Below are 144,179 nucleotides of genomic sequence, written 5' to 3'. Positions count from 1 at the left end.
TATGTATACTAGCAGTATATAATAAATAACACAGCAGAAAATGTAAAGTTTGTATAAAACTAAGTAATGCCTAAAGCAGTTGCCTTAGCCGATGGTACCGTAAGACTAAACATAACCTAAACATTACCTTAACATAACATGCTTTTCCATAAATGAAGCCGCATATAACATAAAATAAATTATCTCAAGAATAACAGAATTATCTAAAATGGAAGATTCAGTGATATGCGACTTCATTTACGAAACTAGGGAGAATTTGGTCGCCAATAGATTGATTGCAGAACTCGAAACTTGAATTTGGTGGTTAGTAGCAGATTGGTCCCGGTCGGGAGGAATTATACCACCGAGTAGATGTCGTGTGCTGAATATAACTAGCGTGGAGCTCAAAAACGAACAGGCGTGGAAAGACTCCCGATCGAGATGATAGAGCCTCTCGCCAAGTTACCGAGCGGTAAAGTTGCTTGCCTTTTGTCTCATTGTTGCTCAAGATGTCGTTTAGGTTGGTCTTTTAAGTTGGTCATTTAGACTAGTCGCCCAGAGCCTTGCGCCAAGTCTTCGCGCCCAGGTTGTAAATTATATCGCTCAGTGCCTAACTCTTGTCGCCAATTCCGATCGCCATTGAGTCTCCTTGCCTACCGAGAGGAAAGTATTCTTGCCTCTTGGGCAAGAGAAATATCTTTGTTTCCTACGAGACAAGGCTCCTAGCCCAAATCTCATCAACTCGCTTCAAATCTTACTACCTCTCATCGGTCTGGATCCGTAGTCTCTTCTTTTATACCAAAATGCTCTCTGTTTGTACTAAATCTTCTCATTCCTTCAAATCCAAGAAAATAAGAAAAAATATATAGAAATAAAATAAAATCAATAGTATTGAAGGAAAAATGACAATTTTCATAAATAAAAGAGTGATAAAAATCACATATAAATAACAATTATCAGACATCCTTAATTTCCTCCTCGAGGCGGTTCTTGCCTAGTGTTCTACCCTTGCGCTATTTGATTGCACACTACCTCAGTCATCTGGCCAATAACTTTCACTATTGCCTATCTTCCTTCCAGTGGAGGGTTTCCAACCTCTTGGTCTCTACATCTCGGAGAAGTATCCTCACATCGATTTCGTACCATGGTTCTTTCTTTCTCCTGAAACATACAAAACCAGCGTAGGTCAGTCACCTTATTAGAGAAAGGCTATCTTTCTTCAACTTGCACTCGCGATCCTACATGCACATCTTCTTCTATTTTCACTTCCTCCAAGATTCAAGCCTATAGCTATAAGATCAAAGCCTATAACTTCAAATTTCAAACCTAGTTAGTGGTACCATGCTTTCCTAGGACAATGTGTTTGTTTATCCAGAGATGTAATTGCTTTGATACCATCGCTTTGTGGTATCCCCAGCCCCCGGTTTGGATTGGATAGTGACTGAAATGCCAAAAATGCAACACAAGGCTATATACCCCTCGTACATGATAGATAAATGCAATGCACCTATGTATACTAGCAGTATGAAATAAATAATACAACAAAAAATGTAAAGTTCATATAAAACTAAGTAACTCCTAAAGCAGTTGCCTTAGCACACGGTACCATAAGACTAAACATAACCCAACCATTGCCTTAACATAGCATGCTTTTGAAAAGTACCAAATAATATATATATATATATATATATATTCATTGTCTCCCAAAACATAAGTACTAAAATTTTTTTTCCAAAATAAAGGGACCAATCATAAAAGACCTTAAAGTCTTAGAAATCCAAAACATATTTTTTGGCACAGGAAAAAGGTCCCTCTCTTTTTTTTTTCTTCAGACTAGTCAATCTTCTTTCTTTTCTCCAAAAATCTTGTTCCCATTCCTTAACCTCTTGAACTCATCAATGAGCCGCAATGCCTCAGAAATGAGCCGGTGTTCTCTACCCTATCCAACAAAGAGGGCTCCATCGAGCTCTTATTGTTCTTCGGTATCTCCTCAATGGTCGGGGGTACCGCTCTCTTGCATTTCACCATGGAGTGATCTTCTATACTTGTCATAGCTTCTACCATTCTGGGTGGAAAATGGTAGTGAAAACTACAACAAAGAGATTTCGAAAAATCTCAGTAAGTAAACATATAGCATACAACAGTTAACATAAGCATACAAATAGCCAATCATGGAATGTGTGCATGAACATATACTTGACATATGACGTGATCAAAAACTTGATTTATGCACTTAACCTTTTTTGAAAGACATGTAACAACGATCTTTAGACTTTTTGGAAAAACATCTTTAACATTATTTTCGTGTTGATCTTTAAACATTCATATCATATCACATTATTCAAATCATGTGATTCATACCATGTGAGCTCATTGCCTTTTTCTTATAACAGATGGTGGATACAACATGGCTCCCCTAAGTACCGCGTGTTCCTACTAGTTACCACACCACCAACGGTCCGTACACTGTGGCGGATACGTCTTATTCATATTCATTATAGCACAACAATACTTCGTCGAGTTATTTGGCTTAGTCATGGTACCCACAAGCATTAGGTGCTACCTCACTCCGGTATCCTTTCCAAAATGATCCATTCAAGGTATGCCGACTGTTCTTTGTCGACCTAGGGGTTACCACTCCATTCTTAAGCACTCCAGAGTGGACAGAGAATTTCCACTAGGACATTCCATCATCCTAGTATTTGGAGTCGTGAAAAAACATGTACTTGACTTTGAAAATATCATTTACCTAAATGTATGTGACATGAGACTTAAGACATACTTTTCTTGGCACATGACATGTAACTTTTGAAATGTCGTGTATGCAAGAACAAGCATAACACAATTGGATCATGACATGGTAACATATGAGCATGGCATGGTTCATGGACCAAATCCAAAGCATATTACACGTGGAACATCATAACACTTAATCCAAACATACACAAAATGCTTGGTTGAAACTTATGGGGTTCATTCGCATGTGAAATTCATTTTAATCATGGACCAAAACTGAAGTACAATGGACTATAGATCGTGGCAATCGTTGTATGTGAGAAGGTTGGAAATTTATCTACTGTTCATGATTCATGAGAGATTGATCTAGAGTGAGTGAGAAAAGTGAAAGAAAATTAGGAATGATGAAGGTTTTGGACCATGGTTGATGGTCGGCATTCAAGGATGGCAATTGTGCTATTGGTATTTGTGAAGGATCTTATTGGGGAAATGGAGGCTTGAGGTTATGGGGCTAGCCATGGTTTGAAAATGAAACCCTAGGGGCGTGTGGTTTAGGCTTGGTAAGATAGAAACCAATGGTATAGTACATGTAAGCCCCATTTGAAAGAGTGAAATGAAATACAGGGCATAGGCTTCAAGTATTAGGCTTTTATTGGGCCATAAGTACAAGCATTTGTTGTGAGCTAGATGTGAACTTATCCATGGGCTTTATGTCCAGATTTATTGCGCCTTTCCTTGGACTCAATAGTCCACTAGGTTAGGTCCGAACTTTGGGTCTTCCTTCAATTGGGCCAATAACCTTGAATCTTACTAAGTTGGGCCCAATAAATTTATTCTTACTAGGTTGGGCCTAATATCTTGTGTCTAACAAGTTGGGCCTAATATCTTGTGTCCAATAAGTTGGGCTGAAGTCTTGGTGTCTCTCTGTAGCCCTCTTACCTAATAAGGTAAGGCCCTTATTAAACCAATCTTTTGGGCTTTCGCAAATCCATCTAGTATTTAACTGAAATTATTTAGCCCATTAATGCCACTTGTCATTATTCCATTGGCCTCTTGGCTTCTTTTCCTCAAAATTAATAAAGCTCTAAAGATCTAAATATACTAACTAAGTTGACAATGTAAACTTCTTTACAAACTCAAACTCCAAAATTTATCTCTTTCTCAAGCCATCCAACTTCTACTTAGCTAGGGTCATAGTTACTATGGCCAATACATAGGGAGTTTTTTAGGTGGGGTGTTACAATGTATATATGTATTAAGGTTTGAATAGAGGGTAACTCCTTAGAGGGTGATTCCTCATCATGCTTATTTAGATGTGCTTTACTGAGAGGGTGAGTCATCGCCATGTTTTACGAATACATGTGTTTCTGCTTGAGAGGTTGATTCCTCTTCATGCACTAATACACGCATTCATCCTTGTTTCTACTGCATAAAACTGTTCATTTCATATTCACAAGCATTATTTCTCATTAGCGGTATTTTCATAACTACCTAGCCTACCCACGATTTCAGTATTGAGACTGTAGATTTTAATGCAGAGGTAGATCCAAGAGTACTACCTGAGGAGGAAAAGCCAACCTTGCCTGAGAAATAGGCGAGTTGGCCTTTCTCCTATTGTAGAATTTTTCGGTCGTGGAAGTTGTGTTTGTAACTATTAGGTAGGCAACCATATGTATTCAGTTAGCTTTATTTTGGAGTTACAAATTATACATCTGGTTATGTGTATGAATATTTAAGGTGTAATGCGACTTATGGTTATTGTGATAATGTAATTGTGGTGTTTAGACTTCTTGTACTATAATGTTTAGTTTTTTCTTGCTAAACCTTTGCTTTTCCGCTACGAATCATATACATTTTTCCCGAAAGCAAACATTCTAGAGAGCATTGCATGCCCAACGTGGTTCAAACCTTGGGTGTTGTTATGAGGTTGGCACCCTTGGCACCACAAATCCTCACCAGTCTTTTTACCAAGGAACGGGGGGGCACAACATCACCTACTACCCTCTAAGCTCCTCCATGTTATCTCATACTGTTCCCAACTCCATCTTGGCTCTCCTTTGCCCACTGTTCACCTTACGTACAACCAACAAATCCTTTGCCAGCCCAATCTAGAGTGAACCTCCTTAGTCACCTTGTTCTCTTCATGTTGCTCGCACTAGCCTTGTTCACCACAACATGTCGCTCGCCTTACTTCATCCTCAACTGCATGTTGCTAGCCTTATTGCCCTCTTCCCCATTGGCATTTTCACCTGCATGAGGACAACCCTTTCTTGAGATTTCGAGTGGTCCTCACAGTGCACCTAGTGATGACCTTGAGATTCAGTTCTTATCAGCTAGCTACGGGAAGAATATGAGAAAATAAATGAGGTATGCTTTGAGGATGAGGAAATGAAGGTTTTATGAAATTCTTGTGGGTGGAAGTTTATTTTCTTTAATGATCCAAGGTAAATGCCTTATGTTTGAAGGTAATATTTCTCGAGATCAATAACGCTAACTGAAATCCATTGTTGTTATTATATTTACTGCATAATGTGGTTCTTACTGAGTATTCGACTCATTTTAGTTATGTTTATGTTTTCCCCACCTAGAGTGTGGAAGATTACAAGGATGTTATGGGTGGAAATGCTATTCTGGAGAATGACAATGATGATTAGGTTTAAGTCACCTAGCAAGGAATTTTATTTCATTACTTATTTTCAAGAAATTGTAATACTAAACATTTTTATTGTTTTATTAAGTATTTTCGAACAATGTTATTTTCGGGAGCTTTTGATTTAATGAAAACATTCCACTTTATTTACGTCATGGAATCTTTTATAGCTGGTATAAGAAATAAATGTCTTAAGCTTAGTAGAATCTGGTTCCTCTAGTTTTACAAGCCCCAAAGGAACAAGTCGATTACATGCTTTGTACTTATTGTCATGGTCTTAACTTACTTAGCCTTATCAAAATTTCATCGTGGTAGTCACATGATGATTATATTATATATAATAATATATCATATATATAATACTTAAAAAATATATATTCAGTCTGTCTCAGTCTCGGTCTCGCTTCGGTCCAAAAAAACACACCCTAAGACCGACCAATAAGACTATCGGTCTGGTCTGGTCTAGATGATTTTTTCGATCCAAACTGATTGTCTTACGTCCTTAGTAATGGTGGCTGATAGTTAAGTTTCCTTAATGCTAGATAACTATAAGTTTTTTTGTTTTAAACCGATAGTTATATGTATGGCAACATCATTCAAATCTAACTTTTCACCTATGTGTTTCCTCTAAACAATCTAACTTTTTACTTCTTCTTTTTTTCCTAAGCAAGCAAGTTCATAGATAAATTAAGTGGTTATATGATACTAGATTCAATGTGGTGGGAGTTCCCAACAATTATCCCAAAACAAACAAATGCAACACAATTGGAATAACAAAAGAGGGATTCAAAGCCAAAAATTGGCTCCCACCCATTTTCCACTAAAGGGAAGAGCTTGAAGCAGTTTTAGCACAATCTGATAAACAGACTATAAGATTGCGACTAAAGTCGCAGTGAATCAATGTGTACTGCATCTTGTTTGTCTCGACTGGTTGTAGGAGACTTCCACTACCACTTTGTCTTGATCATTGGTTAGGAAAAGCAGGAACATAGGAACTTAGCAACCGGAGGATGCGTCGATACGTTGACATAGGACCTTCGCCAGGCGCTTGTGGTTCAAGCGCCACCCTAGGAAATAAGGTGGTGGTTGGACCTGAGATATTTGAAGCCACTTATCCCAGTGGTTCTGCACATGACGGTGGCAGACTCGCCCTGGCGCGGCGGTGCATGAGACTCACGCGCGATATGACTCTTTTGATTAGTTTTCTTTGACCGTCTGACAGATCGGCGGTTGGAGAGTCTACTAGCCAAACGCGTTGTGGTCGTAGGAGACTAGTAGGCAGTAGATCGGCGTGTCTTGGTGCTACGAGCAGAAAACTGAAAGAAAACACTATAGACAGCTCCGGCATTGGCCGGATAGGAAAAGGGAACCCCCCTCTAGGCGGAAGAAATGAAAGGATGGCTGAAAGTTGGGTAGAGAGTAAAGAAACTCTGGAGTGAGAAATGGAAGGAAAGTTGGTTGTCTAACAACTTTTTACTTTTTTTTTTTTCCTAAGCAATCAAACTTCATTAAAATAAAAGATGATACATATTAGAGGGGGTGGGGTTCCCCAACAAAATATATCAAAACAACAACCACAGTACAAATGTGGTGAAGAAAAGAAAAAAGGGGGGGGGGGGGAGGTTCTAAGACCAATTTCTTGGTCTCTACCCAAGCCCTACTAAGAGGAAACCAACTGTCTTAAAAGACGTTTTGAATGTAAGCCACTGCTGGAAGCGGATGCACTGTAGTTGAAAGTCTTGAGGTATTTGTTGGTGATGTCCTTAGTCTCTCTCATAAGATCACCGGCTAAGAAAAGCAATAACCCAGATAGACTGGCAGGGAAAGGGCATATCTGTAGCGGAGGAACAGTCAACCCAAGCCTCTGGAGTAGCACGTGAGGACCACTCGTCGGTAGAATGGAGGAGGGGTCTAGCCGATCTGAAGGATTGGAGGGTGGCAAGTCTGCTGGTGCAGCATGTGTAGCCGGCTGAGTTGTTGGAGTGCGGTGGCATGTGAAGACCACGCGCAAAAACAAACCGCGCATGAGGGCCATGCACTGACATTTTGGGCTTCGCTTCACGTTGTCCCAGTAGATCGGCGAGAGGGGAACGTCATGGTGGGGCCCATGTAGCCGTCTGAGCTGTCGAAGTGGAGCGGCACTTGAAGATCATGCACAGAAACGAACCGCGCATGAGGGCCACGCATTGACATTTTGGGGGCAGTTCTGCGTCGTCCCAGTAGATCGGCGGAAGGGGAACGTCATGGTGGGGCATGTGTTGACTATTCACGGCCAGAGTGCAGCAGATCTAAGAAAATCTGCACCGACAGAAAAAAAAAAGAAAAAAACTATCATAAAAGTATATTCACAAATAGGTAGTGTAAAGAAAGAGAAAAATGAAAAGGAAATGGAGAGAAAGGTGGAGCCAAGTTCCGTGACGGCACTTGGAAGTATTGATTTTCTTTCTAAAGAGAAAGCTTCTCTGTCAACAGATAGAGGAAAAGAAAAAAAGCTAATACCTTTTTACTTACTTTCACGTAGATATTCCAATTTAGTTTCGAGGGATAAAAATATTATATTTCTACAAAAATAAAAAAGCCAAACCGCCTTCCTTGAATTAATGCCAAATTAAACAGTTAGCTGTCGCTTGCCGTCCTTTTTTTCCCCCGCATTGTTCATACGGAGTTGCGACTTGAAGTAAACAAAACGGAAATCTCCTGTGAGCTTCTATGTATTGTCGGCCAATATGGCCCATATATTTTCTATCTCCACGGCCCCACACTTTCACCCTCTCTCCTCACCGACACAATAGTGCGGCACCCCATTCCTTCTTGTGTAATTGTATTTCTGTTTTTTCTTTTGTTCTACAAATTAATGAAGCCCACATACTTTGAATCCTGAGAAGTTGAGAACGCAATGAATTCACACTCAAAATGAAGCAGTGTTTTCGGTCGTGGGATTTTCGGGATGAAAATGGAGCAGTCGTCTTCAGAGGGTATTTAATGTTTTTTAATAATATTACTATGCAGTTTCATTTTATTATTTCATTTTAATCGTTTATGGATTTAATTTTTTTTTAATTTTTTCTTTTACTTGCTTATTAAAAAGTGATTATTAGTGTATTGATATATTTTTTTATTTTTTAAAAATATTTAAGTATATTAAAAAAATATAAAAATAAAAATAAAAAATAAAATTTATTCTAATGGACACGCAACGTTCAAAGCTGAACGGGGCACTAGTACTGCCCATCTTTTTTTTACTCATTTGTTAAAAAAATTTTGAAAGCAGTAACCTTCTACATGTTTTTTAAATATATTTTAGCACTCAATTTTGTCATTATGGATCTATTAATTATTACTCTTGTTTGTTTGCTTGACAAATAAGATGTCATCTTCTATTCAAAGAAGCTCTAGTGATTTTACTCCGTAAATATTTGACATTTTTTTAAGAGAACAATATCTCATAGTTTATTAATAAACTGTCGCTTATGATAAAAGAATACGGTGACAACAATCAGTTTTTATTTATTCGGAGAGGGGGTCGAATTCAAGACCTCTATTTTGGAGGTTTGAGTGTGTAATGACATCAAGCTTGACAACAACCATTTATAACAACATTGTGGTGACAATAATTTCGAGGAAAAACCAAAAACCAAGTTCCAACAAACCACAAAACCTACATTCTCATCGATCTAAAGATAAAACTCTCCTAATTAAATATAAGTTATATACAAAAGCAGCAGCCAAGAATCAGTACCTACAGCGTTAGGGAGGGAACACCAGCAAGATCGAGTACTTCCAATATATATATATATATATATATATATATCCCGCAATCTCCTTTGGTAAAGTTGATCACTAACTTAGCCAGATGATCTGCCAGTTGCTAATTAGCTTCACGATATATATATATATATATATATATATATATATATATAGACACACACACACACGGCCCATTTTAGAAATATTACAGTACGTACTTTGGCAAGCTAACAACATCAGATCTCAATTCTCTCGAGATATAAAGGCACAGTGCGATTCCCATGAAGACATTTAATGACAACCTTCAAGTCATCAATCTCCAGTAGATTTTGTAGGTTTTGTCGTTGACAAAGGTGCAATCCATTCATGAGAGCTTTAACCTCATGAGCCAAATCGATTGTCCCCAGCTAGACTTCTCATAATGCATGCATGCGCAGCGAACCATCTGTCCTTACTCATCCCCATTCATCCCCCTTCCCCACCATGCAATCCTTCCCGGGTTACCAAATTAAGCCAATCCCATTAACGTACGTAAACTCTACTGGCTAGTTGTTAAATAGTAAACCGTCACAAAAGAAAATTTGATAACGGTCCAGCAGCAGGAGTACTTCGCTTTTTGTCACTACAAGAATAGCTAGCCAAGATGCCCAACGGGGATGTGTTGGTTTGACACTTTGGATCTATTATAAACGGCTATATTAGGTATCCCCACGTGACAAATGACAATGACTGAACCAAAGCAAATGACTCAAAATAATGGATTTCTGTACAAGTCCACAAAGTCAGAAAGCATAAAGTAGGATTATATCATGATCTGTAAATAATAATGGTCTAAAGTTCTACCATGCATGCATATTACTTCTGTAAATATCTTGACTGGTTTTTTAACTTTTTTGCAATGTTGCTAATTTATGTCTCGAGTATTAATGTTAAATATAATTTTAAAGTGTGCAACTAATTCTTTTCAAGAAAGTACGGAGAAACTCATCATGAAAAAAAATTATTTTTTCTCATATGAGCACGTACAGATCATGTGTTCCAACTTTTTTTTTAAAGAGATTCTATCAGTCTTGCACATCTTAAAATTGTACAAATCATTTACCTTATGGTTATTGGTTTGGTGTATAAATAAAGCTAGGATAAACAAAATTTCATAGTATGTTTGCTAGCTGTACATGATGCAATTCCCTGTACATGCATGATTAGATGAATACTAATGCTTGTGAGGCATGGTCCAAGAAATCAAGCTTTTGAATGATTCCGCCAAACGTCGATCTCATAACTATAATTTATTGCTTGATCGGAGTAGTCATGGGTTAATGTCAGAGAGAGCCAGGGATTGTTTGAACCCTCAAAGGGACGCCTTTTTTATGTCAATTAATTTCATTCTGTTCTCCTTATGCAGTGAGGAACATAAGGTATCTTAAATGTTTCTCATAGCCAAAATAAAAGTCAGACCTCAACCAGAAGGTTTCATTGAATGAAAAGATACTGAATAATACGATGCTTAGGGCAGGTACATGAATATCTACACATCCCCATCCATATTTTATTCACTACACACTACAAGAAAAAGGACTAATTATGATTTAGTGATGACTTTATTTTCGCCACATAGAGTAAACCCTGACTTTCAATTTACATGGAGTGAATCACTGTGCACCGCAATTATAATGATTTTTGTGGTTCTTGCAGCGATTTAGTTCACTGAAAAAAGAAAAAAAATCTTGCGACAGGCAAACAATCGTCTCAATTGATCTTTGGGGTCGGGCATCAAAATGCACGGATTCCTCTCGAAACATAAACACATTCCCTTTTATCAGTGAACTCCTTTGTTCTTCTCCATCCCCGAGTACGTACCATCGCTGTGATACCCACGCTCTCATCAGTGGCCATTGTTTCCAACCTAAAATCTAAGATCACTTCGCCTGTTTGCTTCGCACGAGAGCCACTCAAGCCATCTGATCCAAATTTTTTCCCTAAAGTGTCTGTTTTCTTCGCACAAAAGCCATTCCAGTCGTTTCTCGTCGATGCAGCACCACACAAGGCAAAGAGAAGCCATTGAAGCTGCTCAGAGATGAAGGCGCCGTAATGCAGCTAAGGCCCAACTCAAGGTCTCTCCTTGTCACCTACTCCCATCTAATCTGACCAAATCATGACCCCCTTTGTGGAATTACATGGATATGACTGTATGCATGCATTCATATTCTAATAATATAACCTTAGATGTAAAGAAATGTATGGACAGATACTATGCCGCATGTTTTAAACATGTTGGGGTAGTTTGTTGTTGTCGTGTTAAAAAAGTATATATGGAAAATAGGGAATATTGTGGCAAGTGATATGTATTAAGTTTAAAGGAGTCTCCTTTTAATATTGAGAAGATTTTCCCTATTTAATCTTTTCTAATTAGTGTATTTATAATGTATTGTAACAGATTTTTGTGTGTTTTAGGCTATGATAGCCACACAATTTCAATATATAGCTAGCAATTTTTTTTTAGGCTGAAATAGTAATTTATGACCATTACGTATGTCACAACCAAATGAATATTGCTAGAAATACTATTTGCGGCGATTTGCAATGATATATATCTTTGCAATGAACTTTTCTCAACGGTTTTCAGTGTAAATGAAAAGACTGTTTGCGGCGATTATAAATGTAATTGCATCGATCAATATTCGCTGGAAAAAGGGTAGTCAATTGTGACGATTTTTGTGATTCACTGATTTTACGCCAAAAAAAAAATTCCCACGAATATGCAGCGATTGAAATATCACCGTGAATAGATATTTTCGACCATTTTTTTGGAATATTTGCGACAAAATTTGGTATTGGAGAAAGTCTTTTTTCTTGTGGTGACATGAAAGAAAAAAAAAAAAAAAAAATCAGTAATCAACAAGTTCAAAACCTTTTATGATTTCCCTTAAATTTCCAAAAGAAAAACTATAATTTTTCTCCTTTTTATCAAATCAAACTCGGGCCCAGTTTTGATACCTCATGGTCCTTCCCCTCCATTGATGAAGTTCACAGGTTCGAACACATGACCATGAGTGGCTACGTTTTGCTTCGTGAGATTTGACTGGATCAGAATCTGACCGACCCTGCACATAAATATTTGACACACTGTAGATTATTTTACATAAGTAGAATTTTTCTTTTCAAATATATATATAATTTCTGTTTTGTTACAAGGGAAAATGGAATGGTCTCGGTTGAATTTAAAAAATATTTTATCTCATTTTATTTTATGATTATTATAATTTTTTTAAATTTTTATACAAAATAATATTTTAATAATATTTTTTAACTTTTATTTTTTATTTAAAATTATCTCATATCATTTTTTAATCCAAACCAATCCTAAGTGCACAAGTTGGGGTTTTAACCGAATAGGAGATTGTTGCTTTGAAGGCAGAGACGGAAATGCATGTAGCAGGAAATTGACACAAAATGGTTCACCACCACACATAACGTCTGAAAAGCACATTTAAGAGATTAAATTAATAGTTTTATTATGTAAAAGTAAATTTACGTACCAATGTGTATATTAATATTCTTATTTTTATATTTTAAATTTAAATTAATACTATTTTTAATAAAATTTACTTTTTAATCAATTATATTAAATAGATACATATATTAATATGTAAAATCGGTTATAATTAAATTTTTCCTTCAATTAAACTAGCTAACGCGTTTCTCGATTATGGGTGGGGAACAAAGCTGCAGTCGTACGGGGGGTAAAAAAACTTACAAATAGTCGCTACTTATTGCCAAGTATATTATTGTCCTATATATCGAGCTTTTCAGACCCTACTTCTATTCTAAATTTGTCAGCAATTTCTTTGGTTTTTTTTTTTTAAATATTTTTCTTGCCTCTCCTCCTAATCTATCTTCCTCCGGGACCCACTAATCTTCTTATTTATGTCAAACAGTACTGTAGCCATACTTCTGTTCTGTGTCTCACTCTCTCACCCTGCATTTATACACACTCAATCATTCCACTTTCTCTCGACAATTCTCTTCATCTTCTTTCCCTCTTTATGGCTTTCTTACAATATTTCCTAATCCTAAGCCTTATGGTCCTTTCAATAAGCAATGCTCAGTGGCCACCTTCACCTGGCTTCTGGCCAAGCTCTAAGTTCAGGTCCATGAGCTTTTACGACGGATATAGAAACCTCTGGGGTCCTACTCACCAAAGATTTGATCAAAATGCATTAACAATTTGGCTTGATCGTACCTCAGGTCTCACTCTCACTCATCTATTTTGTAATGTATTCTTTTGTGGAAAGCCTGATTGTTTTCCACTTTTATGAATATCTCTTGGTTGTTGAATAACAGGAAGTGGGTTCAAGTCTGTCCGTGCATTTCGATCTGGGTACTTTGGTGCCTCCATTAAGCTTCAATCGGGTTACACTGCCGGAGTCATAACAGCTTTCTATGTGAGAGTTCTTCAGAATAATATCTTTTTATCTTTTTTTGTTGTACGTTTATTGAATTGATCAATGGCAGCTCTCGAACAATGAAGCTCATCCGGGTTTCCACGATGAAGTTGACATTGAGTTCCTGGGGACTACATTTGGGAAGCCTTATACCTTGCAGACAAATGTCTACATCAGAGGGAGTGGGGATGGGAGGATTATTGGCAGAGAAATGAAGTTCCATTTATGGTTTGATCCCACCAAAGACTTCCATCACTATGCAATATTGTGGAGTCCTAAAGAACTCATGTAAGTAGATTTAGTTTTGAGTTTTGATCGAATTAATGCCATTCTCTCTCAAAACTAATTATATATTAATCAATTCTCTGAAGACTAATGAAGTCTCATGATCAGTAATACGTATGGATGGAATTCGTTTCATTCTCACGTTAATTTCTTCATGTTCTCTGATCAATTCTAATTCCAACTTATTATCATTAAATACTTCTCGAACTTCAATGATCGACATTTGGAGTTAGGTAATTATTGCTGTGTCCCAGATGAATTATTACATGAGAACTATGATCGAAAAGAGTCTTGTCCTCTCAAAATAGAACTAAATGATTTGTCAATAGGAATATCAAAGAAAGAGTCTTGTCCTTTCAAAATAGAACTCTCAATTTCTGTTAAAATAAAATATGAGATTTTTTTTATTATTTATTTTACATTTGCATATATTGATTATAAATTATATCCATGTCATGTGAGTGCATATATAGAAGTTGATTGGTTGGTCATTTATTATAGCATCTCAAAAAGCATGGTATATTATTCCATATAATATCAAGTGTAAATATTGTTGGTAGAAAAATTCTTTTTATCAGTTACTATTCACAATCCGACAGCTCACACCTATGAAAAAACTCTCACACCCTATGAAAAGCACTCTCACATTATATTGAAAAAAAAAAAAAAAATACTATAAGTGTGGGTTCTAAAAATGAATAATGGCATGCTGATTCATAAAATTCCTGTGGTTGGTTTGTCACATTAATTTGTTTTGTTTTGTTGTTATTCCCTTTCTCAGATTCCTCGTGGATGATGTTCCCATAAGGAGGTACCCGAGGAAGAGTGCAGCAACCTTTCCACTGAGGCCAATGTGGGTATATGGTTCCATATGGGATGCCTCCTCATGGGCCACCGAAGATGGCAAATATAAAGCCGACTATAGGTACCAGCCATTTGTGGCAAGGTACACCAATTTCAAAGCCAGCGGTTGCTCTGCCTATGCACCCGCTTGGTGTCACCCGGTCTCCGCCTCTCCGTACCGGTCCGGTGGGCTGACTCGACAACAAAACTGGGCCATGAGATGGGTTCAAAGCCACCATATGGTGTATGACTATTGCAGGGATCCCAAGCGAGACCATTCCCTAACACCTGAGTGCTGGGGTTGAAAATAAAATTGGATTTTTTACTGTTTGCTTGCATTACACAAAGGACATTACTCAAATTTTTACTTCTTTATTTTTTATGAAAAAAAATAGTGAGGGTTTATTAAGATTGGTTCCACTTGCCAATAAGATTGCTGCAAGCGTTCTCGAACGTCCAAACTAGCTAGGGTTCCAATAAAAGAAAGAAATTGGAACATTAATTTGTGAGTGCATTGCGTGTTCATTTTTTTGTATGGTGATTTAATTTCCTGCCTGCATTAATGTTAGTCGGAAAAATACAAGGAATGAGAGGGACAGAGAGTCAGAGACTCGAGGTCATGAATCGATATATATAGATGGGGTCCTGGCCTCTGGGGTACTTTTAATTTGGCCCTTTCGGTGAGGCTGTTCACTTTGAATAAAAAAGCACAAGTTTTAAAATGATATATATATATATATATAATATGATGAATGCTATGTGCATCAGTTACTATTCACTTTCACACTTCACATTTATAGATTTTCATAAAGTGTGAGATGTGGGGTGATAAATAGTAGCTGATGACAATAATTTTTGATATATATATATATATATATATTTATATATGTGTGGACTTAAGAAAATTATTTATTGTACCTTTTGAGTTTAAAATATATATTAATATCTCCATCTTTTAAAGTTTCTGTATAGTTTTACTTTAAAATGTCTACAATGGATGCTATCGGCTGGCCTGCTAAATAAATTAAAATAAAGGTACTCGATTTTCTCATCTTTTAATCAACAGGGATCATAATTCAAAAAATTAATAACATTCTTAATTATTTTAAAGATATATGTTATATAGCTAGCGCATGATCCAATATTGAATTTTAAGCAATTGAAATTGCGATAATTGGAGTACATACGTATCACGTAATTAGATTTACGGCCTCTTGCGAAGCAGCAAAATTCTCATAAATCAGACCATCTTTTGCTTATCTTTATCGCCCACGCCAAAACATATATATATATATATATATATATATATATATATATAACTTTCACGGGCATGAATTGGCTTAAAATAAGATTTATCACCCAAATGATCAAAGCATATGCACCTAATAAGAGTGCTGACCATGTTATATGATATCTCAAAAATTACATGGATGTGAAATAGCTATTTCTAGCGAAAATGATTATTTCCTATTAAAATGAATTTGTTTTCATCGCAAATAATCATTCTTATCGTAAATAATCTGTCACAATTGCTCGTTTTTTATTGTAGTGATATCTTAATTTGTACTAGACTTCATATATATTTAACCTTTAAATGCCACATCTTTCATATGAAATGGTATTTATCTGGATGAAATCATGGCAAATTTAACAATAATAAATTTTTCAAGAAAGAAAAACAAAAGTGAATGATAGTTGTAAAAAAAGAAAATTATAAGGACACGACTGAAACGAGGTGACTTCAAGGAGATTGAAATGGACGCATGCATGCATATCATTATATATGGCAAGAGACAAGTAGTTTTGTATTAAATATATATACAGGGTATGTACCTGTTGTAGCATCCAGAAATTACATGGTGCATGGATAGAATGAAAGGAATGGGGAGCACGTTATGGCCTTTGGCTTCTACGATGTTTTCATCTTTCTAAGACGTTAAACCACATAATGCCAATATATAGAAGGACACATCAATTTGATGTAGTTTTTAAGGAATTTTTCGTTTTCGTTGTTTGCCTTTTTGTTTTAAATGCCAAACAACGTATTTTCAATGATCTTATGAGGACATTGGTCACAATTTAATCGTACACTCAAGCGATGCGCAGGACATTTGTTAGTTGTTAATTCTATTTATTTTTTTAATTTTTTTTAATTTTGTTTATAACTCGATTGTGTAAAGTTGTTTACACATAATCTTTTTCGATTATTAATTTTAATCAAGTACATATATGTAATTAGGGGAGAGCAGAAGGCACAGCTTTAATAAGGGTGGACGTTTACCTAGCTTGATGCAAGGGTTATCTATGATATTGATGTGGCAAGTTGTAAAGCAAACTGGATAGATCAAAGGAATTAAAAGACAGCTTTAATTCCAATTTTTAATTTAATTTCCGATTAATATTATTTCCTAACTTGTTTTAGCATTAATTTCATTCTTGTAACTTATTTTTTAAGTTTTAATTATGATAATAAATTGTAGCATTAAATGATGTCTGGTCATTTAATGAGAAGGCTAGGGAAATGCTGATGTATGTTTTTTTATTAAGGGAATGGAATGAACGAAAATGACAATTCTTTGGCCGTGATAGTATACTTCTCTAAATATTAATCATGTGGACTTGAGTGTCTTCCTCCCTTAATTAAGCAAGCTTGTGGACTAGCCATGTCAAATGGCATTCACGACTGATGCATCGAGAGGCTTCCGTACTTGTCTCTATGACAAGCAGCATCGCATTTTTCCGACATTGCCGAAACTTAACAATATGGTTGAACGTCTCACAATGATGATTTGAGCGTTGATACAATACTCAGATATTCATCTATTAAATAAATAGCAAATAAAGCATATTAAATGTAAACAAAGAGAGAGATAGAGATTTAAGTGGTTTAGCATAAAGGCCGATATCCATGAGTTATTTGGGGGCGATATCCATTATGATTGGTCATTTGTAAAGTCGTTCATGGCTTCATATATCTCTTAATATAATAAAGAAAATTATGATTTTTAGAGAGGTTGAAGAAGAAGCAATCCCTTTGTAGAGAGAATCTGAGAGGCCTCTGTTCGTAGAGAAGTACGTATCAAAATCTGAGGAGATTCATTCCCTTTATAGAGGTCTCTTTTCTTTTTCAAAGTAGTTGAGTCATACTTGCCTCATGTTGCTTTCCCCTTTTATATGTTTGAGTCAATTTGTCTTATCTCTTCTTCGTAATATACTCCTAATGAGCTAGACCCAATTCATTTTATATCTAATAGATACTCGCGATTCTTAAGGTTGATTTGTTCAACAACAAGACCTTGAGAATCTTCAAGTCAACTGTGATAGAGATAGTCTATAAAAATTGTAAGAAAAATAAATTATGGAAACTTTTCCCCAATTTTCCGTTCTCATGTAATCCAATGAAAATTTTTTAAGGCGACCTTGAGGAGGCATGTAAATCCTGGTAGGGGATGGGCTTCTAGGATGCTTGATTGTGTGAACATATATATGATAACCAAGCGTGTTGATGGTTGCATGTGACCGTTTAGTGATCCTTGTGGGATGCATGTATCTCTATTCTAATTTTTTCTAGCGCTATTTGATTCTTTGCCCTATTGAGGTGATTTATTGTTCTGACATTAAGGTTAGAGTGTGTTTGTTGTAATTCACACTTATATGGTCAGGAAACCTGTCAACTCCTTGAGTTCATCTCAGGCAGTTATTGTGCTCGTCAATGCATTCCTTAAGGTAACCTGTGCTATGTGGTGGTGAAGCTCGAAGGGTCGGAGATCAGCGAGAGACATGCTCGATTGCTACTTGGCACTGGGTGTGGCTACATCAGGTGAGTGTCAAGAATGGGCACTTGGCTGGCTTTAGCAGGAGCATTCTCGACCATTGGCTTGGTACTAAGTTTGCATTGGCAAGTATCAACAATGAGCACTCAGCCAACTTCAACGGGAGACGTTCCCGACCACTAGCTTGGCCCAGAGGCCACATCGGGTGAGTGTCAGCAACAAGCATTCAGCCGGCTTCAACAGGAGACTTTCTCGACTGCTAGTGTGGCACCTCGTTCATCGTGAAGGTTTAGGCGAGGATTCGTGGTGCCAAGGACGCTGACCAACAATCAACACCCATGATGAAATTGGAATAAGCATGTAATTTTTTAGAGGAAAGTACATGTGAAAGATATATGTACGACATCCCTAAACCCTCACTTGGGATGTAACAGACACTTGGAGCGTTGAGACATGCAATACAAAGTTACATACCCATATTCATGACATTTACTATGCAATGCATCATAAAATGCAACTAGCAGCATGTAATAATCACAGTAGAATAAAGGTGACTAAATAAACTCATGCCAGAATGAACTAAAACATCTCAATATCATTAATAACTATCATAAGTTCAAATCATGAGGTATTATATCCTTGATACAAACTACTTTCAATAATAAGTCTCCATGATTAGATCAATTCCTTCTTACGCTCTAAAGCACGAAGAGTTAGAGCTAGCAACGTCAAAATTAGATCTAATCTTCAATCAAGGTTCGGCTCCTCTTCAATTAGTTGGATCCACTAGTCCATCCTGTCCATCCTCGTCGGGTCTTGATACAACTTCTTTCATTCCAGGTAGTGGGTCCACAAGGGATGAGATTTACTTAAATCTCAGTAAGTTAAACAACTAACGTGTACAAAGATAAATTATACATGATAAATGATAAATATGAAATGCATGCTATGTAGAAAATCAGTATTTGTCTCCCATCCAAATTCCTCAACATTTTCAGAAAAACTTTGATGCATATTTTCTTACAGACAATATTTTTCAATTCAACTTTAAAAAACATAACATTTCATCATCGTTAAGCATCATCATTATTAATACTAACCATAACATTAGCATCATATCCTATGGTATCATCACAATTCTCTATATACACTGCGAGTACCTGCTGGTAATCGTAGTACAACTCATGTTGAAACTATGTTGTCTGTAGACTCGTTCACAATGCATTGGTAACATAACATTATGATTATCATCATAGCATCATAACATCATAACATATATACCCACCAGCCTTAGGTGTCATAAAATTTGACTACGCTCCAGAATTCTTTAAAAAAACTCCATTCGAAATCTATTGACTGTTATTCATCAACTCAGAGGTTACCACTCCATTTTTACTTACTCCAGAATGGACAGAGGAGTTCCACTAGGATAATTTCCTATCCTAACCTTTGGAGTTGTGACAAAAATTAAGTTTCCATGCTATGCTTGAAAATATTTTACATGACATGCGTTTGTAACACCCCGCCTAATTACCCATTAGGATTAATGAGCTTAAGCTACCATACTACATCTTTATTGGGTTTTTATTTTTTTTTCCTTCAGCATTAGCAATTTAGTGAGCAAGCCCATTAGTGCTATCTTAAGGCCCTTATACTTTAGAATGTTATGGGCCAAGACTTAGAAGCCTTGAACCAAGCCTTATAAGAGTTTAAGTTTTAGTAGGATAGCCTTAGAAAGGTTTGGCCCAATGGTGAGGAAGGCTTAAGGCGTTTTGGGCCTAATCTAGTGTTAGCATTTACTCATGGCCCATTTATGTTAAGTCAAGCATTTTTAGCCCCATTCTTGTGGATCTTGTGGTCTCTCATGACTTCTTAAAATTTTGACCCAAGGCCTCCCATCAACCCACACCCAAAGTCCATAAACCATGCAACTCCCATTCATGACCTTTTCAAGCCCAACAAGGCCCAAGGCATTGTCTTGCATTTTCACCCTTATAAATTGAGCCCACTTACACCATACCATGGGCTTCCCTCAAGCCCATATTGTGCCCCACGCCCCTAACAATTTTCTTTGGACCAAAAATTTAGTTTGAACTTGGGTTAATACCATTGATCAAAATTTCACATGATTAGTGATATTTAAACCATGCTTTGAGCTTAATTTTCCTTCTGTATCTTTTTAGTCTTTTCTATCTGAATTTTATTATTTTTATTATTGTTCTTAATCATTCTTAGACTAAATTAGAAGTTTAGTCTTGATCCCACACATTTTATCAAGAGCAAAAGCATGACATTGCACAAATCCACCCAATCGGCTCATTTATGTACTTTCATGTGCATTGTACTAAAACAGCCCCATAGTCACGCCAATTTCATCTCATTTTTGGTTCCAATCACACCTCATTTCATACATTTAGAACTAGACCAAGCGTTGAATGAAATTGGTTCCAAGAACCAAACCAAAACTCCAAACTGATTACACCTAAAGGCTAGTTGGATGGCAACCAATTGACATTGCTTTTTAGTTGCATTTCTACTCTTGGTTGAGCTACCATCACATGCCATCCCATTCCTCCTCCAATCCCCATACGCCCCTCAAATTATCATGATAAATTTGACCCAAGTCATCCCCCATGAAGAGCCAAAACGGAATGACTTTTGTGCACAACCCCACTCAGCAACCACCCTCCATTGCACCCTCTTCTTTGAGCTGGAACTTCATCATCACATGGCAGCCAACCCTCCACCTTTTACCACCCGAAAATACCTGCAAGAATTGATTTGATACCTATACAAAATAACCATGGAGATAAAAACCAAAGGGATGAAAAAAAAATAAAAAATAAAAATCTGCCCAGTTTTTAGGTCTATACCCGGCGCATCATGGCAAGGCATCATGCCTTGGTTTTTATATATTTTTCTCTCTCTTCTTCCTTCCTGCACCATGACAACTCTACCCCTCTAGCAACCTACCTGCCCTGATGAGATCGTGGCAGTCGAAATATCCCTCGTATCTACAACTATTGGTATCTATTTCTCAAAACTCTTCTAGAGGGAAGATACATGGAAGACGTTGTGAATTCCTTGGGATTCAGTGGGAAGATCTAGTCTATAAGTGATGGCACCTACACTTTCCTATAAATGTAATTTATGTTTGGCTAGGATTAGGTGAGTCTATATTTAAATTCGAATTATGGAAGAATGTAATTTTAAATAGGACTCTAGGGTTGCATTTAATAAGGATGAGTATTTGAATAGAAGTTATCCGATAAGGATAAGTGTTTGAATTGTAACTCTTATCAAATCTTGTTTATATTATAAAATAAGAGTCTACAAGAGTCCTATGTATTTTTCGAGTCTAAGAATCAATTGAAGAGATAAAGATGCAAACTTTATTGAAGAAACTGAAGCTGATTTGAACTCGATGCAATCTAGAAGAAGTGATCCAATCCCAGATGTTTGCAAATCGTTAGCAATATATCTGACTGAGATTCTGGATAAACTTGTCAATAAAATTCTTCTCCAAATCAATCAAAGCATTCCCTATTTATAGAGGAGTCAGATGAGGGTTTTAATTAATACTTGAATAGCACATATTCACAAGCATTGAGAGCTTGAAGATCTGGGTAGAACTTCAAGAGATCATGCAAGAGAAGATTCTTGGGTGAAGGATTTTCAAAAAGCTCAGTCCATGGGATTGAGTGAGAGCATACTCCAAGGGGGAGTTGCCGTGTTTGAGTTCAATCACTGGAGGTTCCAGTAGGAAGGACAAAGATTGGAGAGCGTCAAAGGTTCTGGCTACCTACTGCTGTAGAAGACAAGTGGGTTGCGTGTCTTGGGTAAGCGTGTCTAGTTACAAAGGTTTTGTAAATGTTTTATTTGTAATACTCTCAATCAATAAAATTGGCTTTCCTGGGTTTGGTTGCCCCATAAGTTTTTACTTTTGAGGAGTTCTTTAAAGGGTTTTCCTTCGTAACCAAATTATTGTGTTAATACTCTTAATATTTTATATTGGTTACTACTCCGAGCTAATAGCTTTTGTTCAGCATTAACGTGCATAATCAAGGGTACTTGGATAATTTCAATTGGCATCATAGTGTGGTTCACTCAATCTGAGTGTGATCTGTTCCCCTGGAAGATCATGGCGACACTATCATCACCACCACATTTCGATGGTGATAACTATCTCTACTAGAAGGTAAGGATGAGAGTGTTTCTAAAGTCGCTTGATGAGAAATTCTGGCTAACCGTGGAGTCAGGATGGACAAGACCCACAACACCTATAGAAGAGTGGACTAAAGAACAATCAAGCAGCTGTAATTTGAACAACAAAGATCTAAATGCCATTTTCATGGCAGTTTCTCCTGATGAATAGAATTTTCATGTGTAAGAAATCCAAGGATGCTTGAAATATTTTGGAAACCACACAAGAAGGGACCAAAACTATGAAAAATTCCAAATTACAAATGTTGACCTCAAAGTTTAAGGAGATAAAAATGCTGGATGATGAGACTTTTAATGAGTTTTATGCTAAACTAAATGACATTGTTAATTCTAGGTACAATCTCAGTGAGAAAATGGAGGAGGCACGAGTTGTGAGAAAAATCGTGAGATCCCTGCTTGAAAGGTTTCGACCAAATGTGATAGCTATAGAAGAAAGTAAGGATTTAGACACAATTTGGGTAGAATAACTGGTAGGTTCTTTGCAAAATTATGAATCTACTCTTCCACAACAAAAGAAAGTTATGTCTATTACACTCAAAACTGCTAAGGAAGAAAATTAGTCAGATGATGAGGATCTGTGTAATGATGACTTAGCACTTGTTGCCAGAAAATTAAAAACAAAATCATGTTTAATAAGAAGAATTCTAGTAAGATGAAAAAATGTAAGAATTTCACTAAAAAGAATGAATCTGAAAAGTGGAATAAAGACAAAACCGAGTCTAAAGATAAAGTCCAATGTCATGAATGCTCTGGTTTTTGTCACATAAAAATGGAATGTCCAAATTTTAAAAGAAAGGCAAAAGCTTTGAATACTACTCTGAGTAATGATTCTGACTCTGAAAGTTCAAATACATCCTCTAATAATTAAATTGTCTTTATTGTTTTCTCTGCCTCTGTTACTGATTGTGTTGACACGAGCAAAGAATGTGCTAACGACAACATGGTTGTTTGTGATACTTGATGTTGCCACATAAGTTGCTGATCATAAATTAAGTGTGCAGGAAGCATATGAGGACTTACATGAAGAGTTTGTGAAAATCCAAAAGGTAAATAAAAAGTTGTATAAAAACCTAACCACCATAGAGAATGAGAAGAACAATTTGGTGGAGGCATTGAAAGTGACAGAACTGGAAGTGACAAGGCTACAAGCATAGAAAGATATGCTAGAAAAGAAATTGGCAGCTTGTCAGGAAGTCAAAGAAAAGACTCACACTCAAAAACTCAATGAACTACTAAAAGTTCAAAGAGATAGTTCCGATCGCACAGGGTTGGGATACAATACTTCCAAAGATCCACATTGTAAAGCATCCGCTGCTTCTACATCCAAATGTATCACCTTTGTAAAAGGAAGTAATGTAGAAAATGTCTTGAAGAAACCTGTGAACAAAGGCAAGTCAGCAATGACTTCTCCAGGTAAGTCCAAAGGTATGTTTGTCCCTACTTGTCATTTTTGTGGAATAATTGGACACACTAGGACAAATTGCTTTAGACTTAGAAAAGAAAAAGAAAAGAAAAATAGAAATAAATTTTCAAGCAAGGATACGAACCTAGAAATTAAGGTGGACAAATTGAGCAATCAAATAAACACCTTAGGTAAGAAACTTGGTGAACTATCCAAATTGTGCTTTCCTAAAAACATGAATAATACGAATATCAAGACCTAGTGGCTAGTGAAAGAAAAAACCGTACATCTAGCAGCACACACAGCACTCAAAGCTATGGACACTAGCATGTGGTATCTGGACAGTGCTTGTTCTAGACATATGTCAGGAGACAAATGGTTGTTTAAGAATATTGAGTCCACCAGTGGAAGATCCGTAACTTTCAGTGATGGAAGTACTGCAATAGTAGAAGGAAAGGGAAGTGTAGATGTTTCTGGTTTGCCTACTCTTCATAATGTTCCTTTTGTTAATGGCTCAAGGCCAATCTGTTAAGTATTAGTTAGTTTTGTGATGATCATCTTTCAGTGCAGTTCTCAAAAGATGAATGCAAAGTCTACAATAGTGCTGGAAAATGGATCTTGAAGGGCACCAAAACTGCTGACAACTGCTATAGAGTCTCTCCTATGAACACGATGCGTTGTCACAAAGCAGAGTTGGATGAAACTGAGTTGTGGCACTACCGTCTTGGCCATATCAACTATAGGGACATGCAAAAGATCTCTAAGAAGGGAGTTGTACATGGACTGCCCAAAATTTTGAAAAACAAGAAGATAGTGTGCGGAGCCTATCAGGATAGAAAGTAAACCAAGGCACAACATAAAAAGATAGTTGATATTCTGACCTCAAGACCACGTGAGCTATTACACATGGATTTGATGGGTCCTACTCAGACTGAAACTCTCGGCGGAAAGAAGTATATAATGGTAATCGTGGATGACTACTCAAGATACACATGGATCATTCTGTTGAGAGACAACAAAAACCTTCGACCTTGCAAAGAAATTGTTCAAACGACTATAAATAGTGAAGAATTCCTCTATCTCTCATATTCATAGTGATCATGGCAGAGAATTTGAAAGTACTAATTTCTCAAGAGTTCTCAACCCCAATCACTCTACAACAAAATGGAATTGTAGAGAGGAAAAATAGGGCAATACAAGAGATGTCTTGCACCATGCTGAATAGCAAAAAGTTGAACTTATACTTCTAGGGAGAAGCTGTCAACACTGCTGGACACATCTTGAACCGTGTAGTCTTTCATCCAGGCACCAAACTCACTTCCTATGAGTTATGGAATGGAAAGAAACCCACGATAAAGTACTTTAAGGTGTTCGAGAGTACTTGCTACATTTCGAGAGATAGAGAGAATGCCCACAAATTCGATAGCAAGAGTGATAAAGGAATATTTCTTGGATATTCATCAAATAGCAAAGCGTTTACAATCTATGGACTAAGACAGTGATGGAGTCAGTCGACGTAGTTGTGGATTACAACTCTAAGGAGATGACCAAGAAGGAACTTGACAACCTTATTGGGAAGGCTGAAGAAAACTCAACCGATCAAGAGGACATAGATCTAGTGGAACCTGCTACACCAAGCTCAGTTTCCCCCATGAAAAAGAGCCCTCTACAAGGATCAGCCACAATCATCCAAAAGAGAACATCCTTAGAGAATTGGATGAAGGTATGAGATTAAGAAAACATGTTTTAAATCAAGTCTCATACGTTTGCTATTTTGATGCGCACCAAGATGGACCTAGTCTTAAAGATCTTTTACAAGTTCCAGATGGGCCAATTATAAGGTCAAGAGCCAAGAAGATCAAAGAGGCAATGCAAGGATTGGTGCAATCCACTTGAGACAAGTCTAGTAAGAGCCCAACATTCAAGATGGGCTTGAAGGATGAAGATCCAGTTTTGATTCATTTGATACAAGCTATGGAAAAGGGTAACAATATGACTTAAAGGCTTTGGGCACTTGAAGGCTTTCAACTTATTTAATTCATTTAAAGGACTTATTTTATTAGTTTAGAATAATTGGATTTATTATGAGCAGGACTTAAGGGGGGCGCCTATTCAAGGGCATATTAGAAAAGTTATTATTTTGTTGAAGTAGGGTTTCAAGAAGTTACTATAGCTGAGTACTGTAGTCGTACTGTAGACGCATCACTATTCACTCATGGGCATCTTTGGAAGATGGGGATTTATTTTTGTTAGGGTTTTAATTAGTTTTTGTTTTAAATACTCTTTGTAGCCTCATTTTAATTAGTTTATGAAATTTAATAAATTTATTCATTGTAAGTTGAGTTTATCTCCTCTTGTTCTTGAATGAACTTTTGAACTTACCAAAGGTAAATCACAACCTTTGTGATTTTTTCCTTATAATTTAGGTTCTTGAGATAGGTTCTTCAACGAGTCTAGATTTTCATATAATCTAGGTTCTTGAAATGAGTTCCTCAACGGGTCTAAATTTTCCATTGGCTTAATTTTTACTTTCTTGGATGAGTTTTCAAATTGATTGTGCATTCAAGGGATTCCATTTCCATGGGTTCATATCATATTTGTCTTAGGTTGAACCTAAAAGGATGGAAGAAGCCTTACAAGATGAAATCTTGGTCAACGCCATGCACGAGGAATTGCACCAGTTCAATCGAAATCAAGTATGGGAGCTATTTCCAAGACCAGAGGATCACAACATCAATGGAACAAAGTGGATCTTCAAAAACAAGTTAGATGGACATGGAACCATTGTTTGAAACAAGGCCAGACTAGCATCATAAGGATACACCCAAGTTGAAGGAATTGACTTTGACGAGACCTTTGCATATGTAGCTCATTTGGAATCTGTTCGTATATTTCTAGCAATTGCAAGCCATTTAAATTTTAAGCTTTATCATGATGTTAAAAGTGCTTTTTTAAATGGTATGCTCAATGAAGAGTATATGTAGAACAACCAAAGCGATTTTCTATTCACTTGTTTCCTGACCATGTTTTCAGGTTGAATAAAGATCTTTATGGATTGAAGCAAGCACCTCGAGCATAGTATGAGAGACTAACGAAATACTTGCTTGAAAATGACTTCATAAGAGGTCAAGTTGACCGAACACTTTTTTTAAGAAAATCTGGTAAGCATCTACTTATTGCTCAAATTTATGTATATGACATTGTGTTCAGATCCACTCTTGACAAACTCTTACATGACTTTTTCAAAGAAATGAAAAATGATTTTGAAATGAGTATGATTGGGGAATTAAATTTCTTCCTTGGGATTCAAATTAAACAAACTCAAGGAGGGATTTTTATTTTGCAATCTAAATATACTAAAGATCTTGTTAAGAGATTTGGCATGGAAGGGAAGACACATGCTCGTACTCTAATGAGCACCTTGGTTAAAATATGTTCAGATTCTACAGGTAAGAGCATTGATCTTACTCTGTGTAGAAGCATGATAGAAAGTCTTCTATACATTACTGCTAGCAGACCTAACATTGCCTTTAGTGAAGGTGTTTGTGCACGAGTTCAGGCTAATCCTAAAGAATCACACCTCACAACAGTAAAAAGAATCTTGAAATACCTAAGTGCTACTGTTGACTATGGCATATGGTATTCAAAAGATTCAAATATGAGTCTGGTTGGCTATTCTGATGCTGACTAGGCTTGTAATGCTGACGACAGAAAAAGCACCATAGTTGGTTGTTCTTATGTTGGTATCAATCTAGTAGAATGGATGAGTAAGAAGCAAAACTCCATCTCCCTGTCCACTATTGAAGTCAAATATATTGCGGCTGGCAATTATTGCACTCAGCTTCTTTAGATGAATAAGGTGCTTGAGGACTATGAGTTCTCTCAAGATACTATGATTGTCTAGTGTGACAATTCAAGTGCAATTAGTATCTTGAAGAACTTGTGCAACACTCAAGAACTAAGTACATATATATAAGACATCACTTCATAAGAGACTTAGTTGAAACAAAGGTAGTGTCTCTAGAACATGTTGACACTGAACACCAACTAGCAAATTTGTTCACTAAACCTTTAGATGGTCTAAGGTTTGAATTTCTAAGGAAGGCCATTGGTGTGTGTGACATGCCCTAATTTTTGTCTTATAATAATAATAATAAAAGGTGTTTGCTTGGCTAGTTTCTCAATTATTGTGAAAAAAGATGAGCAATACAAAATGGACATATAGAGTGAATAAGGCTTTGTGCTTGGAGGGAGTTGCTTTTCCAGGTATCTAGGCCTTAGCATGAAGTTTGACTTTCAAGGAAAGTTCACCCTTATTGGAGCAAACTTGAAAAAATTATAAAAGAAATGGAGAGTACAGAAAAGAAAGAAAAATAATAATAATATTTTGGAAAGATTTTTTTCCTCACACCCACACGAATTCTTGGCAGGTCATCAATTAAGAAAAATGCTCAATTGTGAAGACTGACTAATAAGGAATACTTCTCCTAAATAAGTAGAGAAATGTTGAGTGTAACAAAGCTTGGACAAGGAAATTACTTAAAAAGGCCCAAGCTTTGTGAATGAAAAATACATGATATGTTTGTTTTTCTAGTTTTTTAAAATTGTTTTCTTTTTCAGAATTTGAAAACAGAGAAAAGGGGCATGAGTAACTGGAAATGGAATGGGGCGTTACCTCTAAGGCCTGCACTACGTCAATCACACGTTGGAAAAAGGGGGGCCCGCGTGCATCGCACATTCTAGGCTTTCATGTCAATCTCCCTTAATCACCATTAAGCTTCAATTGTCTCTTTCATTCACTCTATTTTTCTTCTTTGATACACTCTTAGAGAGAAATGCTTCAAATTTAGTTTGTGCATCTCAAGAAATTTGTATTTATCTTCTGCACAAAATCAAGGCAAGTCTTCTCTTTGGAATGTATTTCTTAAGTTTTCCTTGCTTTCGGACTCTTTTCAGGGTTTTCTCAAGCTCTGATTCCTTAAAGATCTCTGAAATCTTTGAAGTTTCGGAAACCTAGTTGTCTTAGGTCTTGAAAATCTTTTTGAAGGGGTTAAATAATTCTTTGAAAAGCATTCATGGTGGTTTCTAGTTGTAGAAGGTAACGAACAAAGGTTGCATGTGAGTCTGCTTGGTTATTTTCTCAATGTCGTCATCTTCCACCCTGTGCTGCGTTGGTCCAGTGCTTAGGTCTAGATATTTTCATCGTCTAGTAAAAATTGCTGAACATGTATGTGCTTTCTGGATAATTTCCTAGAAACACGTGTGTGATTGGATTATTTTTTTGAGGAATTATCTTCATGTTCTTGGCCTTGTTACGTCAATATTTTGAGAGAAAAGTGAATCTGGTTACTTTTTTACATAGTGTAGTTATCATGCACAAAAATGATTTTTATTTTTTTTTATTTTTTTATTTTTTTTTTGCAGATGAAATACAAGTTGATTGCAAAGAAACTAAGCTTTGATAGCAAAGCACCTCTAATGAGGGAGAATTTGACTCTCATGTGAAAACTCCAAAGAACTCTACTGAAAAATCCAATGCGGCAGATAAAGGATCAGTCCCTTCTAAAGGAGTGGGGAGTACATCAAAGGCTCCTACCAAAGGATCAAAACCACCAAAGTTTGTTAGTGAGGAAGCAAAGACAGCCTTAACGATTGTGTTCTCCAAGAGGAATATTCTTAGAGAACGAGAGGTAACTCTAAATGATGTGAATAACCCTACTTTTGAATTCATTACTCACATATTTGCTGACAAAGGATGGGAGAAAAATACTAAGAGAGCCCTGCCCCCTATATTGAAATTGTGAGGGAATTTTATGCCAACTCTTTACTGAGTGTGGATAATAATTTTATTACATCCACTGTCAGGGGTGTTGACATGATCATAACTCTCGAGACTATTAGAGAGTTCTATGAACTCCCTAGTGTGAAAAACCCAAGTTTTCCATACAAAGGTATGGTGAACTGGTGACACGAGGATTTTCAGTCCTCTGCTCTACCAGCTGAGCTATCCCGACCATTTCTGGCGTATCATCCTTAAAATTTCTCTAATTATCCTAATCTGTAAGATAAATTCTTTGATTCTTTAATTATCATAGACTCTCTATGAAATCAATGCTCCATGAATAGAGGTTTCTTGCCAAAGTTGTATTGACAAATCTTTGGCCCATCACTAGGCATACCGAGCTAAAAGTCCAGTTTATGTATGCTCTAGTTAAAGGTGTACCTATAGATCTTCCCTCCCATATTATTAATGTTATCTCCATGGCCAAGGCTGACATGACAAACAAGGAAAATATGCCCTTTGGAGGTCTCATCATGAAGTTGGCCAGAATTGCTAAAGTTTCTTTAAGGATCATAAAGGCCACAGTAAAGATGTATGGGAAGATCTCATCGCAAACGGTCACCAAGTCAGAAGTTATGGTTAGTGGAAAGAAAAGAAGTCACACTAAGGCATCCATATCTTCCCATCTTGCCCAGGACAATCCATCGAAGTGCTTGAACAACTTCAGATTTTACAGTCAAAATTTGATTCTTTTGTGGATAAGTGGGAAGAAAAAAATGGGAAAATGGAACAAATGCTGGTAGACAAGCAGGATGAGTTAGAGAAGGTGAATGATAGGTTGCAACAAGCTATTCTGGATGTAGATCAGATTCTAAAGACAATAAATCCACCTGAAGAAGAAGAAAAATCATATTCTGACTAATGCTGACAACACATCCCCAGATGGGATGAATCTGTCAGCAAAGGGAGTAGCAGAGCAGTGCGGACAGAATGCGGACACCACCACCACCACTTTTTAAAATCTTTTTTTGAAAATTTCTTTTCAGTTTGGTTTGCATATTGAACAATGATTTGCTTTCACTTGCTACATTAAACTAATATGTGTGTAGTTACATTAAGACTCATTGTGATACTTCAAACATTTTTCCTATGATGAATTTTTTTATATGAAGTATAACTTTTATATGAGATCTTTGCTGGTAGTTTGGTTAGTTGTTTTTGTAGGTTTAAATCACATTCATCCAATATATGTTTTTGTCATCAATCAGCCAAAGGGGGCGATTGTAAATCTAATTTATGTTTGGCTAGGATTAGGTGAGTTGGTATTTAAATTCGAATTATGGATGAATATAATTTTGACTACGACTCTAGGATTGCATCCGATAAGGATGAGTATTTGAATAGAAGTTATCCGATGAGGATGAGCGTTTGAATTGTAACTCTTATCAAATCTTTTTTATATTATAAGATAAGAGTCTACAAGAATCCTATGTATGTTTGAGTCTAAGAATCAGTTGAAGAGATAAAGACGTAAGCTTTATTGAAGAAACTAAAACTGAATTGAACTCGATGCAATTCAGAAGAAGTGATCCAATCCGAGATGTTCGCAAATCGTTAGCAACGTATCTGACTGAGATTCTGGATAATCCTGTCAGTAGAGTTCTTATCCAAATCAATCACAGCATTGCCTATTTATAGAGGAGTCGACTGAGGGTTTTAATTAATACTTGAACAACACATATTCACAAGCATTGAGAGCTCGAAGATTTGGGTAGAATTTCAAGAGATCGTGTAAGAGAAAATTCTTGAGAGAAGGATTTTCAAAAATCTCAGTCCATAAGACTAAATGAGAGCATACTTCAGGGGGAGTTGCCTTGTTTGAGTTCAACTACTGGAGGTTCCAGTAAGAAAGACAAAGATTGGAGAGCGTTAGAGATTCTATCTACCCACTACGGTAGAAGACAAGCAGGCCGCGTGTCTTGGGTAAATGTGTCTGGTTACAAAGGCTTTGTAAACATTTTACTTGTAATACTCTCAATAAATAAAATTGGTTTTCCTGGATTTGGTTGCTCTGTAGGGTTTTACTTTTGAGGATTTTTTCAAAGGGTTTCCCTTCGTAGCCAAATTATTGTGTTAATACTCTTAATATTTTATATTGGTTACTAACCCGTGCTAATGGCTTTTGTTCAGCATTAACATACATAATCAGGGGTACCTGGGTAATTTCATTTCCAATATCTCATAGGGTCCTATGTATCTTGGACTTAACTTTCCTTTTTTCCCAAATTGAAAAACTCCTTTCATGGGCAATACTTTGAGTTAGGCCCAATCGCCAACTTCAAACTCGAGGTTTCTTCTTTGACTTTCAGTATAGTTCTTCTATCTATCTTGGGCAACCTTCATCCTTTCCATTATTAATTGGATTTCATCGTTCATTTCTTGAAGAATCTCTTCACTGTAAATCTTTCTCTCTCCTACTTCATCCCAATATAAAGGAGACCTGCATTTCCTTCCATATAAAGTTTTGTAGGGTGCCATTTTAATGGTGTTCTAGAAGCTATTATTGTAAGCAAACTCAATTAATGGCAAGAGTCTCTCCTAATCGTCCTTTTCTTGTAAGACACATGCCCTCAACATGTCTTCCAAAGTCTGAATTGTCTGCTCAGTTTGCCCATTAGTTTGAGGGTGATAAGCACTACTAAACTTCAACTTTGAGCCTAGAGTGTCCTGAAGACCTTGCCAAAAATGAGGGGTGAAATGCGTATCCCTATCTGATACAATCATTTTTGGAACTCCATGTAGCCACACTATTTCTAATACAAATAACCGAGTTAACTTCTCCATAGGATCAGTATTTTTCACTAGCAAGAAGTAAGCACTCTCATTAGGCGATCGACCACGACCCAAATAGAGTTATTTTTTTCCCTTTGAAGTTATTGGTAGTCCAACTACAAAGTCCATGGATATATCCTCCCCTTTCCATTTGGTATTGGAAGTGGTTGTAATTCACTAGCGGGTCTTTGGTGTTTTGCCTTGACTGATCTCCAAACAGAGCATTTATTAACATACTCCGCTACATCCTTCTTTAGGCCCTCCCACCAAAAGTGTCGCTTTAAATCCTGATACATCCTTGTGCTTCCTCGATGAGCCATGTATGGGGTCTAATGTGCTTCTTTGTATCTTATCCATGATCTCTAGATCAGCTGGAATCACCTTCCGATTTTGGTAGTATAACAACCCATCATCTCTGAGGGCGAATCCTTAAGGTCCTTCCTACCTTTCTACCTTCTGCCTGATCTCCTCCTATTTGGGATCTTCCATCTGCCACTTCCTTACTTCCTCCCATTCTATAGGTACAATTTTTTGTACTAAGGCGAGAGATATCAGGATGAAGATCCTTAATCAATAAATTTCTCATGTTGTGCAGAAATGACTCACTTCCAAGGCGGGATCTAAGGGATTGGCATTTTGTGACTTGAAACTTAGCTCATTAGCTACCATGTTAACCTTGCCAGGGTGATACTTGGTTTCACACTGGTAGTTGCTAATCATACGCATCCAAGTCCTGATTTGGACACGTCGCTGAATACTACGTAAGGCTTGTGGGGTTCAGGCAAGCCTAGTACTGGTGCAGGTGTGGGCCTTTCCTTGAGTTCCACGAAACTCCGCTCACACTTCTCTGTCCAAATATACTTAGTGTCTTTCTAAGTTAGGGCGGGAAAGGGTTCGACAGGTCCACGAATCGCCGATAGTAACCAGCTAATTCCAGGAAACTCCAAATCTCGTGCTCATTAGTTGGACGCTTCCAATTTACCATAGCTTCGACCTTGATGGGATCAACTGATACTCCTTGGCTCAAGATTACATGCCCTAAAAATTTACCTCCTTGAGCCAAAATTCACATTTGCGGAATTTGGCATATGGAGATGTTGTAGGTGCTCCTCCTCGCTCCTAGAGTTGATCAATATGTCGTCAATGAATACGATAACAAACTTATCCAACTAGGGTCTGAATAGTCTATTCATCATATCCATGAATGCAGCAAGGGCATTGGTTAGACCAAAGGGCATTATTAAGAATTTGTAGTGACCATATCTGGTTCGAAATGTCGTTTTAGGGATATCTTGTTCCCTAATCTTGCGCTGGTGATAACCAGACCTTAAGTCTATTTTCGAGAATACTAATGCTCCTTGCAGTTGATTTAACAGGTTATCGATACGCAGCAACGGATACTTGTTTTTAACAATTACTTTGTTCAATTCCCTATAATCAATGCATATCCTCAAAGAACCACCTTCTTCTTTACAAATAGAACTGGCACACCCCAAGGTGATGAATTAGGCCGAATGAATCTACTTTTCTAGTAGTTCTTCTATTTGCTCATTTAGTTCCTTCAATTCTAATAGAGTCATAAGATAAGGTGCCTTATGGACAAGGGTTGTAGCAAGTTCTAGCTCTATAATGAACTTTGTTTCTCTATCGGAGGTAATCCAGGTAGATCTTTTGTGAAAATCTCAGGATATTCTTCAACTATAGGTATCTCTTGAATCTCCTTACTACTACCATAATGTTCCACTATGAATGCTAAGTAGGTCGTGGCACCACTAGCGAAACACGTCCTTGCTTGCAAGGCTAAAATTAGAGAGAGGTAGCTTTTACATTCCCTCCCGTATAATGGATTTTTCCATCTTTGGGTGATTCAAAGATAATCTCCTTGTTCCAGCAATCTTTCCTAGCACAAACTTTGGATATCCAGTCCATCCCTAGTATAATGCTGAATCCTAATAGTTTGCAGATGATCAAGTTGGCTTCCATCAATCTCCCTCCTAGGCTGAGTGGGCACAATACGCAGGTATAGGTGATCATGCTCCCATCAGGAATTGACACTACTATAGCTTGAGGTAACGTGTGTGCAAATGCCGCTGAGACAAAAGACCTCATAGCACCAAAATCAAACAAAGCATAGACTGTATTTTTGTATAGTGCGATTTTACCTAAGGTGTAATCAACTACCAACTACTTAGCAGCTAAATCATAAAAGCTAACTACTACAGTTGGGTACTTAAAGAAAAATACCTGTGATGACTCCTGTCTCTTCAAGAATCGAAAACATACTCTTAAACCCACTCAACATTCTCCACCGTGATTCTATCACAATGCCTTTGCCTTGTTGGCTCCATGTATAATCATTCTTTTGGCATTATTACCTCCTGCAAAGAAAGAAGGAGCCTTTCTTCACTCTAGGTTAATCTAGGCTGCCACGCTTCATTGTTCCGCTTCTATTATCGTGGCCACGTAACTACGAATCCGAGGTTTCATTTCTCCTCCGAACTTCTGGGCCTGCATCTTTTCAGTGGTGATCAGATGTGGAGTGAACCTTCCTAGTTCCATGAATTTCACAGCATATTGTTCAATTGTGAGATTGCCTTGCACCAAAGTGGCAAATTCTTAAGCCTTTTGGGTCTTCATCTATTCAGGGAAGAATCGATTGTCGAATTCATCTTTGAACCTATCCCAGGTCAAAGTAGTGATATTGCCCAATTCTCTTATTAATAGTTACCTCTTGGTATCCCACTAGATACCGGCTTCTCCCTGTAGTAGATGCCCTGCGTACTGTACCTTTTGCTTTTCCGTACAACCATTGATCTCGAAGATCCTGTCGAGATCCAGTAGCCACTTGTTGGCTTTCATGGGTCTTTCGATTCCCATGAAACTAGAGTATTTGTATATTAGAAATTTCTCATAAGAGCAACCTCGGCTCTTCTGCCTTTCAACATGCGGGTGTGGCTACTGTTGATTATGCCTCAGGATTAACTCATGTTGCTACTTCATGGTCTCTGTCATCTGGCGAATTGTGTTTCTCAAATCGTGTCCTCCATCCAAATAGTGGTCCTATTCCTGATGAGCATGGGTCCCTTCAGAATATATTTCCTTTTCTCATAAGCCATTCTGCTTCAATCTTCAAATCCTATGAAGCACGTGTATTAGATCGAGTTCCTGCAGCAAGATTCAAGCCTACCCAATCTAAAGGTCAAAATCTATACTCTAGTATATCATTCCTAAGGACAAGTGGGTTTACCCAGAGATGTAATTGCTCTGATACCACCCTGTGACACCCCCAACCTCTGCTTAGGATGGAACGAAGACTTACAGCATTGGGACATGTAACACAAGGTTACATACCCCTGTTCATGGCAGTTAATATGCAATACATCTTATAAATGCATCTAGCAGTATGCAATAATCACAACATAATAAGGGTCACTAAATAAAACTTATGCCGGAATAAACCAAAGCATCCCAATTTCATTCATAACCATCATTAGTTTAAATCATAAGGTAGCATAATCGTCGTACTATTATTCTTGCTAAGAAGTCTTCATGGCTAAATCAGTTGCTTCATGCGTTCTAAAGCATGAAGCATTAAGGCTATAAACATCAAGATGAGGTCCAATCTTTTGTCGAGGTCTGGCTCCTACTCAATCAATCGAATCCATTGGTTCATCTGGTCCATCTTCGTCAAGTCCTGATACAACTTCTATCATTCGGAGTGGAATGATAGTGGTCCATAAGGGGTGAGATTTACTTGAAATCTTAGTAAGTTAGACAACCAACGTGCATAAAGATAAATTATGCATGATGGATGATAAATATGAAATGCATGCGATGCGGAAAAACATCTGTATTTGTTTTACATCCATATTCCTCAGCATTTTCTTAGAATTGAGACACATTTTCTTAAAGAGAACATTTTTCACTTCAACAGTCAAAAACATAATTTCATCATTTTTAATAGTTAATAATTAATCATAACATTAAAGATCATAACGCATGGTATCTTCACAGTTCCCCATGTGCCTTGTGAATACCTGCTGGTGACCGTAGTACAACTCATGTTGAGACTATTTTGTCTACAAACTCGTTCTCAATGCATTCATAATATAACGTAAATCATAACATATCATCATCATAATATTATAACATATACAGCTACTAGTCTTAAGTGTCATAACATTTGACTTTGCTGCGGCATTCTTTAAGAAAAACTCATTCGAAGTCCATTGACCGTTCTTCATCAACCCAGGGGTTACCACTCCATTTTTACTCACTCTAGAATAGACAGAGGAGTTCAACTAGGATAATTCCCCATCCTATTCTTTAGGGTCGTGACAAAATTTTTTTTCATGCTATACTTGAAAAATATAGTTCATGATATGTGCATATGTGTAGCAAACTTTCATTTGAAAATGACATTTATATGCAATATGCTAAAATGGAAAAAATGTCACATTTAATGTAGGCAAGTAGTCTTGTACTTAATATATCATATAACATGACGTTTCATGCTCAAAATGACAATTATAACATGAATGTATCATTTATCAATAAATCATAAATAACTTATCAAGGTGTAAGTTAGAGACTAACTTACAAACTGCCTGAGTTTAGAAAAAATTGTAGCAGCTGTAATGAAAGTCATACTAAGTTAGGATCTATACTATTAAGGAAGATGTTCATAATTAAAAGGCTTTAACCATGGATATTTACAAAAATACCCCTAAACTTTCAAAAATTGCCACTAAGGCCCTAATTTTTTACTAATTGCAAACGAGCTCTAAATTTAACCAAACGTCATAAACCTCATATTTTCCATATTATGACATCATATGTGCCCTTAGAATTTCAAAAATCAAAGTGGAACTAGCCCAAACACACTCAACATGTGGAATGAACTCTAATTGATGCCTAAGTGTAATTTCAACTATTGATCCCTATGAATGCATGCATATTTTGTTTTCTTTAATTGAAAATAATCAAAATAATCCTTAATGAAATGTTAAAGCTTAATCTTGGAAGAACAAGTCCATCCCAATACTTAATCATGGCTAGAAACCTTAATCTCTTTTAAATTAGTCATTAAGCATGCATGATATTTCTTAATCTTATCACCAATAAAAGTTTCAAAAACTAGCATTAAATCATGCATTTCTCTCCTTAGTCCAATCATAAGGTTTTTCTAAATGCTCATATTTCAAACCTAAGTAAATAAATCAAAACTTCACAAGTTAAGCACGATTTAACCAAACTATGCATGCTTTGATGATTAACACAAGATAGAAATTAAAATCTATCATGGCATGCTTTCAACCTCAAATTTAAACCTTCAAAAATCATTCTAAGACATTAATAAATTATATCCAAAAAATTCTAAGACATTCCATAGCTAAAATTCCCACTTAAAAAAAATAATTTAAACACTTAATCCACCCTTAATGACCTAGTTTTGAATTAAGCACGGTAACATTTTCTAAATTCATCCAAAAATTACTCCAATATTTAAAATCACAACTTGACATGTAAACTAAGACCTAAAGCAAAAAAGCTTACAAATTTCGTGGCCCTCTATTGCTCCTAACACAAGAACTCAATAACTTCCAAGAACACTCACTCAGTTTCTACTCTTTAGTGCTCCAAGGGAAGAAAATCTCTCAAGAACTCAAGAGAAGCGTAGAGAAGAGGTGTGGAGGCAATAAGGAGGTTGAGAGGATTTTTATAGTGCTCAGAGGAGGGGAGGGGTGCGGGTCATGGCTTGGAAGGGTAGTTGTGATTGGTGGAATGGGGCGGTGGTGGTGACGATGGCCATCCTTCAGCTTGTGTCATGCTTTGTAGGGTTAATAGTGTTTTGAACTGCCATGATCTCTTCATGGTAGGTGCTACAAGGTTTCTAGAAGGGTAGAGCTACCGTGGTGCAGCAAGGAAAAAGAGAGAATAAATAAATAAAAACCAAGGCATGATGCCTTGCCATGATGCACTGGGAATAGACCTGAAAACTGGGCAGGTTTTCTTTCTTTTCTTTTTTTTGTTTTTTGGTTTATCTCAATGGTTATTTTGTGCAGGAATCAACTCACTTCTTGAAGGCTTTTTCAAGTGGTAGAACATGGAGGGTTGGTTGTCATGTGATGATGAAGGTGCAGCTCAAAGAATAGGGTGCAATGGAGGGTGGTTGCTGAGTGGGGTTGTGCACAAAAGCCATTCGGTTTTGGTTCTTCATGGGGGATAAATTGGGTCTAATTTATCATGATGATTTGAGGGGCTTATGGGGGAGGAGGAAGGCGGTGGCATGTGGTGGTGGCTCAACAAAGAGCATCAATGTCAATTGTTTGCCATCCAACTAGCCTTTAGGTGCAATCGGTTTGGGGTGTTTGGTTTGGTTCTTGGAACCAATTTCATCCAAAGCTTGGCATGGGTATAAAGGGATGAAATGAAGTGTGATTGGAACCAAAAATGAGATGGAGTTGGCGTGGTTACGAGGCTGTTTTAGTGCAATGCACATGAAAGTACATAAGTGAGCCAATTAGGTGGATTTGTGCAATGTCATGCTTTTGCTCTTAATGACATGTGTGGGATCAAGAATAAACTTATAATTTAGTATAAGAATGATTAAGAACAAAAATAAAAATAATCAAATTTAGATAAAAAAAAAAAAGACTAAAGAGATTAAGAAGGGAAATTAAGCTCAAAGCATGGTTTAAAGATCACTAATCATGTGAAATTTTGATTAATGGTCTTAACCCAAGTTCAAACTTAATTTTTGGTCCAAAGAAAACTCTTAGGGGTGGGGAACAATATTGGCTTGAGGGAAACCCATGGTATGGTGTAAGTGTGCTCAAATTAGAAGGGAGAAAATGCAAAACAAGGTGTTAGGCCTTGTTGGGCTAAAAAAGACCATGAATAGAAGTTGCATGGTTTATGGGCTTTGGGTGTGGGTTGATAGGAGGCCTTGGGTCCAGATTTTAAGAGGTCATGAGAGGCCTCAAGATCCATAATAATGGGGCAAAAAAGACTTGCCTTAACATAAATGGGCCATGGGTCAATGCTAACACTAAGTTAGGCCTAAAAGGCCTTAACCTTTCCTCACACTTGGGCCAAACCTTTCTAAGGCTATCCTACCAAAACTTAAACTCTTATAAGGCTTGGTTCAAGGCTTCTAAGTCTTGGCCCATAACATTCTAAAGTTTAAGGGACTTAAGAGTAGCACTAGGTACTTAGGCGGGGTGTTACATCCTTTCCCTCCTAAAACAAGATTTCATCCTCAAAATTGGGGTCTTAGTAAAAAAAAGATATCAAACAAAAGCTATGTGTGACTCACCAACTATGCTATGGCTCGAGGCTCGAAGGGGGTCTATCGATGTCATCATCTGTCATCTCGTCCTGGGTGTGGTAATGGTACTCATCCTCGTGGAATCACCAATGAAAAATCTTCTCGCTCTCAAGCCAGGGATATCTCTCCTCATGGAAACAATCACGACCCATTGAGGAGTCAGAAGAATCTGATGCGTCAAGGGGAGAGGGGTCAGGATAAAGTGGCTCCTGCTTTGCCTGACACTAATCGGCTACCTGGCTCGACTCAGGCTGACCTAGTCTAGCTGGAGGAGTCAATCTAATATGACATCTAACCCATCATGCCCTAGTCTCTCCCATCCACCTGACGAGGTCATATGGCTGGCACTCCTCATGAGGCAGGGCTCTCCTAGTATAGATGTTACCTCTCATGTCATGGTCAAGGATGTGAGTCCTATGGTACTCCAACCACTCCTGCTAAGTCCAAAATGTGTCAACCATACAGTATAGTGGTCTACGTCGCTGCTCAGCTCTAGGCCTCTAAAGTCGACTTGGGGTCATGTATGTCCGTTAGGCAACTCTACCGTTTCCGACCATGGTGTACCTGTAAACAACGAGAGAAATGAGTTTCCTCCACATCGTGGTTGCCACAGAACCTTAACTAGAGGAATTTATCTGATTCCGAAGTTTCTTCTCCTTCCAGTCTATGATCTGAATAGGAATTTCTTCATAAGTTAGGTCGGGTTTAAGCAAAAAATATTTTCTGTAAGAAAATGTGTCTCAGTTCTCTGACAATGATGAGGAATCGAGATGAGAGACAAATACAGATTTTTTTTCTACATCGCATATATTTCATATTTATCATCCATCATGCATAAATTATCTTTGTGCACGTTGATTGTCTAACTTACTAAGATTTCATGTAAATCTCACCCCTTGTGGACCTACTATCATTCCACTCAGAATGATAGCAGTTGAGTCAGGACTTGATGAAGATGGACCAGATGAACCAGTAGATTAGATTGATTGAGGAGGAGCTAGACCTCGATAAAAGATTGGACCTCATCTTGATGTTTATAGCCCGAACCCTACATGAATGAAATTGTGATGTTTTAGTTTATTCTGGCATAAGTTTTATTTAGTCACCCTTATTCTGCTGCGGTTATTGTATACTGCTAGATACATTGCATATTAACTGTCATGAACATAGATATGTAACCTTGTATTACATGTCCTGACACTCTAAGTCTTTGTTCCATCCCAAGTGGAGGTTGGAGGCTTCAAGTATGCTTCATGTGAAAATGACAATTTTGTATAATATGCTCGAAGGATGAAAGTTGTACATGTCATGTAAGTAAGTAGTCATGTACTCAATGTATCATATAACATGATGTTTCATACTCAAATGACATTTATCTCATGAATGTGACATTTATCAAAAAATCATAAATAACTTGTCAAGGTGTAGCTAGAGACCAACTTACAAACTGTCCGAGATTAGAAAAATCATAACAGCTGTAAATACGATTACACTAAGTTAGGATCTAAGCTTCTAAGGAAGATGTTCACAATCAAAAAGGTTCAAATATAAGTATTTACAAAAATACCCTTAAACTATCCAAAATTGCCACTAAGACCCTAAATTTACACTATTTGCAAATGAACCCCAAAATTAACCAAACATCATAAACCTCATATTTTCTATGTTTTAAAACCATATGTGCCTTTAGATTTGCAAAATTCAAAGTGAAGCTATGCTAATCACACTCAACCCTTGGCATGCATTCTATAACTGCCTAATTAACCCCTATGGATGATTGTTTACTCAAATTCATAAAGTGCCAAAAGTAATTATAACCTTATGGCTAAATTAAAACTTTGGCGTAGGACATACAAGTCCATCCTAGCACTTAAACATGGCTCAAGACCTTAATCATCATTAAATCATTCATTAAGCATGTATGATATTTCTAGCTTTATTCACCAAGAGATATTTCAAAAACTTAAAAAAATCATGCATTTTCATTCTTATCCCAATCATAAGGCTTTTCTAAATGCACATTATTCAAGCCTGCGTAAATTAATCAAACTTCCAAAAGTTAAGCATAAATTAATCAAAATCATGCATGCTTAGATGATCAACACAATATAGAATTAAAGCCTATTATGGCATGCTTCTAACTTCAAAATTAAACCTTAAAAAATTCATTCTAAGAAGTTTTTGAATCATTTAAAATTAAATTAGCACATGCCACAGTTAAAATTTCAACCCAAAATAATTTATTTCCTGAAAACATCAAATATGTCCAGGTTTTGATCTAAGCATGATAACTTCATCTAAATTCAATTAAAAATTATTTCCATGGTATAATTTAAAGCCTAACATGCTATGCTAATACTAAATAAATATTAGGGCAAGTTACTTACGAAAATTCATGGCCTTTAGCTCCCAACACAAGAACACTCAAGAACTCTCAAGAACCTCACTCAGTTTCACTTTATTGCTCACTAAGGTAAGAAAAGCTTTCAAGAACTCAAGAGGAGGCTTAGAGGAGAGGTGTGGAGAAATGAGGGAGTGAAGGGAGTATTTATAGGGTTCAAGAGGGGAGGGGGACGTTGGCCTTGGCTGAAGGAGGGCTTGGTGATTGGTTGATTGGGCGGTGGAATGTGGTGGTGAGTTTTCCAACTTGTGTCATCACTTGTGCAGGTGAATAGTGTCCTGACCCCTCATGATTTCATCATTCAGGTGCTCCAAGGTGCTATGTGATTGAAGATGCTACCATGGTGTGAAAGAAAAAAACAAGGCATGAAGTCATGCCATGATGCCGTTGGGTAGTAGTATGAAAATATGGATAATTTTCATCTCTTGCTTGCATCACCTTTTTTATTTTTTTTATTATTTTTTTATCTCCATGGCTGATTTGTGCAAGTATCAAGACACTCCTTGAAGGCTTTTTCAGGTGGTAGAATGTGGATAATTGGCTACTAAGTGCTCAAGTGCGTGCAGCTCTAGGAAGAGGGTGAAGTGAGGTTGTCGAGTGATGTTTAGCACAAAAGCCATTCGGTTTGGCTCTTTTTGAGGGATGGCTTGGGTCAAAACTTCCCATGATGACTTGAGGGGCTCTTGGGGATTGGAGGTGATGTGTGGGGTTAGCTCGAACAAGAGCAGAAATTCAAATACAAAAAAATACAATGCCCTTCGATTGCTTCAACTAAGTTTCAAATGGAATTGGTTGGGGCTATGGTTCCATTACTTGGGGGAGTTTTGCCCAAGGCCTGGTCTGGTTCATAAGAAATGAGATGATATGTGATTGGTGGAATTATTCATGAAAATATGATGAAAATGGCATGGGCTAGGGGGCTGATTTGGTGCAATGCACATGAAGGTGCACATGTGTGCCGATTGGTGGTGATTGTGCATTGACATGTCTTTGCCTCTATTGATATATGTTGGATTAATATTAAACTTTTAATTTGGTCTAAGAATGATGAAAAAAATAATAAAAACGATAAATTCCAGATAAAAAATGGGAGAAATAATTAAAATGAAAATTAAGCTCAAAACATGGTTTAGAGATCACTAATTATGAGTAAGTTGACTAATGCCCTTAACTCAAGTTGAAAACTTAATTATGGTCAAATGGGAACCTTAGGGGAGGGTGGCACTTCTTGGGCTTAAAGAAAACCAATGGTATGGTGTATGTGGGCTTTAATTAGTAGTGTCAAATGGAAGACAAGGCTTTTAGGCCTTTTGTGTAAGTCTCTTAGATGTGGGCTTTTGGTGTGGTTTGAAGAGTGGACCTTATGTCTAGATTTGAGGGCTTATATAAGGCTTCAAAGGCCAACTAAGATTAGGTGCAAAAAGCATGCCTTTCTAAGGTTAGGCTTAAAGCATTTACTATCACCAAGTTGGGCCCAAAAGCTTCAAGTCTTTCTCTCACTTGGGCCTAATTTCTAAGACTCTTCAAGAAAGGCATATCACTCTATAAAATCTAATGGGTCTAGTTATGGCACCTATTCTCAGCCCATCACATCCTTAGTGATTGAAGGCCTGTAATCAAACACTCTTGAGCTCATACCTAAAACCATCCATACTTAGCCTTTTGCTTAGCCCAATAATAATGGCAAGTGCCACTCCTTCGTTGAATTTATGGCAAATAATCTAAAATAAACTACTAGAATCCTTCCAAAAATTCTAGCTAAACTCAAAGTGTAATTCTTAAGCTAAGAATAATCCCAAAAACAAATATGCTAACTAAGATTAAAGGAGCTAATGGCTAAGTCTTAACGGGCTTTTTAGACGAGGTGTTACAATATGTCTATGAAATGACAGCGGAAATTTAAGCAGAATATGTTGTGGTAACAACGTTAACTATTAAGTAGCATAATACTAAACTTCACAATAAAAAGAGGCCTCTTGCCCTTCATTAAATCCCAAAGTATTACATCATATAAATGTACAAATAGTTAGTTGCTATAAAGAGGTGGACCGATTACAAGTAGTTGCCTGACTTAATATGATATTCATCCAAATGAAAGGTAGAAAGTAACTACGGTGGCTACTGATCTCTATACTCAAGAGTTGTGTGGGTTTGACTCTTTTTCCTTAGGCGTCACGTCGAGATCTATTTTTGCATCAAAATCTATGGTCTTGAAAAAGAAACCATAGGTAGGTTAGACGGCTATGATAAAACTATTGATGAGAGATAATGCTACCGAAGATGCTATGAACACTTTCATGAAAAGACTAGATAGACATGTATTTGCATGGTGAGGAACCATCCTCACGTTTACAGCTAAGTGCATCCTCAAATGTGATAAGGAATCACCCTCTGAGATAACACGTGTACATTCATAGGCATGGTGAGGAATCACTTTCTTGGGAAGTTGCCCTTTACTTTGATACAAATTACAGAAGCACTTTAGTATTAGTAAGGTGAGGAATAATCTATTGTATTAGTAAGGCGAGGAATAATCTATTTCCAATACAAGTATAATTCCCATAAAAACTAGGCCTGTTTCAACCCTTATAACATTCTTCCACCACACAGGTGCTTATCACATAGATATTCGTCACAGAGACAAATGTCCATCACACAGAGATACTTGTTGCATCGGGGATGCTTCTATCTGGCCAACCAATTAGAGGACACCAACACGTGATACGTCATGGGATCCTACATCCCAGCTATAAAATGAGTCCAAATACAACATCATTCCACCATAATCCCCATGAGGCATTCTCTTTTTTGTGTGTAGCACGTGGCAACGTCTTGCAGGAATGGTTTAGGAAATTCTCCATCCCGTCCCATGATTACAGATTCACGTTACCGACTTCTCACACAAAGATAGACATTCTCACATGGAGATTTTGGATTCCCACACAGGGATTTAGAGTCATGCATTAAAAATAGTTAACACATTCCAACATTGGAAAACAGTGTGTAAATACAAACATAAACAAAATGATCGAAATATTTATTCATGCTTGCAGAATGGAGGATAGAAATTACAGAGATAATGCAATGTCTCTTACTCACAACATTCACCCCACATTTCCCAGTACTGTCTCAAAAGCTAACCCACCTTCCTATGTCAGCAAGCCGTATTGTTACACGCAGACGACATGACTTGTCAAGCCTTCACCTTTCATAGCAGAACCACTCTAGATGGGGCTTCTACATGTTGTACTGCTACTATTCTCAGCATTTCCGTGTACTTCCGGAAAGCTCTCTCACTTACCCAGTCACTCCCAATTGGCAGCTTGCCTTGGCGAGTAACTCCTTGTCTTGTTAGAGTTACTGGCTTCCGCGGTTCATTAATCTCATCTTCTCGATAAGTGGCCTTTTTGCGCTCACCTTTAGTGAAACGGCACACTTCTCTCCACTTCACTCTAGGACATGTTACCAAAGCGTTTACAAGGTGCTTTCTCGCCCATGTGTTGGATTGGCTGCACCTTGCAACGTCCACAACTAATTCCTTAGACCTTTGGATTATTTTTCATCTTTGTCTTCTAGTCAGCTCCAAGAATGGTCTGTCCCTTTTCACGCTAGGCAGTTCCTCACATTTTCCCCACCTTATAAGAAATTTCGTCCTTGAAATTTAGTAGGGCTCTCCCTTGCCTGGTCGTTTCAAGGGAGGCAAGTTCAAACTCTTCGATGCCTCTGGTCACCTTTAACGGCAAATGGGGCTTTCCCACAATTATGTCAGTGGACTGACCTTCTTTATCGGAGGTCGAGACACGAGATGACCCCTATGCCTTTTTCACCTTCATCTTTAACATTGTCCATCGGTTGTGGTCTCTCGTATCCTAGCATCCAGGCTAGGTTCGGCTTCACAGGACATTGGCAAATCTTCACCCTTGCCCTTATCTTGCTCGTCATGTTCCTGCATGGTCCTCTTTCCTTCTCGGTTCTCCACACTCGTGCTGGCTTGATCTAGAATTGATCTCGAATTTTGGATATTAGATCCCTAGCTCTTCGAATACTCTACTCGTCTCGGTGGTTTTCCTCCTCCAACCGTCATTGTCCGACCTCTCTTCTCTCTTTCTCACTTCATTCTTCTAAGAATTGGTGCATTATTGCTAGTGCATAGCTGCCCTCCTAATGGTTCTCTTCTCCCACACCATTTCTTCTCCCAAGGCTCGTTGATATTAAGTTCAAGATTAGGGGAAATGATGGCCTATTTATGGCCACATCCTCTCCTCATGTATTGCCATCTTACCCCCACTTCGTGCGTTACAACTTCATGCATTATAGCTCATCACTGCGGCTCAAATAAATATGGGAACTGCTCCTATGTGATCTGCTCACTTTCCCATGTAAACTTCTCATTTCTCGCATCTCCCCACTGCACTTTTACCAAGGGTACAACCTTATATCTTAATGTCTACTTCTTTCAATCTACAATAAATACCGACCTTTCTTCATTCGTAAGATTTAGTTAAAACTAAAATAGATCTAGTTCAATTACCCGAGGTTGCTGGATCTCGAAGGTTTTCCTAAGTGAGGAAATGTGGAACACATTGTGAATACCTTCATATTCCATAAGCAACAAAATTCAATATGCCATTGGACCGACTTTTTGCATTCCTAGGTAGAGTCCAATATATCTTGAGCTCAACTTCCCCTTTTAGCCCAAGTCTCTTAACACCTCTCATTGGGGACACCTTAAGGTACACCTAATCGGCCTCTTCGAAGGTTAACTCTCTCCTCCTAATGTCAGCATAACTCTTCTACCTACTTCGGGTCATAGACATCCTTGCCCATATGAGTTAGAATTGTTTCATCATTTCTTATAGGGCCTCGTAAGGGTCCATCTAGATAGTAGCCTGACAGCTGTTGTTATAAGAAAATTCAATAAGTGAGAGTGGTAGGCACTACTGAACTTCAGCTTCATGCCCATCGCCTTTTGTAAACTACGACCTTCATTCCTTCTCCTATTGCTCTCACAATTCCTTGAAACCGCTTATCCTTAACTACTGTAGAGCAGTAAGAACCACTCCTGGCAACCTATATTTCACCAATAGGTGTCTCATGTCTTCCAATAGAAAATGTACCTCCAAAGTTTTCCCCTTGTCTCTTATCTTCAACTTGCGACATAGGGCATAAACAACTAAGTTAGTCTTACCCATGCGGTACTTAATCTCACACTGGTAAACGCTAATGGTCTCCAACCATTTTCGTTGTCTCATGTTGAGGTTCTTCTACATAAATAACTGCTTCAAGCTCTTGTGATTCATGTAAACCTCACACTCTTTCCCATACAGATAGTGTCGCCATATCTTCAGGGTTAGACATTACTACAGCTAGTTCCATGTCATGGGCCGGGTAGTTCTTTTCATGATCCTTCAGTTGTCTAGATGCATAGGCTACCACCTTGCCTTCTTGAATTAGAACACAACCCAAGTCATAGTTTGACACGTTACTAAATACCACAAATGGCTTATTCAACTCAGTAAGAACTAAAATAGGGGTCGTGGTTAGTCGTCCTTTCAGTTCTTCAAACCTCCGTTTGCACCAGTTGGTCTAGAAGAACCTATTATCCTTCCTTGTCAGCACTGTGAAAGGGATCAACAATTTAGAAAATCCTTCCACAAACCTATGATAACAACTTGCTATCCCAAGAAATTCCTAATTTTCTATACCGAGGCGGGTCATTTTCAATTCATCATTGCTTCCACCTTGCTTGGGTCAACCATGACTCCCTCCCCATAGACTACATGGCCTAGAAACTTTACTTCCTCAAGGCAAAATTTGCATTTGCTGAGTTTGGCATACAACTAGTGGTTCTGGAGAGTCCTTAGCACCATCCTCGGCAATTTTTGTGCTTCTTAACATTTTAGGAGTACACTAACATATCTTCCATAAACACTACCACAAAGAAATCTAAGAATTGTCAGAATACCCTATTCATGATATCCATAAAAGCTGCTAGGGTGTTTGCCAATCCAAAAGGCATTACAGTGAACTCGCAGTGACCATACCTAGTCCTAAAAGATGTCTTAGGTACATCAACTTCTTTAATCCTCAATTGATGGTACCCAGATCTAAGATCGATCTTAGAAAAGACTGCAGCTCCTTGTAGTTGATCGAATAGATAATCTATCCTAGGCAACGGGTACCAATTCTTAATAGTCACCTTGTTCAACACTCAATAATCAATACACATCCTAAGGGTTCTATCTTTTTTCTTCACAAATAATATCGGTGCTCCCCAAGGCGAGATAGTAGGTCTAATGAACCCTTTTACCAACAACTTTAGCAATTGGTTATTCAATTCTTTTTAACTCCATCAAGACCATCCTGCAGGGTGCACTATGGACTGGGACAACCCCTGATTCTAAATCACTTGCGAACTCAATTTCTCTAGCAGGGTACATCCTTGAAAATTCCTCAAAAACTTTTGGAAATTCTCTCACTACTGGTATGTCCACTTCTTTCGCATCCCTTTCCCTGAGGCCAAATGCACTAGGTAGGCCTCAGCCCCTTTTATAACCTCCTTTTTAGCCTGAAGTTAGGTAATAACTTCTAGTATCGGTCACAATTTGCTTCCTTTAAAGACTTTAACCTCGTACTCAAAAAGGTACAGTCCTCGAACGACAATCTACGCTTGTAAAGTGCCTTAAAAACCAATCCAACCCCAAAATAACATTAAATCCAAGCAATCTGAATACTATTAGATCAACCTCCAAATGAAATCCCTCTGCTTCCAACAGATAGCCCTTAACTACCTTGGTACAAAATACCATTTTTCCACTAGGTAGTGCTACCATGACTCCCTAACTCATCAGTTGCATCTGAAGGCCCTCCAACCTAACCAGTGTGGATGATGCAAATGACTGAGAAGCTCTTGAATTGAATAAGGTGCTTTTGTAAACCACTACTTACTATACATAAAGGACTCCAAAAAAGGAAGTTCACTAAGAGGAGTTATAGCTCCATACCTGTGATGACGCCGGTTTCCTATGTTTCTATGGCATCTTTGTTGACCTTTCCTTGGGCAAGTGTGTATACCTTAGCTTGCATTGGCTGCCTTAGGCCACCATGTCCTTTTCCTGGCATTGTTTGATGCACTTGTGGTGCTTGGGGGCAATCCCAAGCGTAATGTCTCATCTGTCTACACCTGTAACACGCATTCTATGCTTTCGACAGTCCCCTTCATGAAATCTATGGTGAACGTTACACACTAGCATTCTTTTACCCGTTTGTGATCCTAGAATGATTAGCGATCACCCACTGGTCCTTGACGCAAATTTCTATGGGGCTCCCAAATTGGTTCCTTCTTCTGCCACCACACAATTCTTTAGATTTGGAGATACAGCCAATGAGTTTCACTATTCTCGTTCGACAATGGACAGCTTATGGACTAATTTCTAGAAATCCATAATCTTTAGACATGCTACTTGTTTCCTAATGTGGGTTTGCAACTCGTCCTGAAATCATTTTGCCCTCATGCTTTTCGTAGAGATAAGATTAGGAGTAAACCTATCCAATTCCATAAATTTGGTGGCATACTGCTCTAATGTCATATTCCCTTGGACCAAATTAGTGAAGTCCTTTGAAACTCTCCCTTGAGATCCTCCCCATGGCAACCAGTTCCATAGTAAGAAGTTACCTCTAGTCATCCCACCATAGAGCTACCTCTCCCAAGAGCAAGTAGCTCACGTCTAACACCTTTTGGTCCTCGATGCATCCACACACCTCAAAGGTCCTCTCCATGTTGGATATGTCCTTTCCATGTTGGATATCCACCTTTCAACCCACGCCGATCCCTCGTTTTTGAAGAGTTTCCCATAGTGTTGAGCCAAAAATCGCTTGTACGTACATCCCTTTACTTCCTCTCTATGGGATCTTAGTGACTAAACTTGCATGTGATGACAATAGATCTCATATTGTAGTTCCAACACGTCTGATATCCTATTTAGTGCTCTTGCTAGTCCCTATCTCTTCTTCTATCGAATTATCCTCCCTCATGATCACTCAGTGTTTACTCTCATGTTGTTGACTTCACGAGCTCTTTAGTGAATAAAGTCTCAAAAGTGAGATCTCATCCCACATCTAGGTCCTTTAAATAGGGTGGGATTGTCAGATATTCTTTCTAACTCCTTTCGTACTCTAGATCTGCGATAATGATTTTATTTAATCCTTCTCTATCACACTACAAGATGACAGAGACAGACTTCCAAGTATGGTCCACATGCTTGGTCCTCTAACTTTCCTCGAAAGAGGGTTTGTGACACCCCCAACCTCCACTTGGGATGGAATGGAGACTTAGAGCTTCAGGACATGTAACATAAGGTTACATACCCCTATACATGACAATTAATATGCAATGCATCCTATAAGTGCAACTAGCAGAATGCAATATTCGCAACAGATTAAGGGTAAAAATAAAACTTATGCCAGAATAACTAAAAATAGCCAATGCGTTAATGACCATCATAAGTTCAAACCACATCGTAGCATAAGCTAAACATAAAAGTCTCCAAACCTAAATCAACCACTTCATGTGTTCTAGAGCATGGAGGACTAGTGCTAAAAACATAAGGATAAGGTCCAGTATTTTCTGGAGGTCTGGCTCCTCCTCATCATAAGTTCAAACCACATCGTGACATAAGCTAAACATAAAAGTCCAAAGCTAAATCAACCACTTCATGTGTTCTAGAGCATGAAGGACTAGTGCTATAAACATAAGGATAAGGTCCAATATTTTCAAGAGGTCTGGCTCCTTCTCAATCAGTTGGATCCAGCGCTCCATCCAATCTGTCCTCCTCAGGTCTTGACACAACTTCTATCATTCCGAGTGGAATGATAATAGGTCCACAAGGGGTGAGATTTACTTGAAATCTCATTAAGTTAAACAACTAACGTACATAAAGATAAATTATGCATGAAGAATGATAAATATGCAATGCATGAAAGGCAAAAAAATCAGTGTGTGTCTCCCATCTAGATTCCCTAACATTTTAAGAAAAAATGAGACACATGTTTTCTTACAGAGAACATTGTTACTTCAACCGTCATAAAAATATAATTTTATCATAATATTTTATCATTATTAGCAATTCATATTTAATAGTAATATCATAACGTGTGGTATCGTCACAGTTCAACATGTACACTGTAAATACCTGTCGGTGACTATAGTACAACTCACGTCGAAACTACGTTATCTACAGACTCATTCTCAATATATTGGTAATATAACATAACATCATAACATGTACACCCACCAGTCTTAGGTGTCATAACATTTGACTTTGCTCCGACATTCTTTAAAAAGAATTTATTCGAAACCCGTTGACTATGCTTCATCAACTCAAGGGTTACCATTCCACTCTTAAATACTCCAGAGTAGACAAAGGAGTTCCACTAGGATAATTTCTCATCCTAACTTTTGGGGTTGTGACAAAAATTATTTTTATGTTAGCTTAAAATAAGTATTTCATGACATGTGCATATGTAGCAAGTTTTCTTGTGAAAATGACATTTATATGCAATATGCTAAAAATGGTGAAAATTTCGCATGTCATGTAAGTATGCACTCAATGTATCATATAACATGATATTTTATGGTCCAAATGACAATTATAACATGAATGTGTCATTTATCAATAAATCATAAATAACTTAACAATGTGTATGTTAAAGGTCAATTTACAAACTTCCTTAGTTTAAAAAAATTGTAGCCTCTAAAATCAAATTTGTACTAAGTTAGGATTTGAACCTCTAAAGAAGATGTTCATAATCAAAGGGTTCAAAAATGGGTATTTGCAAAAGTACCCCTAAACTTTCAAAAATTGCCACTAAGGCCCTAAATTTTTACTATTTACAAACAAACCTCAAATTCAACCAAATTTCATGGACCTCATATTTTTTATCTTCTAAAACTATGTATGCTCTTAGAATTTTAAAATTCAAGTGGAACTAGCTCAAACAATCCCAACCCGTGGCATGCATTCAAGTTTATGCCTAAGTGTGATTTCAACTATTGATCCCTATGAATGCATGCGTAAGCAATTTCTTCTAATCACAAACAACCACTATAGTCCTTAATGATATGATAAAGGCCAATTATTTGGTGAGCAAGTTCATCCCAACACTTAATCATGGCTAAAAACCTTAATCTTCATTAATCTTCCATTAATCAAGTTTGATGTTCCTAGTGTAAATCACAAAGGTATGCTTTCAAAACTCACCCAAAACATGAAATTTCGTTCTTATCCCAATAAGAAGGTTTCTAAATGCTTAACCATCAACCCTAGGTGGAATAAATCAAACTTCATGCCTTAATCACACACTTACTTAAAACACATGCATGTCTTGATGATCAAAAGAAGATAGAATTTAAAACCTATCATAGCATGCTTCTAATAAAAAATAAAACCTTACATGATCATTCTAAGACATTAATAAATCATATGAAAATATCCAAAGTCATGCCACAACTAAAATTTTCACTTAAAACAATTTAAACACTTAAATCATCCTTATTGAACCCAGTTTTGAATCAAGCATGGTAACCATTTCTAAATTCATCCAAAAATCACTCTAACACTTAAAATCAAAACTTGGCATGTAAAATAAGATCCAGGGCAAGAAAACTTATAAATTTTGTAGCCCAATCAAGCTCCTAGCACAAGAAATCCAAGAACACTCAAGCTCACACACCTTTCGGTTTCTCTCAAAATTAAGGGGGAAGATGGCTCTCAATGCTCAAGGCAAAGCTGGAGATGAGGTGTGGAGGAAATGAGGGGGTGGAGGGGCTTTTTATAGGTGGCCAAGGGAGTGGAGACGTTGGCCGAAGTACATGGTAATTGGATGAGATGAGTGGTGGTGTAAGGGGCTGAATTTTCATATTACATTCCATCACCTTGTGTCATTTGTGAAGAACGAAATAGTGCCCTAAATCACCATGATTTTATCACTACAGGTGCTACATTGCTCCTATAGGTGCTGGTCAAGTTGTGGTGCAGAAGAAATAGAAGAAAAACCAATAAAACCAACCATGGGGTTGACGGGTTCAAAGTGGTTTTCTTTGGACAGTTTTGTTCATTGTCTTGACTCATCTTTTTTACTCATCATCATGGTTGATTTGTGTAGGTGCAAGTTCACTTCTTGCAGGATTTTTTAAGCGGTATAAGGTAGAGGGTTAGCTGCTAAGTGATCATAGAGGTGCAGCTCAAAGAAGATGATGAAATGGAGGGTGATTGCTGAAATGGAGTTGTGCACAAAAGCCATTCGGTTTTGGTGCCTTCTTTGGGTGGAAAACCTAGTCAAAGGCTCATGATGGCCATGAGGGCATCTTGGGAATTGGGCGGTGCTAGAGGTGGCGTGGGGTGGTGGCTCAGCCATGGGCAGAAGGGTGGTTGAATTTCAACCAATTCGGTTCCCATCGCACTAGTCTTTTGAGTGCAATCAATTTGGGTTTTTGGTTTGGATTTTTGAAACTAAATTTCATCCAAAGCTTGGTCTGGGTTTAAAGGGATCATATGAGGTGTGTAAAGACCATAGTGCCCTTAAAAAAAAGGCATAAAAAGATTAGGCTTATTGGCAAAACAATCAATGCACATAAGGGGCACACATGTGTGCCGATTGGTAGAGTTTGGGGTTTGATATGTCATTTCTTCTAATGACATGTGTGGAGATTTATCTAAGGTCCTAATATGATCTAAGAATGATATAATTAAAGAGTGAAACAAGAAAATCTCAGATTAAAAAGCTAAAAAGCCTAAGAAAGAAAATTAAGCTTCATAACATGGTTTAAAGATCACTAATCTTAGGTAAGCTGATTAATAGTCTTAACCAAGTTTTAAAATCTAATTTGGGTACTTAGGGTATGACATGGGCTTGAGGAAACCCATGGAATGGTGTATTAGGTTTTCAAATTGAAGAGTGAAATAGAAGCAAAACAAGGCTTTGGGCCTTGTGGGCTCAAAAGGGCCATGAGTGTGGGTTAATAGTTCATGGGCTTTTGGGTTTGAGTGAATGGGGCCTTGTTTCTAGATTTGGAGAGATTAAGATAGGCCTCAAGATCCACTAAGATGGAGCTTGAAAGGCTTTCCTTGACATAATTGGACCACGAGTCAAACCTATACCATACTTGGCCCAAAAGGCCTTTTGCTTACAAAGTTGGGCCTAATTCCTTGGGTCTAAATAGTTAGGCCCATAGTCTTGTGTACAATAAGTGAGGCCTAAATTTTGATCTCTTCCAAGTTGGGTCTAAGGCCTTCACTCTTACTAAATCAGGCCCAATGACCTTATGTCATTATCATTGGGCCTAATTTATAGTGTCATCTAAAAAAGGCTTAAAACTTAATATCTCCCGAATTGGGTCTAAGGTTTTTTAACATCTTAACTTTAGCCCATCACATCTTTAATGCATTAAGGTCCTAAAGTCTTATTGCCTCTCCTAAGCTTTTATACCCAAAAAGCTTTGGCTCTTAGTAAACCACTCTTTAAACCTTCTCCAATTCATTAAATATTTAACCCAAATTGCTTAGCTCATTAATGTGACAACCATCCAATATACCATGTATCATTCCCTTATAGGCCTTTTGACTTCTTACTCTCAAAATTAATAAAGCACTAAAAGTGCACCTCATATATAGCCCTAAGAAAATTAGTACGACATATTGGACATAAAGCAAGCGTCAGCCCCTAAGCTGATAGGGTGTCATGTATTTCCTCACTGTTTTACGAATAGGGGTCAACTTTAGATGCACGTGCCTCCACAGAGCTTGCTTATTACACTCAAAGTGCACCTCATATATCGGACAAAACTAATATCATAAAAGATACCTTCCTTGTTATATTCAACACCTCAACATCCACAATCATCCCAACACGCATATGATCTATCAAAGAAAATTACAATCTACGGATGTCAATTTTCTAGCTAGATGTTTTATATTTTACATATCAAATTATTAAAATTGATTCATGGCAATCTGAAATTAACTGCTAAAAATAGTAAATAGCAACATCTTCTAATTAATTCTGGCCGTTAAGATCAAAATTGAAAAATAGATGACATGGAATAATATTGACGGTCGGATCTTACAAGAAAGCACACATTACAAGTTTTTGATAGGACGCGCGTTGAAGGTCCAATGTGTAAGCTTTGATTGTTTATTATGCAAAAAAGAGAACATAGGCTATTTGGCGAGTGTAAAGTATGTATTTTTTTAAGAGTAATTGTACGGTGTTTACATACTCACGACTGCAACTATCATTTTTCTTTTCCTAATTATTGCCATGCCTTTTTTTTTTTTTTTTTTTTTGTAAGATCATTTATTGACATGCTTTTGTTAGAAGAAAAGTGGGTCACTTGAGTGTAGCTTTATGCCATAAAAATAAAAACTATATCATGAATAGTCTCGAACCAAATGATATTTAATGCCATAAAAAAAAATAAATAAATAAAGGCTATTCACCAACAAACTATGACAGCGATGCAAAAGGAAAAAGAAGTAGCTATAATAATTTTATATTGTTTTTGTATGGGATGAGACTAGTGAGAATGAGAAATCATGATTTCTTTTCTCAATCAGCACAACTTTTGAATGTGATTAGGTAGAGGTGGCATGGCCAACAATATAATAATGCAGAAGGCATAGGCGCCCATGCATGCATGATTGCTGACCGAAATAGATGGGATGGTTGAGTGGGGAGCTAATTGTTATACTTTAAGTCGATGATAGAACATCTTCAAACAAGTAGAAATGATTAAGGAAAGGCTTAAAATCCTCTTCCTCTTTCACCCTTTTCTTCTTTTGGCATTTTATGAAGATGCCTCCCTCCCAACAATCCTGTTAACTACATTAACAATGTGTCTTAAAATAGTTAAATGTTTGCACAAAAGCTTACCAACCATAGAATTCTACGTAGAGTTATCGAGTGCATTTTACTTATTCTGACAGACAGGAGATTTCCTATCTATAGCATTTAGTATTAGTATTTAAAAAGTATCATTTAATATTCCTTCCATCTCTAAAATTATGATTTCCTTATTGAAGTTTTGAGAATCAGTACTTGTGACCCGAATCGTATACCAAAACTTGTCATAAACGAATATATATATATATATATATATATATATGAGTTATTCTACTCAGCAATTATACACCACACATCTGTAGAGGAAAAAAGATAACTGCTAAGCAGAATTTATATATATATATATAATGCTCACTACAATTAACTTGGCCTTGTGGGCTAGGGTATGAGTGCGCCCTGTCGTGTTTGGCTAATCGTTTAGCTTAATGTATGGGCATGCATGTGTGCATGATATAAACTGGGGTCCGTTATCCGTACGTATGCGCCAACGAAAGAGAATGAGTGTTGCATCTGCGATATACATGAATGATGTAGATTATGATCAATGACCTTCTAGTTATTTTTAACATGGATGAGCTTTTCTTTTTTTCTTTTTTCGATCTTCTTCTTTTTTTCTTTCCCATGCAAACCAGTTGCGGGAAGTCGATTTCCAAGCATCCCTTCATGGGTGGACGCAAATACAATTCTAAGCGAAATAGCAATGGCTAACATTGATGAGCTTGTTAGAATATCATGTATAAAATGTGACATTCCTATTTGCTTGGGATCGGACAGACTCAAAAGCATTGGAATATGTAACCCAAGGATACCTATTCTCATTCATGACAGTTAAAGATACAATACACTTAACAGTATGCAATATACACAGCGGATATTTTTTTTCTTAAATAAATATGTACTAGAAACTATATCCCAAAACATATCATGATTCATAACTTCATAATAGACTGATAACTGTAATGATACAAAACTTGTTCATCATGAATGTAACATAAATAAGTACTAGAGACAGTGCTCCATAAGTACAGTATTAAAAAGCATAACTATTAAGCTTACTCGCTGAGCCGCAGGCGCAACTCGACTAAGATAGCCATAATCTTATCTAAAAACTAGAGGACTGAAGTAACAAGCTCCTTATCGTTACGTTGGGGCCTAATCGACCTCATCCAGTCTGTCCTTAGCTGTCTCTCCAGATCCTGGCACATGATCTACCATTCTGGAGAAGAATGATAGTTGGGACTATCAAATGAGATTTGAATACAAATCTCAGCAAATAAACTATCAAATTAACTAGCAGTATATAAATACATACATGACAATAAGATGACATGAAAGCATCCTCGTGAACTTGAATGTGAGTGACATGATTGGACAAATAGCATGTCATGTGCTGATATAAGTAAAACTTGACATGAATTGAACATGAACTTTGAATCATGTTTAACAATAATATGGTTAATTAAATATGAACATATGGATACTACACAGGTCCTCTTGATCTGTGTGCTCCTACCAATATTGCATCACATCATAGGCATCTGCACCAATTGTGAGTACGTTTATATAATTGAACTGATTAAAAACTGATAAACACGAGGTTGGCACCTGTAACACCCTGCCCATTTACCCTTGTAACGACCCGACCTTGTGGTGGGACTTTTTAGAAAAATAATTTTAGAAAAGGAGACAGAAGTTACCAATCTTTTCAAAATTTTTACTTTCATACACAGGGTGCAAGACTCTACGTTGTAATATAAAACGTGCTTTGAGAATAAAAGAGGTTTATAGTGGAAAACATCAAACTTCAAATAAAAAGGTCTCTCATACATTTAAAACTCTTATGCCTAAACTTTCATACACTTCCCCTTGGGTTGTGTCTGTCCTAACGCATTCTGCTCATTTAGTTCTTATGGGAGAGGGGCATACATACAAATTAAAATGAGTCGAATACTCAGTAAGCATTATTTCATATAGTTAAAATATTCTAACGTAGGTTTCATTCATGCATTCATCACTCCATACTAACTATACATACATGAGACATACATCCGTTTAAAACATCACAAGGTGGGGTTTTCCTTAAAAGGGCTTTCTTTTCATAAAACATTTCTCGCACCACGTGCCTTCTTTCTTAAAGAGCTCAATGCATACATACATTCTTTTTTATCACTTTTCATTGGCCAGTACATACTGTTACATCACGTGTGTGAGGGTTAGCGGTCTTCCTTTGGACTTGGATTTCGCCCGTGGCCACAAGTTGGGAATTCATTTCAATCAGGGGGTAGCACTAGGTGCACTACTAGTACTGCTTATCCGGCATTGCAATCTGCCCAGTCCTTTGGTACCATCATTCATTCAGTCGTGGCCATTACATATTTTCATACATTAAAACATTCATTTCCTTTCAGTCCTTTCCTTCCATTTAGTCCTTTCCTTTTCAGTCCTTTTCATTTAACAGTTCATTCGTGGAAAAACATCATTTAAAGTCATGAGCTTAACTTCAACTTTCAAGGCATCATTTAAAACATCAGTTCATAGCATCCTTTTTAAAACATCATTTAAAAGTATAAGGCATAAACCTCAACATTTTGTTTCCTAGAAAATAAAGAAAATAGATACTACGTATAGTCATCCATTCACATGCATACACTTAATACTTGGGTTGCATAAAAAGGGGTTGCCAAGGAAGGCCATTACATACATATACCTTTGGACACTTATACTGAGCATACTTTTCATAAAACCACCTTTCATTTCATTTCATAAAGAATGATAAAGAGAAACATTTCTTTTTCATTTTCATATCTTTTATTAAACTATAGAAGAGTGTGAACATAATACTTACTTGAACTTCATGCTATTCTCATATCATGCAGTCTATTCATGTGGGTGTCAGATGGCAACCACCGTCAGGATAACCCGTGCATTGCCCACTGTCCGGCATGGCCAGTGGCGTCGGAAGCCACTAGCTTCAATAGTAGTGGTCACTACCATGACCTTGGAAAAGGGCTATTTCAGGGATCGGATCTAGGGTTCTACTGGGTAGATCTGGGCTATGCAAGGGTGGCTGACATGGTGGGGAGTCAGTGGGTGGCGGCTAAGCCCCTGTATAGTGGTGGTTAGTCATGTACAATGGTTGTCCATAGTGTATGGTGGCTATTTGGGCATTTGGATAGCAAGGTGTGGTCTTGGAAGGGCTCGTGGTCGCAGTGAGTGGCAGAGTACGGCGGCATGTAGCCATGTACAATGCATCTGAGAGAGTGAGGACACGTGTGAAGGCTAGGGGTGGCTGGGGACTATGGTCAGGCATGGAAGGGCTGAGGGAGGTGAGGTGGAGCTAGTGGCATTAGGGTGGTTGTGGCTGGAGGCGGTGGATCTGGGCTGTGTGTGAGAGAGAGCCCGTGAGAGAGTGAGAGAGCATGTGGGAGGATGGGACTTCGGCTAGGCATGAGGGTGGCTAGGGGAGGTCACCGGTGAGGCAGGAGGCTCTTGGTGGCAATGCGATGTGTGGGAGGCGACGTACGACGGCAATGGGAGGAAACCCGTGGGTTTCGTACGTGGCCTAGGGAGGAGCTACGGGCTTTGGGTCAAGGGGAGAGGAAAGGAGTGGTCAGGGGAGACTCGTGGTGGTGCTTGGTGGTGGTAGTGGTTGATGACGGCTGCGCTAGGAGGGAGAAACCGTGTGGGTAAACCCATTTAGGGTTGCTCGGGTGCTGGAGAAAGGGCTGCCGTGATGGGCTAGGTTCGTTGGTTGGGGGTCGCTGGGAGGACGTGGGAGTTTCGATGTGGAGGTGGGCTAGCTCACAGCGGCTCTATGGCCGTGCGAGATGAGGGGCCTGAGAGAAGAGAGGGCTCACGAGGACTCAGGTGAGGGGGAGGGGGAACCTGTGTGAGTTGAGGGAGGGAGGAGAGAGAGAGAGGGAAGGGAAAAGTGAGGGGAAAAAGAGAGGGGCTTGGGTTTTAATTTCAACCATTTACCTTTAGATCTTCAAAACGATCTAACGGTGGACTCTAAATACTAATTTGAAAATGGGTAAACACTAACTTAACTGAAAACACTGAGAGGAATTAAGATAGAAATACTATATCATAAATTTAAACTCAACTTTAGTTTATAAAAAAAAATTCATTCATCATTAAATAAATGATGAAATTTTACTAAATATCTTTAAGAGAATAAAACTATCTAATTAATTAAAGTTTTCCACATATTTTAAATCTCATAATATTTAAAATATTTAAAATTATGTTGATAAAAATGATTTTCTACAATTATAATATTTTTGGAGCTCTTCAAAAATATTATAATTATCTTACTTAAAATCAGGTTTGGTTCAATAACACTAAAAATACCCCATATAGATATTTCCAGGGCATTTAAAATATTCAAGTGCTATAAAACACTGGGCGTACTTTAAAATCAACCTCTATATTTAAAAACATGGCTTCAGTATTTAAAACAAGTAGACAAAACCCGTGACCAATCGAGGGAGAAAGGAATGGGTTGTTACATTCTCCCCTCCTTATAATAAATTCCGTCCTCAAAATTTGCATAACTCATAGGAGAAGAGGAGCAGGGTTTACATTCTCCCCTCCTTATAATAAATTTCGTCCTCATAATTTTCTCGTCCTAGGTATTCATGCAATGTCCTTAGAATTTTCTCACCCTTATTATGGACTCATTCATACCAGCTCTCGCATTGTCTTCACGTTCAGCATCTCAATTACTTCTTGTTCAGAACTTCACCCTCACATCTTATCACTCCTCCGTTGACTTGCTTAAAGTCAGTTCCAAATACTTGACCCCATCCATCACGTAGCGCTCATACCTTCCATACTAAGATTCTTGCTAGCAAGCCTTGAAGTTGTCATATCATCTTCCATCTCAATCCTAGCTCAGCTCGTAGTCGTTCATGCGTTTCTTAACTATTGCGGTCTCTCCAACGTTTCTAATCCATCCTTCTTCCATCTCGACCCTTATTATGCATTTCTTAACTAGCAAGAAATTATTTCTACATGTCCTAACATTCCATCGTCCATTCCTTATCTTCTAACTACGTTCAGTCTCTAATACCTCTTACATTCTATGCACTTAACATCACTACCTCTTACAAGGTGCCATTCTGACATGCCTGCATTAACTAGGTCATACTTTGGAAATAACATAGCATTAGAATAAATGCTTTCTTATACTTACTGCAGGACGAGATATGCCTTCGAAAGACATCAGTCTAGGTTTTTCCTTCACTTGCAATTCCCTTGTCAAAAGTTTCTTTCTTTGTAAAAAGTTTTCTCTCTTTTATTTTGAAAAGAATTTTCTAGAGTCTAGCATAACTTGGGCCTTGCTCTAATACCACCCTGTAACCACTCGACCTTGTGGTGGTACTTTTTAGAAAAATGATTTTAGAAAAGGAGACCGTAGTTAATGATCTTTTTAAAAATTTTACTTTCATACCTAAGGTGCAAGACTCTACGTTATAATATAAAACGTGCTTCGAGAATAAAAGAGGTTTACAGTGAAAAACATCGGACTGAAAATAAAAAGGCCTCTCATACATTTAAAACTCTTGTGCCTAGACTTCCATACTCTTCTCTTTGGGTCGTGTCTATCCTGACGCGTTCAGCTCATTTAGCTCCAGTGGGGGAGGAGCATACAAAAAACCTAAAATGAGTCGAATATTCAGTAAGCATTACTTCATATAGTTAAAATATACTAACCTAGATTTTCATTCATGCATTTATCACTCCATACTTACTATACGTACATGAGACATACATACGTTTAAAAAATCATTCCTTAAAAGGGTTTTCTTTTCATAAAACATTTCACCCACCACGTGCCTTCATTTCTTAAAGACCTCAATGCATACATACATTCTTTTTTATCACTTTCCTTTGGTCAATACACACTGTTACGCCCCATGTGTTAGGGTTAGTGATCTTCCTTTAGACCTGGATTCTGCCCGTGGGCACAGGTTGGGAATGCCTTTCAGTTAGGGGGCAGCACTAGGTGCACTACCAGTACTACTTACCCGGCATTGCAATCTGCCCAGTCTTTTGATACCATCATTCATTCAGTCATTGCCGTTATGTATTTTCATACATTAAAACATTCATTTCCTTTCAGTCCTTTCCTTTCATTTAGTCCTTTCTTTTTCTGTCCTTTTCATCTAATAGTTCATTCATGGAAAAACGTCATTTAAAACATAATAACTTCATCTTTCAAGGCATTATTTAAAACATTAGTTCGTGGCATCCTTTTTAAAACATCATGATATGAACTCGCAGGAATGTAATTCTTTGAAGCCACAATCAATTTGAAAACTCACCCAATAAAGTCAAAATCAAGTCAATGGATAGAGAATCTAGACCAGTTGATAACTCATTTCAAGAACTTAGATTATATTAAAATCTAGAACCGTTGAAGAACCAGTCTCAAGAACCCAGATTGCAAGAAGGAACGCCACAAAAGTTGTGATTTACCTTTGAATAGTTTAAAAGTTCAATTAAGAACAAGAGGAGTAAACTCAACTCACAATAAATATTCAATATTTTCTAAGCCTTGTGTTGGACGGCGACAAGTATTTACAAACCTAAACTCAATTAACTCTAGGCCAAAACAAGGCCCCTCTTACCCAAAATGCCCAGGATAAATAGTGTCACGGCTACAGTAATGCTACATTAACACGGCTACCGTACTTCTTGAAACCCTAATTCCTAAAAAGTAACTTTTCAAATAAGCCCTTGGCCAAAATACAAGGCCTTCTCAAAAACCCTAATTTAACAAAATAATAACTTTCCCAACATGCCTTTGAATAGGCACCCTCCATAAGTCATTCTCATAATAAACTCAATTATTGTAAACTAATAAAATAAGTTTTTTAAATGAATTAAACAAGTTGAAATCCTTCAACTGCCCAAAGCCTTTAAGTCATGTTGTTGCCCTTTTTCATAGCTTGAATCAAAACTGGATCTTCATCCTTCAAGTTCATCTTGAATGTTAGGCTCTTGCTAGACTCATCCGAAGTGGATTGCACTAATCCTTGCATTACCTCCTTAATCTTTTTGGCTCTTGACCTTATAATTGGCCCATCTGGAACTTGCAAAAGATCTTTAAGACTAGGTCCATCTTGGTGCCCATCATTCAATGATATGAACCCACAGGAATGGAATCCCTTAAGCCCACAATCAATTTGAAAACTCACCCAAGAAAACCAAAATCAAGTCAATGGATGGAGAATCTAGGCCCATTGAGTACTCATTTCAAGAACCTAGATTATATTAAAATCTAGATCATTTTAAGAACCTGTCTCAAGAACCCAGATTACAACGAGGAATGCCACAACGATTGTGATTCACCTTTGATAAGTCCAAAGGTTCAATCAAGAAGAAGAGGAGTAAACTCAACTCACAATAAAAACTCAATATTGTCTAAGCCTTGTGTTGGAGGGCTACAAGTATTTAAATATCTAAACCCAATTAACCCTAGGCCAAAACAAGGCCCCTTTTATCCAAAATGCCCTTGGATGAATAGTATCAAGGCTACAGTACTTCTTGAAGCCCTAATTCCTAAAAGTAATTTTCTAAATAAGGCCTTAGCCAAAATACAAGACCTTCCCAAAAACCATAGTTCAACAAAATAATAACTTTCTCAACATGTCCTTGAATAGGCGCCCCCCATAAATCTTTCTCATAATAAACCCAATTATAGTAAACTAATAAATTAAGTCATTTAAATGAATTAAACAAGTTGAAATCCTTCAAGTGCCCAAAGCCTTTAAGTCATGTTGTTGCCCTCTTTCATAGTTTGAATCAAAACTGGATCTTCATCCTTCAAGTCTATATTGAATATTGGGCTCTTGCTAGACTCGTCTCATGTGAATTGTACTGATCCTTGCATTGCCTCTCTGATCGTCTTGGCTCTTGGCCCTGTAATTGGCCCCTCTGGAACTTTCAAATGATCTTTAAGACTAGGTTCATCTTGGTACCCATCATTCCCCTCTCTTCAAAAGGATTCAACCTCGAATCTCCACCTACATCAAATGAAGAACGGTCAGAAACATTGAACATAGTAAAAACATTATACTCACCAGGAAGATCCACTTTATATGCATTATCATTAATTTTCTCAAAAAATTGAAAAGGTTCATCCAAGTTACTCCTGTTATCAACAAGTAAAAGCATCAAAGCTAAAGGAGTAAGTGGATTAAAACCATATACAATTTCAAAAGGAGTATAAGAAATAGTAGTATGCAAGGTTTTATTATATGCACACTGTAAAAATGACAGATGATACTCCCGCAAATGTCCATTTAACAATTCAATGAATGACAAATGATACTCTCACAAACGTTCATGAAACATATCTAAAGTTTTCCTTACACCAAAATGACCACTCCAATTATATGCAAACTCAATGAATGGCAAACAATACTCCCACAAACGTTCATGCAACACGTCAATGAATGGCAAATGATACTCCCACAAACGTTCATCTAACATGTCAATAAATGGCAAATGATACTCCCACAAACATTCATGCAACACGTCTAAAATCTTCCTTATACCAAAATTATCCAACAAACCATCATGTCTATCACACACAAGTAACTTACGCATAAAACTAGTAGGCACACAAAGTCTATTCTCTCTAAACAAGTACTAATCTAATTTATAGAACTTACCAAACGATATGTTCTACATGTTCCATACACAATAGTAAAGTCATCGTCATTAGCATGCAATTTCTTCTATTCAAATTTCAATAACTTTGCATTTAAAATAAAGATAAGGATATACCTTCTTGCTAATGCATTAACTACAAAAAATTTCTCACCATGTGTATATTTGGTTACATGAGGAAAAGTCTCAATATAGTCCTCCCACTTAGCATGCATTCTAGTCAACAACTTACCTTGTCCCTTCAAGGATGTCAAGGACTCATGTTCTTCAAAGAAAGGTCGGGTAGGAATTGTTGCACCTAGCACAAAATCAATATAGTACTCTATTCCCTAATAAGTGGCAATCCACTAAACAAACAGCTAGGAAACAAGACCTCATATCCCTACAACAAAGAGACAACAACACTAGGCAAATATATGTCAAGTTCGTTAATATTATGACTAGTCTTAGCATAAAAACTCATTTTTCTCTTAGTTTTTGTCTCACTTTCTTCACTCTCTTTTTTCTTTCCACTTTCTTTTTCTTTTTCACTCTCTTTCTTCCTTTCACTCTCTTTTTTCTTTTTACTCTCTTTTTTTCTGTCACTCTCTTTTTCTTCATCTTTTTTTGAACTCTCAACCTCATAATTATTTTTCAACTCATTCTCTTTTTTTCTTGAAATCTCAATATCACCCTTATCTTTTTTCTCTCTCATTTTTCTCTCTCTCTCCTTTTCGGCCTCAGTATTTCTTTTTTTCTTAATCTCACATTCACTCTTACTTTTTAGCACAATCTCAGTTTCACCCTTACTTTTTAGCTCAATCTCTTTTTCACTTTTTCTTTTTTGATCACTCTCATTTTCACTCTTTCTATTTTGAGCAACCTCACTTTTCAGTTTCAGTTGGTCCCCATGAACCTGTGTTGGAGTTAAAGGAGCAAGTTTGATTGTTTTTCCATCATTTTCAAAACTGTACATGTTCTTTAATCCTTCATGGATCATCTTCCTATCATACTGTCATGGCTTCCCAACAAATATGGTCAGCATGCATAGGCACTACATCACAAAACACTACATCCTAGTATTTCCCAATTGAAAAGGAAACTAGCACTTGCATATTTACCCTAACCTCCCCACAATCACTCAACCACTACAACTTGTATGATCTAGGGTGTTTCAAGGTAGGTAAATTCAATTTCACAACTAAAGTAGTTCTAGTCAAATTAATACAACTTCTCCCATCGGAGTTACGAAGGAAACTTCGAGCTCATATTGGTCATGGGTTGAGAACGGGAATTGAACTCTATGAGATCTAATCTCCCGTTGTTCCTCAGTAGCTCAATGGTAGAGCGGTCGGCTGCTAACTGACTGGTCGTAGTTTCAAATCCTACTTGGGGAGATTTAATTCATTCCGAATTAAAGAATTCGGAATGAAAGGGTTTGCTTTGACCGTTAAGAGTAGGTAACCCGTTCCCTCTGTCTTTGTTTCTATTGCATTTTATCTTATCGTATCACATTCTGTTCTGCGATATTTGGGAATCACCATCAATACCTCGGTGTAGGTCCGGGATAATCCTTTGCTCCACAATCTGGGGCTATTTACAACTAGCCAATTAAGAATTCTCAGATGTGCTAGTACGAATATCTCTTTATCCTTTTTATCTTGAAATATTTCTAACTTCGAATTTTCTTGATTCCCATCTAGATAAAAAGTTTCATAAATTGGTCAATTTTTATTGCGTGTCTCTTTAAAGTGGAATTCATCCTTTGTTTTTCCCTTTCCATTCATTCGGATCTTTTCTATTTCATCCATTTTGTCCAGATCCTCCTTTTCTTCCGAAAAAAGAGAAGGAAAAGGATCTTCTTCAGTGGATTCTTCTTGTTCCTGTTTAGTCCCCTTTGTTTCGGAAGTTGTACCTTGTTGTTGATATGGCATCCAGTATGAAAAATGTTATCGCTCTGTTGCTCTATATCACCCATCTTATTTGTGTATTGAGAGCACGCCTGGCAATAAGAGACTCACCATACTCTTTATTCTTACATTTATGTTCCATACTAGGCTCACAATTCCTCTTATCTCTCCCACCATGCAGTTTTTTACACATTGCATCTCATTGATCCATCATGTCCCTCACTTCCTCCAACACCAAATTCAATCGTTCAAATTGTTATTGCATGGCATGCAGCAGAAAGAATGAGTTAACTACCATCCCCTTTGGTGATGAGTCACTCTTGTGAGACATCGTAATGCGCTGCACCAAAAGAATGTTAGTGAAAAACTTCACACACTCTCTTACGTGCTTAAACTCAAATAATGGCGCTTTACTCGTGTTTCACTCTCAATTGGCTTTTTTTCCCAATAATAGTCTCATACTCTCTTGCCTTTTACCTCAATAGTTTTCCCGCTCAAGTTCTTTAAGAACTAGTTGAACTAAATTAAGACAATATAATCTTGTATTATTCCAACCAGTAATAGGTTCAAGAAATAATGAAGGACTAAAATGACACGAGACTCAAGGAATTTATATGAGAGAAAGAGTAATCATAAAACAAGATACCAACTAGAAATATGTATTCAGCCCCTTTGATAATAAAGCTCAATCAACAAATATCTTTCTTTCTTTTTACTGTAACTATATAGCAGCCTTTGTATATGCTGCCTTCTCTTTTCTTCTTCTTTTTTTTCGAATTTTCTTTTCTTTTCTTTTCCTTTATTTTCTTTTCTCTTCTTTTCCTTTCTTTTCTTTTCTCTAATTCAATCACAAACAATAATATTCCATTGTGAAAATCAAGCAATTGAATTCAAACACATAAGTATTGACAATAAAGTAGAAGAGAATCAGTGGAATAGCACTCCAAGTAATTGAAAAACTTAGAGATGCAAGAAACCCTAGTATTCACTTCCTCAAACTCCCTTGAGTGTTCTTAAGAGTTCTCATCCTCTAGTTCTTTGAAGTTCTTAAGTGTTTTAAGTGAGTTCTTTAGTTGTGAGCTTTGAGTGGGAAACTTCAAAGGCTACGGAATCTTTGTAAGTTTTCTCTCTAGATCTTAGTTTATATGTTAAGTTGTGTTTTTTAGTGTTAGCATTAATTATGGGTGATTATAGCATGAGATACCTTGTTTATCTAGAAGCTGAAATATTGATGGACAGGCTTATTGTTTAAATTATTTTGGCGAAAATATTAGTTATGGCATGCCTTGATAATTCATGATATGATTCAATTATGTCTTAGAATAATTTTTGAAGGTTTAGTTTGATGTTAGAAACATGCCATAATAGGTTTTAATTTCTATCTTTTGTTTATGATCAAAGTATGTATGGGTTGACTTTTAATCATGCTTCATTTGAGGAAATGGACTTATTTACTTAGGCATGAAATATGAGCATTTAGAAAACCTTCTGATTGGAATAAGAAGAATGCATGATTTAATTCTAGCATGTCACTAATAGAAAGGTCATATCATGCATCATTTGAGGTTTAGCTAGAATTTAAGGATTTTTTTAGGCATGATTTAAGTGTTGGGATGAACTTGCTCAAAGTTAAGCTTTTATTTCGTTATTGAGGATTTATAGTGATCATTTTTTTGGAGCAATTTTTCATGGATGCATTCATGATGATCAATAGTCAAAATTTCATATAGGCATCAACAAGAGAGCATGCCACGAATTGAGAATGAATAGGTTAAGATCACTTTAATTTTTTTTTTAAAGGCATAGACGGTCTTAGAATGTGCAAGATATGAAGACTATGAATTTGGTTAAGATTTGAGAGCATTTGCATTAGTAGTAATATTTGGAAGTTTAGGGGTATTTTCATAATTTTCCCTTTATCTAGAAAATTTTATTTTTCCTTAAGCTAGTATAGATTCTAACTTAGTACAATTTTTATCACAGCCAACTACCTCACTTCCAACCTCACTTCCAACTTCAACAGTTTATAAGTTGGCCTCTAATTTACACTTTGACAATTATTTATAATTTATTGATAAATGTCGCATTCATTTTATAACTGTCATTTTGAGCATGAAATGTCATATCTTATGTTCCATTTTTGTCATTTTGCATACAACTATCATTTTTGAAATGTGCCACATACATGCATATCATGAAAATTATTTTTATAAGTATTGCATGAAAAATTATTTTATCACCACCCCAAAGGCTAGGATGGGAAAATAATCTAGTGGAACTCTTATGTCCACTCTGGAGTGATTAAATTGGAGTGGTAACCCTGGGTTAATGAAGAACAATAACAAGCTTCGAATGGGTTCTTTTGAAAGAACTTCAGAGCAAAATCATATGTTACGACACCTAATGTTGGTGGGTGTACATGTTTTAGTTTTTACTATGTTATGTTATGTTTTGTTACCAAAGAATTGAGAACGAGTCTGCAGACAACGTAGTTTCAACGTGAGTTGTACTACGGTCATTGGCAGGTACTCACAGTGCATATGAAGAATTGTGATGATACAATACATTATGTTAATTCTATGATTTTATGTGATTCATGATTAAAAACTAAGTTTTTTAACAACGGAAATGAAATTATATTCTCTGTAAGAAAATATGCATAAAAAATCTATTTTCTTGATAAATCTAAATGGGAGACGAATACAGTTTTTTGCATTTCATACATTTTATGTTTATCATTCTCCATGCATAGTCAATCTTTGTGCACGTTGGTTGTCTAACTTACTAAGATTTCAAGTAAATATTACCCTTTGTGGATCCACTATCATTTCATTTGAAATGATAGAAATTCTAGATGCAAATGGACCCAATAGACCAGTGGATCAAGAGGATTGAGGAGGAACTAGACGTCAACGGGAGACTTGATCTTATTTTGATATTTCTAGGCCTGACCCTTCGTGCCATAAAGCGTATAAAGCAGTCGGTTTAGAATTTTTGGAACTTGGTATTTCATACTAAGATTAAGTTACCTAATGATTTGAACTTATGGTTTAATCAATATTATTGAGATGATTTTAGCTATTCTAGCATAAGTTCGTTTTCACGCTTACTTTTCTCTGCTATTATTGCATACTGCTAGCTACATTTCTAGAATGCATTGCATATTAACTGTCATGTACAAGGGTATGTAATCTTGTGTTGCATGTCTCGATGCTCTAAGTCTCCGTTACATCCCAAGCGGAGGTTGGGGCGTCACAGCACCACTAGCATTGGTTGCCTGACTTTGCTCCAGCAACCAGTTGCTTAGGTCCCATTCAAAACCTACTGACGATACTTTGTCAACTAATGGAATTTCACACTAATTTAAACACTCTAGCATGAACAATAGAGTTTCACTAGGATAATACATCATCCGAGCACTTGGGGTATGGATAAAGATAAAAGACTCCACTAACTTGAAAATACTATTTTTCATGATATACTCTATGCGTAGGACATGACATGACATGACATGAACATGTGACAGATGGCATGGCATAACACGACATGTAATAGATAAGCTTGTACTCGAAATATTTAGCATGGCATGGCATATTAAAACATGTATAATAATCGTAACTGACAATAGTATGACATATACGGCTTATCATCGTACATACAAAAATACATCAGAAAGTAAGTTATAGGCTAACTTACAATGACGGCAAGTGACATAAAAGTAGCAGGAAAATAGTGTGAGATGAAATGAGATAATTCTAAGGGTTAGAATATCCCACCAAACACTTAAAACATAAAATTCATTGACTTATGACAAAATTATTATTTTACCCTCTACATACAGGAAATGACCATTTTGCCTCTAAATTAAGGATTTCACATACAAACTCCAATTTCTACCAAAATTTATATTCCTCATGTGAATTTTGTCCTAAATCCAAAAATGCAATTAGAAAAATTTAAATCAAAACAAAACCATAGAAACCATGCATAAGCCGATTCATATTAAGGCTCGTAAGTCTTGATTTTTGCTACAATTCCTTCAAACTTCAAAACATATACTTAAACTGATTCATGCAACACTGAAAATCATAGCCTATGTTCTAAGATCGTCCTATGAAATCAAAATAATTATTAAAAGCTAAACTCCTCATATCAATAAAAACGCCCAAACACTAATTTTTTGTCAAATAGAACAAATATGTGATGTTCTTGGTCTGATACTTTTCAAATCAACTCCAAGGACTCCAAAAGTTCATAAATATACTCTTAACATATTCATAGATCCAAACTAAGTGATAATAATGTTTGAACAACAACCAAAATGACAAAAATTATTATCAAACCATTCGGCAAGCATACTAAGTCTAAACCGAGTACCACATATTTTGTCGGAGAACAAACACACTAAATCCGAAACTTTCATGAAGTAAGCCTTCAAGAAATAAAATCATATACTTCATATTCAAGTTATAAACTTGAGCTAAGCATTTAATCTAGGATCGCATCTCAAAAATTCCATAAAATCTCCACGTAAACCCAAGAGCCTAATGTTTGTGCATTAACCGATTCTTTTCATACATAACCTACTTCCAATAAAGATTTAAACCAATTATATTCAAAATAAATTTTTTAAAACATAAATTAAGGTCTTAAGAATATCGTATAATAATTTCATAGCCATTCGACTAGGTTTCAAGAACCAACTAACATCACAACCACAAAATAAAAACTGTTTTGTATTTTCCAGCTTCAACCTCAAAGAAAATGTCTATAACTCTTTAATAAAAATGCTATAATGCTTTGAGTAAACTCATAATATGTATAATAATGTGTTAGCATTTCATTATATCAATATATACATCTAACTTTAACAAAAACTTAATCAAAACATCAAGATTTCACACCATCATCCAAACTATCACCCAGTATGACATTTACATTCTCAAACCTACTTTTCACCAATCAATAGTCCATAGAAAATTACAAAAAATATATCATTGGAAACTAGACTCAAATAGAAACAAATCATATTAAGGAAGTTTTATAAGAATCAACTTACAAAGGCTATGAAAAAATTGGTCAAGAAGTACAAGAAAAACTACCAGAAACTTCCACCCGAGTTCTCTTCAAGTAAGTGAAAGAAATTGACCAAATGATAAGGGGCTGAAATTGACGTCCTATATAGGAGGAGAGGGATGATGGGGGGATGGGTGAATGACCACCTGATCGGGGATTTTGCAGCCAATACAATGGGCAAAACCATGGGCAACTCAGCCCATCGTATTCGGTTTTTGCTATCGAGAGGAGTGGTGGTTTGGCCTCCCATCCATGCATTTTTTGGGCTACCATGCAGCCATAGGACAGCCTAGGGAGGTGGAGGAAACTTCCACGAGAAGTTTTGCATTTGTAGTGCTTTTCGATGACCTTAATGGGCGTTAACCAATTGGGCCTCACTTTAGGGTTTAAAGAGAGTTTGTTTGGGTTTTTGGCTTCTATCAAGCTCAATTCTAATTTTTCTTAGCCCAATGAAATTCAAAAGATATAAAAGAAAAAATGAGGGTGTAATAACATGTACGCAAGTGGTTAATAGCATGTGAAAGTAATTTAATCAAGTGATTAATTACTTAAGCTAAAAACGGCCATTTAGGGTTTGGGCTTCCACCATAGTTTTGGAGTTTTAATTGGATCTCAATGGTTTGGAGTTTTATTAGGGTTGAAACCCTCATTTGATTGGCCACAAAGTGTTTGGTTGAATGGAATAGTGTTTGGCTTAGATGGCATGATCACAATGCTTAATTTTCCTTCCATTCCTTCACATTTTCATCTCATGGTTCCTCTTAGTCCCAAGTGTCCTATACTAGTCATCAAATGTGGCTAATATCTTGCGAAGTGTCTCCTAAAAACTCCTCAAGACTAATGTGGACAAAATCACACAACGAGTTGACAATCTTCTGAATCAAGTGCCACATGACTCTATCTCGGGTGTTACTATTCACCAAAAAAATGGCGAAAATAAACATTACATCATAAAATCCTAAATAATCATATGAGTCCAGTGGTACAATTTGTTTTACAAAACTCAACTCCTAAGTACCTTGAACAATTGAAAAGGCATTTCTAAGCACTTTTCATCCAAAAAATGAAAAACGTAGTATTGGACTGTAAAATCCTAAATATTAATTTAAAACTAATGGTGCAATTTGTTTCTCAAAATCATACTCCTAAGTATCTCAAAAAATTAAAACGGCACTTTTGTCACCATAGCAGATAGGAAACTGAATATGCTGACAGACTAAAATTTAGGCAATCGTTTGATTTGTGAAATCTTTTTAGAATTTCACGATACTCATAAAGTGTAAATAAATTTATCTACTAAATTTCTAGTAGGTTGTTATATAAAATATAAAATGTGATAAGACCGATGGTTATAGCCCAGCCCAACGATGTATCAGAAGCCCACTACAAGGGAAGAAATTAAAGGCAAAAGCAAGTGACCTGACAAGCTAGGCTTGAGGGGACATAAAGTGGCCTTGCAAAGGAAAATACTATACTTACCGCTAGTTTCTACAACTAGTTTTTATCGCTATGAGTTTTTTATTTTTTTTTATTATTATTTTTTACTTAATGAATAAGCAAGTATTTTCTAATAATATTATGAATTTTTTTATTTTTTAAAATATATTTAAATAAGTTATAAAAATACATGTAAAAAAATTCATCCTAAAACCACTAGCGGGAGCCCCAACGGTGAAAGCAGCATTGCTCCCTTGCAAATACAAATCTAAATCTGAAAGGACCTAAAGAAATTAGGCTTAAAAATGGGAGACGTGACTTAAGACTCAAGGCTTGTTTGAAAAAGAAAAATGTTACCCTTACTACTCATTCTTATCATTTGGATTTATCGTTGTAATTTTTTTTTAATGTTTTTTACTTAGTGATTTAAAAAGTATTTTTTAATAATATTGTGATTTTTTTCTTTTTCTAAAAAATATTTAAAAGTGATAAAAAAATATAAGAAAAAGAAAAAATAAGAATATAACTAACGGTCGCTCCCAATGTGGCTGTAGAACCATCCTTGGAAAAATATTTTATCTCAAAATTTCATCTCATTTCATCCATTTTTTTCTCAAATATCACTCAAATATAAATACTTTCAAACCAATCATTCCAACTTTCTCAAACTTTCAAACAAAAAATAAAAAATAATTCAATTTTTTCAAATCTATAAACAAAAATAATATTAAAAACTATATTCTAACAATATTTTAACTTTATAATATTTTTTATTCAGTTTTTTCTCTATCCTTTCCCAAAATTCTATAAAATATTAATTCAAACCATCTCTCTACTATTCACAAACTATTTTATCTTGAGGTGTATGTGGGACTGGTTTTGGAGCTAAAAATTGAGAAATAAGTGTTTGCTCGATGTGCGCTCGACAATGGGCTCAAGTGAAACTCAACCTCTGAGTTCGCTCGAGTTCCGCATGACAGTGAGCTCGAGCAAGACACAAACACTAGTATTCGCTTAACCCCAGCTCAACACCCTGCTCAAACCAATGTTGTTCCTTCGATGGGTGCTCGACACTCTACTCGAGCAAAGAATGCAGATTTTGCCAGATTAGGGTTTGCAACACAATTTGATATATATATATATATATGTCATATTTGACTTGTTTTGTACGACTTTCAGCATATTTTGAGAGAGAACAATTGTCAAGTGAATCCATACTGAGTGAGAGAGCAAAAAGCCTAAGAGAGTGTGAGTTGAGATTGAGTGATTGTAATCTCTTCTGGTTAATAAGATTTTTGCAACTTTGTAGACATAGGCAATTTGTCAAACCACGTATATTGTGTATCATGTACTTGATTGTGCTTGCTTTTACTTTAATTTGCCATCATTAATGTGTGTTTTGCACAACATTTCACAACAACAGCCAAGGTCGAATCTGAAGGAGAATGATGGCTGGAGATAAAGAGAACGCACCCGAGATCAAGAAATTCAACGGCACTGATTTTGGGTATTGAAAGATGTAGATCAAGGACAATCTCTTTGGCAAGAGGCTCCACCTTCCACTCTTGGGAAAGAAGCCGGAGAGGATGGATGATGTTGAGTGGACCCCGTTAGATCACAGGTTCTAATGCTTGTTCGGTTGACCTTGTCCAAAACAGTAGCACACAATGTCAGTAATGAGAGAACCACGGTGGATCTCATGAAGACTTTGTCAGCTATATATGAAAAGCCGTCGGCAAACAATAAAGTACACTTGATGAAGAAATTGTTCAATCTGAAGATGTCGGAAGGTATGTCTATAGCCCAACACTTGAATGAATTCAATACAATCACAAATCAATTATCTTCTATGAAGATTGAGTTTGATGATGAGATTAAAACGTTAATTTTGTTGGCATCATTTCCAAATAGTTAGGAGGTCATGAGGATGGTTGTGAGTAGTTCAGCCGGCAAAATGAAACTAAACTACAACGACATACGTGACATTTTCCTTGCTGAAGAGGTACATAAGAGAGGGTCAGGTGAGTTCTCGGGTTCAGGATCTACCCTGAATGTTGACAATTGAGGCAAAGGACATGGCAAGTCAAACTCCCAAAGCAGAGGGAAGAGCAAGACATGATCTGGACAGTAGATCATATGCTGGAGTTGTGGCAAGCCATACCACATTAAACTGCAGGAATCAAGAAAGTGTTGAGGATGACGAGGTGAATGTAGTGGCAGATGAAATTCATGATGCCTTATTTCTTGCAGTGCACAGTCTGATTGATGATTGGGTGTTGGATTTAGGGGTTTCGTTCCATAGCACCTCACATTGAGAAATCATGCAGAATTATGTTGCTGGTGATTTTGGGAAGATGTATGCGGCTGATGGAGGGGCACTAGATGTAGTGGGAGTGGGTGATGTGCACATCACACTTCCAAATATGGGTGTATGGACTTTACAGCAAGTCAGACACGTTCCAGATTTAAAGAAAAACTTTATCTCTATGGAACAACTTGATGACAATGGTTTTGCAATAGCATTCTCTGAAGAGATTGGAAGATCACTAAGGGTGCTCTGGTCCTAGCGCATGATAAGAGATATAACTCGTTGTATTTAACATCAAGGTCCAATGATGTGCAGGAGAATACAAGAGTGTAAAAAGGTAGGCTTGATCGCGAGAAACATGTGAGGAAGCCAAAAAGAGCTAGCTTTATTATTCCTCATGAAAGCTTGGGAAAGTTGGCAGAGGTTGCCAAGATCGATTGAAGACCGGATACTCCTAGTGCAATGAGAGTTGTGAGTCGCCCAATGGATGTGCTAACAAAGGGAAATGTACGTGAAAGACTCAAGTCAGGCTTGACTTCAGTGCATCTTCTAGCTTGAAGACGGGAGTTGTGAGATACAAAGATGATATAGGGATTGGCTGGAGTAGTGGCTGGCATATGGAGACCTAGTCTCCAAGTGAGAGATTATTGGGGTATATGTGGAAACTGGTTTTGGAGCTGAAAATCGAGAAACAGGTGTTTGCTCGATGTGCACTTGATAGTGAGCTCGAGTGAAGCTCAACTCGTGAGTTTGCTCAAGTCCCACGCAACAACGAACTCGAGCAAGACACAAACTCTAGTGCTCGATCGACTCCCACTCAAGCCAATGTTGTTCGCTCGGCGCTCTGCTTGGGCGAAGAACGAAGATTTTACTAGATTAGGGTTTCTAGTGACGTTTGATATATATATATATATGTCATATTTGACTTGTTTTGTACGACTTTTAGCATATTTTAAGAAAGAACAATTGTTAAGTGAGTCCATATTGAGTGAGAAAAAAAGCCCTAGAAAATGTGAGTTGAGATTGAGTGATTGTAATCTCTTCTAGTTAATAAGATTTCTACAGTTTTATGGACATAGGTAATTTGCTGAACCACGTATATTGTGTGTCGTGTGCTTGATCGTGCTTGCTTTTACTTTAATTTGACATCGTTGTGCGTGTGTTTTGCACAACATTTCACAATATCTTATTACTATTGACAAATTTCTCATCTAATCTCACTCTCTAAACTTATCCTTAAAGTCAAAGACTTGGCTGAAAGGGAATGAAAAAGAGAGGGAAAAGGCATGACGAGGCATAGACTTCTTCAAAACTCCTATACTTCACATCAGAGGCACCTTCTTCATCTTCAACATTTTCTCATTTCAATTTTCTCCGCTGTAACTAAGAATAAAATGAGTCATGAGAGCCTGTGAAATTATCAAATATAGTAAATTTTACATTCAAAATACTTATGGACGTAGACCTTTACGCCGAGCCACGTAAATCTCATTATCTCTCACTATTTACACTTTATTTACTATTTAAACCATGGATGAGCGTCCAACCATCACACCATCGTGGACATTCGACCATATTGTTGTCTTGGCCTAGATGGCAAAATGCACCCACATCATGTTTGTTGAATAGAAGTTGGTATATTTTAATTTCACGACAGCAATTGAGTTGTTTCAAGAAACTACACTCAAATGAGATATTAAAACGAGACTTGCCATATTGCGATAAACATATTACATCATGTTGAAAACATAATCTCTTCCTTTAGAAAAGCTTTACGTGAGGATAAATTAATTTGGGTCTAGATTTAAATGGAGTCTTGGATTTGAAGTCAACCATGACTTTAAGGCCCGTTTGGATTGAGAAATCATCTCAATTCATCTCATCTCATTTTATCTCATCACTACAACTTTCTTAAATTTTCGTACAAAATATAATAAACAATTTAATTTTTTCAAATCTCAAGACAATAATAATATTAAAAAATAATATTCTAATAGTATTTTATTCAATTTTTATCTCAACTCATTATCCAAACGGAGCCTAAGTGTAAGATTTTAAAAAAGCTAAATTTTGTATGACCTTGGTGCAAACCCAAATCCAAGTTTTAAATATGATTCAAACAAGAAATTTGGATTTTAAGACCTCCAATCAAAATCCTCATGCTCAAATCCATGAATGCATCCAAACGCACCATAAACTACGATGAGAATCCAAGGTATAAAAACTAGTCTAAATAAGATCTTGGTATCCACACTTGGTTCTGCGGCATGAATTATTCATATATTGCAATTTCAAGACTTAGAAACAGGTTGTGTATACTTTTGTCTTACATAGATCCTTTTTTTAGTCAATTACTAAACTATCTCATCTCATCTTATATAATAATTACATCATTTCAAATTCTCATACAAAATATAATAAACAATTTAACTTTTTCAAATCCCAAAATAAAAATAATATTATAACAATATTTTATTTAACTTTCAACAAAATAACTATCTGAACTGCGTAACCAAATGAGGCCAAGTTATTTTGCTCTCCAAAGAGGGTAATACTCTAAACAAAATAAATAAAGAAAATGTAAAAAATCATTATCCATCGCTGCAACTTCTATATCTCCACACATAAGCCCATCTTACCGATCCTTAAAAGCCCTCTTATCTCTTTTGTCAAGCATCGTAGGTACTCAAAAACTAGAATATTACAATTACTCAGACTCACAACATTACTCTAGAATTGATCTCAACCGGTTAGACTAATCCTTATTGAAGTTAAAAGTTAATATTAATCTCTTGATCATCATCCTCTGGTGCCTTGGACTAATCCTTACTGCTCTGTTTCGGTGCAGCTGATTCTTCTTTGTCCCAACACACTCCCTCAAGCTCAATGGTGCGGCAATGACATTGAAGTTGTCTCTTGGTAGGGTAAACCTTGAAGATGGTAATGGTTGGGTGAAAGTGTAGGGCAGTTGGTCTTTACTTGGAGCTTTGACAGCAAAGGGGATGATCAGTAGAGATGGGGGGGGAGCACAAGGCGATGGCGGGAAATATAGAGTCAAACTCTATGCAGAGAGAACCCTAAAGGCAATCAAAGATCATATTTTAAAAATACTGCGTGTGATACCTTAGTCCCTCTCCGAGTTGATATTTTTTCAACGAAGCTTTAAAATAGTTCATAATCATCCGCTTTATTATACCTAACTTCATTACAACTTAAGCTATAAACAACCTAAGCTATAAGCTACTAATTTCCAAGGTATGATTCATAATGTTTTGGACAATGCTAGGAATCCCGTTGGGAACTCCCGCTCCTATTTTTTTTCTTTTTTTTTTTTTCAGTTTTTTTTTCCTTAGTGATTAAGAAATTGTTGTTTAATAATATTGTGAATTTTCTTCTTTTTTAAAAAATATTTAAAATGTTAAAAAAAATATGTGAAAAAAAATTTAGTTTTGTTTTTTTCTTTTTTTCACATCATTTTTTAACACTTTTAAATATTTAAAAAAAAATCACAATATTATTAAACAACACTTTCTTAATAACTAAGTAAAAAAAATTAAAAAAAAAAAAAGGAGCGGGATCCCCCAGCAAAATCCCTAGAATTTTCCTAATGTTTTATCCTATAATTCCCAGAACATTGAAGCTAAATCCCGCTCTAGTAATATTTAGATACCGGTATCAAAATCTTTTTCCAATGTCTGTATATGGGATTTGTAAAACCCATAAATAATCCATAAAAACAAACAACTAAACGACCAAGACATGTTTGAAAAAAAATGAATTTATAAAATAGATGACATTTTCACAGAAGAAAAAGTATAACACATCGTTCATTAGTGTAGTTACCATAAAGGAAATTGGGAGTATATGCTAAAATTTTATTACATGTACATATTGGTAATCTTGAAACCTTACACCCATAAGTGATAAGTACTCGTACCAAAGTATTGCGTTTTAGTGCATAAATTGAAATAATTGAAGTCAAAACATTGGATGAAATCAATGGATTTTAAAATGTTCTTGCAGAGTAACAAAAATCTTAGCATGGTAAAGCGGAGAACTGTAATTGCTAATTCCTACCTAGCTCCTGAATGCTCAACCTCCGAAGCTGTCCCTGGCATCTTAATGGAAAACAACCCTTTCTTCACCCGTATACTACACGATTCTCCTTCAACCTTGTAATCTTTTCTTTAGTTGGTAAACCTTAAACCTTAACTGACCAAGAAAGTTTTGAATCACTTGGCTGTGTCTAGGACGGTTTCTCTGGGAAAGATTAGCAAGCATGGATAGCCAGGCCATCCATAGGTTAAGGCCATTTTGGCAATTGCCTAGGACTCCACCTTATTCATGTGACCAACCAGTCATTTTCCTTTCGATTGGTCACGAGTTTCGCTTTTACGTTTTAAATCTTGAATTTGTGTTTTAAATTTAGCAGATGGTTTTTAAATGGAGCCCAATGTTTTAAAGTCTTAAAAATATTTTCATAAGTCCAAAAATTAATTTTAAATGTGGTGTTTTCAGTATTATTGAACCAAGCTCATATTTCAAGTAAGCCTCTTTATATTTTGGAACCCCATAAATAATATAGTTTTAGTAAATCACTTTATTTAAATGATTTTAGTTCTTTTAAGAGTATTATTAAATATTCATTATTTTATTTTATGTTAAAAACTCTACTTATCTAGATGATTTTATTTCTCTTAAAAATATTTAGTAAACTTCATTATTTTATTTTATGATGAAAAATATTATTTTAGATCAATAAAACAAAGTTGGATTTTAAATTTAATTCCATTCCATTGCATTTCTATTTCATTTTCCTATGATTTAGTTAGTTTATTGTCCATGTTTAATCTCCAACATTGGATCTAGGTTAGGAACCCCAATATCTAGGGTTACGATTAATTCTCTAAAAATCATAATTTCCCTCATTTTCCTCTCTTCTCTCTCTAGCCTCTCCATGTCCCGTCCCCCCCCCCCCCCCCCCCCCCCCCCCCCCCCCCCCCCCCCCCCCCCCCCAAGCTCTCTCCCTTCTCCCTCAACTCCTTTCCTCACGGCACAACACCACGCCGTCGTCGACCACACCGTCCACCCTCACAACATCACGGCCCAACCACCCTCTCCTCTCCCTCAACCCCTCTCTCTCTCTCTCTCTCCCGGTTCCTCCTTTGGGTTTGGGTTTCCTTCACCACCCAACAACGCCGCATGCCGCCACTATGAGCAGTCCCATGAGCCTCACTGCAACCATCTATCTCTCCTCCCTCGGCCCATTGTCATGGGTCCCAATGCCTCCCATTGTTCCCCCCATCTCTCTATCTAGCCTCTTTACGCAGTTGCCACAAATCCTCCGAAGTTACTTTCAACCAATCATTGTGAGGTAAAGTGACCGTTAACCCCAACACACATGGCATAACAGTGTGTACCGACCAAAGAAAAAATGATAAGAATAATTGAATGAGAAATCTTTTGATAAATGAAAATCTTTTTAAAAGAAAAATCCCACCTAGTAATGATTTTAAAGAAAATAAAATATTTTATGTAAAGTATGTTTATGAATGAGAAATGAATGAATAAAACGTATGTCAGTATATTTTTACAGTATGGAGTAATACTTACTGAATATTCGACTCATTTTGTTTTTATATGTGCCGCACCCAAGAATGAAATGAGGACGAAATATCAAGATAGATACAACCCAAGAAAATGGTGACAGAAGCCTGAGCATTTTATGTAATGTATGAAACCAGTTTTGTAAAAAGACTTTATATTTTTAATTAAATAAATTTCATTGCAAAACTCTCTTTTAGATTTATAATGCAGATTTCAATTTTTAACTATGGAATCTTTTCTATCTGAGAAGGGAAAGAAAAGTTTATAAAAAATTCAATAATTTCCGTCTCATTTTCTAAAATTATTTTTTAAAATCTGACCGCAAGGACGGGTGTTACAATTCAAGGTCCTGAAAAATAAAAGTGAGATGTGTTTATTTAAAACAAATATATAAGAAATATAAAAACCATTCCATTAAATAAAAATTTAAATAAATTTTATGTTTTCTAATGTGTAAAGCCCCATCATACTAAATTTTATTTTTAATACAATGAATAACTTATATTTTTAAATAATTTGCTCTAAAATTTTGCTAAATTGAGTCCTTATTTGAACTTTTTGTATTAAATACAAAATTAAAAAAAGTCACTTGAAAAGTTCAAATAAAGCCTCATTTTAGTTTTAAAAATTGGGAAATATTTAATATAATGACTGATATCTCATTATATTATAACTAAAATGGACAAATTTAAATTTTGATCTACATCTCAATTTGTATTAGGCTGTCCCTAGATAGCCTAGACCAACGAAATACATGACTGGTGGATTCTGATCAACATCACTAGGCATTAGACATTAGACATTACATAACAAGTAACTTTACAGAGCACAACCAGATCGCCTAGCAGCTACCTAAAAGCTTCATTTGAACCTTGACCATCTAATTTTCAGGCGACAAAACAATTTCAATATAAGTTAACCTCACAAAGCGTTCTCGTAAAAGTGGCTTGACATGCACCTAAATTACACTTTTTCTAATATTGCTATTAGCAAAGAAGTTCAATCATCACCTCTTAACAAGTTCAGAAAGGAAGTTCCGAAACCTGCAAAAGTAAAGTCAGGAGAACAAAGATTAAGACAAATTATGCATAAAACCAACCACCTCACAACCAGCAGTGAACCTGAACCTAAGCAGGGAGGAAATTTTTTAGTTTTTTTCATTTGTACTTTTTGTACCCAAGTAGTACGTACTTCTCGCATTCAAGGAGGTTTGGTAGGGAAGAATTCCATTATTGTTTTTAAAACTACCAAAAAAACAAAAACAAAAAAACAAACAAAAAACAAAAAACAAAAAGCAAAAAACAAAAAAGCTACTTGTAATGGAACAAAAAAAGGCAGTACAAAAGGATTACTTTTTGAAATTCCATGACCAAGATAGCAAACCATGTACACAGATTGTTGTAAAAAAATTATACAATCAATTTGCAAATTTAATTATACTAATGCAGCAACAGGATCAGTTTCCAAAATAATTAAAAAAACAAAATCACTTTGAAGTCAAATGCAGAACAAAAAAGAACTCATTTTACAAATAAAAACATAAGGCCATAGTGCCTATTTGAAAGTAGTGAGTGTTAAACTGGATGTTTCACATAGAAAACTTCTTTTTTTTTTTTTTCTTTTTGATAATTAAAAAGAAATTTTATTACCAAGAATAGGCACAGTTCAAGTACACAGGATGTATACAAAGGAAATACCTACTGCACTCCAGAAAGCAGGAAAAAGGCTAATACAGATTCAGTACATTATCATCTTCCTTCCTTACAAAAATCTTAGCCCACAAACACAAAGGAGAAAAGAAAAAATTCCGAAGTTCACTTGAAGAATGCTCTGTCTTCAAAACATCCCTCATTCCTTTCCAGCCAAAGACACCACATTAAATACAAAGGGATCATTTTCCATCTGGCAGCTACACTTTGCCTTCCCTCAAAACCTCACCAACATGCAAGAAGATGCACAACTTCCTTAGGCATCACCCAATATATACCAGTCCGACCAAGAACCTCATTCCACAAAGTCTGCCACCTCACAATGAAGAGATTATTTACAGATTCACCATCATTCTTGCACATGACACACCAATCAGCTATACACAAACCAAGTTTTCTAAGGTTATCTGTGGTCAATACTCTCTCTCTAGAGCCACCACCCAGCTGAAGAATGCCACCTTAGTAGGTACCTTCACTCTCCAAATGCTTTTCCAAGGGAATGCACAGCCAGACTGACATGTAAGCGCCTTATAAAAAGAACTAACTGAAAACCTAGAATTTCCAGCATGGTCCCACATTAAACTGTCCTCTCTTCCCAGCATCACTTTTGAACTATAAATTCTTCTCAAAAATGCAGAAACAACATTAACTTCCCAATCATTTGCATCTCTAATAAAATCAACATTCCACAGAATATTATTATCCGTACATTGGAGATAATCTGCCACAACAGCATTTTGATCCCTTGCAATCCTATAAAAAGAGGGAAAATCAGTTTTAAGAGCTGATTCCCCACACCAAATGTCATGCCAAAAAAGAATCATCTTCCCTTCCCCCAACCTTAAATGTAATATGATTCAAAAACTCCCCCCAACCATTCCTAATGAACCTCCATAAACTCACCCCATACGCTCTTCTTAACTTCATTAGAACACCAATCCCTCCACCCACTCCCATATTTCGCCACGACGACATTCTTTCATAAAGCATCTCTCTCTACATGATATCTCCAAAGCCATTTTCGTGTTTTGTTAAACATCCTCAAGTTTCTCACCCCCAATCTCCCACAAGAGATAGGTTTACAAACCTTGTTCCAACTCACCAAATGAAACTTTTTTTCCTCTCCTATACCTCCCCATAAGAAATAATGATAGATTTTCTCAATTCTTTTTGCTACCACTGCCGGCAAAGGGAAAAGTGAAAGCAAATACGTAGGGAGATTAGACAACGTACTCTTTATGAAAGTAATTCATCCCCCTTTAGACAAGTATAACTTTTTCCATCCAGCCAACCTTCTCTAGATCTCCTCAATCAGCCCATCACATATCAAAATAGATTCACAAGAAGTGCTCACCAAGATACTTCAGGGGCAATGGAGATATCTTACACTCCAAAATATTTAGCCAAATCTGAAATATTGGCTACTGCACCCACAGGAACAATTTCAGACTTGTTAAGGTTAATCCTGAGACCCAATACAGCTTCAAAACATAACAAAGGCTCTCAAAGATCAAATATGTTCTTGGTTGGCTCAATAAAAATTAAAGTATCATCAGCAAAAAGAAGATGAGAAAATTTAATGCTATTCCGATCCTCATTACCCACCTCAACCCAACAAGAACCTTCCTTCTACCGCCACTTCAATCATTCTACTCAACGCAACCATGACAAGAACAAAAAGAAAAGGAGATAGCGGATCTCCTTGCCTCAAACCACGTGAACTATAAAAAACTCAACCGGGGTACCATTCACCAATATGGAAAATCTCAATGTCAAAATGCAGTACTTAATCCACATACACCATTTCTCCCCAAAACCATATCTCCCAAGTACAAGAAGAAATCCCAACTCACCTAGTCATATGCCTTTTCCATGTCCAATTTTATCGAAATTTCAGATTCATTTAATTTAATTCTGCTATCCACAAATTCATTAGCAATTAAAACCGAATAAAAAATTTGTCTCTCCCTTACAAAGGCATTTTGAGATTTCGAGATAATTTTTCCCAACATCATACTCGTATGATTAGCTAGCACCTTAGAGATGATCTTGTAGACCCCATTTACCTTTCTGGGAATAAGTGCGATAAATGTAGCATTGAAACTTTTCTCAATTTCATAAATGTATAAAACTCAAGAAAAACCTTCATAATATCATCCCTCACTATGTCCCAACAAACTTGAAAGAAAGCCATTGAGAAACCATCTCGCCCCGGAGCCTTATCCCTTGCCATTCCTCTAACCACATCAAGAACTTCATCCTCTTCAAAAGCTCTTTCTAACCATTCTGCACTTACCTGGTCAATGGAGTCAAAAGAACAATCCATCAAGCTTTGGTCTCCACAAGTATTCTTCCCTAAACAACTTCTCATAAAAATTCACGGTGTGGTCCTTAATGACCTCTTAATCTGAAACGATGTTTTCACCATCATAAAGAGCCTCAATAGCATTATTTCTTCAATGAAAGTTTGCCATACACTTATCACTTTCCTCCAGCCAAAGGACCAGGGATTTTTGCCTCCAAGAGATTTCCTCCATTAAAGAGATCTTCTCTAATTCATCCACCACCGCTTTTTTCTCTCCAATTCCTCACCTGAAATGTCCCGCAACAACTCCCTTTCCTCCAAACTCTGCAGCTGCTGCATCAAAAGTTTCCTTTTATTTTCTGCATTCCCAAACACCTCCACATTCCATTTCTTCAGATCTGATTTTGATGCTTTAAGTTTACCAGCCAGTACAAAGCTCGGGGTACCAGAAAAAGAGTACAAAGACCACCACAGCCTTACCCTATCCACAAAATCCTCATCCTCCAACCACATATTTTCAAATTTAAAATACCTATGCCCTCTGATAATGCCCCCACACTTCAACATAATAGGATAATGGTCAGAACACATTCTCGGTAACCTTTTCTAGCTCAAATCAGGAAAACTAACTTCCCAAGAAGCTGAAACCAGAAATCTATCTAGCCTAGACCATGCCCTTCCATTGGATCACGTAAAATCCCCACCAACCATCGGTAAATCAATCAAATCAAGCTCAAAAATCAGATCTAAAAAAGCATTCATGGCATTAGAGAAATAATTATCCCCCACTCGCACGCTAGGAAACTGAGTAATGTTTAAATCCCCTCCAAAACACCAAGGAACATCCCAATGGCAGCTAACACCCGCCATTTCATCCCATAAAATTCTCCTACTAATATCCACATTAGGACAATATGCCCCCGCAAAAGCCCATTCAACTCCATCATCCATACTCTTGAATCAACAAGTGTGACAGAGATATGATAAGGATAAGAGTAGATGGTGTATAGGGAAGAAGAACTTCTTGCTCTTTATAAGGTTTTAATGAGGCTCCAATTATATCATTGACTAGTCCTTTTAGAATATAGGTCATGTGGTTTGGGTCTTCTATTGGGGTGTTACAAATAGTATTAAGAGTCTAACCCAACCAGAAATGTGGGACTTAAGCCGTGCCACCTACGATAGATTGGCCCGACGAGGATGTCAAGGGGGAGATTGTGACACCCCATATGATAAGGGTAGGTGGTGTATGGGATCTACACGCCCTAATGGAAGACCAAAACCATATGGCCTATACTCCAAAATGACTAGTCAATGATATAATTGGAGCCCTATTAGAACCTTATAAAGAGCAAGAACGTCTCCTTCCCAAGCAATGTGGGATCTCATACACCACCTACCTTTATCCTTATCATATGGGGTGTCACAACAAGCCATCATAAATTCTCCCACATAATAATCTACCATATACACTACCCTCCTATCCCACATAACAACAATACCACCCAAAGCCCCTTTCGAAACTAATTCAACCCATCCCACACATTGACAGCACCATAAACTGTTGACAATTGTTTGATTAACCAATTTCAGCTTGGTTTCTTGGAAACAAAAAACATCAGCCCTCCATTTTCGAATCAAATTCTTTACCCAAAGATGTTTTCTATAGTCGTTCAGCCCCCACATTCCAATAGATGATCATTGGTTTCATTGATGACTATAACCAACCCTCTCCTTGCCTTCATCTCTAAAGGCACTTCCTCCCTTTGTAGTATAATTTATAGAACACGATAATCTCTTCAATTCCATACTTTTTTGAGGCGGATCTAGCCAAAAAAGGTTTACCAGCCTCAATAGCTATTAAAAGTGCTCTAAATTGTTCCTCAAAACCAACACAAGATACCCGCACATTCCTTAATTTCATCCACTTTCCTCAACACCCAATCAGATGAATTATTGGGCCAATCAATTTTAGGATGGAAAGAATTCAACGGATCAAGGTCCAATTCATCATCAGACTTCCCTCAGCTAGGCGTGTAACGGGTTCAGTTCAGTTTGGTTTTAGACATATTTTACTGAACAAGATTTGAAGAACTGATACTGCACCGGTTCACCCCTAAACCGGTATATCCGGTTTTACCGATTTAGTCCGGTTTTTCCGGTATATATATTATAATGTATAATAATATAGTGATATATTATAGTATATTATAATATATAGTGATAATAGTATTAGTAGTTATACTAATACTATAGACTATATATTATAGTATATATAGTCTATAGTATTACTAATAATTATATATAGTGATAATATATAATTATTTATATATAGTGAATTACTAATAGTATACTTAGTATTAATTATAATATATATTAGTATACTTACTAATATTAGCATTAATACTAATATATATTATTAGTAATCCACGCACATTATAGCCCATTATATATAGTATTAGTATAACTACTAATACTATAGTGATTTATATAGTTATTTATATATAGTGGATTACTAATAGAATTAGTATTAGTATATATATATATATAAATTAATATCATATAATGATATAGTATTTGATTATGTATGTTAGTGATAATATGCTAGTGATAATATGTTATATTTGATTATATTTTTTTTTTATGTCGGAGAACCTCTCCAAGGCAGGGCCCTTCGGACCCACCTCTGCAGAGTAATCCCCGGTCCCGTGCATTGCACCCTCGGAAGTTTTCCTACACAGAACTGGTTAAATCGTTGGCCTTTCACCAGGGGTGTGGCCCCAAAAGATTGTTTGCACCCATGAGGTGTTAAACATTGGATCTTGAAGAGAGTGATACTCCAAGACCAAGGCCTTCACCACTTGGGCCAACCCCTTGGGATTTTTTATTATATATTTTAGTGATAATATGCTTGGTTACATATATTTTAGTGATAATAAGATGGTTACATACACTTTTTATATGAGTGTATATGATCAAATGTATAGCAATGTATTTATCAAAAAGAATATATAGCATAAAAATGTATTTATCCTTAATATATATATAGTTTATATTAATAACATATGATCAAATGTTCATGCTTAAGATTAAAATTTTATGTTACATCAATTTTATGTCATAAAATTAAAGTTTTTAATGATAATGTTATATCAAATGTTATATTAAGATTTATAAGATATTAAGATTGTTTACTTATCAAAAAAAAATATTAAAATTTATAAGATTAATTTTATGTTATATTATGATTATACATGAATAATAGGATTTTAAATTTTAATATTATATTAATTAGCAATTTAGCATATAATATAAAATTATTTTATATATAAATTATATATAAAAATTATATATAATATAAAAAATATTTTATATATTATAAAAATTAAAAAATATAAATATATATATGAGCCAGTCCAGCTCAGTCCAATGTCAGAAAAAGAAAAACTGGAACCAGACCGGTTTCAACCAGTTTTGAGAAAAATAAAACCGTTACTGGATTTAACCCATCGGTTTGATTCGGTTTATTTTCACCCCTACCCTCAGCTCCCCTAACTCACTAGCCTCAGCATCCTCCTCCCCACCAAGAACCATTTGCAACTCTAAATTATACATCTAGGTGCAAGGGACCCTAGAAACACACTCCTAAATAGACATTACCTCTCAGTTCCACATCTCACGTTACATCCTCCACTTCCACCCCCTCTAACACCTACTCAGAACCTTCAAAACATAACTCCATAGGTGTCGGTAACTGCTCAGATGAGAATTTCCCAACACTGACATAAGAATCTCCTCTCAAGACCTCGGCCTTAGTGGAAATCAACAAACCCCCCTTCGCTGGAGTTAAACTCGCCACCTGAGAACCCCCAGAGGATTCAACAACCACCATCCTCTCTTTCTGTGATGAACATGCAACCATCTGAGCCATCGAGGGTTTGTTCTAAGCCTCCTCAGTTTGCCGATTCTCATATCCGTGTAAAAGGAGTTTCATCGTTGGATAAGCCACCGTTGGAGAGCCTCTCGAAGACTCACTTGGCGCCGACGACCTTGTCAGAAGTCAAAAGGACCTATCGGAGCTACCGAGCCCTTGGGTTGGGCCTCCAGTCCACTCAAGACTTTTGGAGCCCCGTTTCTCACATAGGGGCTTAGCCCTCCATTGCCCAGGCCTGATTACTGGGCCTCGATCCAGCCCACTTCATCCCATCAACTTTATTATTTTTAAGACACTTAGGCCCACTCCTCAATTCCACCATCCCTTTTCCCTCTACCTTATCCACTATAGATACGCCCAAGCCCATAAACACACCCAAACCTTCATCTACCTTCTTCAACGATGACTCCAACCTCTCCTTCCAACCAATTAATTCTGCCCTTACATGCCACAGTGTCCCTTCGACTTCTCCAACTTTTTGCAGCAACTCTAAAGGCCAGCCAATCTTCCTTCCATGAAACTGCTTCCTCCACAAAACATATTCCTTATGCTACCATCCAGCACCAACTCATCCTTCCTGAAATTACCATTGCCATAAATCTGTTGAGGACAAGAAACCTCCTACCCAAGATTCATTAACGCCAACAGGTAAGATGCTTCACGATATAGATTAACACCTTTTCAAGATGTCTACAAAATCGCCTTCTTACCTCTGGTATCCTTTTCACCACCACCATTCAAAGAAACAACGTTGTTTTCGGGAACTAGACCAGAGTTTCTATAATCAACCATCTCTATAATTATTCTTACAGAACCTGCCCATCCATCACCTTTCCTCCCTTTTGGAATCACAATAATTCCATTTCCCAAACCAGTGCCAAACTCAACCAGCTTCACAAACCTCCCAAATACATTTTGACACTTTTGAACCATAAAAACTCTATTACCCTCGGCTTTTGTCTGAAAAGATTCCTTATTGCCTGATAACCTCAGACAATCCTCCATCACCTTTGCCATCCAAACAGCCATACCTCCACTGAGATGAAGGGACTTAGACAACTTCCTACTCCTCTCAGTAATACAGAAAGAGTTTTCACCTTTCCTACTAATCACGAACCTCTTAGCTTCAATCCAAAAACTACGATCCATCTTCATTAACTAATGAAAAAAACTAAAGGAGAAAGAAGGTAACGAATCAAGGGAACAAAGAAAGATTAAGGATCATCACCGGTGAGAAGCGCCAGGTTTGGAAGATGAAAGGACATTCAAATAGAAAACTTCTGTTAGGATCGACTGACCCTAGTCAAAGAACACAAATATTCTAGATGTTTAATCAAACTTAAGTCAGACAAACAATTTCATAAACGAGATTACCTTTCTCATGAGAGCTTCATACAGAAAATTTGCAATCTATCCTCGTCTAAACAACTGAGTAGACCTTGACCCAGGGCATGTGTGTATTTCACATCACAAATATGCTGCTTTTGTATTTTAAGATGCTGAAAAACTGCAAAAGATGGCAACTCTTGCAAGATCAACTCGCACGTTACTTCATCACCAGATGCAAACAACCGGTTTTGGCTTTCCACGTCTATAATCGCAGATCTTTTTGGTAGTCGAATGTCATTTACATTGGCAGATGCAGAACCCAACTTTTGAAAGCAGTTGCTTCCCACTCGGTTATAGAAAATGTGGGAGCCTTGTATTCCTTGACCAATAACTTGGGAAGGAGTTAGTGCAGGTTGAGTAAAAGCCATATTTGACATCTCAACTTTGGGACGATACGAAGCAACAATGTCATCACTGCTGGGAGAATAAGCAAGGGATATACAAACTCCTTGATTGTCTGTTTGAGGAACCAAAAATGGCCTATACAGAAATCAAAAGAAAAATGTTAGAACAGGCTATATAATAATATATGGCCTTCATCAGCCCTAAAGAAGCAAAATAATAGACTAATATTAGGATTAGTTAAGGGGAAGACTGTAAGTATAATGGAATGAAACACTTACACCTCCTTTACTACTATTTTACTACTCAATTATTATTATTTTTTTTTATTTATTTATTTTTTTTTTTGCTCTTTGAATTTGGATTAAAAATCTCACAACATAACCTTCTTGCATAATATAGAAGAAAATAAATTCAATCAACTAACGAATCATCTAATTTAATTAAAAATAAATTGAATTTTATAAAAATTGACATTCTTTTGCTCTGAGTCAATTTTTATAAAATTGAATATATTTTTAATTAAATTAGATGATTCGTTAGTTGATTGAATTTATTTTCTTCTAGATTATGCAACAAAGTCATGTTCTGGAATTTTTAATCGAGATTCAAATAGCAAACGGAAAAAAAATAACTGGATAGTAGAGCAGTAGTAAAGTAAAGGTATCATTACCCATTTTTTATTGCAAAGGCACTCGACCATAGATGAATTAAAAAAAATGCCAGAGGTGGTGATGACCATAAATTAAATATTTATGGATGCCGGGTTTTGGATGCATTTAATCAAGGTTCAAAGTTGCTCAGTGAGTTCTGATCAAACAAACAATTAAATATTTCAAAAATGAATAATAAATAACCTGGAACTAAGAAAAGAAATCTAAATTGATAAATAAAAGCACTTAAAAATAAAAGAAAAAAATTATTATTGTATTAATGTAAGAAGAATACATTATGTATGTTGAAAGTCTGACTGCCACTCACAAGGTTGAACGACAGCATGAAACCAAAGACAAAGTGCCCATGTGAACCAACAAACATGGAAACACTGAAAGATATTTTGGAATTCGAAGAAACATTAACTGCATGAATAGAAATATAATGACAATATAAACACCCATATTTTTCCAGGATCTAGTTGAATTTGAACACAAGCACTAATATGCAAAATACAACCTACAATAAACTTCATCGCATCTACACTTAAATCTAAAGAATTTCAAACTAAACTATTTATATGCTCAATTTATAGGTGGGAGATATAAGCAAGACAGAACATTTAAGTTTCAAACTAAATAGAACTTCAATCATCACTACCTTCTCCAATATTGTCTCATAAAAGCTTTTAGATTGTTTGAGGCCCTCTAAGTGGCCTTTACTGTGCAGTTGGGGGCTCTAGATATTTCATTGATAAAAAGACTTTAAACCTAGGAATTCAAAAGGTAATCAGAGCTATTGGTGATCGATATTATAATAGATTCATTTAGAATTATAGCCACTCCTACCTAGGGAATTTAAAGAAATTTAAGGGTGGATGAAAGAGCTTCCTAAATATAGATGAAAAAAGCCAAAAGGGTAATGAAGAAACCATTATTGGATCTCAACACCTTTAAGACACTAAAAGTCATTAGAAGTATGACACAACAGAATGCATACAGAAAAACAGGGAAGAACAAAATTCTCAAGTGCATTGAAGAATTAAATACAGATGAAAGAAAGAACAAAATGATAATTAAGAAACAATCATTCTTGGATCTCTACACATTTAAAACACAGAAAGTCATTAGAAGCGTGACAACAGACTACTTTCAGAAAACATGGGGAGAAAAAATAGTTCCGGATTGCATCATGAGTAATCAGTTTGAACTAAACAAAGGTGAAATGTGAAATATTCAATAAATTCAATGAATATCAGTTTATCCGCATGACTATATAACTGAGCTAGAAAGATGAGAAAGCTCAAAGCTACATGCATACAATGATTACAACGTACCCTTCTTCGGCACCACCAAAGTTCCAGTGACACAGGCCAATTGACGAAGCAGATAGGACAGATCTAACACCAGGCAGAAGAGTTGAACTGTGTAAAAGTGAGTGAATGGTATGCACAGGATTGCTTGTCAGCCCCTTCAGGGAATTAACAGGCCGAACAGTTTGGCGCACGTCAAACACCAAAAGGGAGCCATTCTACAATAAAGGAAGTAACAGATCAGAATAAAAAACAAAGGTCCACAAGATAAAAAAAACACACTAGTCATACCTGCAGTCCAGCATATATATAATTTGAGTTCTGGAGATCCCATGAACATGACCAAGCAGCAGCCTGGAAGTACATATTCTTCTGTTTAGTTAATGAAAATATAGAAAGCCAGAAGTACACATGTTTAGGCATGTGTAGAGAAAGTAACAAAGAGAAAATGGTGTTACATAAAGATCATTAATTGACACATTCAACCAGCTACGAAAAAGAACTAGATTAAAAACCAAACCTCGCATCATCAACATAGCACTACAAACTGCTTATCAAATATTAAACCTAGAACTACAAACTGTACCTTTTAAGCACTTGAATGAGACACCCCGACTAGTGCTGAGCTGGCATAATCTATGTGATAACCCATACTGAGTGAGTATAGGTGGTGAATAGGATCCCATGTTACTTGGAAGGGAGAAAATTTTAATCTTTATAGTCCTTTTGGAGTAGGACATTAAATGCGGCTTGGGTCTTGTAACCACCCGATCCAATGTTATTAGAGATGCAATATGGATAATCTTATTGGGCCTAGATTAGGTTTAATGAGTGATTTGGATTTAAGCCCATTTAATATTTTATGGACCAATTGAGCCCTATTTAACTAGTAATTGGCTTAAGAAATTCTCTAAAAGCCCAAAGGTAATTATTGGACGAGTTAGACTCATTTTAGAATTTAATATCAGCCATTAGAAGTTTTCTCATTTTAGAATCATTCACTCATAGAAGTCCCTTGCATAATTTCAGTTACTCCCAGTTCTATGTTAAATATGTTTTCAAATTTCAAACTCTTATCCATTGATCTAACTGAGTTCCCTTGAAATGTACTACTCATTTTCATACGGAACTCTTTTGTTTCCTAGCATCCCAACCCACTGACCAAGTCAATTTTACACATTTAATCAAACCCACAACTACCGTATTATCAAAAATAAAATTAGTCGGCCAACCGGTTTCACCAAATTACAATGTAAACAATTGACAATTGATCATGACCGAGATTTTTGCTCACGCTCGTCCAACCAATTCTCCCATCTATATATATCTCTTCTTCCCCGGCGAACTCTGCAAAACACAACAACCCACGCTCACAACAGACCCTTACTCATAACCAAACCACCCCGAAGCACCTTCTAGCCAAGCCCATCTCACCGGTAATCACTAGAACTCACCCAGAAACAACCGGCCAAAAGTTTCTCTCCTCCTTGCACTATTCCGGTAAGCCATGCTTGATCTTCACCCATCCTCCTCTTCATGGCACAGAGGAGGTCGAATAGTCACCACCGTAGTCCTCAGCCCGCCACTAAGCACCCAAATGGTACTAGTCTGGCTATATTTATGAAAACACATGACATCTTTAGCCTACGGGAAGTGGATGTTACAAGTCTCCCTTAGGGATTTCAAATGGTATCAGAGTCGATCTCAACCAAAAGTGTGGGACTTGAACCATACCATCTATGATGGAATGGCCCAACAAGGAAAGTCAGGAAAGTAAGGGGAAGATGTGTACCCCGTATTGAGTATAGCTGGTGAATGAGATCTCATATTGCTAGGGAGGGAGAAGTTATTGCTCTTTATAATGATTTCAATGGGCTCCAATTATACCTTTGACTAGTTCTTTGGAGTGCAGGCCCAAATGTGGCATTGACATCAACCCCCCCCCCCCCGGGCGCAGTATTACAATCTAAAATGGAGAATAAGATTTCGATTAGAGAAGCCACGCCAAACTTGGACTAAGTTAAACTCAAGTTAAAACTTTCATGCTATAATCCCCATTCTAGCCTCAAAGGTGATGACTGTTAACTAAAGTTATTAATTGTATTTCAAAATATTAGTAATACATACTGAAATGAAATAGCTCAATTGCCCAGGTTTCATGCTCTCAAAATGTAAGGACCAACATCGTAGGCTTTTTTTGGCCCATTTAAGGAACATAACCCAAGCCTCGGTTTTGGTTTTACAAAGGCGCTACTGAATATGGTGAAGGGGCAGTTTCCAGTTTTCTTAGAACTTGCTAAACTGATTGCACTAATTGTTTTTAAATCCATCTCAGGTCTTTTTTCACTTCTTGCCTAAAAAACTTTGATCCAGCTTTACCAGATTTACCTGACCAGACCCAACTTTTAATCCTGACTCCTAGACTCTGTAAACAATAAGGTCATGGCATGCAATTCAATGTGTCCAAATATTTCAAAGCACCTAATTACTTGTCAAATCAAAATTAGTTCTGGATCTAACTGCTGGGTTCACAACATTTTATTATGAGCGCATGGTGGCACAACCCAAATACATCAAGTGTATACAAGATAATCCACCCTTTAGGAGAGATGGAAAATAAATAAGGGAAGCCAGAGAGACTTTGAGCTACATCCAGTCACACATCATGCTAAAGAACTAGAGAAATCAGCTCTTCCATAGTCTTCTTGCAATCTTTGAGATGTCAAACATTTTGTTCCCTCCATAAGTGCCACATCAGATATTAAAGAGACTTTCTCCAAGCTTCCACACTGCAGCTGCCCACATTTTGAATTCTCCAAACAGCTAACCATTCTGCAACTCTTTAAGGTATGATCCCAAGTAATGCCAAAAAGCTTGAATACCAAGGCCCAAACTGATCTAGCTAGCTTGCGATGCAGCAACAAATGGTCAACTGTTTCCCTGCTCTTCTCGCACATGCAACACCAACCCTAATATTCCCATCCTTCCCAGATCGTGCATAGTAAAGATTCTCCCTAATGCAGTCGTCCAAACAAAGAACGCCACCTGCAATAGAGCTTTGTTCCTACAAACTCCTTTCAAAGGAAAGGTAGTACATGCAGGGCATAAAGTATGGTAGAAAGATCTGACCTCAAACTTCTTTGTTTTGGAAGGAATCCAACGTATCTTATCCACTCCCCCACCTCCCATCTCCCATCCTGGGAGAATGCAAGAGATTGATGAATGTCAAACAAGACTCCAATTCCCAATCACGTGTTAATCAGGTAAAGGTAAAATTCCATTATCTAGAGCCATTACAGCTTTGTCAAGCGTTAGCCACCAAGGTAACCTTGCCACAAGCAATCCTGAACAAGAAGAAAATAGCCTTCGAAGGCCTATCACCACAATCTGATCCTAGCCCCCGTTGCCTACCTCGAATCTATTAAAATAGTTACTATTTTTTTCCTGGTATATTTGCAATCACAAACCCCATTAGCCCCATTTACTTCATTGGAGTCCCCCCCCCCCCCCAAAAAAAACAATGTACAACCAAACTTAATGTCCACCATTGATCACCATAATGCTTCCCTCTCAGTGGCAAAACACTAAAGCCATTTTCCAAGCATAGCATGATTGAAAACCAATAAATTTCTAACACCAACCCCCCACCCGAGACTGGAGTACCAATCTTTGGCAAGCTCGACTAGATGATATTCAGACTCCTACACAAGTCCCCCCATAACAGATCTCTCTGCAGCTTCTCAATCTGATTTGCCACTCCAACTAGTATAGAGCAGATAATAAGTAGGCAAGTTGGATAAAGTTTTTTTTATACAAGTAATTATGAATTTTATTAATAGAACAATAGGCATAGTCAAAGTATACAAGATTTATATAAGAAAAATGCCTAACTAGAATTTACATTCGATACAAAAAACTCATGAGCACTAACCTCAAGTTAAGAAGTCCACTTCTAAGCATGACCCACGCTAGACCCACTCTAATTAGCACCTAACCTGGCGGATCATGCTCCAGCGCATTGAACTCATGCGGTTCCAACGTGCCCAAAGGCCAGAGGCTTGCCTGCATTTATTATGGTTTGGGTGTTGTTGCCCAGGAGAAAGTGGGTTCAGGCTTTCTGACTTCACTTCTTTTTCTGGTCATTCCGCTCTATCGATAGATCGATGGTGGTATAAGATATCTATTACCCCCAACGTTCACTCTTCCATCTTCAGCTGGTCTATGTATTCATCCCATCATGTTCTAGCTACCTCACAATGTAATAACAAGTGAACCATAGTTCGATTACTTATCAAAAAAAACAAGTGATCCACAGTTTCCCACTCAGGCACATACAGCACTAGTCTATCACAACAATCCACTGCTTCCTTTAGTTAGATAAACTGCATTTGATCAAATTTAATCTGCCTCCTTGTGATTAATAGAGTGGTTTCAACCCTGCTAAACGCCATTCCATTTTCTCAACGATGTCATCTCAGATTGTTTTGGCCTTAAATGAAATGATGCCCCCTAAAGGTAATCCCATGTAGTTTCAAATTGAAGAAATATGGACTTAGAGTTTTTTTTTTTTTATTTTATAACTAAAAATTTATTGATGCCAATAGGCGTAACCAAGTACACTGGATGTATACAAGAGAAAACATCTAGTTGGGGTGCAAAAAATAGAAGGATAAACCCATCTAGGAAGATGAACCTAACAAAGCCCTAGCCTAAACCCAAAGACGCGCCTACCCCAAACCACCACCAGTGCACCAATTGCTATCCCACCAAACCAGATTTTGCCCTTACACCAAGCCACTCTAAATTCTCCAACACACTCCTCAATACTTGAAAACTCCGAATAGGCCTACTAAAAATATACAATTGGTTTTGTCTTCCCTCTAGTCCTCCCTCAACTTGAACTAACTCCCTTATTGTCATAGTTGATTGCTCAAGTAAGACCTTTTAACTCTATGCTCTTCTTAGATCTTGATTTTGTGCCAAGTACATGACCCACCTCTATTGCAGTGAGTAATGTTGTGAATTGGTCCTCCAATCCTTCCATGTAATCCTCACACTGTTGTATCTCATTTACCTTGTCCAAAACCCAATCTAATGATGAATCAGCTATATTGTTAATCAGTGGGAGAGATATCAGGGGAACAACATCTTCTACAGTCTCAGCTCCAAACTATGGACCAGGCCCTAAAAATTGCCCCTCGCAAGGCACCAATGACAACCCCGTTCCTTCCTCCACACCAATTCCTAAAACTCGCATCTCCTCCACAGCGCTATTGATGTTGTCACCACCTTGGCTAAAGTTATGTGTCGACCCACAAGATGTCTGAAGAGGTACACCAGTTACCTCCGACGTGGGTGGTGGAACCATGGTTGCCATTTGAATTTTGGGGTTAGCGGAAACTCCCCCAAAACTTGGCAATACATCAGATTCTATTGTGGGTGCCGTCAATTCAACGAAAAGAGCATTGACTGCACAACTCGTCAGCGATTTCCAAGTCACCTTTGGTGAGGGGCAGTCCGTTTCGGTCGTCTCCACACCAATACCCGACATAGAACCCACTTCGAATGTAGATGACCTACTTTTTCTTTAGACCCTCCACACACTCCTGGGTATAGATTGTGTATCTACCAATTGAAATGCTCATAAATAACAAAGATATTGTGATACCCCATATGATATGGATAAGGGTAGGTGGTCTATGGGATCCCACATTGCTTGGGAACGAGAAGTTCTTGCTCTTTATAAGGTTCTAATGAGGCTCCAATTATATCATTGATAGGTCCTTTGGAGTATAGGTCATGTGATTTGGGTCTTCCATTGTGGCATTACAAATGGTATCAGAGTCTATCCCACCCAAAAATATGGGACTTGAGCCGTGCCACCTACAATGGACAGGCCCAACGAGGACCTCGGGAATTTAAGAAGGGTAGATTGTGATACCCCATATGATATGAATAAGGGTAGGTGGTGTATGGGATCCCACATTGCTTGGGAAGGAGAAGCTCTTGCTCTTTATAAGGTTCTAATGAGGCCCCAATTGTATCATTGACTGATCCTTTTGGAGTATAAGTCATGTGGTTTGGGCCTTCTATTGCGGCGTTACATATATCTTTTTTTTTTACAAGTATTATATATATATATATAAAATCAATAAGAGTAACCAAGTTCACTATATGTATACAAGAAAATCCCTAACACATACTAGAGAGCTCCTACTGCCCCAAAAAACCTACGAAAAAACTACTCAAAATACAATAAGCCCGAGTTAGAATAAATCACACCTCCCCAACTCCAACCCAATGTTGCTCATAGCCCAACCTCCACCCGAAATACCCTCTATGCGAAAGACGCTCTAACCTCTATGCCCTCGACTTGAACTACCGCCCTTAGCGTCATAGTTGATTGCACAAAAAAGATGTCAAATTGGTCTGAATACCCTTTCCATAGGATTTCCTTTCATTATATAAAAGAGGTTTACATAGATAATGCCAGATTTCCAGCGCCTAAATGCTATACAAGGTAAGTATTTCCAACTTATTTACAACCTAATTATCTGTTATATACAATCTAGATATCAAGGAAAACATGCCTAAAATATGACAAATCAAATCCTTAAATTATCTCCATAACATCCCCCCTCAAATTGATGCTGGTGGATCAAGAAGCATGAATTTGTCAACCAAGAACTGATGTCGATGCCGAGAAAGAGCTTTAATGAATATGTCTGCAGTTTGATGTTTGGTAGAAATGTGAGGAAGAGTAATCACATGTCTATCAAAGGATTCACGTATGGAATGACAATCGACTTCGATATGTTTCGTACACTCATGGAAGACAGGATTAGCGGCAATCTGAATAGCACTGGTATTATCAGCATGAAAAGGAGTGGAATGAAGCTGTGGAAAACCAAGTTCACCCAATAACCCACGAAGCCATGTGATCTCAGAGCATGCGGAAGACATAGCTCGATACTCAAACTCAGTGGAAGACTTGGAAACTCTGTCTTGCTTCTTACTCTTCCAAGAAATGAGTGCATTGCCTAAAAAATGCACCAGTCAGTAACAGAGAGACGAGTATCAGCACATCCGGCCCAATCAGCATCACTATACCCCACCAACCGTAAGGAAGATTCCTTAGGAAAGAACAACCCGCGTGTAGAGGTACCCTTCAGATATCAGATAATGCGGTGGACAGCGGCTAAGTGAAGGTGTCAGGGGGCTTGCATAAATTGACTGATCTGCTGCAGAGCAAAAGAAATGTCACGACGAGTAATCGTCAAGTAGTTCAAACTCCCAACGAGTTGCCGATATAAGGATGGATCTGATAGAAGCTCGTCGTCCTCCTGACGAAGCTTAAGATTTACCTCCAAGGGAGTAAGAACATATTTACCCGATTGGAGACCAGCCAATCAAATCACTTCCTGCATGTATTTGTGCTGGTGTAACAATGTACCAGTCGAAGTAATCTGCATCTCAAGGCCAAAAAAGTACTGCAGGGGACCGAGATCTTTCATGTGAAAAGAGGCCTTGAGATGCTGTTGTAATTGCTTAATTAACTTAGTATCAGAGCCAATAATCACGCGTCGTCAACATATACTAGAAGCAATACAATTCCTGCAGAAGTCTTGCGAAGAAACAGAGAGGAATCAAATTGACTCTGAGTAAAGTGAAAAGCAAGCAGAGTAGAGCGAAATTTATCAAACCATGCACGCGGAGCCTGTTTTAGTCCTACAAAGATCAGCGTAGCCGACAAACCTCTGAAGAAGGTGTAGCAAACATGCCGGGAGGTGGAGACATATAGATTTCTTCCTTCAAATCCCCACGTAGAAAAGCATTCTTCACGTCCATCTGCCGAAGAGATCAAACCTGCGACGCAGCAAGTGCCAAGATAGTCCGTACAATTATCATTTTGGCAACAGGTGCAAATGTCTCTTCATAATCAATACCATACTCCTGCCGATTCCCAAGAGCCACGAGACAGGCCTTATATCTATCCAGTGAGCCATCAGATCGAAACTTGACTGAGTACACCCATTTACAACCAATAGGTTTCACACCAGAGGGACAAGTCACAAGATCCCAAGTGTGATTGTCTTGAAGAGCTTGGATTTCTTCTTGCATGGCCTGCTGCCAACATGCTTGGGTGGCTACATGAGTATAAGCATGAGGAACAGAAACAGTGTCGAGAGTGGCAGTAAACGAGGTATGAGAAAAACCATATCTATCTGGTGGATGTGTAACCTGGGTAGAGGGCGAGGTATAGGAACCGCAAAATCAGATGACGGATCACTGTATGGAAGAGGTGTTGAAGGAGGACGTCTATGATACACTACACCTAGTTTAAATCGCTCAATAGAAGAAGGCACATCATCAAAAGCAGGTAGAAGAGTAATAGGAGGATCAGAAATAACCTGAGACTGAAAAAAATATTGATTTTCAAAAAAAATCACATTCCGGGAGATCCGGAATTTGTTTGCATGAGCATCATAACAAACAAATCCTTTTTGAGTAGGGCTATATCCCATAAAAGCACACGTGACAGACTGGGCAGCAAGCTTGTGACGATCAACAGGTGGCAGATGAACAAAACAAACACACCCAAAAGTATGAAAGGATTGATACTCGGGAGATATGCCAAATAATCGAAAATAGGGAAAATCATAATTTAGAGTGGCAGTAGGCAGACGATTGATCAAATAAACAGCAGTAGATAAAGCTTCTACCCAGAACTTAGAAGGTACAGAAGAATCAATCAACAAGGTACGAACGACATCTAAGAGATGACGATTCTTACGCTCAGCGACTCCATTTTGTTGAGAGGTATAAGGACAAAAATGCTGGAAAATAATCCCTTTTTGCTGAAGATAAGTCTGAAAGGAATGAGACATGTATTTCCCCCTGAGTCAGAGCGTAAGATTTTGATACAAGTACTGAACTGTGTCTCGACAAGCGCAACAAATTTTTGAAAAATAGAAAACAAGTCAGCTTTAGAACAAAGAAAATAGATCCAAGTAAATCGACTATAATTATCGATAAACGTCACAAAATAACGATACTGACCATGAGAAATAATAGGACTGACACCCCAAACATCAGTATGTACAATCTCAAAACAATTAGAAGCACGACTACCATGCACAGGAAAGGGTAAAGTTTTACATTTACCAAGACGACAAGTAGCATAATCAAAAGATACAGGAGAAGAAGAAAATGAATCTTTATTGCCCAAAAAATCATGTTTCAAAAGATGAGTCAAGACAACAGAATTAGGATGACCTAATTTCTTATGCCAGACTTCATTATTATTGGCAGTAGCCGTACACGCAAAGGAAACAACATTAGGAATAGAAAACTGTAAAGGAAATAGACGTTCCATTTTAGGCCCCTTCGCGAGCACCATCCCCGACACCTAATCCTGCACAAGACAACCACCACCAGAGAAATAAACATCACAGTTATTATCCACCAATTGTCCAACAGAAATCAAATTGGTAGATAATCCAGGAGAGACAAAAACATTTCGAAATGAAGAGCCCAAAGTACCAACAGCAGTAATAGGAAGTGTACTGCCATCAGCAATCTTAACAGTTTGCGTGCCTCCATACTTGCAAACACCATGGAGACCCGTCGTACTACCAGTCATATGATTAGAGGCACCCGAATCAACAATCCAAGAAGAAGTGGAATTAGGATCTGTACCTTGCAGACCTAAAGCCGTAAAAGCAGACACAATCATCTGTTGGACCATAGCAGGTGTGAGAACGGATGAATCAAAGTTTACAATGGGGGGCGCAAAAGAAGATGAGGACTGAACAGCATCGTGAAAGGCTTGGGATTGGCGATTCTGAGGCCGCACCCGACAGTCTTTGATGATATGACCCTCTTTCTTACAGTAGTTACAAACTTTCTTCGGACAATTGCGAGCAATATGACCAAACTCCTTGCAACTGAAACACTGCAACTTGTTCCTCCCTCTCCCTTATGCTGCATAGGCTACATTCACAGCCTCAGAAAATACCTTCTCAGAAGTCATACCCATCTGAGTGGATAACCATTGTTCTTCACGCAATAAATCTCCCAAGCAAATATCCAAGGACGGAACCAGATTACGGTTCAATAAACTGGCTCGGACAGGCTCAAATTCAGGTCGAAGCTTCATCAAAAACTGATCGCATTGACTCTTAGCATGAACCACTTGAAGAGCGGCAAGTGCCGCGGTAGGAACCTTAGCATGAGCAATAGCAGAATACTCGCTCCAAAGGTTAATAAAACCAAAATAAAATTGCCCAATAGTCAAATTACCTTGAGTGTAATTGCTAATTTCCAACTCCAATTGGAATTTCCGAGCGCTATAGTCTTGATGATAAATACGATGCAGGCAATCCCACATAGCTTGAGCCGTAGTAAAACACCGAAGATTGGTGACAAGATGGGGCTCAATCGTTTCCAATAGCCAAAAAATCACCTTAGCATCCTAAACCTCCCATTGGGCAAATTCCTTTTCATCAGTGGGGAACTCGAACAGAACTATCAAGATGATTTGATAATTCTTTTCCTTTCAAGAACATTTTAAATTGAAATGCCCACGTAAGAAAATTTTTGCCAGTAAATCGAACAATAGTATTGTCAAGAGACATGATGAAAACCACTTAAAAATAGCAATAAGTCCAACCAGAAAATTTCAGATAGTCACGGCAAGAAACAGCAGAATAATCGGCAAGCCCAAACAGAGAAAGCCCAAAAAATAAAACCCACGAGAGATACCTACCTCAGAACTAAGAGATACTCCAAGAGGAAGCCCACGAGAGATACAGCAACAAACACAAATAGCACGGCAAGACTTACGACAGATACTTGCCCACGAGAAGGTGTCGTCGTCAGACACGCCAGGAGGACTCAAAGCTGCCGACCACCACAGAAACTGCCGACCACCACTAAGCCACCCACAAAACGGTCGACCACCTCACAGCCACCCACAGACGTTGTCAACCACCACAAAAAGTGCCGACTGTCACAGAGATAGCACTTGCAACTCCCAAAGAACGCCGACAACCACCAAGGTGATGAGCTCACAAGTCAAAACCCCACAGACGTGCGAGAAAACACTCAGGGAACACCACAATCTCAGAACCTCACCAACATGCAAGAACAAAGAAGGAAAAAAAAATTCCTATTGCCGCAACTCAGAAACTCTCAAAGATTAAGACCACAGAGAAACGATAATCGGAGTAGGGGCTATTGTACCATGTCAAATTGGTCTGAATGCCCTTTCCATAGGGTTTCCTTTCATTATATAGAAGAGGTTTACATGATAATGCCAGATTTCCAATGCCTAAATGCTATACAAGGTAAGTATTTCAAACTTATTTACAACCTAATTATCTGCTACATACAATCTAGATATCAAGGAAAACATTCCTAAAATATGACAAATCAAATCCCTAAATTATCTCCGTAACAAAAGACACTTCAACTCCCTGCTTTAAGATTTGGTATCACGCGAGTGGCTCGCCTCAATCGCAATGATTAGAGCATTAAACTGGTCTTCACATCCTCCATGTGAGATTTTCCCATAATATGCTGAATCTCATTAACCTTTTGCCAAACCCAGTCCGAAGATGATCCATCTATATTGTTTAATGGAAGAAGAGATACCAAAGGGACAACGTCTTCCCCCGACATAGTGCTCGGCATAGTTCCAAACGGCTCCAACGATAAACCCTTGTTCAAATCATGTGCCTCCTCAACAATTCCATTGGTACTCTCTATTGGAGATTCTGGGTTGGCAGCCAATCCCATCACCTCTGGCGACCTTGTATGTGCAACTTCGATTGACCCTCTTCGGTGTTACTGTTAGAACCCATAGAAAAGTGGTCTCGGGTCACGCCTCGACACTGTCCTTGATATGGTAAGACAGCTCCTTAACACTGTCATTGACATGCCAAGACAACCTGTTAGGGACCCCGGTCTTGTCCCTAACACTGAGGTCCACTAGTTTGCCTTGGTGAAGTTGACGACCGAGTGACCTTGCCAACTTGCTTGGCCTTTCACAAAATGGTGGTGTTTGGGTGATGGAATGATGATGTATTTGGGTAGGCTAAGTGTTTAGGCTAAGACAAATCAATGTGGGTGGCTAGACTTGTTCTTGAGTGAAGTGCCGAGATGATGGAGGCTAGGGTTGAATGGATGAAATGAGGTTAGGGTTTGGGTTGGAAGCAACTAGGGTTGCCGTGGACTATGAGGAAGATTGGCTTAGGATTTTGGGTGTGTGATGCAATGGGAATGGCCTAAGGGTTGCCCTTGATGTTTGGGCCACTTGGATGGTGTTTTGGTTAAGTATGGTGTAGTGTAGCTAGGATTTTGTGAGGTGGCTAAGATGGATTTCGAGATTAGCAAGAGATGGCTTAGGGTTTGAGCTTAGGAGGATGCTAGGGTTTGGTTGTCTTAGGAATGGATAAGGTAAGTTAGAAAGATGGAAGGAATCTTTGAGTGATGAGGATAATTTGAATTTGAATTTGAATTGGATGAAGTCAAGTCTCCTAAAAGGAAGGAATCACCTTAGGGAGCCTTGAGAGATTTTAGGGATTGGATGAGTGATTGGAGGGATGGAGTGATTCTAGGGAAGTTCCTAGAATTATGGAATTGGATGAGTGATTGGAGGGATGGAGTGATTCTAGGGAAGTTCCTAGAATTAGGGAATTGGATGGGATTGAGTCAACTTTCTTTGAATTAAGGAAGTTGCCAAAAAGGACTCTTGATGGATGGCTAGGTCAATGGATTAGATGATAGACTTGGCTAGGGTTTGTGTTTAGGGTTTTGGAGTTGGGGTATGGACGTGGTCGGCTAAGGTTGGCCGAACAAGGATAGAGAGTGATTTTAGGAAGTTGTTCCTAGAATCTAGGAACTCAATTTGGAAAGGATTTAGACAAGGATGGTGAAGTGTTTGGGTCAACTAGGGTTCCTAAATTATAGGAACACAAGTTTGGCAAGTGGAATGGGTGGCTAGGGCAAATTCAAATAAGGCAAGTGATTGCCGAAATTTGAATTTGAATTCAAATTGGGAGTGTGTTTCGGCTAGGGCAAGTTTGATGGAGGGAAGAATTTATGGAAGGTTTGACAAACTTATGGAAAGGATGACAAACACTAAGGTGGTCGAAATTTGTGTTTGGTTTGGATTGAATGGATGACACCAATGAACAATGGATGAACACTATGAATGAATGGACTCAACAAAGAATATGAAGACTCTTTTTATGATTTAAGGATATTTTGATATGCAATAAAATATATGAACAAGATGAAGAACATATATGGACAATGATAGATAATGGATGAACAAGATAATACTTCAACTATTGATTCACGGATTGCACAATAATTGAAATAAACCTCATAAATAGATGAACACAACTTGGATTCACGAATTGCACCAAGTTGCAAGAACAAGATAGATGGAATGAACCACACCTATTCACAAATTGCAAGGTGTGATCCTCTCTTTGGGATTCACGAATTGCACCCAAAAAACCCAAGTGCTCTAGCACCGAAATATGATCTCAAGAACAAAAAGTCTACACACTAGAGAATTTGCCAAAAGATGTGAATGCAAAGACTAAGGGTCCTATTTATAAGGATAACAAGTTGGAAACCCCCAATAGGTCCCTTGGAAAATAAATAATTAAATAAAAATTAATAATAACAATTAACATAGTTGGCATAGGCCAAGTTGACCCATGGCATGCGTGAGCCCATGGGTGGGCTAGGCTGGCTGACAGGGCCCTGGGCTGGTCTAGGCGCTGGGTGCTGGGGCGCTGGGCGTGCTGGGGCGCGCGGGCGGTGGGCGTGCGCGCGGGGAGTGCTGGGGCGCGTGCGCGGGCGAGGCGTATGCGCGGGGTACGGGCGAGACGTGCGCGCGCGGGCGCTGACGTGCGCTCTGGGCGCGGGCGAGGCGTGCGCGCGCTTGGCGTGCTGCGCGCTGCACGCGCACGCGGCATGCGTGCTGGGCGCGCTAGGCTGCGCGTGCTGTGCGCGCTGGCCATGCTGAATGGGCTGGTTTGGTCACCAACCTCCTTGGGCACCCTGGGCATGTCAAGGCAGGCCCCATGGCATGCCCGTTGGCCTGTTTTGGGACTGTCCAACCTCGTCTTGACTTGGCTAGTGGCTTGACCATGGGCCACAAGACATGGGTTCCTATCACAACCCCCTGACATGCCCAATGACATGGCGAGGCAAGCCCTTGACACTGTCGCTAACATGCCAAGACAGCCTCACTGACACACCCAAGGCAGCCCAACAGGCATGCCACGACACCAACACTAACATGCCCTTGATAGCCCCCAGTGCCCAACAGGCATGCCACAGCACCAGCCCTGACATGCCTTTGACAGCCCCCAGCGTCTAGTAGGCATGCCACTTTACAGGCCTCAGCGCCCACAGAAGCATGCCAGCGAGGTTAGTGGCATGCCTCAGCAGGCATACCATCCAGCACACGGCTCCAGCCCATGCCTTGCAGGCAAAGTTAATGGCATGCCCACCAAGCATGTCATCCAGCGCATGGCAACAGCCCATGCCTTGCAGCATGGCACCACGCCATGCCCACCAGCAGGCCAACACATGGCACCATGTCATGCCCCTCAGCAGGCCACGCAGACCACCATGTCATGCCCACCATCAGACATGAGCCAGACCAGCCCAACCGTGGGCCATGATGGACACTAGGCCATCCATGGGCCATTGCATGTCACGGGCCACATTGGCCATGCAAGACCATGTTATTTTATTATCTTTATTTATTTTATTTAATTATATTTCAAGAGACCTATTGGGGGTTTTCACTTTATAATCTCTATAAATAAGACCCTTAATCATTTAGTTTACATCTTTTGAAAATTTCCCTAGAGGACGACTACATTGTTTTTGAGATCATATTTTCGGTACTTATGCACTTGGGATACTTGGGTGAAATTCGTGAATCCCAAGGAAAGAATCATCACCTTGCGATTTGTGAATAGGTGTTATTCATTTTATCCAATATATGAGGTTTCCTTTCAACTTTGTGTAATTCGTGAATTGAAATTGATTTGTTTATCACTGTGTTCATTCAAAGTTCTTGAGTGTTCATATATTTTCTATCTTGTTCATCCATATTTTCTTGCATACATTCCATCTCCCCAAACACACCATACGCCCACCATAGTGCATTCCACACTTACCATATTCGGCTATAACCCTAAAACACCCTTATTCCAATTCCTTCGACTATAGCCGAAAACCCTATTTGCCTATTAGGATTCCTAAACTTTAGGAATCCTTATTTCCTTCTCATACCCGATTATTCCCATTCTTTGCCAACCGGTCATACTTGCCATATTGAGATCCTAAATTCTAGGAACTCTCCTATATTCTCTCACTCATCCAATCAATCAATATCCTTTGACCATAACCGAATCCATCATCTCCTAGATTACCTCCAATAATTTAGGAACCCTTCTTCCATCAAAACCCTAGCCTCACTCATCATCTAAATCCTAAAACACAACACAAGTGGCGCCAACCCTAAGAGCTCCCATCTTAGCCGTGCCTCCTATCTCAAGCCCGAGATCATCACTTAGTTCACCATTTTCATAATCATCATACACCAAACCATCACTAAACACCAAACCTCCATTAAACTAAGGAATCATTGTCATTATTGATCAAAGACCAAGCAAGAGGGCTAAGGCAATCGGTCATCACAAGGAGAACCAAGGCGAGGACAACAGTGTTTAGAGACTAGACCAAGGTCCCTAACAAATACACCATGATCACATGACAAAACCAAAGCCAAGGGTCCCATCGTTGTAATCTGTGTCTTCCCACCTTTGCTCCAAGCCTTCCATAGACTGCTCTTGTCGTGGAGTTCTCAGACACCCAACTTGTTGCCTTCTCCGCCATTATGACTAGGGACAAGTCAAAAGCCTCCCCCAAGTGTTCAGTAGAAGCTTGCGTGCATTTCTACGTAGGAGTTGTTGTCACCGTCGAAGGAATGCCAGCGTGGGGGTCTCCAAGATTGATGACGAAGGTTACTGGCGCCGAGATAAGGGTCTCCTCTAGCTGGTGTAACGGAAGCCGGTCCATAAGCCCAAGACTTCCGTTGGATCGTGAAACTGGTCCAGAAGTGGAGCCCCTTCTCAAACACGGGCCCGTGGAGCTTCGGCCTCCATTTCGGGTTTGGGAGGCGAAATGGGCTTATGCGGCCCAACCCAAGTTTGGCCTTCCCTTTGTTTGGCTCAAACTATCACACCCACCAGACTTCCTTTTTCCTATTTTTGGGGGCCACATACGTTGGTCTAAGCCCAAGACCAAACCTTTGATTATCTTAGAAATCCAAGACTTAATCTCCTTTCTAAACAATTTCAAATCCACCTTCACGCCCGTTACCTCCTTTTTAAGACTATGCAGATACCTCTACAACTCGTTTTCTCCTAGATAGCTATCCATTTCAGGTAATTCGCGTCTTGCCCCTTCCCTCTTCAAACTAAATCCCACCGAAAGTTCCACTGTCATGCCTCCTTTTTTGTGTTTTTTGTCAACCACCAAAGGATGACTCACAATTCCATGCGCTGCCGCCCTCTTCCCTGCACCACCCACCGCCACCTCTGTGTACGACTTGGACTGCCTCATAATATCCTTCCCCTTCTCTACCTCTTTGTCCATTCATGGTGCAAGGACTAGAGCCTTCTTAGCCAAACTTTGTTTTTAACTCCATAGAAAAGCTCTTCCAACCCTTTCCTTCCACTCCTTCCGAGATCGCTATGAGACCACGACCCCCCTACCACCACCATAGTCAGTCAGTTCCAAAAAATGCCCATAAGCATTCAACCTCCTATGAGCAAACAAAGCTTTGATTCCATCCCTATATGTCTTGAAGAAGTCTTTCCTTCCCTTTGATAAAAGACACTCTTCCACTGTACTAGCCCGCCAACAAGCACTGGCATGACCGAGCACCATCTCCTTGGTTACCTTTCTTCCCCTTTCTGTGATACAACAATAATTTCCACCCTCCATAGACAATATAAACACCTTTGATTCTATTAAAAGGTGTTTAAGAATGCCCATGATTATCCCAAAGTTGTAGAAACAATCAAGAAGGCTAGACGACTCCGGTGAAAGGTCATCGGAACAAACCCCATTGTTGGAATGAGACCTCGGAAAAAACCAGATTTGAGCGGCGAAAACTGAGAAACTATTCAAAAACTCGATCGTCGAAGATTGTACCAGCGTCGAAAGGCCCTTACTAGAGTTACCGGTCTTGTTAGTGGCAGTGGAGGTGCTAGAAACACAGATCAGACGCCAGAGGGATTGCCGATGACAGAACACAGATCTCAGAGTCGGATCTAAGCAAAGAAACCACGTCGCCAGAGGGCTGACCAATGCCAAACGACCCACGGTGAAGATGCCGGGGGCCGACAATCTTGTCTGTGCCGGCTGTGCAGCGTCACTCGTCGGACTAGAATGGGTGGGTGAGTGATGGCGTTGTCACGGGTGTTCTCACTGATGAAGAAGAGATGGGGATGTAGGCTAGGGTTCAGAAAGGCCGACAGCGAGAGAAGGACGGCAGCAGAAGGATGAAGGCTAGGGTTTCGACTCTCTCTGGACGAAGGCTACATATCTCCCTTTTCATCCAAAAAAATTGCTAGTTCCAACATAGATATCTACAAATTTGAATGAAGCAATTTTCTCTGATGAACATGTGAGCTGATGAACTAGATACTTTCATTCTCTTTGTTTTTTGGCAGGGGGAGCGCTAAAGGGGATGTTGAAAAAGGATAATGGTGATCAACTACAAGATATTCATGTGAAACATAATAGAGATATTGCATAATAGATCTTCATCACCCACAAGGAAATAAATTTACAAGGGAACTCGCCACCATGCATTGCATATCCATTTCCATATAGAATATAATGTGCATCCTACATAGAAGTAACCACAATCTACCAACCACAGGATTATAATCTCAACACATATATAATCTTGTTCACCCTAACTTGGAAATATGAAGAGATACAATTCTTTTTTTTTATAAGTAATCAAAGTGTATTAATAAAAGAATATGCAAAGCCATGTACGGTACAAAGAATGCCCTAACTAAGTAGGGACATTAGATACAAGGAAATCATGGAAGTCTTGTCCATTAAAATTAACGAAAGAGGCCCAAGTACAAAGGGTTCTAAAAAAGAAAGCAATAAGTTCCTCCATCGATCTCTCTTTGTCCTTGAACATCCGTTCGTTGCGCTCCTATCATTCGCACCACATGATGCATATAGGAATCATCTTTCATACAGTCTTGATCTGTTGATTTCCTCTTAGATCTGTCTAGGTAGCCAAAACCGCCACTACTGTCTCGGGCATTACCCAACCCAAGTCTAGTCTACTAAATACCTCATTCCATAACCCTCGAGCTACTTCACAGTGTAGTAGAAGATGGTCTGCAGATTCAGCCCCATTCTTACACATGCAATACCAATCTGCGATGATCACCCTTCGTTTTCTCAAATTATCCATTGTGAGGATCTTACCTAAGGAAGTTATCCACACAAAAATGTAGCTTTGAGAGGTGCCTTATGTCTCCAAATTCTTTTCCAAGGAAACTAAATAGGGAGCTCATGTGAAAGGGATTTATAGAACGAGCAAACTAAGAACACACCACCTTAAGGTATCCACCACAATGAGTTGGCATGCTGGTTATTCGGTTTGAGAGAGTACAAAAGTCTAAAAAAGGCTGCAAAGTTGTCCACTTCCCAATCATTTGCCGCCCAACTGAAATTGATATTCCATTGGATTTGTTCCCCTACTAACACCATGACATCCGCCACTAAAACATCTGTATCATTTGCAACCCTGAAGAGATCAGGAAATAAATCCCTTAAGAGCACCATTACCACACCAAGCATTATACCAGAATTTGATCCTGGCCCCATCTCCTAAGCATAATCGTGAGTGACGAGAGAAGACCCCCCATCCTCTTCTAATATGTTTCCACAACCCCACTCCATATGCCCCTCTCACTTCACTGGCACACCATCCCCCCCATAAACCATCATATTTGCTCTCAATCACCAACTTCCATAAGGCTTATTGTTCTTTATGGTATCTCCACAACTATTTACCAAGTAACGCCCGATTAAAAATTCTCAAATTTCGAATGTCTCAACCACCATTAGGGAGAGGACAACATACCTTCTCCCACCTGACTAGGTGGAATTTAAATTCCTCACCTATTCCACCCCACAAGTAGTCCTGCTGTAATTTCTTAATACGGAACACCACACTTGCTGGAATGGGGAACAAGGACATGAAATAGGTCGGTAGATTAGATAATGTACTCTTTATCAGGGTAATCCTACCACCTTTTGACAGATACATTCTCTTCCAGCCTGCTAAACGAGGCTCTACTTTCTCAATGATTGTGTCTAATACAGAAACCGCTCTCAAGGCGGCCCCAACGGAAGGCCAAGATATGTCATAGGGACTGAGGCAATCTTACACCCCAGAGTCTTAGCCAATTGTCTGATATGATGGACACCTCCAATAGGCACCATCTCTGATTTATCTAAGTTCACTTTCAACCCCGAAGCCGCTTCAAAACAAAGTAAGAAAGCCTTCAATACTCGATCCTGATTACAGTCTGCCTCACAAAATATAAAAGTATCATTTGCAAACAATAAATGAGAAATATTAATAAATTCCTCTCCCGAGGATCCAATCGAGTACCCAATCAATGCCCATTGGAGACCGGGGTTGTGGTCATTCTACTCAAAGCCTCCATCACAATAACAAAGAGTAAAGAGGACAACGGATCTCCTTGTCTTAGACCTCGAGAGCTATTGACATAATCTGTTGGACTTCCATTTATCAGGACAAAAAATTTCACCGTAGATATACACCAACGGATCCAAGCTCGCCATTTCTCCCCAAAACCACACCTCCCAAGAAGGTCAAGAAGGAAGTCCCAGTTAGCATGATCATATGCTTTCTCCATGTCTAACTTACAAATGATCACTGCATTGCCAGCTTTCAGTCTACTATCCAGACATTCATTTGCAATGAGAACTATATCTAATATCTGTCTATTTTTTACAAAAGCATTTTGGGGATTTGAGATTATCTTTCCCACTACCTCACTAAGGCGATTAGCAAGTACCATAGAACGAATCTTGTATACACCATTTACTAGACTAATGGGTCGAAACTCCCTAATCTCCGCAGTCCCAACCTTCTTTGGTATCAAAGCAAGAAAAGTGGCGTTTAGGCTTTTCTCGAATTTTACAACTGAATGGAATTCCTAGAACACTTTCAAAAGATCATCCTTCAATATGTCCCAACATGTTTGAAAGAAACCCATAGAAAATCCATCAGGACCCGGAGCCTTGTCTTTAGCCATTTTCCTCACCACATCGAACAGCTTAACCTCCTCGAAAGGCCTCTCCAAACGGTTACCATCCATGGGCCCAAAAGAATCAAAGACCAACCCATCAGGCCTAGGTCGCCAACCCTCTTGCTCAGTTAGTAGCTGTTTGTAAAAATCAACCACATGATTATTAATCACCCGCTCATCCTTACAAATAGCCCCACCAATTTTCAGCATCTCAATATTATTGGATCTCCTGTGAGAGTTGGCTACCCTATGAAAAAACTTAGTGCTTCGGTCTCCTTCCTTCAACCATAATGCTCTAGACTTTTGCTGCCACGAGATCTCTTCTAGTAGAATGATCTTCTCAAGATCTGCAACCAGCACTAGCTTTTGGGCTAATTCCTCCTGTATTAAGGTCCTAGATTCTTGTAACCTTTCTAGCTCATGGATCTCCCTTATCTTACTATCCTTGTACCCCAATGTTGCCAAAAGACTGTATATTCCAAAGTTTCAGATCTTGTTTTAAAGATTTCAATTTACCCACAAACGTGAAGCTAGGAGTACCCTGTATCTGATAAGATGACCACCACAATCTGACCCTCTCCACAAAACCTTCTGATTTCAGCCACATGTTTTTGAACTTGAAATACCGACGTCTTCTTTGAATCCCCTCACAATCCAACATAATAGGCCAATGGTCTAAACACAATCGAGGCAATCTCTTTTGCCAAAGCTCCGGATAATGGATTTCCCACTCTAGGGAAATTAGGAATCGATCTAATCGAGACCACGTCTGATTATTCGCCCACGTGCATGTACCCCCTTCCATTGGTAGATCCACTAAATTCAACTCAAAAATGCATTTCGAGAAATCTGACATTGCTGGTCGCATTCTTCTATTGCCATAGCTCTCACTGGGAAATCTGGTTATGTTAAAATCTCTTCCAATGCACCAAGGAAGATCTCACACACTATGAACTCCAACTAGTTCATCCCACAATAATCTACGATCAGTGTCTGTATTAAGACCATACACACCTGCAAAGGCCCAAAAATAACCATCTGACACACTCCTAAAAGGCATGCTACCGTAAATAACCCTATGAACTCCTCCCTTTTCTCCACCACCCGTTGGTCCCACATCACCAACACACCTCATGAGGCCCCATCAACTGCCAGATAAACCCAATCCACAAGAATGCAACCCCATATGAAGAGATACAATTCTTGAAGCAGCATAAGACAAGATGGAACCTTAACATGATGATATCAAATCTTTGGTTACTTAGTGCCCATTTGGTTTTGAGTTTAAGAGCTCAAAACTATTTTTAACAATTCAATATTTTAAAGAAAACATAGTATGTTTGGTAAATTTATAAAAAGTGCTTTAAGCACCTAAAAAGGTGGGAAAGCTGGAAACCCACTTTTTTTAAGCCTTTGTTGAGATAAGCACCTCCAAAGAACACTGAAAACCACCGTAACAACTTTAGAGGTGCTTTAGGCATATGTTTACCAAATAATAAACAGCTTTTCAAGATTGGAACTTTTTAACAAAGCTCTACAATTTAAAGCTCTATTACCTACAACAATCCCAAGCATGCACTTTAAAAAAAGAATATATATACATATATATCTGGATTGAACTTTTACCGGTAGATCGTAGGCTAGGATGATGTTGTTGCTTTCCAGACTGTAGCAAATGGTATAAACCGGTCAACAGGGTTAAAGGGAAAAGAAGAAAAAAAAGAATGAAACAGCAGTTTATATAAACAGGGTCAAACCTGAGAACAGATAATTTCTGCCCTAATGAAGCAAAAAGTACAAGGCTACCATTAGAAGGAGAAATGCATAGATCCTTAATAACTTTCATATTTGAAGGAAGAAAAATATCTTCTTTTTCATGTGGAGGCATCAAGCTCATCTGCAAATACATGTTCACAAAAAACAAGTTACAGTAACTTTTGGAGAAGTTCCACCAAGTCCAAATTATGCATATGATGCTAGTGAAGGCATAATTTTGTCAAGAAACATTACTTTTGTAAGCACAGAGGTTGCACCCATCTCAGACCGCCTTCGCACAATTAATAGAATTTGGCTAGAAGCATCTACATCAATTAAGCGTGCCCCATCTAGCCAGAACTCTTTCTACAGAAATAAAATAAATAAATAAAGGTTAATTTCTGTGGGCAGCAAAATTACTTGATGAATCAATTCAGCGCATAAAAAAGTAATGAAGAAGAAGAGGATACAAGAGATGAAATAAGAAACAATAAATCTCAATCTGAATAAATGTATACAAATATTTACCAGCTTGAACTACAAGATCAAACAAGAAAGGCCCTAACTGCATGTTTTCATCATCAGTAGTCCATCCATCAAGTTGTTGTTGATGGAAGTGAAGAGTAACAAATGATACGTTTCTCATGGAAAAACTTGGAAAAGCAAGATTTTTTTTTTTTTTTTATAGGGAAAAAGCAAGATTTTTCAATGCTGTACCATGAAATTTCATAACCCAGAGCCTACTTGTGTGAAATCCTTTTGCATTCTTAATTTCTTTCTTTCCCACATTTGAATTTGGTTGTAATCGGATGTTGTTTCATCTTCTTAGTAGGATATACTGTAGTTTTTCCTCTAATAACCAAAAAGATAGCTCCTAAATTGCAGAGAAAGCTCATTTGGTATCGAAAAATGTAAATTTAACAAGTTTCAACCATTTCACTAAATGACAACTGTGCAGGCAGACTACAAATGCTAAGGAAACTTACAGACAATATAAATACAATTGTCCCCCGTACATCAAAATCTAATGGCTGTATTCCAAAAGTAAGTTTCAGGTGTGCACACGCGAGAGAGAGAGAGACAGAGACAGAGACAGAGACAGAGAGACAGAGGTGTGAAGAAACATTTCAAAACACTAATTCATTTGCCCCCTCTCAAATAAAGTTGCTCAATCACTTTGCTTCAAACAAATTTCTTTCGTCATCCAGCATCATTCCTTCACCTACATTAGTCCTTAAAAGCCATGTATAATCTAGGGTGCATTCTGAACTTTCATTAATCACAAAGACCACTCAAGAACATGAAAACTGATTGACAGTTCAGTTTCCACACACCAGTTATCATATCATATACCTGTGGATAACCTCGTCAAATGGAATGTGATCCATCTAAATCAGTGTTGAATGTCTAAGCTTACTGAAGATCGGTTGATCATATATTGCTTCATTATGGAGCTGCAAGAGAGTTCATTGGGTGATCCCTGAAAGGTAACTCCAGTGAATTTTGGCTGGAAGGGTTTGCTTCCAAGATAAACTTTTAAGTTTGGTATGAAATGATATTCCACTATGAATAATGAGCATGATTTATTGGGAGAGGAATAACATAGATTTTCAATGGTGTTGAGCTTTCCATTCTCCAGCTTAAGACGTTCTTTTTTTGAGATCACTGTATGAGGGGATGTCTTTTTCTGGTTGTATTTCCGTTTCTTTGTTTTCTTTTTATATTTTATACATAAGATAATTTTATCCTGTAATCTTTGGGAAAGAAAAAACATGAGGGAGCAGTATCTCTTCCCTTTGCTTCCTTTCCGCGTGTATAGCATGACAAGTCAAGTTAAGCTCTGAGTTGTCCTGCCCATTCCTCTCAAACAATTAGGTGTAATTCGGTGTGTCACGGTCTCTAGACCTAACCATCTTCCCCACTATTTATTTATGACAAAAATATTTTGAGATGTTAACTTACCTCTGCATACACATTATGTTCTGAAGGTTTTATCTTCTTTTTAATAAAATTTTTGTTATAGAACAAAAATATGTAGTAGCGTTAGGTGCAGGTTGAAAAGGGTAGGGAACAGAGCATAGAGGAAAGCAAGAAATGGCAGACCTGTAATATGAAACTGCTAGAAGATTCTTGCCCGTAAAGAGCTGAGCCAAAGTTTTGTCCTGCAAAGTATCATTGAAGGTACAAATGTTTTTACAATGCAAGGGAAGAGAAAAGATGCATTTTGGTACTCCAGCATAAAAGAAGGGAAAATGCTTCTAAAACCATAAAAGCATTAAGTAAAAAAAAATCTAGAAGGTGGACATAACTGACATAACCAGAGAATTGCATTAGAGAATGTGAAATACAATTTTCCCCTTGAATTACCTAAGGGTGTCAATATGTGATACGACCCGTGAACCCAACACGAACACAATACGAAATTAACGGGTTCGGGTCAAAACGGATTGACCCATTAAGACAAGATTTATATACAGGTCAATAACGGGTCAACCCGTTTTGACCTGTTTTGATTTTATTTCAAAATTACAATTTCATTATTAATCAGTTATAATATTGATATTTTTTAGTATGCTTATGTTTTTATTATTAGGATTGCAATTTTAGACCAATGCTCATATTTGTTATTTTAGGGTTTGTAATATTGGTTTTACCATATGTTAAAATTTGAAAAATATTGATATTTTTTGTTAGTAGGTAGTCTTATTTTTTTTAAGATATTGTGGCTACTAATAAATATAGATTTTAACTTTTATGTGAAATTATGTTAATAAGGTCAAATAGGTTATGTGTTAGTTCAACCAATTTACATTAAACGGGTTTAAATGAGTCGTGTTGTTTCTAATTAATTATTAAATAAGTTAAAACGGGTGACACGACCCGACACATTATCTAAATGAGTTAGTTTAGTGTTTGAAAGTTTGACACGTTTAGCTTAACGGGTTCGGGATCAAATTGACCTATATAATCAAATATTCAAGACTTGACACGATACGAACACAACCCGAAAACATGATTTGTCACTCCTAGAATTACCCAAGGTGTACTTGTAGGAAACTCCTTGCCGAGGGCCTGTGCACCCCCGGGATTAATCGGGACGCTGTTCCCGAACACCCGGTGCCAATAAAAAAAAAATATGAAATGTAAATATAAATATATGTGTGTGTGTGTGTGTGTGTGTGTGTGTGTGTGTGTGTATTCATGATGAAATATTCACATATAAATGTAAATATATGATTCTAGACACAAACACTCATGTACACATGTATGTGCCATACACATGAAATTCAATTTTCACAAGGCAAAGATTTCCCAATTAAAAAGATGATTACCAAACATAGATCTTCCTTGGCAATTCCCACCAGCTTTTACTACTCCAAATGGCCTGCTCTGCATATCTTTTAATAAATTCTCCAAATATATTTTCCCCTACAAAGCAAAATTTTCAAACAAAACGTGACAAGTAAGGCAAAGCATATTCAAAAGAAAAAGATCAACTCTCTTCAAACTAAACCTTCTAGGCAGAAATTTGCAACTACATTGATTAAAATAGTAAAAAATAATGGATGCAGTTCTTAAATTCAGTTCTTTTTATGTGAACAAGGCAATAAAACTAATGATTCTTAAAATGAAGTATGCACAAAAATCAAGGCTGAATAAGCAAATGCCTAAAGCAGATAACCACAGTGCCCAATTGGAAGAGATATATGAAAGGCAATACGGCCAAGTTGGCAAAATTGAAATTGAGGTATGAGGCAAGCAATAATTAAATAATAACAATAATAATAATTCAATAATACTTGCTTGAACAGACAAGAGACAAGTATGAAAAGATACAGAAAGCTTAGGCATGCATACAAGATTATAATCAAACTGAGTAACCAAGAACAAAATAGTAGAAGCTCAGAAACAATGACTGCAGGTATTTGCTACAGAAGAAGAACCAAAGCATAATGAGCACAAACCAGTAAGAGCTTCCAGTAACAACTTGCTCTAAATTGGATACAACCAACACGCTTATATAGTTAACAATCAAGCATACCTCTGACAGTTGGCAAACTTTCATATGCAACTCGGCTTCTCTTTTTTTCCATTCAGCTTCTTTCTTACACCAATCAGCACCCTACATATACAATACAAAACTAAATACCTGCACCACAAGAGAACCAAGGACCACCGAAAACTAGCTCCTTACACCATTATCCCTTCTTCATAGGTTTAGTTACCAAACCAATCGTTGGTTTGCCAAACCTCCACTCATGTGGCAACCACCACCATCAATTAAGGGAACAGTTTAGAAATGCAAAACCATATTAATGACCATCTTTTTTTTTTTTTCCTTTTCCCAATAAAATTCCCACCTTCTTCTCAAGAGAAGCACACCTAGCCTCGAGTGACCGAATACGCTGCAAACAAAATCAGCACATTTAGTATCCATGATTAAGCTTAAGATGCTAGTAAGTTTCTTTCCAAATTGTAATTCCCAACAAGATTTGAAGATACCTTTTGGGATTCTTCATCAACAGCAACAACCCGTGATGCAAAAAGCTTAGTTACATCCTTCAATGTGCATTTCCTATTGCATTGAGGACACTAAGAAGTGGGGAACTATGAATATTAATCCAATAAACAAATAGTTCTTTCCAGATTATAATAAAAAGCATGTCAAGACCATGTAACTGATCACCTTCCCTGAGTTTTTTCGTTGTTTTAGCCATTTGTTGATGCAAGACATACCATATATGTGCCCGCAAGGAAGACAACTGCATTCCTCAAACAAAAGAAATAATGAGATAATGAATATACCACATAGAAAAATTCTACTCATCATCCCTACACCACTCACCACACATGATTTTTTTATTTTTTATTTTTTATTTTTTTCCCTTACCAAATGTGCGGTGTATGGATGATAAGTAGAAGAATTCTTTCCATTTAGCAAAAATAAAACAAAACAAAAATAAAAAATCAAGTATGGTTTGTGGTGTAGGGACGATGAGTTGAAGGGCTCACTATGTAATGACTGATATAATTAGTGAATAACAGAAAATTGGTACTTCGAGGGACCAAACCTCCACACTGCAATTTACTTTGACTTTTCTGGATCTCATTACTTGAAAAACCAGAGCAAATAAATACAATCGGTTCCTAACAGATTTCAGAACACAATCTGCACGACTCCACCCTTAAGCAACATGCTTAAGATAATTGTAATACCTAAAGACTCAAGCAACAAGCCCATTACGCTACTGGACTACACATGGCCCACTACCAACAATTCCTGAAATACAAATAACAAATAACTATGACCTACAAATAACATACGAAAATGCAAATAAACACATGTAATAATGTAAACCATCCGATTCCTTTAAGGGCAGAGATTTGCTGGAGCCTTTTAGAGACATGACAGAGACCCTCCTCCTTCAAGAACCTTGTCCGCAAGGTGTTTGAACTTCCCTCTGACATTCCCAATTTCTTCCCACGTTGCCTCTTCTTCGGCCATCCCATGCCATTTCACCAAAAGCTTTGTTGTCGCCTTTCTTCCCTGTCTCTTGAGGCGTCGTTGCAGTATCTTTTCTGGCTAGGGAAGGATGGAGCCATCGTAGTTGGTTGGAGGCAGCGTCTGTTGTGGAACAGCAATGGAGCCCGGGTGCTTCTTCAAGCATGAAATGTGGAAGGTCGGGTGGAGCCTCGCTTCGGGTGGCAACTAAAGATGGTATGCAACTGTTCCTAGCTTCTCAAGAATTTTGAAAGGCCCGTAAAATCTAGGAGCAAGTTTTTGGTTCCATCGAGCACTGACTGAGCGTTGTTGGTAGGGTTTAAGCCAGAGATAAACCCACTCACCTACTTCGAAACTCCACTCCGTTCGCTTCAAATCAGCAAATTTTTTCATCCTTTCCTGTGATTCCCGCAGGTGATCTTTCAATACTCTTAAAATTTTATCTCATTCTTTAAGGGTTTCTTCCACTGCTTGGACCTTGGTTGTACCGGGAGTGAACTGAAGGATTTTAGGGGAGGAATCGAAGACTGCTTCGAATGGTGTAGTTTTGGCAGAGGAATTTTCACACATATTGTACCAATACTCGGCTAAGGCAAGTCATTTACTCCATTCCCGCGGTCGTTCACCTGTGAAGTGACAAAGGTATCCTTCCAAACATTGATTGACTATTTCTATTTGTCCATCCAACTGTTGGTGGTAAGCCGTACTGAGATCAAGCTTGGTTTGTTGCAGGCAAAACAATTCAGACCAGAAGTTGGAGATAAAGACAGGATCTCTATCACTGACGATGGACTTGGGGTTACCATGAAGCTTGAAGATGTTGTCAACAAAGTGCCTTGCCACAGTGCTAGCAGTGTAAGGGTGGCTTAAGGCGATGAAGTGTGCATACTTTGTCAACCGATCGACCATGACCATGATGAAATTGTTACCATGGGATGGGGGAAGTCTTTCGATAAAATCCATACTGAGATCTATCCATGGCTGGTCTGGTATTGGAAGTGGCTGGAGGAGGGTTGTTGGGTGTTGATGCTCGATCTTGTCTTGCTGACAAATTTCACACTCAGATAAATTGCTTCACCATAGCCTTCATGTCAGGCCAGTGAAAAAAATTTCTGACTCTGGCTAGTGTTTTATGGTATTCCAAAATGTCCAGCTAACAGGTTATCGTGCATCTGTTGTAGGGCAAGTTGATGGAGCTGCGTGGAACCACCTAGATGAAACCGACCTTTCTACAATACAATATCGTGCCATAATGTATGTTTCCCATCTGTGAGTGTTCCCTCTTGTAGTTTACGATGGATTGTACCAAGTTGTGGGTCATCTAAGTGAGCTGACTTCATCCTGGTGAGCCATAGTGTCTTGAGTTGGGACAGGGAGGTAGCATAGCTTGATTCCTGCAAGGGACTTAGTCTAGATAAGGCATCTGCTGCCTTGTTTTCTCGACCTACCTTGTATTCCACTATGAACTCATAACCAATTAGCTTAGATATTCACTTTTGTTGTGCTTGGGTTCCAATTCTTTGTTCCACCAGATATTTGAGAGCCTGTTGATCAGCGCGTATCTTGAATTTTTGTCCCAGCAAATATGCACGCCATTCTTTACAGCTAGTACCAAGGCTAGAATCTCCTCATAAGTGGAGAGAGTGAGATTCTTGCCTTTAAGACCTTGGCCAACTTCAGCCAAGGGACGCCCTTCCTGCATAATCACTGCACCAATACCTTCTCCAAAGCATCACACTCCACAACAAAGGTTTTAGTAAAATTAGGTAGGCCTCATTCGAGTGGGGTAGTTAGGGCTTGCTTAAGTTGGATAAATGCTTGGGTGGCTTTGTCATCCCAATGGAAGGAATCTTTGCATAGGAGATGAGTGAGGGGGGCAGCAATAGTACCATAACCCTTGATAAATTTCCGGTAATACCCCGTGAGGCCCAAGAAACCTCTAAGGGCATAGAAAGTAGTGGAAATGGGCCATTGGAGCATACAAGCTATTTTAGAGGGATCGGCTTTGACTCCCTCTACAGAAATATTATGCCCTAAGTACTCAATTTCAAGGCAACCGAAACGACACTTAGACATCTTAGCATACATCTGGTGAGGGTGTAGAATACCCAGAACAGTTTTTAGATGGGAAATATGATCATTCATGCACTTGCTATACACTAGAAAGTCATCAAAAATTACTAACACAAATTTTCGTAAGTATGGCTGGAAAATGTCGTTCATTAGGCTTTGAAAGGTGGCTAGTGCATTAGTGAGCCCAAAGGGCATCACTAAAAACTCATAGTGGCTTTGGTCTGTTTGAAAAGCTGTTTTGGGAATATCATCCGGAAAAACCCTAATTTGGTGGTACCCCGACCTTAGGTCTAGTTTAGAAAAAATGATAACCCCACATAATTCATCTAAAAGCTCATCAATGAGAGGGATAGGATACTTATCTTTGATTGTGACTTGATTGAGTACCCTATAGTCAACACACATTCGCCAACTTCCATCCGCCTTGCGAACGAGGACTAGAGATGAGTAAGGGGTTTGACTTGGGCGAATAATTCCACTATTCAGCATTTCCTTCACCAATCTTTCAATCTCTTCTTTTTGGTAGTAGGGATAGCGGTGTGGTCAAACAGTAATAGGGCTTGCACCTTCCCTTAGGAGTATTTTGTGATCTTGACTCCGGTGAGGGGGTAGCCCCTTAGGCTCTTGAAAAACAATGCTAAATTGCTTTAGCAGGGGCTGCAACCCTTGAGGAATTGTAGTAGAAGAATGTTCCCCTATTGCCTCCACGAATTGAACCACCAAGCCCTTGACATTATTTTTTTGTTTTGCACAAAATTCCTCCATTCCTTCTACCATTGGGTCAGAAGGGATGAGTCCCCTTAATTGAATGGTTCGGCCACACCAGCTGAAACTCATGGTATGTTTTGAAAAATCCCACAAGCTAGGTGTGATACTCCATATGATAAGGGTAAGAGTAGGTGGTGTATGGAATCCCACATTGCTTGGGAATGAGAAATTCTTACTCTTTATAAGGTTTCACTGGGGCTCCAATTGTATCATTGACTAGTCCTTTTAGAGCATACGTCATGTGATTTGGGTCTTCCATTGGAGCGTTACAATAAGTCTCTATGTATATAGCCAATTTACTCCTAAACATGATCACAACCTCCAAGAGTCAATAAATAATGAGTGGTCAAAAAAAGACAACTCGTAGGCTGAATTGCACTGTCTCACAGCAACCCTCGCAAGGTAGGCGATCACCATTTGCTACCATAACAGTCAATCTTCTAACTTCAAGTGGGGATAGCTTAGCACGTTTTGCGACATCCGGATCCACAAAATTGTGAGTACTGCCTGTGTCTATTAACATTGTAGCTTGCTGATTTACCATCATTCCATACCTCATGGTTTTTGGTGTACCTGAGATGGCATGCAGTGAAATTTCCAGCACTTCACCTTCTTGTGTCTCCTCCACAACCTCCTCCTTAAGATTTTCATTGAGCACTTCCTCATCCTCATCTTTGTCTAATCCTTCCAGCAAGAACACCTAGGGGGCGCGACACCTATGGCTAGGCGACCACTTATCTTCACCATAGTAACAGAGGCCACAATCTCTTCTCTCCTTCATTTGGGCTGAGGTAATTCTTTAGATGGGTAAAGTTGGTTTAGGTTTGAGTGGAGGTTGGTTAGGTGTGTTGTCGTTTGGTGGGCCAAGGAGTTTTGGGGTTGTGGTTTGATTAGGACCAGGTAATCTCAGGAAATTGTTTCCTGATTGTTGTGAATAATTAGGTCCCAATGGGGTTTGGCTGGAGGGTCTGTGTGACTACATCCGACACCATACCTCTTCCTCATATAGGCGGGCCAAACCAAAAGTTGGGGGTAAACCTGTGGGTCGAAACATGGTAACGATGATGCGTATGTCATCACAGAGACCACTAAGAAAGGTGTTGACTCTAAAGTCCTCAGTGAGGCCAGGGATGCGATTAGAGAGTAACTCAAACTTTGTTTGGTACTCCTCAACTGTAGTGTTCCTTTGCTGAAGCCTAGTAAACTCCACCACTAGGTCATCAAATGGTGTTGGGGCAAACCGAACACTCATAGCTTGGAAAAACTCATTCCAAGTGTGGACTGGGTGAGATTCCAATAGCCATTGATACCATGTGAGAACCTTTCCTTCCATGTGGAAGGAAGCAAGGTGAATTTTTTGAGGGTCTAGTGTACTATAATAAGCAAAGAATTGTTGAGCTCGAAAGACCCACCCCGTTGGGTTTGTGCCATCAAATTTTGGGAAATCAAGACGCATGGTGCGACTTTGAATTCCTCCTTGAGACTCAAAGAGGGGGGTTGGGTGAACGGTGTCGGTTTGTAGGATAGTTGAATCGGTGTTTTGGTTACTGCTACTTCCGGGTTCATAGGTAGAGTTGAAGGGTGGTGGGATGGTTAGTGTTTGGCACAGATGGGTGTAGCTATTTGCCAGGTTGCCTACTTGCTAAATCAATTCCTCCAACAACCCTTGCTGTCTCAATTGTGCTCCCATCAGCTGTGATTGCGCCTCTTGCATTTCTTTGTTTTTTGTTTTTAGCTGGGCAATGGTCTCAGCCAATTGTGCAAGGCATGTGCCTTTCACCATGGGACCAAACCTGGCTCTAATACCACTGTAATGACTCTGATATAATTAGTGAATAACAAAAAATTGGTAGTTCAAGGGACCAAACCTCCACATTGCAATTTACTTTGAATTTTCTGGATGCCATTACTTGAAAAACAAAGCAAATAAATACAATCGGTTCCTAACAGATTTCAGAACACGATCTACATGACTCCACCCTTAAGCAACATGCTTAAAATAACTGTAATACCTAAGGACTTGAGCAACAAGCCCATTACTCTACTGGACTACACACGACCAACATGGCCCACTACCAACAACTCCTGAAATACAAACAACAAATAACTATGACCTACAAATAACATACGAAAATGCAAATATACACATGTAATAATGTAAACCATCCGATTCGTTTAAGGGCAGAGATTTGCTGGAGCCTTTTAGAGACATGACACACTACCACATAACTATATCATATGAAGATTCCATGTTAATTATCGAATAAAACAAAACCTAAACACACACTCATGCAATGTCGACCCTCGTAACACTTACTTTTAATGCTTTCACACTCCTTCATATCCAAAATTCCAGATTACCCAGTTTATCAGTACAAAACCCAAACGAGAATTCTATTACCATTCTGCCCTATTACTTCTATATCAATCCTAAAAAGTTAAAGCTTATGCCTCGTTTGTTTTCGCAGATAAGATGAAATGAGTTAAAATTAAAATTAAAAAGTTGAATAAAATATTGTTATAATATATTTTTTAATATTATTTTTGTTTTGAGATTTGAAAAAATTAAATTGTTTATTTTATTTTGAAGTTGAAAAAGTTATAATGATTAGATGAGATGAGATATTTTCTGAAAACAACCAACACCTTAATCTGTGACTGTACGAATAGACAAACTTGGCAGTAACTGCAGTGTGAGGAGTCAAAATTAGAGTAAAATTGGAAGAATTTTAGTCACTGAAACTTCACAGACGTATAAAATAAAGGGCCGTAAGTGTAAGATTTGGCACCAGATATGATGGCCGCCGTCGACGGTCCAAGCCTCCATGCAAATAGGGCAAAATAGGCCGTCGATTTCACTCCGACTCCACTCGTTGTCCTGCGAAGTCGACGAACAAGCTTCTCCTCCTTCGGTTCTCCTCCGCTTGTACCCTTCTTCTTCGACCCCATATTCCAATGCCTCGAAAATTATGGGACCGTTGCGCGAAACTCCATGCAATTCTACCGACGGAACGTATTCTTCGTCTTCCCTGTCGTCTTCTTCTTCCTCTTCCTCTTCTTCTTCTTCGGCCCGTTCTTGGTCTCCGAGGTCTAATGCCCCGTGTTGGGCGTATTGCTCATAGTTTTGGAGAATCTGAATGTATTCAGGGTGAGCACTGTCGTCGTCGCTGTCTGCCATTAGCAGACTAGGGTGCGCGAAGTGAGTTTCTTTAGAGGTTCTGTTGCGGGACGAGACACTGAGGCGACGTTTGGATATAGGTATACTGTAAACTCAATTCAACTTATCTCATTTCAGCTCATTATTATAACGATAACATAATTATTTTAAAAAAAATTAAATAAAATATAAAATTTACATAAAAAAATTAATTTTTTAAAAATAAAATTCACTCTTTTTTAAAATTATTACATTGTGTTTTTACGCAATTCAAATTAGAATTACTCACTTTTATTTTACAAGAAACAAAACAACTTTAGAGCATTAGATTTGAACTCATCAAATGAGTTTAATTTTTAAAATTTGATAAATTTATGTTTAAAATTACTGCATTAAATTTACCAAATACTAAAATCTGAAACTTTGAAGTACAGTACATTCCAATTTATCTTCAAATTTGAAGACTCACTATTGACACTATATAATCATTATTTTATTTACTTAAATTATTATTTTCCAATTTTGAGTCATAATAAATTAAGTTAGGAAATAATAATTTAAGTATCAAATTAAATTATTAATTAACATATAGTTAGTGTAATTGTAAAATATGAAAAAAATAAATTATAAATATTATTATAAAGAAAATAATATTATATTATTATTCTGATGAATATAATGATTAATCCAATATAGAATTATGGATAGGAAGGTTTTGAATTTATAGAAAATATATACTTTTCAACAAATTTTAAAAATGAAAATGATGAATTACAACAGCTCCACACTTTTTAAAAGTAAACATTTCAAAATTTTTAAAATCTAGCAACTCCATTTAGCCTTTATTGGTGCATTTTTCCCCACTGTCACTCTGTTGCCACCACCATCAACCACAACAGCCTATCAACATTGGTATGGTCTCAGACCACCACGACATTGTTGTTTCTTTTATGTATTGTGCTTTTAATCTAAAAAAATGTTATGTCCCCCTATCCTTGTGGTCGTCGATGCCGGTCAAGTCTCCCACCACCACCACTATCATCCTTCCACGAGCGACCTTCATGCTTCCATCTCGAGAATAGCACATTCATTGCATAACAATGCAATACACTGTCTTCCACCCATCGTACGATATATCTCGGCACGTATCCCTCTTTCTCTCTTTGTAACAACCCGCTCCTTCTTTCTGACGTAAATAAATTCAATTGCGAGTCTCGTTATGTGTATCGAATCTCGATAGCGTGTTTCTAAAGATATCATGTGACTTTTAAAGTAAACCCAATATTTTAAATGCACTGGAAATATTTACATGGGGTATTTTCAGTATTATTGAACCAAGTCTGATTTTAAATAAGACAATTATAACATTTTTGAAGAGTTTCAGAAATATTATAATTGTAGGAAATTATTTTAATATCATTTTATTAAAATGATTTCAGTTATTTAAAATATTATATGATTTAAATTATGTTGAAAACACTAATTAATTAAATGATTTTATTCTCTTAAAGATATTAAATAAGATTTCATCATTTTATTAATGATGAAGAAATATTATTTTATAAACTGAAGTTTAATTTAAATAATATCTATCTTAATTCCTCTCAGTGTTTTTAAGTTAAATCAGTGTTTAATCTCTTACTGTTAGATCGTTTTGAATATCCCAAGATGAAAGGTCTGAATTAAATACCCAAGCCCTCTCTCTTTCTCCCTCACTTTCCTCTCTTTCCCTTTCTCTCCTCCTCTCTCTCTCAGCTCACGCATATGCTACAAGCTCTCCTCCCTCTCACCCGATTCTCCCTCTCTCAACCCGATAGCGCCATGCGCCACCCAGTCCCACCGCCACCACCGGCAACTTCTCCTCACGCCGATGATCAAGCCAGTCACCACCGAACTCCCCTACGCGCAGCTCCCTCTCTCTTCTTTCGATAACCCAATCGAAATGGGTGAAACCCATTTCTCTCCTCGTGCTCTATCGTACGAGGCTACACAGGCCACCACACCTTCACCACCTCACACTGACGACCACCTCTCACAGACCCAGCCACCATGAACCTCCCTCTCCCTCTCCGTCGCACACATGCACACTACCCATAAATGGGTTTCACACAGTTTTACTGCCACTGACGGCCCTAGACCCGTCGTGCGTCGGTTCTAGCCCCACCAAGCACCTCCCCTGACCACCACGACTCCTCCCCGAGCTCCTTCATGCCAGTCAAGCCCTCCACCTCTCCCAAGCCCTCTCTCTCTCTCTCTCCCACGGCTCCTCTCCACCCATTTGGCCAGATCCACTGCCGTGCTGCCTCCACCTCGCCACCACAGCTCCAACGGCAACCCCCTCAACTCCTCTATGGCCAACCATGACTAGCCAAGCCCTCCCTCTGATTTCCCCTATTTGAAACCCACGGCTAAACTCCTCCACAAGCCACCGTGTCTCTAACGTGTGCCACCTCGGCACCTGTGGCGCCCCCGACCCCCATATAAGGAAATACGAGAATCGAGACGTCAGGATGGTGACAACACGGGTCACTCATCCCAACGAAATGTGCTCAAGTGTGTGTACATGCCATAATGTACAATAAACAACGCAACAAATAAATATAAATAAATCAACTAAGTATCATAATTTTTTAATACGAACTACATAAGTAAAATGATTAAAAGAGTTATACAGTCATCCCAAATAAAATATAAACAAGTCTCAAACCAAATACGAGTGATCCCAATCACTCCTCGGGCAGAGCCGAATCCTCAGGCTCACCCTCATCCTCCTTTGCATCAAAATCTGCGTTACTATAGAACGGTACCACAAGTAAGTATAAACCAAATAACTACGAGATAAAAACATATTAATGCAACCAACATGCATGCATATGAAGAAATATGCGACAGACCCAAAATATCATTTTCCCCGAAAATGAATATTTTTCAACACACGCCAAAATCCCATTTTGGCCCAAAAATAATAATCCGTCATTTTTCCAGAAAATGACCCAAATTAATAAAACATCATTTTCCCAGAAAATGAATCACATAAAAATCATTTTATTCAACACACGCTATTTTTCCAGAAAATAGCCCATTAATCCATTTTACGATATGCACCATGATCTCCCCTATGGATTATCCGCACGTCCTGACTTCGTAGCGATGCCCAGTTTCGTGCCCAACGCGTTCGTGGCCAAGCATCCTCTACACAATGAGCGATGCTCAGTTCCACGCCCAGCGCGTTCGTGGCCAAGCATCCTCTAGCCCCCGCCAGCAGAGGGGCCACGGAGTTGGCACGAGACCATCCTGTCCGATCCCGTTGTCGCTCAGCGACAACCCAAGGGACGTCACTCAGTATATTCCGCTCCCGAGTGACCAGATGAGCTCCACCGAGATAATGATTCATCTCGGCTTGGGGTCGTGATACATACGTACCCAAAAATCTTTTAACACATGAAAATCCAGTTTTCAATAAACACATGAACATGAATGCATTTACACGAAAACTCAGTTTCCTTTACAAACATGATTATGCGTGCAAATATGCCATGTACATGAACAACGTCATAACTAACAACCAACCACTCACAATGTAAACCAAACACACAACAACTCCGTCCATAATCCATCCGACTTCCGAACTCCTCGGACTCAGTCCGGCATAACCAACAAGATCACAACAATATGGGTTAGTGCAAAAATATATTTAAATCACGATAGTTCTTTGGAAAAATACTTACAGTGCTATAATATAATTTCTGAAAGATCACAGAGGTGTAAGAAGTAGCAGCTCAGCAACAAAACAGTGTAAAATACACTGTGGCTGTGGGTCTCAAAAATCCACTTTTGAATGGTGACAAACCAAGACCCGAAATTGATAGCGTAGGGTTTAGCAATGTCGATGAAGCTAGTGTTGGTGGTGGTTGGTCGTGGGTGGCGGCGTAGAGGGCGGTTTAAAGCCAAAAAGCCCAAAACGGAAATGTGGATGGTGGAGCTTCACTGGTGGCGATCGGAGTTGGGGATGGGTGGGTTAGGTTGCTAAGAGGTCGATGATAAAGTAGTGAAGAGATGGTGGCCAGAGGTGGCGCGACGGCGGCGCGCGAGCTTAAAGGGTGTCGCGACTTGGTGATGGGCGTGGGGGCTAACGGTGGAGTGGGAGGAGCTGGGCATGGAGGGGGTGGTCGCCGGAGGGAGGGGGAGCTAATAGGCTGGGCGGTGCCGGTCACGGTGGCGCGGCGGCGGCAGGATGGGAGAAGAGAGAAACGGACGGGGAGGGAGAGAGGAGAGGCTTCGCGCGGGAGAGAGAAAGAGGAGAGAAAGAAAAAGAAAAATGAAAAAAAAAATGGAGGGAAAGAAATGAGGTCCAATCTTCACACCTTGAATCACAAAAATGATCCAACGAAAAGGATTTCAAAACAGCATCTCAATTAAAATAATTTAAACGTAATGATAAAATATAAAATAAAATATTTAAATCCCACAATAAATTAATTTAAAAATAAAGAACAATTTAAATGTATAACAATAATATATTAAGGAAACATATCAAATTTAATTTTCACAATTAAAAATTATAAAATAAACCATTTAAAAATACGACAATTTTAAAACAAGAGAATAAAATTTTGAATTAATAAAAATAATCATTCAATAAAAATACACTAAAATACGGGGTGTTACAGCACCACCACGAGACTACCACCCCAGGACCACGACCCAACCCTCTTACGCATAGATCTGCACCCGTAGCCATCTTCAAGGACCCGAATAGCCACTGTAAGTGAGTTAGCCGCCACGTACGACCCTTCTGATGTCATTAACCGTGATGGTCAGTGAACAACCCACGGGTCAATCCTAACGATGGTATAACCCTCTATCTCTCGTTATTAATGTTAGTTGGTTGGTTAGATTGTGGATTGTGCAACTGTGGAGTTCATTGTGTAATGTGGTATCGTGATGTGCTGTGTATATGAACTGTTAGACGTAGTTGAGAAGTGTGTTGTGTAGTGTTGTGGACTGTGTTGTGAAGTGTGGATTGGGAAGAGTACACAGAGTGTACTCTGTGTGGCGTGGCGTGTGTGAAATGAGTGTACTCCATGTGGTAGAGTGATGCACCATATGGTGTGTACTCCATAGTGATGATGTGGCGTAACGTATGGGAAAGGAGTACACGTGGGGTGTACTTCATGAGGTGAAGCGATACATCGTGTAGCGTGTCGCGAAGATAAGGTTGGTTGCATGGTTGATGGGTATAGAGCGTGTTGAGTAGTGTCGGAAACTGTGGAACAGTATCCCGAAGTAGTTATGATGTGGCCTGTAGTCTAAGGTGACATGTGTCACCGAGTAGTTGACTTATGGTTGGGAGTATGTGGGAAGTGGCAGGACAGTACCAGAGTAGTGCAGCGGAAGTATGACTAGAGAATGTCACAAAGTGACATGGTTAAATCAGAAGTCGTGCTTGTGATGGGTGAGGAGTTAGTGTAGGAATGACGTAGCAGAAACGTGACGAGATGTCACGAAGTGACAGGAGTACGTGATGTACCTTACTCACGATGAGTGAGGAGTTAGCGTAAGAGTGATGTAGCTGGATTTCAGGTGACGTGACAAGGTTATGGTGTAGTTTGGGAGTAGTCTCGAGCTATGATGTGACGTAAAGTGTAGTTATGAATAGAGTCTTATCGTGTTAAGTGTTGGGATGAACTGTCAAGAGGGATAGATAGCATGAAGAATCATGCTAGCCGGGTTAAGAGAAGGTTGGTATCGGAGTATAGCGCTTGTCCCTACGAGCATGTGATCAACAAATTATATGTTGGTCTTAGGTGATGAAGGGATAAGGTACATGTGTAATATGGTGAAACACATGTGCCTGACAGATTTACCATATGTAATGGGTAATTTGTCCTAACCATGGTTATACGGTGCTTAAGCCTCAGAGTTGGCTTAAACTGTGTAGCGTGTATGGATGAGAATGAGGATTTAGTGCGAGCTAAGATACATGAAAGTAGTGACGAGAGTATCGTTTAGGATTGGGATGCGTGATTTAGTCAGCCTGAGTCGTGCATCGGGATGAAGTCAGTAAGAAGAGTAAGACGAAGATCTTAGTGTCTTAACCCTAACATGAATCATGGGTTCACTTTAGTGGATGAGTACTCGAGGTAAGATCTTGAGTTTGGAAGATGTAGTTAACATAAGTGGATCCTGAAGGTTTTAGCATAATAAAGGGCACGTAAGAGTACGAAATAGAAGGAGAGTGTTTCAAGTGAAGTGTAGTTCTATTCTAAATTTAGTTGCTTATGCACTAGATAGAAAATGACATCAACGTTATGTGTATGCATGTAAGTTGCCCTTTGACACGTACATGAATGGACTACATGAAATGCGTATGGCATGGAGTCTAGGTAAGTATTATGTTCATACTCTTCTAGAGTTTTCTAAAGGATATGAAATTGAGAATGAAATGTTTTTCCTTTACGATGCCTTACGAAACGAAAGGAAACGATGTTTTACGAAAAGCATGCTAAGAGTTCAAAAGTATACGTATGTATGACCCTTCTTGGCAATCTCTTTTTATGCAATTAAAGTATTAATTGTATGGATGTGAATAAATGACTATAAGCAGTATCTATTGTATGTATTTTCTATGAAATGAGATGTGAGGGTTATGCCTCGTGCTTTACTTTAAATGACGTGAAGAAAGTATTTTAAATGTCCCTATGAACTGATGTTTTATGGATGTTATGGAAGATGATGTTTAAGCTCTTGCTTTTAAATTATGTTTTTCTATGAATGAACTATTAAATGAAAAGGACTGAAAAGAAAATGATTGAAAAGACTAAACTAAAAGAAATGACTGAATGTTTAATGTATGAAATACATAATGACCACATGAATTAATAAAAAGGGTACCAAAATAATGGGCAAATTGCAATGACGGGTAAGTAGTATTGGTAGTGCACCTAATGCTGCCCCCTAACTGAAAAAAATTTCCAACCCGTGGCCATGGGCGGAGTCCGGGTTCAAAGGAAGACCGCTAACCCCAACACACGGGGCGTAATAGTGTGTACTGGCCAAAAAAAGTGATAAGAAAGAATGTATGAATGCACGAACTATTGAAAAAATGAAGGCACTGACAGAAGAAACGCTTTAAGAAAAGAAAATCCATTTTCAAGGAAAAACCCCGTCTAGTGATGTTTTCAAATGAATGCATGTAGGCATTTACGTATAGTATGCATGGAATGATGAATGCATGATTGAAAACATATGTTAGTATATTTTAACTGTATGAAGTAATGCTTACGAGTCATCGACTCATTTTAATTTTTATGTATGTCTCTCCCCCACAGAAATTGAATGAACAGTACGTGTCAAGATCGATACGGCACATGGGGAAGAGCATGGAAGTCTAGGCATGAGAGTTTAATTGTATGAAAGGCCTTTTATTGTAAGATTAATATTTTCCGCTGTAAACTTCTTTTATTCCCAAATCACATTTTATTTTATAACGTAGAGTCTTGCACTCTGATATGGAAGTAAAAAGTTTTAAATCGAACGGTAATTTCCATCGTCTTTTCTAAAACCATTTTATAAAAAGTCACACCATAGGAACGGGCATTACACCCTCTCTCTGTATGATTCAATATCTGGTGCTCATTTTCTAAACTTCTACCATTTTCGACCGTCTGACAGATAAATGGTTGGAGAGTCGTTGGCGAGGCTCGTGGTGGTCGTAGGTGGCCAGTAGGCTGTTGATCGGCGCATCTTGGTGCTACGGACGGAAAACGACAAAAAAACTCTATGGACAGCTCCAGCGTTTGCCGGACAGGGGGAGCCGAGAAACTCTAACCACCCTCTAGGTGGAAGAAATGGAAGCATGTCGATGGTTGAGTAGAGAGAAAGGGACATCTAGAGAGAGATTAAAAGCACTTTTCTAATTCCTCCAAATATTCGGTAAATTTCAAGTCATCTAAATTATTAGTAGTCCAACATATATAGATATTTATGTCAAAATGAAAGTGTAAATATATTTACCTTCATTTAAAGGGTACCCTAGGACATGGTCATGGTTTATTGCTATTTTACATGGTTTGGTTTTTCTCTACCTTAATCACACTGTCTAAGAAATGGAGGTTCTCATTTGCATGATTTAGTTAAAGTAAATGTTCAAATGTTGATTATTGGTTGCTTAAATGAAGTGTTGAATTGCTACTTATTATTGATTAAGTTGAAATTTTTAGATGTTCATTATCATGTACTTTAATTGAAGTGTACAAATTGTAACACCCTACTCTCCAATAAAGTCAATTTTTAAAAAAATTTCGGGGAACTGGTGTGATACAAAATTTTGACTTAAAAACTTTTCTTCTAATAAAACGCTAGATACAGAAGATCCCATAAATAAATAAGTGACATATTTATTAAATACTTAAAATTCAAAAGAGAGTATGTGGAAGTACTTATTTAAAATCAATAAAATCTCATATACTTATCAAAATAAATTATTAAACTAAAATCATAAAACTAAGCATAACATAAACTGTTTAGGCCTCTGCCTTGCCTCCCTCGGCTAAGTCTCATCTTGCAGTCTCATCATCATAAATATTATGATCTGGAGTGGTTTAAAAAACATACAAAAATAAGTTGAATACTCAATAAGCAATACATCATACAGTAAACATAATAAACATGTGGTTTCTAAAAAAATATGCATACTCATAAATTACATACGTGAATAACATGAACATAAACTTATTTTTCACTTATCATAGGCCAATATCCATTGTTGACCCTCGTGAGTTAGGGTTGGCGAATCTAAATAGATTCTAATTCTGCTCGTAGCTGCGGGTTATGGAATATTCCATTCATGAGGAAGACATATTGGGTGTACTACCAGCATGTAAAACTTGGCAATGCAATATACCTATAACATATGGTACATTTTTCATATCATAACATAGGCCGTTACGTATTTTATCATTCATAGTTCATCATAATCATACTTGCATACTTGTCATATCATAGATTTCAAGTGAAATCGCATATTTCATTCATACTTCATCATAATCATACTTGTGTACTTGTCATATTATAGATTTCAAATGAAATCACATTCTTTCATAAAATTCTGTAATACATGTTTTTTCACATAAAATCATGATTTTTTATAAATATTTTAATGCATAAATCTTCACATAAAATCATGCTTGGCTTTTTACAAATATTTTAATGCATAACTCTCACATAAAATCATGAATTTTCATAAATATTTTGATGCATAACTCTTTTTATAAAATCATAATTAATTTTCATAAATAATTTAATGCATAATTCTTTACGTAAAATCATGAATTTTCATAATTTTATCATGATTTGGGTACATAAAAAAGGATTTCTAATGGAGGGCGTACATGCATAATATTTTTATAAAAAATATGTCGTTTATTATATGTACTTATAAGAATATAATCATGCTACTTATTTTTTAGTGTGATTGATTACATATAAAATAGATGTATCGTCCTGTAAATTACTAATAAGGCACACACCAACTAATTATAAATCAGAAATATTTAATTAACCTATAATTTCATAAATTCCTAAAGATCTGAAAATGATCTATAATCCCATTAAGTCCATATCTTAAGTCCAATGGCAAATTTAAGTGAAATTCATAACAATATTCATTTTTGTCCGTACGTAATCAATACAGATGGAGAGATAATTAAGGAGAGAGAGTGAGAGGAAAAAAAAGATTATGAGGAAGACTTCAAAGCAATTGGGCTTAAATGATATTTTATTTAAAAAGAATTTGAAAGTTTGTATATACTTTTTGAAAAGCTATAATAATATTACACTACAATGACATTAATCTTTTCGCTTGACATAGAGGGCTACACGAACAGGTTACTAATAGTCGGCCATCATCGCTTGCTTGGGCCTACCTATCTGCTAGTGTAATGGCCTCCAGTGTGTGAACCAATTAAATGAATAAAAGCAATTGAGAAAGGCGGCGAGAGCTTGGCTGAGAGATAAAGAACCCCTCGTATGATTACATAATAAATTAAAATTAGGCCGGCACCTGCCTATTGTCTCTACTGCAAGTGTAAAAAACTATTGAGAGAATCATAGAGAGAGGATAACCTTAGAGAGTAAATGAAAATAGTGGGAGAGGTCAAGAGAAACAAATGAAGTCTTAAGGTTGCATTTGGTTTTAAAACTTTGTTTAATTCTCAAACTTAGTTAAACTGGGTTAAATTTAGTCTAATTTTAAATTGAATATAATATCCAAACTCTCAATTCTCAAATTACTAAATTCATCTTAACTCAAAACTTTCTTATATTTGGGATCCACAACCTTTTTCAATTTAAAACATCTTTATACGTGAGACACAACCTTTTTCAATTTCTCATAAAAAGTACTAAACTTATTTTAACATCTAAACAAACTTTAAACTCAGTTTAGATGAGCCTCACATAACTCCATTTACTACTCAATTCACTATTATTCATAAAAAATTTAATTCAGCTCAGTTCAGCTCAGCTCAACATTCAAATGCAACCTTACTATACAATAGAGAAGTGCAGGGACATGAGTCGACGTTGAAGATTTGTTGCATGCTAGATGTGGGCATGCATGATGCTAAGGAGTATCAGGAAAGGGGAAGATATATAGAGAAATTTGGAGAAGGATGACAAAGAGTTGAAGTTGGACTTTGATAGTGATCGACGGATGAGATCAGAGTTTGAATTAAATATATATTTTATAATTAAGTAGTTGATTGAGAATGACTGAGACTGTATAGGTAACTACAATCAGTAATGACTTTAAATTGAAATAAACTTCTAATAGCCATACTGTAAATTATAAAATGAGTCTAACTCGTTCAATAAATAATAAATGAGATTTAACTTAGTTATTAAGTCTAATTAAAATTCTTAATCAATCTCGATAATTTATCACTCATGGGCTTATCTAATATGACCTATTAAATATAATTTAGGCTCAATAAAATTTATTAATATTCTAACCTTAGAATTATTCCACCGGATCGTTACACAAATGTTGTTCATTAGTTCTTTAGTATGTATGTTAAAATATTGAACTCGCAATATTTTCAATTTCAATTTTTTGTATATGTTATTTGTGTATATATTATCCAATGACATGTTATATGCTCATGAAGTATTAGTACATTTATATTAATGACTTTGATGTCCTCGTACAAGGAGACAAAACTAATTGGTGTTCATTCTTTTGGCTAGACTGATATGATTTCCATAAGAGAATGGAAGCAAATGTTGAAAATAATGAGGCCGCTATTTTGGATAAGAATGAAAGGGAAGGTGGAAATAGTCATGTCAAAGAACCAAAGCTTGGGATGTATTTTTCATCGGAAGAATAAGTAAGGGAATACTATACAAAGTACGCAAAAGAAGTTGGTTTTGGTGTGACAAGAAGAAGTTCTAAAACTGATCTTGATGGAAAGCTGAAATATTTCACTCTCGTGTGTGTCCGCCAGGGCACATCTATAAGCACAACCTCAAATATTCTAAATCCAAGAGCAATGGAGAGATTTGTTTGCAAAGCTAAGATAAATGCAACAATAAGTCCTGATAGAGGCTTTCATTTGTCTGGTACTTGAACACACACATATTTTGAGTCTCGGAAAGGCAAAATTTACGAGATGCCATAAGAAGTTAGTTGAACAATTGAAGAGGAGGTTGGAGTATAATGATATGGATGGTATAGGTTTGAGCAAAAACTAAAAATCTTTTGTAGTTGAGGCGGGCCGTTATGAGAATTTGACATTCGGAGAGAGAAATGCTTGCAACTACATCGGTGAAGCAAGGCTACTTTGGCTAGGGTTGGAAGGCACCGAAGCATTCCTAAATTATTTTACCAGAATGCAAGAGAAGAATTATGGTTTTTTTTTTTTTTACATGATTAATGTGGATGATGGCGAAATGTGTTTTGAGTGGATGCTCGGAGTAGGGTTTCCTACGAATATTTTGGCGATGTCATCACCTTTGATACTACATACTTGACAAACACATATAAAATGTCGTTTTCTCCTTTTGTAGGAGTCAACCACCATGGATAATCAATTCTACTTAGTTGTGGCTTGATATCAAGCGAGGATTCAAACACGTTTATTTGGTTGTTTGAGTCTTAGCTAAAGTGCATGAACGATCAAGCTCCAGACACAATCACCACAGACCAAGAAAAAGCAATGCAAAATGTGATTGCAAATGTATTTCCATCATCTTACCACATATTTTGCTTATGGCATATCATGAAGAAACTTCCCAAGAAGCTCGGAGCATATTGCCAGTATGAGGCCATTAAAAGGGACCTCCAAAAGTGAGTTTATGATACTTTGAGCAATAGTGAATTTGAAGAATGTTGACAACAGTTGCTTGAGACATATGAGCTACAAGAGAATGCATGGTTAGAGTGGCTATATTCTGAGTGGCATTTATGGGTACCAACCTTAGTGAAAAATAGCTTTTGGGTGGGCATGTCTAGTTTACAACGTAGTGAGAGTATGAACGCATTCGTCGATGACTACATTAATTCGAAGACGACATTGAAGCAATTCATTATTCAATATGACAATGCCTTGAGTTGAAAAGTTGAGAATGAGACCGCAGCTGACTTTAGCTCATTTTACCCATAGATCCCATGCATAAGCCACTATTCTATTGAGAGGCAATTTCAAGCAGCCTACATAACTGCAAATTTTAAAGAAGTCCAGGAGGAGTTTAGGGGTCTATTATATTGCTGCCCAGTTCTCGTGAGATGTGATGGTACACTTTCTACATACCATGTAGCTGACGAACTCAAAGTGAATGATAGGTTCATTAAAAGGGTAAATTTGTTAGTGTACTTCAATGAGGATGAATTTGAAGTAAAATGTACTTGTAACTTATTTGAGTTTATGGGTATTTTGTGTAGACATTCCTTACATGTGTTGAGTTGGCTGAATAAGGACGTGTTGCCTTCGAAATATATTCTTGATAGGAGGAGGAAAAATATAAAGCGTAAGTACACACTTGTTTGAAGTAGCTGCGATGACGTGACTAGTATCCCCAATGGGCAAAGATATGATAGATTGACGAAGTCTTTTGCTGAAATTGTCTCAGCTGCATCAAATTGTGACGAAGATCGCTTGAAGTTAATGGGGCAATTGGATAAGTTAAGGCTAGAATGAGTTCAGCATGGGTTAAAGCGTGATAGAAATAGACTGTCATGGCATCATTCTCCTGAGCTAGTAAATGTGTCCAAGAGTAGTGGTAAATTGCTTAGTCCTCTTGTAGTATAGGGGAAGGCGATGCTACCATCTAGAAGAAAAAAATCTATAGTAGAGAAAGTGGTCATGAGGAAGAAATCAAAGAAGACAAAATTGATGGGTCAAAATGAGGTTTGTTGTCTTGAAATAGAAATAAATATTTCTTTTGTAATTATATTGTACATAGAATGCAACATAATACTTTATTATATATGCCTTCATAGAAAACAAGTCGAAGGCATTGTTTACAAATATGGAGCTCGAAGTTTTTCCAAACTCAAGTACTGCACTTGATTTTCATATGCCTTCAACAGCCCAATCAATTCAAGTATGTTGCTAGATCATGACCTTATCAATTCCATCATATCAATTGCAGTTTGGAGGTTCATGACAATGCTTATTTTTGCTTGTTAGCTACCACATAACACCTATAATCCTTTGGACCAGGATGTTTCTTCTACAAGTGAAGATGTAAATGTTGACATAAGTATCACCTTTCTAGTGTATTCCTTTCCAATCATTAACTATAATTAAGCCAAAAATAAAGAACTACTTCATTAACCACTTCTCATGCAGGTTTAGGATTATAGTAATGCATGAATGAGACTTCATTTTGGTGTAGTCAAGTTTCTTTTGGCAAATAGTGGAGCAAAACATTTGAAGTGGTGTTTTGTGGTTGTATACATAATATATAACATATCAGTGGATGTTGCATTTTGACAAAGTTTATTTTGAGATTGTACATACAGTAGCACAATGATGGTGGCTAAATGTGTTGGTTGGAATGGTGGAGTATTTAATTTTGGCTATAGACACATACTTGACTATTGTGAACGTACCATACAAGTATTTTGTATGATGATGGAACTTGTACTGGGTTGGAATGGTGGACTAGAATCACCATTTTTTTGAAATCATAAGCAACATTTGCATTAATCATAAGATATGGCCGTCAACCATTACAATTGTCTTTATATAATCAGCTACACAATCAACATCAATTAATTCATGCTCCATATTAACAACCTACTGTGCCAGTTGGTGAGCAGCTCCATTGAGTTCCCTCTTAACATGTTGAATCTGCCATGTAGTGTTAGCCATTAGCTGTTGCATATCTGAAACAAAACAAAGAAGTTTGTCTGCAGTTTGATCCCTTAGTTAAGTCATTGCATGCACTACTTGACATGAGTCCCCTTCGAACAATAGAAAATTCAAACCTAGCTCTTTACAGAAATTAGCAGCAATTATTAAGAGCTTAGCCTTTGCAATAGATGGATCAACACAATAAAACATTGGTTGCATTAAACTGGCAAGAACAGAAGCCTCATCATCTCTAGTGATAACACCAATGCCAATCTTATTACACTCATGTCTAATTGCCACATCCCAATTAATCTTAATCCAATTTGGTGGAGGAGTTTCCCAATGAGCTACTGTCTATTGAGGGAGATTTCTTGTCGCTGGCTGTTGCTGCATTGCATTTTGAAAGTTCTCATAAGCCCTGACAACTTGCTGATAAACCATAGTTGGAGCCTGGAAAGAACCATCATGAATGAGAGCATTTCTTCTGAACCAAATGAACCTGGCCAAGATAGCAAAGAACACCAACTCTTATCTGGATAGTCGATCTGACAGTTGCTCAAAAATAGTGAAGTCAGTTGTTGTAATTGAGGCCTTCTATATTGATCTGGAACCTAACAACCACACATCCTTAGCTGAAGGGCATGTCCATAATATATGGTCTGGTGTCTCATCTTCATGTAAACAGACAGGGCAAAAAGATTCAGAGATGACATTTCTCTTCTGTAAGTTTACTCTAGTAAGCAAAACATCAATGCATGCATGCCACATAAACATCCTCACACCATTTGAGGTTTGCAGAGACCACAACCTCTTCCAAATCTTCTCATGGTCCCCTTGGTTTGAAGATGCACCAACTGACCATGTTAAGAGTTGCCTATGCAGATGGTAAGCACTCTTAACAGAAAAAAGCCCGGATTTAGTCCCCCTCCATATCAGTTTATCTGAAATTGGCATGCTCCCAATGGGTATTTTCAATATTTCTTTAATATCAATCTCATTAAAAATAGAATGAACCAGTTCCAAGTTCCACCATCTTGTGTTAGAATCAATTAATTCAGCAACCATAGAATCTTCATTTAGTACAGATACAGGAGATAGAATTTTGCAGGAGAAGTCCCTATTAATCCATCAATCTTTCCAAATTCTAATCTGGGATCCATCCCCAACTTTCCACATAATACCTTCATTCAACAAAGGGATAGATTGGAAGATGCTCCTCCAAATGTATGAGGGTCTGAGGCCCAATTTGGCTTGATATAGATTTTGTTGTGGAAATATTTGGCTTTAAAAATCCTGCTACATAATGAATCAGGATATATAATAAATCTCCATGCTTGCTTGGCCAGAAGAGCAAGATTAAAGCTGTTTAATACACGAAATCCAATTCCTCCATTCCTTTTACTGATACTCAATGACTCCCATTTCCTCCAAGGAATTTTGGACTGATTATCTTGATGCCCCCACCAAAACTTTGCAAAAAGGGATTGAAGTTGATTACAAAGGGACTTTGGTAGCATAAAAACACTCATACTATATGTTGGCATTGCTTGCAAAACAGCTTTAATAAGAATCTCTTTTCCAACTTGAGATAGAAACTTATTTCTCCAATTTCCAATCCTTCTTCCCACTCTTTCCTTGATTCCTCTGAAAGCATTTATTCTAGATTTTCCAATACGTGATGGAAGACCTAGGTACTTATCCAGATTAGAAGAAGTTTGTAAACCTGTCATTTCCAGTAGATATTCCTTAGTAACTGCCCTTGTATTTTTGCTGAAAAACAAAGAAGTCTTGTCTCTGTTGAGTTGCTGTCCAGAAGCAGCTTCATACATACCAAGGATCTGATTCAAACTAGCCCATTCCTGCAAGTTTGCTTTACAAAAAAGGAGGCTATCATCTGCAAAGAAAATGTGACTAATTGTGATTCTTCCTCTAGCAATTGGTACCCCAGTTATGATCTTCTTCTGTGCTGCTGCATGTAATTGTGCACTTAGAACTTTAGCACAAATAATAAAAAGATATGGTGACAATGGACAGCCCTGCCTCAAACCCCTTTGTGGCTTGAATTGTTGTTGAGGAGATCCATTAACCAAAACAGAAAGGGTACTAGTAGTGATGCAGTTCATAATCAAGTCAACCCATTGAGATGCAAACCCCATCTTAAGCAGCACATCCCTTATAAATGGCCATTCCAGCCTGTCATAGGCTTTGCTCATGTCCAACTTTAGAGCCATATAACCTTGCCTACCATGGAGTTGGGTATGCATGGTGTGGAGAGTCTCATAAGCAGCCAATATATTATCTGTAATGTGTCTGCCAGGCACAAAAGCACACTGATTTTGTGATATTAGTTTAGACAAGATGGGTTTGAATTTGTTAGTGATCATCTTTATAATGATTTTGTATAGAACATTACAAAGACTGATTGGTCTATATTCTGAGACATACTTTGGGTTATTGGACTTTGGGATCAGAACCAGATAAGTAAAATTAATAGAATCAATACTAGCATTGGTATTCAAAAGGGATAAAACAGCATGACAAACCTCACTACCAACTACTGACCAGTGAGTTTGATAAAAGCAAGCACCATATCCATCTGGACCAGGTGCTTTATAAGGTCCCATCTGGAAAACAGCAATTCTAACTTCCTCCTCAGTGAATTGTTGCAACAAAGCTGCATTCATTTTTGGAGTCACCCTTTGGCTCAGATCTTGCAAACAAACATCAATCTAGTTGGGTTGTGTCGACGGAAAGAGGGACTGATAAAAACGTGTAAAGGCACTGCCTATCTCAGAAGAGGTATGATGCACTAGTCCATGTTCATCTTCCACCTCCAAAATCTTGTTTCTCTTTTTTCGTTGACTTGCACAGAGGTGGAAAAACTTTGTGTTTCTATCACCATGTTGTAACCAATGGACTTTAGCCCTCTGTTTCCACTTAAGGTTCTCCTGAATCTTGCTAATGTCCCTTTGTAACTGTTGTACCTCCTCAATAGATGCTGCTGTCAAATTATTCTGCAAAACCAGTAATCTTTGAGTCTTTTCTTGTAGTGCTTTGTCAGAAACTGGACCCTTGCCTCTTGCCCATCTTTTCAAGGATCTCATGCATGAGCCAAGCTTCTGTGAGAGGGAGTTAAGACACCCATAAGAGTCCCCTTCTTGCCTCCAAGAATTT

General features: G+C 37.8%; 2 protein-coding genes, 2 long non-coding RNA genes and 1 other non-coding gene across 6 annotated transcripts; 2 read left to right on the top strand and 3 right to left on the bottom strand.

Annotated features, from left to right (window-relative positions):
• The first annotated feature begins 13,070 nt into the window (after positions 1-13,070).
• Positions 13,071-15,199, top strand: LOC121264113 (probable xyloglucan endotransglucosylase/hydrolase protein 32). Its single transcript, XM_041167169.1, has 4 exons — positions 13,071-13,360; positions 13,457-13,557; positions 13,628-13,845; positions 14,624-15,199. The coding sequence occupies exons 1-4, from the start codon at positions 13,159-13,161 to the stop codon at positions 14,988-14,990; spliced, it is 888 nt and encodes a 295-aa protein (XP_041023103.1). The 5' UTR covers positions 13,071-13,158; the 3' UTR covers positions 14,991-15,199.
• A 51,115-nt stretch (positions 15,200-66,314) lies between these two features.
• TRNAS-GCU lies at positions 66,315-66,386 on the top strand. Its single transcript has one exon. It is a non-coding gene; the product is annotated as a tRNA-Ser (tRNA).
• Positions 66,387-81,965: 15,579 nt separating this feature from the next.
• On the bottom strand, positions 81,966-126,759 carry LOC121264541 (E3 ubiquitin-protein ligase RFWD3). Of its 2 annotated transcripts, XM_041167780.1 has the most exons (15): positions 126,281-126,759; positions 119,835-119,910; positions 119,651-119,740; positions 119,509-119,553; positions 119,190-119,270; positions 118,480-118,576; positions 117,251-117,309; positions 116,134-116,178; positions 115,403-115,513; positions 115,150-115,289; positions 115,019-115,058; positions 93,264-93,326; positions 92,997-93,190; positions 90,650-91,144; positions 81,966-82,370 (listed from the first exon to the last, which is right to left on the bottom strand). In XM_041167780.1, exons 1-14 carry the CDS (start codon positions 126,667-126,669, stop codon positions 90,655-90,657), a joined length of 1,920 nt encoding a protein of 639 aa, XP_041023714.1. In that variant the 5' UTR covers positions 126,670-126,759; the 3' UTR covers positions 81,966-82,370; positions 90,650-90,654. The 2 variants fall into 2 exon arrangements, with proteins under 2 accessions (XP_041023714.1, XP_041023715.1); XM_041167781.1 differs by lacking the exon at positions 116,134-116,178.
• On the bottom strand, positions 100,457-103,817 carry LOC121264542. Its single transcript, XR_005940515.1, has 4 exons — positions 103,275-103,817; positions 102,672-103,137; positions 100,728-102,387; positions 100,457-100,507 (listed from the first exon to the last, which is right to left on the bottom strand). It is a non-coding gene; the product is annotated as an uncharacterized LOC121264542 (long non-coding RNA).
• Positions 125,384-126,273, bottom strand: LOC121264544. Its single transcript, XR_005940516.1, has 2 exons — positions 126,138-126,273; positions 125,384-125,935 (listed from the first exon to the last, which is right to left on the bottom strand). It is a non-coding gene; the product is annotated as an uncharacterized LOC121264544 (long non-coding RNA).
• Positions 126,760-144,179: the final 17,420 nt, after the last annotated feature.

The sequence above is a fragment of the Juglans microcarpa x Juglans regia genome, chromosome 5D (assembly GCF_004785595.1).
Source record: "Juglans microcarpa x Juglans regia isolate MS1-56 chromosome 5D, Jm3101_v1.0, whole genome shotgun sequence".
Taxonomy (NCBI): domain Eukaryota; kingdom Viridiplantae; phylum Streptophyta; class Magnoliopsida; order Fagales; family Juglandaceae; genus Juglans; species Juglans microcarpa x Juglans regia.
The sequence above is the reverse complement of the archived record's forward strand: the minus strand, read 5'-3'. Positions and strand labels throughout refer to the sequence as shown.

What these genes read in the sequence shown, in the direction of transcription:
- LOC121264113 (XM_041167169.1), top strand. Translation starts at nt 13,159, where the DNA reads ATGGCTTTCTTACAATATTTCCTAATCCTAAGCCTTATGGTCCTTTCA. An exon ending in GAGTCATAACAGCTTTCTAT is followed by an intron (nt 13,558 to 13,627) that starts GTGAGAGTTCTT and finishes GATCAATGGCAG; the next exon opens with CTCTCGAACAATGAAGCTCA. An exon ending in TGGAGTCCTAAAGAACTCAT is followed by an intron (nt 13,846 to 14,623) that starts GTAAGTAGATTT and finishes TCCCTTTCTCAG; the next exon opens with ATTCCTCGTGGATGATGTTC.
- LOC121264541 (XM_041167780.1), bottom strand. Translation starts at nt 126,669, where the DNA reads ATGGCAGACAGCGACGACGACAGTGCTCACCCTGAATACATTCAGATT. An exon ending in GTGCTTCTCTTGAGAAGAAG is followed by an intron (nt 119,271 to 119,508) that starts GTGGGAATTTTA and finishes TTGTATATGTAG; the next exon opens with GGTGCTGATTGGTGTAAGAA. An exon ending in TTTGGTGGTGCCGAAGAAGG is followed by an intron (nt 91,145 to 92,996) that starts GTACGTTGTAAT and finishes ATTTCTGTATAG; the next exon opens with GCCATTTTTGGTTCCTCAAA.